At 42.8% G+C, this 144,179-nt stretch overlaps 2 protein-coding genes across 13 annotated transcripts; both read right to left on the reverse strand.

Moving 5' to 3' along the window:
• Positions 1 to 32,113: 32,113 nt before the first annotated feature.
• On the reverse strand, positions 32,114 to 49,314 carry LOC147625275 (uncharacterized). Of its 2 annotated transcripts, none has more exons than XM_086818580.1 (9): positions 49,087 to 49,314; positions 47,875 to 48,987; positions 47,483 to 47,530; positions 47,276 to 47,345; positions 35,028 to 35,118; positions 34,789 to 34,853; positions 34,548 to 34,685; positions 32,760 to 32,891; positions 32,114 to 32,680 (listed from the first exon to the last, which is right to left on the reverse strand). In XM_086818580.1, the coding sequence occupies exons 2-9, from the start codon at positions 48,550 to 48,552 to the stop codon at positions 32,472 to 32,474; spliced, it is 1,431 nt and encodes a 476-aa protein (XP_086674706.1). In that variant the 5' UTR covers positions 48,553 to 48,987; positions 49,087 to 49,314; the 3' UTR covers positions 32,114 to 32,471. The 2 variants fall into 2 exon arrangements, with proteins under 2 accessions (XP_086674706.1, XP_086674707.1); XM_086818581.1 differs by having other exon boundaries at positions 47,875 to 48,881; positions 49,087 to 49,290.
• Positions 49,315 to 58,604: 9,290 nt separating this feature from the next.
• Positions 58,605 to 81,874, reverse strand: LOC147625276 (serine/arginine-rich splicing factor RS31A-like). 11 transcript variants are annotated; one of them, XM_086818590.1, is made up of 7 exons: positions 81,743 to 81,869; positions 81,251 to 81,403; positions 60,206 to 60,499; positions 59,951 to 60,063; positions 59,482 to 59,720; positions 59,188 to 59,352; positions 58,605 to 59,109 (listed from the first exon to the last, which is right to left on the reverse strand). In XM_086818590.1, the coding sequence occupies exons 4-7, from the start codon at positions 60,044 to 60,046 to the stop codon at positions 59,046 to 59,048; spliced, it is 564 nt and encodes a 187-aa protein (XP_086674716.1). In that variant the 5' UTR covers positions 60,047 to 60,063; positions 60,206 to 60,499; positions 81,251 to 81,403; positions 81,743 to 81,869; the 3' UTR covers positions 58,605 to 59,045. The 11 variants fall into 11 exon arrangements, with proteins under 11 accessions (XP_086674716.1, XP_086674714.1, XP_086674710.1 ...); XM_086818588.1 differs by having other exon boundaries at positions 58,605 to 59,112; XM_086818584.1 differs by having other exon boundaries at positions 58,605 to 59,112; positions 59,957 to 60,499; positions 81,743 to 81,874.
• Between the last annotated feature and the right edge of the window lie 62,305 nt (positions 81,875 to 144,179).

Genomic DNA, 144,179 nt, shown 5'->3' on the forward strand with positions numbered 1-144,179 from the left:
GCGAATTAGCCATTCTAATTTCTCAACATTTTCCTCACTGGCTAGTACATCTATATGATCCCATTCAGTTTCAATTACAGGATAGCATATGTGAAATATCAGAGAAAGGTACAAATGATACGTCTCATCAAAGGTGGGAGTGGATGAAGTGTATGATGATCGTGCATCTGCCATATCTACAAACACAGATATAGCATCAATAGGTTTATAACAGGTCAATCTAGTTCCTGATTGTATACGGATATTTCTCCTCTTTTTGCGCTCTTGCTCTTTTTACTATTTTTTTTTCTTTTCTTTTCTTTTTTTATGTATGAAGCTATATATATACATACATCCCCTTGAATTTGGCAATTACATGGTTAGGGGAGAAGGTTAGGGAGGAAGCATTAGAATATCGAGCGTGAGTACATGCTCCCCCTTTCCTTGGGTAGATCATATTTTCTACAATGATGTTGCAGCCTCTTGGAACCAATTTGTCCAGCGGATCATAGGTTGTGATATGGGCAGATAGCTTTTTATGACCCTTGTGGCCACATCCAATTGTAGAGATGTTAGTGTACGCTCCCATTGACGAATGGAGGAAATGGTTTTCGACGATACTTTTACAAAGGGAGACATAGAGTCATTGGTCTCTTGTTGGGTGTTGACAAGAGTAGGTGTAGAGCATGTAGAAACTTCTATATCAGCGTGTGCCTGGCATGAGGAGCTAGAAGCTTCATGTGGCTCCCCCCTTCCTGAGCTAGGTGGTAATGATCGATATCGTTTGGGAATCCAAACTAACTCTGGAAGAAGTGGTGCAGAGCACTCTGTTACCTTTCTCTTACCACAGTCTTGAATTGTCGTTGGGGTGGCAACAATTGGTTTGCAAGGTTTTACAGGTGATGTAGAGGGATTCAGCTTATGTTTAGGGACCCAAATCTGGTCATTTCCCTCGTAGTATCCTTGGGCTACTAATAATTTTTTAGGGATCCATCGTGATGTTACATTGCCCTTTCTCGGGTGGGTAGCTGCTTTCTTTCTACGAGGCTTCTTGTCTGAATGAGATTGAGCTGGGAAAGTAGCTGTTAATTAACGAAGCTTTAGGGACCCATTTGTATGTATTTTTTGGCATAGTAAGCGGAGCTTTAGAGACCACCCTGCATGTTTCCACTCTTAGCGTTGAAGCGTTAGAGGGGTGGCAAACTATCAAAGATGGTTTTGCCACTGGACTTTGTGATTTTTCATTATCTAGCATTTTGTCTAGAGTTGATGGCTTAGAAGCGGAATTTTGAGCGGTCAGACCTAGTGTTGGTTCTTGCGTTGTGACTCGTCTGGTTGCCCAATCGATATTGCACTTGGTGGCCATCATCCATTTGCGCCCTAAGTTTACAGTCCCTTCCATGGTACCCGCAGGCATAACCAAAAAGCTTTGAATTATGGTCCCCTTGTCATAGGCAACCGGAGTGTGCAGAATTCCTGAGACAGGGGTTTTCTTCTTGTTGATTCCTTTAACTTGGATGGCACTCTTGGATAAAGGTGGTTTTCCAAGTTGACACCACACGCCATATGATAGCAAATTGTGTTGAGCTTCTGTATCCAATAATGCATTATACAGTACCTCCCCGTAAGGACTCTGTAACTCAATTGGGTATCTTAGAGGTAGGTCAGATTCTAGTGAATCCTCCTCTGCCTCCTCGAAAAATACTTGCGTAATTCCTAAGTTGGCTTCTCGTTGGCGCCTAGCACGCTGTTGACGTTCTTTGGCTTCAACTCTCGCTTATATTTTCTTAAGCTCAACTTGTTCTTTAGCTGCCTTCTTTTGATGGATTGCATGTAACTCCTCTTGGCTCAGGGGGTCATAGTATCTTTTGAATTTACTCCCATTAAGGAATCCAATGGTTTCAACTCCGTCGAGAGTCTTCACTCGGATGGTACCTTACGGGGTAATTTCACATACTCTATACGGTCCCTTACCAGCATATTTGAGCTTCTTCTTTTCGTTACGCACTCCATACATCAGGACTTTATCCCCAACCTTGATATCCTTGTCCTTCAGGTGGCGATCAAACCATTTTTTCCTTCTATCCTTCTCCACAAGGGCATTGTACACAGCCAATTGTCTTTCTTCGTTTAGCCGCTCAAGGATATATAGACGCTCTACTAATGGATTACCATCCCAACCCTCTTGAGTAGCAACACGAAGACTAGGAATGACAAATTCCCACGGCATGACTGCTTCTTGGCCATATACCATTTTGAATGGTGTGCAATTAATAGCCACTTTGTACGCAGTACAATAGGCCCATAAAGCTGTTGTAAGCTTTAGATCCCAATCCGTGCGATGAGCTTCAACTATCTTTGTCAAAACAGAGATTAAGGTCTTATTGGTACTCTCGGCTTGGCCATTCGCTTGCGGATAGTAAGGAGTAGATTTATGATGGGATATCATGAAATTTGTTGTGAGCTCCTTAATCACTTCATTTATAAAATGTATACCATTATCGCTCACAAGTTCAAAAGGACAACCGAAGCGTGTGATTATATTTTCAAAGAGAAACTTGGCTGTTGTCCTTGCATCTGCCTTACGTGTCGCTTTCGCTTCAGCCCATTTGGTCATATAGTCAATGGCCACAATAATATAGTGAGATTGTGTGTTGCGGGCCGCTGGGCTAATTGGACCTACAGTCTAAACCCCACTTTTCAAATGGTTGGTTTACTTTGATCGGATGTAGGGGCATCTGATCTTTCCGTTGGGGTTTCTTGTATCGTTGGCATTCATCGTCGCAACCCTTCACAAAGAGTGATGCATCTTGGAACATAGTGGGCCACCAATACCCTAATTGTAAGATCTTTCGCGCAGTTAAGTCTCCTGAGAAGTGACCACCGGCTACACCCATATGTGCCTCTTGCAAAATGTATAGATACTCATCCTCTCGGGCACAACGCCTAAGAATGTCATCCTTTCCTCTTTTATAAAGAGTCCCGGCTATCAGGCAATAAGGTTCGCATTCTTTGATCAGCTTTTGAGCTAGATCTTTAGGAAGCTCCTTGGGTGGAAAGCCATTAACCAAAAAGTTAACAATCTTCTCACTCCATTCAGGCATTGTCTCCACCATGAACAGGGAAGTGTCACGTAAGTCATCATCAACTCCCGTAGGAGCCTCACCATTAGGTATGCGAGACAAATGATCAGCCATAACATGTTTTTTGCCAGGTCTCACAACAACAGTGAAATCAAACTCAAGAAGAATCAATAGCCATCGTGTGATTCTTCCTGTGGAGCATGGTTTGTTTACCAAATACAACAATGCTTGATGATCCACATAGAAAACAAACTTGGTGGCAAGGAGGTAATAACGAAATTTCCTTACTGCATATAACATTACCAACCCTTCTCGCTTCGTAGTGGTGTAGTTCATCTCAGCATCGTTCAACTGGCAAAGCTAATGGGGTAGTCTAGCTTGTGTTCTCCAGGTTAACACACACCCAATAGCAAAGTTTGATACATCAATATGCACATGGAAGAGTAAATCCCAGTTAGGCATTCTCAAGATTGGAGCACTCGCCAAGGCCTTCTTTAATAGCTCATAGGCACGGTCACATTCTTCGGTCCAAATAAACTCGATGAGAAGCTTATACAATGGTCGAGCTATCTCGGCGAAGAATAGAATAAATCTTCGATAATAACCAACATGGCTCATAAAGCGTTGGACTCCCTTATAGTTGGTGGGTGGGGGCAATTCCAGAATGACCTTGATTTTACTCTCGTCAATGGAAATCTCATTTTTGGACACTATATGCCCTAAGATAACTCCGTGTTTAACCCTGAATTGGCATTTGAAAGGATTCAATGAGATGCGATATAATCTACACCTTTGAAATATTTTTCGTAAACACATCAAGTGCTCGTCCCAAGAGGAATGAACACAAAGATCATCTAAGAAAGCTTCACAAAAGTCCCTTAGATATTCCTTAAAGGCCATGTTTATCAATCGTTGGAATGTTGCAGGTGCATTGGTCAAGCCAAAAGCCATGACGCGAAAGGCAAACACTCCAAACTCCGTGATAAATGCTGTTTTAGCTTGGTCCTCGACTGCAATTGTGATCTGATTGTAACCCGAGTACCCATCTAAAAAGCTATATGCCTCCTTGCCTGCCACTCTTTCAAGCACATGTTCAGAATAATATGGCAAGGGATAATGATCCCTTCTAGTGGCTGCATTAACCTTTTTGAGATCAACGCACACTCTGAGTTTCCCATTCTTCTTTGGTACGATGACTATCGGAGAAACCCACTCTGAGTGCTCAATAGGGTATATGAATCCACATTTTACAAGCTTTTCAATTTCCTCTTGTATAATTTTTGCATACTTAGGATTCATTGGGTAGGGACGTTGCTGGACTGGTTTAGCAGTGCTAATCATTGGAATCGTGTGTTGCACCACCGAGGGTGGAACACCCTTCATATCATGATATGTTCAAGCGAATATGTCCTTGAATTCTTTAAGAAGCTTCGTAAGTGCAGCTTCTTCCACCTTGGTGAGGTCTTGAGCAATAAAAATTGGTTTAGACTCCTCACCCGGATCTGCTAAGTCTATCTCCTTAACTACCGCAGGGCCATCATAGACACCGCTACTCCCATTGGTAGGCATTCGTTGGGCTTTTGTGTAGACCACTTTACATTCCCCTGTGGTAAATGATTTGAAATGCTCAGGTGCGGGGTGTAAGTCTACTGGTTCTTGTTGTGCCAGGTTTTTTTCTTTTAATTCCGCCTCCTTTTGTTGCTGAGCTAACTCTTGGTTTTATCGCCTTCTTGCAGTACGACTTAGTTTCGGCTTCTCTTCGATCTCTAATTGGGCAACGTCATGAGGTTGCGGAATACTCCACATGACACTTTGGAGGTATTGTCCCCAATTATCCGCTAACTTCCGATTAGCATCAATAGCTCCTACATAACTAAGCCATTCTGCAGTGGATCTCTCTTTGTTTATTGCAGTTCGTACATTAGCTCGATAGCGTTGGCGCTTACGTCTCGTTTTCTTCTTACCAAGTTTTTTATTTTTGTTTCTATTAGATTCGAACTCATTTGGTCGATCTTCACTTGTGTCCCCCTCACTCTCGGATGAACTGTAGGAGGTCACTGTCCTAGGCCTTGAGCACCTTGCTTCCACATTTGGGTGAATATTTGATTCATCCCCCCCATCAGGCTCAGAGTCAGTTTGTTCTTGAGATTCATACTCAGAGTTACATTGGTCAGAGTCCTCGCTACTATCAATTGAGTTTGTCACTTTCTTGCCTCAAGAGTCAAGTGCATAACACCTATCATGTTTATTGGCACTAACGGTAGCATATCTTGCCCCTCAGGTGTTACCCAACTTGTACCTCTATTTTTCCATGTGTCTATGGTTGCCGCTAGGTGTACCCAGTCCACGTTATCCGACTCAGTCATACCCGGTAGGATATCCATATAAGGAGAATCTTTCCCATCATCAGTCTCTTTTTTGCATGTATAGCAATACCTTAATGGGGCGGAGTGAATAGTGGTATCCGATCGATTATCAATGATAACCTTGTTCCTAAAGGATGTGCACGACCATTCTCAAGATCAACTCGAATGACAGAGTCCTGGAATTGTAGGTAGACATGGTTTTTCGACCAATCATGCACCATTTGTGCTTCCCTCACGAAAGGACGTCCTAAGATCATTTGATATGACATAGGATGCTTGGAGAAATCCATTACAATGAAGGTATGTCTTACCTTGTATCCCAGAACCTTGATCTTAAGGTTCCTTAACATTCCACTAGGTTTAGCAATAGTTCCGTTTGCCATCTTAACCACTATGTTTGTGACTTCAAGGTGAGGTCTTCCCATAGATTCTCAACAGTTTTTAGTCACAATGCTCATTCCAGCACCACCATCAAGGATTCCCTTTAGAGTTAATCCCTTGGTAGTAATGGGGAGGGTTGCATTAGATTCGTCACCTTCAAAGTACTGTCCCAACTTGTTCACAGGTATTTCCACGACCGAGTTTTCATCTAGGTTGGGTTGTAGATCCCAATGTTCCTCCTCATCTTGAAGCGTGTCGGGTCTATCCATATTTGCAAATTGTGGTAGCCCCGCTAGTTCTCCATTGAGAAATGCTCGAAGAGCTAAGAATAGCTCAGGATCTCCATATAATTTGGATATGATCGTGGTTCTGATTTCAGAGGACATGAAATCCATTAGCTTAGACACATTCAATGGTACTTTTCGAGACATCGTCCCTTGACTAGGGACTGGTGAAGATGAAATCACTTCCTCTTCGATGGGGTCAAGCATTCCCTCACTAAACATTCTTTCAAGCAAAAAGGGTGTTTGCCCACTTCCTGATGTCCTATCCTCACTTTCTTCCCAAATGATACTAGGTATAGCTAACAGTTTATGGTTCCTGTGAGACTGAACTTGCGTAGGAAACACTGTATCTGGAATTTTGATTTTTCTCGGGTTTGGCTCCAGTTCTCTTTGTTTTTCTTCCACCAAACCCCTTAAGTGTTGCACTTGTTCAATCTCCTCAACTGGGTTTAGGTAAGTTCCAATCTTTTTCTTGAGGGTTTTTGGCCCACGTGGCTTGTCTTTGGGAGTCTCAGTCAGTTTGGGTGATCGAGAGGGCATTAACTGACTTGGTTGTGGGGCCGAGGAAGTTTCCTTCTGTTTTCCCTTATTTATGTACTCGCTTGATTCTCCTTCATTGAGCTCCCGAGTGGGTTCCTCCCTTAAGGTAGTGGCTTTGGTCCCCATGGTTTCTATTGAATCGGAATCATCTTCAGGATCATTCATATACACGGGGTCGTCTCCTGTCCCTATGTTAGTCTTTGAACTAGGCTTGGAGCTCGTGGCATTAAGCAATCTCTTTCGTCCCGTTTTCTTTTTCTTTGCTCGAGCAATTGATACAGTATCCCTCTCTTCGAGAATGTAGTTTTGATTTTGAAGCATTGATCGTGTAACTAAATTCGCGGGTACGACAGGTATGGTTCCTCGTGCTTGGTTGGTGACCTCAACCAAATTTAATGGCGTAATCTTGGGTGCATTAGGATTATGTGGACATTGAGCAATCAAATGATCTATGCCACAACCATTACATGTAAGTACCGGCATTCCCGATGTGCTCCCTTGATTTGGTTGCATCTGAGTAGCGATCTTCTGTAGCCTATTAGGGCACTCCGCTACACGATGTGGTCCACCACACTCGTAGCATTGAAGAGGTGGTCTCCTCGCCAAGGTATTAAGGTTTTGCCCTCTTGTGGCGAGAGCAGCCGCTTAATATACAGGCTTGACTTGCCCGAAATGATCCTCCATGTAGTAATGGGGAGTCATTTCAAACGTATCAATCCTGTATGGAGCAGTGGGGTCTATCTCCTCTTCATAATCCCCACACGCACTATGTGACTCACAACCCATCTGGTTTACAGGGGTAATCCTTGGATGTGGAGGTTGTGGTCCTAGCACTGGCGGTGGTAACGGCACAGACTGGACTACATTCGGATTCCTTGGAACTATGTGTTGTGACGGTTGCTCGGCCGGTTGAGCAGGCATCAGCGCGGGTACTTGAGGTGTGTTTGACCAGGCTAGTGGTGCCTGATTTGCCAACATTCGCTTAAGTACTAGGCAATCTTTAGATTGATGGCCATACTTACCACATTGCAATTCCCATTGAATTTGACTCTGAATGTGGGACATTCACTCGTGCTATGTGGTCCTAAGCAAACCGAACACCATTGTTGCTCTCTTCTTGGGTACATATGGCTATTTTGAGGAGCTCGATTATCCCTAAAGTATTCTTGGAGAGCCTTAGTAAGGTCGGTCACAGACATTTCGGATATCTTGGGCTCCTTGGCAATAGGTTTTACCGTCATTGGCTCGTGCCCAGATACTTGCGAACTAACGGATTTTGTCTCCGAAGACACCTTTTTACCTGCAATCATCAAGTTGTCTTGTAACTGGATTGCATTGGCAGTGACTGCTTCCCACGTTGTAAGACCTCTAATGACTAGGCCATTGTATATGTCCTCGTGGCGCAATCCTCGGATGAATCTATCGAGCAGTTGGTTATTACATCAGGAGTGCAGCGAGAATTTAGATGCTTCAATCGACTTATAAAGTCTCCCCCTTCCTCGCGTTCAGCTTTTTGGAGTTGAGATGCTACTCCCCAAAGCACACCCTCACGTATGTATTCTTTCAAGAACAATCTCTTGAGAGTGGGGTAGTGAGTGCGCTCTTCAACCCTTAAGGTTCGATACCAATCTCCGACCTTCCCACTCAAGGTTAAGCCTAAGGCTTTACACTTATGCAGCTCATTGTGCTCTTCCAAGGAATCACACACGTGTTTGAAGACTTCAATGTACTTCCTAACATCCTCGTTACCACTGAAGTTCTGAGTGAGCTTAGCCACTTGTATCGCCTTGCTTCTGGGTTCTCTCTCAGGCATACCCCGCATGTTTTCCGCAATAGATCGTTCGATCGTCTGAGCAAACGTTGCGAGATCACCTAGGTGAGCAGGCATAGCTGGTGGAGGCACTTCTGGGATAGCGTGGCTGATAGGAGTTGGCATTGGTCTGGGTATGTTGGCAAATGACATAGGATATGACATGTGACTAGGCCTAGCTTCTCTTGGATAAGGGTTGTGATAAGGCGGTCGTGGAGCATACGCCATTGGCATACTAAGAGGCGTAGGAGCTACATGAGCATGAGTAGCGATAGGTACATATGGTCGATAGGCACTGGCATGCACTGTTGTATGTACTTTTCCACTAGTAGGTAGCGGAGTCGTACTAACTACAGCGGTAACAGGTGCACTTTCCGTTATGCTCATCATTGGGGTAGACATTGTGGATTCCTTAATGGAAAGTTGAGCCAAGGTTGGAAAGCTAAAGTTATTGCTTGTGGGCTCAACCTGCAGACTCCAGGCGAAACAACATATGAAGGGTCTATGGAACTCACCGAGGGAGTCTCCAATTGTGATAGGGTTGGTTGTTTGGCCTTGCCTGTATCCAAAAATCTCATAGGGCCAGTGGAACCTAAGTTCACTCCCCTATTTTGCCTCTCAATTTGGATAATTCTATGAATAACCTCACATATCATTTGTTGTTTGCTCCTCTAGATTAGTGGCGCTAGATGTAGATCGTGGACTTCTAACCAACCTACATGGTATGTGTAGCCCGTGTATAGGTCAGTTAGAGTCTCTGTGTGTAGATCATATTCCCAATTTTCATTGAGAAATATCCCATCTAGACTTGGTGTGCCAAACGGTTCTCTTGAAGTGGACGCAATGTCACTTCTTATGGATTGGCTTCTAGGGACCTCTACTTTAGGAAGAGCATCGGAAGGTGGTAGCTCAGTAGGGCCCTCATTAAACGAAGTGGGTAGAATATCCACATGGACACTCTTTGGGAGGGTAGGGTCTACATGAGATATGAATGGTGAATCCACTACCCCTCCTTCTTCATTTACTTCGCTTGTCGCATGTTCAGAGCGTGTAGCTCTACTAAAGGTCTCTATTAGACGACTAAACATGCTAGATCCGGGTTGTGGGGCCCAAACTGGTATGTTTTGGCTTGTCTCCTCAGGGTTCTTAGTAGGGTTCCCTTCCATGGCTTCTGAGTCAGAGGACGAGTCACTATCATGGATCTTGGGTTGCACTCCCTTGGGTTCCAGCTGAAGGCCAAGATGCCAACGTGGAGGGATGGTGTGAGCCTGCGTAAACTGAAATGCTTTCTAGTGGCTCAGGCTCTAGTACCCAACCAGAGCGTAGATGCATGTGACGTGGGTACCCTACGGGCGTTGGTGACTACCTTTGAAGCCCACACAAGTGGTTTCTTAGGTGTTTCGCACCCCGTTTTTATTTGTTTTTATATTATTTTTAACCCGTTTCTAACCCCCTTACTTATGGTCGAACCTGAACTAGGGCGTGTGATAGCTCGAAAAACGAGCATATCATTTAAAGGGTCCTAGCGTGCTTTACAGCACCATGTTCGCCTATCCAGAGCTCCTGTGGTCCTCAAAACAGTGTGTTTCCTTGTGGGGGAAAGGGTAAAGGCCTATTTGCTTGTGGAGGAAAGGGTGAAGGCTTTATCCCATATGCTCACTTCACTCCTTGGAGAGTGGGCTACATATAGGGCACAACTTCCCATAAGCTCTTACTTGAAAGAAAGCTATGGAGGCTCACTCTCCTATATATATATATCAAAAGACCGAGGCCGGGGTCAGGGTTAATTGGGGGTTTTTCTTTTCAAAAAATTTTTCTCCAAATAAAAAATCTTTCCTCTCCGTTTGGTTTTTTTCTTTTGAAAAAAATTAATTTTTTATTTTTATTTTTATTTTTATTTTTATTTTTATTTTTTTTAAAAAAATTTGGGATAAGTTTTCTAGGGTTTCTTTCTAGGGTTTAGACTTTGCCACGGCACAGTTCGCACACAGCGCAGGCCTGGGAATTCAGAAATCCCTCCTCACACGCAGAAAACCAGAGACCAGAACGCACGCCCACATGCGGAGCGGAAAAATAACAAAAGAGACAGAAATGCAGAAGACAAATTGCAGAAACAGATTGCAGAACACGAAAACACCTCAACAACAAACACAGTCGCCTTTCTTACAGTGTAAATTTCACTTCACGCAGCAGACCGAGCTGCAAACTGGAGCTTGGTGCAAGGCATCTCCCCGGCAGCAGCGCCAAAAATGTGCGCTTTTGTCGCACAGGTCGTAGCTGGGGACGAACACCGTATGCGAGCCACGAATGGCTGCAAGCATACAACCAGGAAAGCAAGCTCGAACAGAATGCAAGGGTGTGTCACTCATCGCTCTAACCGCTGCCGCCGTGAAGGATTCCCACGTCGCAGCAGTGAAGGAGGAGCCGCCGTCGCCACTCTACCGCCTCTCCGCTGCCGTACCGCTACACAGTGCTCGATCGCTCTCTCACTCTCTCTCTCTCTCTCTCTCACACACACACACACACACGCAGGAGAAGGAAACCAAGGAGATAAGGCAAGAGCACTCTTGTATTCAACACATGAGAATAATGTGTTTAAGGTTACATTTGACTCTTATAGGTGACTTGTTCGTTCACACATGGGCGCCCATACATGGCCGGTCGATCCTAACCCGTATCCTATTGATATTCAAGGTGCGCCTCTCATCGGCGATCACCCAATCCCTTTATCCTTTGCATATGGTGCCGACAAGCCCGGCCCATGACTCAGAATAGTTAAACTAATTACATGACGTAAAACATAGTACGTCTCAATGTCCGTCAGGTTAACATCTTTATTGCGAGAGTTTAGGGATGTTTTTCTCGAAGATTTGCTAGGTGGTGTTCCACCACATCAAGAGAAATTGACCATAGCATTGAAGTGCTCCCTAGGTCAAAACCCATAAGTAAGCCTGCTTATAAGAGAGCCACTTTGAGGCACAAGAGGTGAAACAGTAGTTAGCCGAGTATTTGAAAAATGGGTTTATTAGACCGAGTTCTTCACCTTGGGCATCACCCATTCTTTTGGTTAAAAAGAAAAATAAATTTATGTGGATGTGCGTAGACTACCGCGCCATTAATTAAATTACGATTAAAAACAAGTACCCCATGCCATGCATTGATGAGTTGTTTGACCAGCTTCATGGTGCGTGGTATTTTTCTAAGATTGATCCTAGATTGGGGTATCATCAGGTAAAAATAAGGGAGCATGATGTTCCCAAGACCATGTTCAGGACTCGTTTTAGACATTACGAGTTCTTAGTTATGCCGTTTGGCTTGATGAATGTGCCAGCGACTTTTATGACGCTTATGGACCATGTGTTACGTCCATATCTAAGAAAATTCATAGTAGTTTTCCGAGACGACATACTTGTTTATAGTAAGTCGAGGAAAGAACACTTGCAACATTTACGTTTGGTGTTTAAATTGCTTAGGAAAAATAAGCTATTTGTAAAGGAAAGCAAATGCACATTTTTCGCTAAGGAAATTCATTACCTAAGCCATATTATATCCACAAAATGAACGTCAGATAAAACCTGAGAAGATGGAATCCATTCGCAAATGACCTGAGCTAAGAAATCTAGAAGAATTATCAAATTTTCTAGGATTTTTGGGCTTTTACCGACAATACGTGAAGATCGCAATCCCCTTAACGGGTGAGTTAAGAACAAAAGATAAAACTATTCGTTGGGAGTATACCCAACAACGGAGTTTTGAGAAACTCAAGGTGGCCATAGCAATGGCACTTGTTTTGAGTATTATGGATCCCAACGAGCTGTTTGTAAGTGGAGGCAGATGCGAGTGGGGAGGCCATTAGGGCGGTTTTAATGCAAAGGGGATGCCTTGTTGCATTTGAAAGCAAAAAGCTTGACTGTGCTCAGCTTAACTACTCGGCTTATGAATGAGAGTTAGTAGCTATTGTTCATGCCGTGAAAAAGTGGCGACATTACTTGTATGGCGCTACTTTTGAGGTCCGGATGGACCATGAAAGTTTGACATGGCTTTCTAGTTAGAATGAGTTGAAGGGTAGAAAAGCTCATCAGTGGGTGGAGCTCCTACAAGAGTTTGACCTAACACTCCATTACCAGAAAGGTAAGTTTAACGTAGTTGCGGATGCGCTAAGTCGCATGCCAATGGTGAACAAGCTTAGTTTCACTGTAATCAAAAGTAAATTCTTAGATTCACTACGTGATATTTGTGAGCATGATCTTGTTTTCTCAAAGGTATGTCTTGTTGTACATGCACGCACTTGCTAGTAGCCTACACCTTCCTATTGAAAAGGAGTTCTAGTCCGGAGCGATCAGTCGAGGTTTCCACAAGAAGAAGAGCACGAACTAGTTCGGAGAGACTAGACGAGTCTCTTGGGTTATGTACGAAGACGGAGAGCTCGGGAGTGAACCCTTCACAACCATTTGACATTGGTTCATTGGGGGTGATAAAGTTCATCGGGAGAAAAAGTATAGACATTATTCCATTGACAATGGGTACCTTCTCTACAAAGGTAGCGTTTGTGTATCAACTATTGGTGGTTTTCGACGCCAAATTCTTATTGAAAGTCACGATAGTCCGAGTGCTGTCATCCAGGGAGACAAAAGACTTATACACTAGTTAAAAGACAGTTTTATTTGCTAGTTGTTTAAGGACGTCCAGGACTTCATACTGAAATGCAAGAAGTGTCAGGTCAATAAACATGAGCGTCTCAAGGTTGTCATCCATTATATATTCCCAAAGAGAAATGGAAAAGGCCGAGTTTATAACCTACCAAAAAGGAGGTAAAAACTCATGAGTTAGCAAGGTTGTTTATCGAGCATCTCTACAAGAAGTTATATGGCTTGCCCGCAGATATAGTTTCTGATAGATATAGGAAGTTTGATAGTCAGTTCTAGAGGGAAGTGTTCAAAAAGTTGGACACTACTCTGAGTATGAGTATGGCAGATCATCCACCGTCAGATGGTCAAACAGAAAGAGTCAACCAAGTATTGGAAGACATACTTCGAGCATATGTCAATAAAAAGCAATCCAATTGGGAGGAGTATCAGCCGCATCTCTAGTTTGCTTATAATAGTTTAAAAGATTCGACGAATGGATTGAGCCCATTCATGTTAATGTATGGTTTCTAGCTGAGGTCGCCTATAGCCGTAGGGCTAAAGAAGGAAAAGATTCAGTTTGTCAAGGATTTTCTTGAAGACATGCAAGGTATGCTGCAGGGAGAAAAAGATATTATACGTAGTGCACGAGATCGTACAAACACCTGTGTGGACAAGGGTCGCAGAGAAGTGACCTTTGAAGAAGGTGATTTCATATTTTGAAAGTCCATATAAAGTCGGAGACATTAAAACGGGAAAGTGTTTAAATCTTTCTCCTAGATATTGTAGTCTCTTTAAAATCCTTAAGAAGATTGGTTGATTAGCATACAAACTTGAGTTGTCTGAGAGCTCTCAAGTTCATCCTATTTTTCACGTCAGTAGACTATGAAAAACTATGGATCATAAAGAGAACGTAGTGTCTCCAAGCGTTTTGGTGGAGCTAATTGAACCAACAACAACTTTTTCACACGAAACCTGAAAGGGTTCTCGGATTTAGAGATAGGAACACGAGGTATGATGTGTAACGAGAGGCACTTGTTAAGTGGAAAGATAGAGAGGATGAAGCGTCCACATGGGAACGCTTGAGCATGCTTACCAAGAAGTTTCCAAAGTTTGTTTTCGCAGACGAAAAATCTTCTTAAGGGGGAAATGTCATGTAGTCCATAGTGATTACATGAGGGCTCGACCAGACTGCGAGTACGCACGTCGGAGAGCGAGTCTGAGATTCAGGGGTGAGACGTCCGGGTCGTAGCACGACGGGCGTTGGAGCTAGTGTGGGCAGGCAAGCCACTACATATAGCCCGACGGAATGGGGGACCCCTCATTTCTCCTCTGCATCTGGGAGGTGACTCCCTCTTCGTGTAGTTCGATGCGTAACCCTAGCCTTCTTCATTTCTTTTGGAGGAACAATGGTCATAAATGTTTTCATTTGAGTTAACTCTTGATTGTCATTGCTAACCACTTTCATCTACTAAAACTAGCCTTCTTCCTTTCTTGTGGAGGAACAATGGTCATAAATGTTTTCATCTGAGTACATTTACAATGACATACACAATTAATCTTCTTCACTAGCTTTCATCCTCTTGTACCACATCTTCCAACTGACCTTAAGGATGGGATCGACAACAAGAAAGGGAGTGTGTTAACTACATAAGCTAGCATGGTTGTTGACACCAACTAGCAAAGGCAGACACACCACCACTAAGAGTACAACAAGGACATAGATTATGGTGTCCACAATAACCAATAGATGGGCACTCGAAATGGTCAAAGGTGTAAAGATGCAGGGGGGAAGAGAGCTTGAGCTCTTGCAAGCACACACACACTCACAAAACCCTAATAGAGAACACACGAGGTGAGAGACTGAAAATCTTCTTCTACTTCACTCAACACTCAACACACCATATACAAGATAAGAGTACACAATATGAAAGGTACTCAACCAAATACATACAAGGGTTCTCTATAGTGTGAACCCAACTAAATGAGCTGGCGCTATAACTATGCCAGTCTCTAGAATGGCTGTCACACAGCCTGTCATCCCACTGGCCGCATATCACCCAAGATCTCACCAACCATGCCAGTGGTGTAAGTGTGGGGCCTATCCCCTTGGCGGGTCATCAGTGTCCACCACCTCACTAGACGAGCTCGATATCTCAACACTCCCCCTCGAGCTCAACTCCATCTCATGTACACCAAGTGAAGCCCTGAATCTACGGAGCTTCTCTGTACCCAATGCTTTAGTGAAGATGTCAGCTACTTGATCCTGTGTGCTGACATAAACAAGGTCAAGGTCTCTTGCCAAGACCTTCTCTTTGACAAAATAGTAGTGGATCTCTATATGCTTCGTGCGAGCATGAAAAACTGGGTTCCTGGCCAACTGTATACTGCTAATGTTGTCACAGAAAATGACAACTTGTCTACCCACACTGATAGACCCAAATCTGCAAGTAGCTTTCTCAACCAAGCTACCTCACATGCTGCCATAGCAGCTCCTCTGTACTCGGCCTCTGTACTGGATAGAGCAACCGTAGGCTGCTTCTTGCTGCTCCAAGTCACAGCAGCACTCCCCAAAGAAAACATGAAGCCACTAGTAGATCTTCTATCCGAGATACTACCAGCCCAATCAGCATCTGTGTACCCATGTACGCATATCTCTATCCCAGTCTCATAAAATAGTCCACAATGCAAAGTAGACCTCACATACCTCAGTATGCATCTCAATGCATCCAAATGCGGCTTCCGTGGAACCTGCATAAACTAAACTGACTCACCAACCCAACAGCATAGCTCAAATCTGGTCTGGTGATCGTCATGTAGATCAAGCTTCCTACTATGCGCCTATACATAGTAGGATTCTCCAAGATCTCTCCTGAATCTGCACTCAACTTGCCATTCTGATCCAATGGCACGGAAATAGGCTTACAGCCTGTCATACCATACTTGGACATGTCCAAGCCATACTGTCTCTGCAGTAATCCAATACCATGTGGTGACCTAATCACCTCAATGCCCAAGAAATATCTGAGCTCCCCTAGATCCTTTATCTCGAACTTCTGTCTAAGCAAGATCTTTATATCAAAGATCTGTGCATCATGGTCCCCCGTAATGATCAAGTCATCTACATAGATGATGACAAGCACAACCCCTCTATCACCATGTCTCACATACAGCGAGAAATCTGCATTGGCTACATGAAAGCCAATAGTGAGAAGATATTCAGAAATCTTGTCAGACCATGCTCTCTTGGTGCTTGTTTTAAGCCATACAAGGCTTTCTTCAACCTGCAAACATGCTCGGGGTGACTCACATCCTCATAACTAGGTGGCTGCAACATATACACCTCTTCTTGCAAATCCCCATGCAAGAATGCATTCTTTACACCCATCTGATGTAAAGACCATTGCTTTGACGCAACCACTGCTATCACAACTCTCACTGTTGCCATTTTGGCAACTGGGCTGAAAGTTTTCTCATAATCAATGCCATATGTCTGCGCATACCCTTTTGCTACCAATCTACCCTTATACCTGTTTATGCTTCCATCACTGTTATGTTTTACTTTGTACACCCACCTGCATCCAATGGCTTTCTTGCCTTCAGGCAATTGCACTAAATCCCAAGTTTCATTTCCATATAGTACATCCATCTCCTCATCCATAGCTTTCTCCCAACACACATTTCCAATAGCCTCATCAATGCATGTGGGCTCTACAACCTGCACAACCTTTGCCATATATGCATAGTGATGTGCCACATAACCATCATAGGTAAACCTCTGCACAGGGTTTTTCACTCTCCCAGATCTTCGCAGCTTTTCATTCATGGCTTCCATAGCCTTATTTAGTGTTCTCATAGCTGGGATCCCAAGCTCCTCATCAAGGCTCATCTCTGAGCCACTAGACTCTCCATCAACATGAGAATACCCTGCAGAAATGTCAAGCATACCAAGGGGCTCAACCACTTTCTCTTTTCCTTTACGTGATGTACTAATCACATTTGCAGGACTAGTATTATGATGCAACCTGCCACTCCATGATCTATCAACAGACCCACTAGATGAGGACTCTCCTGGTCCACTCAAAGACTGTGATTGCTGACCTGTATTCTGTGCAACCACACTTCCACTCACGTCAGCCCTATCAGCTTCTTTTTCAGCAGCATACCAGCTGCTCATCTCATCAAAGACAACATCCCTGCTTATCCTCAACTGACGTGTAGTAGGGTTATAACACCTGTATCCCTTTTACTCAAGGGAATATCCAATAAGCACACATTTTTCAGCTTTTGGATCCAGCTTAGTTCTCAGCTCATCTGGCACATGCACATATGCAATGCATCCAAAAACTTTCAGATGAGACAAATCAGGTTTTCTGCCAGTAAACCTCTCCTCTAGAGTTACATCATGTATGGCTGCAGTTGGAGTTCTGTTCATGATGTATACTGCTGTAGAAATAGCCTCAGCCCAATAGCTATGTGGCATATTCTTCTCTTCCATCAATGCTCGCGCAATCTCAGGAATGTGCTTGTTTTTCCGCTCAGCAACTCCATTTTGCTGCGGAGTGTATCTGCATGTAAATTGTCTCCGAATACCATTCTTCTTCAAAAATTCGGAGAACTCATTGGAGAAGTACTCTCCCCCTCCATCTGACCTTAGGTACTTTACATATTTCCCTGTTTGCTTTTCAACCAAATCTCTGAAATTCTGAAAGTGAGTGAACACCTCACTCTTCTCCTTCATGAAATATATCCACACTTTCCTTGTGTGGTCATCAATGAATGTCACATAATACCTGCAGCCTCCCATAGACATGGTCTTCGTAGGACCCCATACATCTGAATGCACAACATCTAGTGCATTTCTGCTCACATATCTGTTACGTGGAAATACATGCTTTGTTTGCTTTCCAAATTGGCATGCTTCACATATTCTCTGCATACCTTCCACTTTAAATTTTGGCAGCCCTGTCACAATTCCTTTAGTCTTCTGCATAGACTTCATTCTTTGCACATTCACATGTCCAATTCTTTTATGCCAAATGTCTGTGTCTGCAACAATTCCTGAACCATTTGCAAACATCGTAGCACTCATTTCAGGCATGTCTACATTCAACATAAACATTCTGCCCACTCTGTTGCCTTTTGCAACCAACCTGCACTTGTCTTTAAAGTCTTCAACATAACAACCATCAGGGTTAAACCGAACCTGCAAACCCTGCTCAATCATCTGGCCAACTGTAACCAAATTCTTTGTTATGTTCGGAACGTGAAGTACATCTACAAGGTACTTCACTTTGCCATCCTTCATAGACAATGGCACATCTCCAACATGGACAATTGGATGAGCAGTATCATCCCCTATTTCCACAAAACCTGGTCTTTCAAGGTTTTTCATCTCCTTGAACCACTCCCCATGACTTGTCATGTGGTTCGAAGCACCTGAATCCACATACCATACATCATCTTTTTGTGCTACTTCAACATTTTGAGACATGGCATTCACGACATGCTGCATAATAAACAACCTTTCATTATCCTCATTGTTTCTGCTTGAGAATGCATAGTTGTTCTACTGCACTTTTCCATTTTGCATGTCAGCCTGCTTCTCATAACATTCAGCCTACACATGTCCAGGCTTACCACAATAAAAGCACACATGCATCATTATATTGCCTTTGTCAATTTCCACGTCCTCTTTGACTCCCCCTGCCTCTGAATTTGCCTCTTCCACCTGTGTGTTGTTGATGTTGTTGTTGTGTATTCTGGGACTGTTGTTACTGCTGCTGTTGACCATAATTCTGATTATCTGTTCGGCCACCTCCTTGACCGCATCCACGGTCTCCTCTACCTCATCATCTTCCTGAACTTGTGTAGAAAGCCTGTTGCTCTGAACTGTTTTTGTTTTGTGAGGACTGTTGGTCTTCACCCAAGCTCTTCTCTTCTATAATCAGCATAGACACCAAATCTGTAAAGTTGGAAATATTTTCCCGAGCGAGTAGTTGAAGCTCTTACCCTCGTACTACTTCCTGTGGTTCTCTTGCTTGCAGCTCAGCCCTTAACACGAACCAGGCTCTGATACCATGTAAAGATGCAGGGGGGAAGAGAGCTTGAGCTCTTGCAAGTACACACACACTCACAAAATCCTAATAGAGAATACACGAGGTGAGAGGCTGAAAATCTTCTTCTACTTCACTCAACACTCAACACACCATATACAAGATAAGAGTACACAATATGAAAGGTACTCAACCAAATACATACAAGGGTTCTCTATAGTGTGAACCCAACGAAATGAGCTGGCACTATAACTATGCTAGTCTCTAGAATGGCTGTCACACATCCTGTCATCCCACTGGCCGCATATCACCCAAGATCTCACCAACCATGCCAGTGGTGTAAGTGTGGGGCCTATCCCTCAGGCGAGTCATCAGTGTCCACCGCCTCACTAGACGAGCTCGATATCTCAACAAAAGGGTTGTCTCCATAGTTTCTGCTTCAAGAGTGTGTGGCAACCTACATAAGATTTCAAGCAATGAAGATCAAGAATTTATTATGAGAACTGTTAGTGTAATTGTATGAGGGCATCTATGAGCAAAACTATGTCATGGACACTCATGGTGGACACACTGAGTAAGTGTGGACACCTAAGGCCTTGCATATATATCAATTTCTCTCACCATAGAGGGACTTTGCATAATTATGTGTTTCTCTTGTGTAAATTTATAATCTCTTGCTTAACCCCATGCTAGTGAGATTGTGAAAGAGTATGTGTGCGAGACGAGGGGAGAGGACTTGTAAATCAAACGATGCGGCGAGTGACACAATCATGGGTGAACGACTAAGAGGCGGCTTTCCACAAGGGGAGGGGAGCTCTTGGAGTGCGACTCGAGCTTGGTTGAAAGATGAAGTCCCCATGACACGAAAGCTAGAGGCAAGTGAGCTTACACTCTTCTCCTTTATATGGTATGTTAACCACCTTGGTTAAAATGGTTGCTGACACCAATTACCAAAGATGGACATACTAACACCAATAGCAACAAGGAGAAACTATGGCATCCACAACAATCAATGGACGGATGCCCATGATGGTCAAGGTGTCGTCTCCAGAGTGTCTGATTACTATATGTATGCATAGCCCTCCTTAAATGTAATACGATGTACAATTTTTTCTACATGAGTAGAGAACCTGAAGAGTTAATTGTCAACCTCCCAATCCAAACACACGCTCATGTAGGTCTCACTATGCCTAAATATATTCTTGAAAATAATATATATTCTTATAGTATAATATAACTAGACTAAAAAGGAAAAGATATATAGTCACAATAGTCCTAGCCTAAAGACATTCAAGGCTTGAAGTGAGCAACCTATCACTCTTCTTACAACGCTGAATTGTTCTCCTCCTTATTTGTGCTCGTGAGCATCTTTCACATAATCAAGCATCCTCGTACACAATCACCTTAAACGTCTTTGTGCTTGTCAACATAATTACAAACTAATAACTTAACATACACATTGATTGATTAATAAATCTAATATTGATCGATAGAATACTCATTAGGTGTTTAGTTATGACAGCTTAAGCATGGGACGCGTGATAAATTCTTCATATAGGAAAGGAAAAGTTCAACATATATTGTTGTAGAACTACTTATAGCTAGCAATGACCCTCGTCTTTTCAACACCTTTTTTCCCTTCATTTCCCATTCCCACATGTCCAAACAGAGTATCTATATATATATTACTACTTTAATGATGTATATCTTATTTTTAAGAACTGAAACCACAAATTACAATGGGTAATGAAAAAAATGTACTAAAAGCAAGGCTTAGATTATCTTTTCCAATTAGAGGTTAAAATATGTGCTGCAAGATTATTACCAATATGGTTCCAACACCAATCCATTTTTTAAATCCTACATTTCTTGTCTAGCACAAGGTTGTGATGGCATTTGAGGAGTTTTTTCGTCTTTGTGGTTTAACTATATTGTTATGACCTAGCTCATTAACATTTTGTTGGTTACGAGTAAACCTGTTAAACGTTCCATTTGTGTATAGTCTTTCCACAACATTCTTTCGCTTTGGTACATAGATAGAGAGGTTTCTCAACTACGGTTTATGGGTGGAGGGAGGGTTCATTGGATTTGGACAATGGGTTCATAGATTGGTTCAAGGGGTTCCACTCTCTCAAGCTGTGGCGACCATGGGTATGCTACCGAAATCCATGCCTACGAAATGTCCTACACTCACACACCGACCTCCTTATCTCTTTAATTAAACTATAAGCATCGGTATTTTAAAATACCATTGATTGTATCTACCACATATAACATGGTAGCAGTAGGAACAAGTGAAGAAATGATCTTTTTGTTGCACACTCTAAATCTATATTTTTACCACCCCGACCAACCAACCACCAATCAGCAAGGCAACTTGGCACAGCAGCTGGTCGACCATTATAGCAAGCCAGGCCTATAAAAAGCTAACTGTTTGAAGGACAACTTGACCTTTTTCATTGAGGTTCAATGCATTAGGACCAAAAGTGAAAAATTTTGGGCCCTATAAGAAAGTGATTAAGTTGTTAATTTAGTAGAGGTTTTAGAGATCAAATGTCTTCAAATATGGCAGTTTACACTAGATTCGTGGCTATTTTTTGTCTTTAAAGCATATCTTTGAATATATCTCAAAACTCACTTTAAGTCACTTTTCCTTGTTTTTCGAGCCATAACTCTCTTGTAACTTGAATATTTCGAATCACTCACTAACATCTATGGATTTTCCCTCCAACCTTCTTCCCTCCAACCTTCTTCCCTCCAAGCCGTTTTCGGGCTCCAAGCTGTTTTTCAAGCTTTTTCTTGCTCAAAACGATGTTTTGGTCCTATTCTAATCTTTCATAGCAGCTAATGTTTTCTGATCTTTCGTGAACCTACAAGTTTTGTGTTACAACCTATTCTAATTTAACCCAACATATTCTAATCTAACCTATTCAAATCGTAACTGTTTGGGATATGTCTAATTTAGATAATCCCTCCCAAAGAAAGTTTCATATGAATATCAAGCTCAATCTTGAATATGCGATCTGGCGCAGGGCAAATCAGAAGTCTTTGAAAGATGCACATGAAGCAAACCGACTTCGGATGGAAGGGAGGAAACACATCGACTTATGGGTTGATGGTAATCTGTATCCAATAGATACCTCTTAACTTGGTCAGTACTTAAGGGAGAGTCTTTCTTTTCAGATTTGGTTATATGTTAGAACAGTCTCTCTCCTAGGGGTGATCTTGGCTGTTTAGGACAATCTTTCATTTGATGATCCTGATGCTCGCATCTAAAATACTTGTTTTCTTGAAAACACCTAAGGCGTTATTTAGGAATCAGAGAGAGTACTTCTATGTTGGATGCTTGAGAAAAAGTCATCTTCTTTGGTTTGGTTGTTGCCCATGATTCACGACTTTGGTTCTTCAATTCATAGTTTCTTTTATCTATGGTTATATTGGAAGTGTTGCTAAAAGATAAGGGATCTTTTCTTGCATGATTTTGAGTAGCTTCTATTGGAAAAACATTTGCAAATCCTCCTACCATAACCATGGCTTCTGAGATGGAGGATAGTCTTGCATTTTTTACTAGGCTATTCAATGGAAGATTTAGCTTCCAAATGAAACAATGGAGAGAGTTATCTCATGTAGGAGCAATTTAAAGAAGTTCAACAAAAACTTGGTGATATTCTTCCAAGGTCTTCCCTTCTTTCATTCATCTTGTCTTCTTCAAAATCCTTGAGGATAGAACCTTTGGAAACAATATTCCTTCATGGCATATGAGGATAATCGATCCTCATTCTAGTGGTTGGACCGATAATAGTTGTTCCAACTAGTCCGAGCATTTCTCGCAACTTCCAAATGGCGGCATACTTGCTTCTTTTGTTGTATCTGTCCATGTCAAATACTTGTCCATGGACTCTATTCAATTTTCTACTCGTTCTCCTAGCTTCTCTCTTTCTCCGTCGAAGGGTCTTGGTTGGACTTGGTGAAGGGTCTCCTTGATGCCTTTATCTAAGGTTTCCTGTTGGGGTATTTCCTCTTTCCTGGCATACTTGCTTCTTTTGTTGTATCTGTCCATGTCAAATACTTGTCCATGGGGACTCTATTCAATTTTCTACTCGTTCTCCCAGCTTCTCTCTTTCTCAATCCAAGGGTCTTAGTTGGACTTGGTGAAGGGTTTCCTTGTTGCCTTTATCTAAGGTTTCTTGGTGGGGTATTTCCTCTTTCCTAAAAATTATCAAGAAAATCGCTCTTAAGTTTTCCCTTTGGACAAGAAAAAAGGTATGTATTAGTAGGTCAGTAAGGTAACTTTATGAGTTTGCATCTTATCTAACATGATAATAATGGTTCTTAACATTTTAGGCTGAGGCGTTTTCCATTTACTTTGACTGGTAAGTCTATTCCTTTGGGCCAACTCCTTCACAAGGCCTAATCTCAACTATTATGGGAGAAATAATACTCCCCGTTCATTGCTCTAACGGACTAGAACAAGTAATAATTGATCATCTTCAAAGTCTAGTGGTCTTATACCTTTGGTGGGCAATCCACAAGATTGGCATTTAACAAAATAATGAAAGTGTAAACTTTCAAGTTTCCCTTAGTCAACATAATACTTAGGATTTTCTGTCTAAGTCACTTCCTTTTTTAAGATAAGACCTTCATGGGTTTGTCCCTCTTTCCGTCTTTTGTTTCTCAATCCATTTGTATATTTAATAGGCAAGATCCAAGAGGATTATACATACTTCAAAGAAAGACTTAATCATAAGTGTTAAGAAAAATGATTCAAGGCTTAATCTTTCTCTATCATTTACTAAGACTACCATACATGTAGAATTGAAAACCATCAAATACTTGTGTAATTCTTGAGAATTGCTACTGCAAATCACGAGTCACAATATCTAGAATACCAATACCTAGGCATCTCGGGAATTACACATCTGGAATACCAATAGCTAGTCTAAGCCAGCCAAAGATGGCAGAAAAAGGTTCATTCTTACTGTATGAAGAAAGCGTGACAATCCAAAGTAGATGAGACACGAAAATGGCCCCGCAGGACGGTATCCCATCCAAAGCTCACGCCACCCCCAAAAGAATATCATGATGCCCCACAGCATGATGCAATTGGTCGAGCCAACAAGTACAAGGATTTCCCTAAGAGACATCGTGAATCATACCTTACGGATATGATCCTAAGAGAGTGTTTGGTAAATAGAAGTTCTACCTTGTGGAGAACGCTAGCTAGAGAAAAAGGAAGATCTACTTAAATATTAAACCCTATTTACGAGATGAGGTTACCTCGATTTTTTAAGTGGGGGAGGATATAAGATCCCTCCCTAAAGACCCTAATTAGTATGACCAAAATCTCCTTATTTGCTAAGTTAAAATCTAGAGATAGAAAATAAGTCTAGAGAGATACAGTTACACCTTGGAAGTCCCTTTGAATTCAAAATTTTTATTTAGTCCCAAGAACCCATATATGAAATCAGAACTGCGTTAGGACTCCATAGGAGTGAGATTTTTCATAAACAAGTTGGTTGATGGGAATAAAGTAGGCCCGGTTGAAATCTTCGAGAATGATCGTCCAAAACCCAAATGGAGTCATGTAACATATCAAAATTTGTTTCTTGTATTTTTTAAGAATATTGGGATTTATGGATTCTAAAGATAAGTCCCCCAACTTGTCCATCTAGTAATAGGGTAAAAATTACACTTCTTGAATTGGCCACGTAACCATGGTTCTTATACATTAACTAGGAACAATTGACATGGGAATGATCAATTATTGATGAAAAAATAAGTTGGTTGTGTACACCTTGAAATTGAATAGATTTATGACCTTGGAATAGAAAAAAATGCCATATGCTAATGTAGGCCAAAGTTGGCTTTTTGAGATCTTTATTATAAAAATCCTTGGAGGTTAATGAGGTTGTAAGAACTCCCACACTTGAAAAAACGTTTTCGGCACATGTGAAGGGTTGTAACAACTCTCACAGTTGAAGCTAATGAAGTTATACGAACTCTCACACTTGAAAAAAATATTATTTAAGATTTTTAATAAAGTTGTAAGATTTCTCATACTTGAAAAATGTGTTTGGCACATGTGGAGTGTGAAGTGAGTAAAGAAATGGGGAAGGTAATACTCATTCAATGCTTACAAGAATTTTTGGCATCTCTCTCTCATTCTCGCAAATTAGAGTTCCCTCTCCTTCACCTCCTTTTGGGGTCATCCTCTTCATAAAATCCAAGCAAAATAATTTCCCAAACTTGCCTCATATATATGTTAATCAATCCCTAATGATAGATTAGAGTAGTCGATTTTTCTCTTTTTAAGAAGGCTTCTTGAGGGTTGGGATTGATCCATAGCCCCTCCCTTGGATTCCTTATGGCATGGTTGGCTTGCTCCCTAATCTAATTAGCCTATGGGCTGCCCAATGGTGGCCATTGTGGTGGAATGTAGCTCTCAATATGCGGATAATTTTTTAATTTTACATTAAAAATAATACCCATGATTTTGATTAGAGATGTTTAATGATGGAGTTCTTCCAAAGTACTCTACCAATAAGTAGTAATCAAGGTTGTGGTGCAAAGTTTTCATATTGCTGTATAGATTTCAGATTGTTGTGCAAAAATTTGATGGAGTTTCAAGAAAGTGTGCAGAAAATTAATGCAGTTTCAAGAAAGTGTGTAGAATCTTGGTGCAAATTTTAAGATTATGTGTAGTTGATACAAATTTTCAAGGATTGGTGCAAATTTTCAACAATGTAGTGTACAAATCTGTTGCAAATTTATAGTGCATAACAAAGCAGTTTACAGATTATGCAAAGTTTATTGTGTTGAAATCAAATCTTAATGTAAAAATAGAACAATAAGTGATTCTTGATCAAATCTTTTTAATCTTGTCACTTTCTTGCAAAGAAGTTAAAGCAAAGAAGTTAGACAAAGATTACAAATCTATTGGAGTAGTATAAATCTACAAAGATTAGTATAATCTTGATATATTACGAGTAAAAGAAGCAAGAAAAGTGTTGAGAAAACACTGTTTGCAAGCACATATCCTGGATTACAATATTTTAATACATTTTTATTAAGAAATGTATAACATGTTCTATTACACAAAGGTTGATCGCTTCGATAATATATAACCGTATAGGAGGGATGGAACTCGGACTACCCAGGGAATTAAGCTTTCTAGGCGAGATAAATTGCCTTTCAGCAAGAAACCGTGCGCGAAAGTGTGCTTATCAGCACCAGAGGCAGAGGCTTTGGAAGCCTCTCCATAAAATTGCGTAAATAGAATGGTAAAGCCAAGTCCTGGCACTCGACCGAAGCTTAGGGCCACTCCTGCAACGCTTTGGCACACCCGGGCGATGGGTATGAGCATCAATATTATGCAGAGAGCATGTTGATGACTAGTTGATGCAAAAGTATACAAGCTTTACAATTTTGAGTATAGAAACTCAAAAAGTTTATTGATTAACACTGTGTTTACAAGTATGGCCCTGCTGAGAATTGAACCCAATCCACTGGTATGAGCCATTGTGTCCCATACACCACAAGGTTCTCCTAACTTACATACAAGGTTTCTTGAGTGTGAAAATCTTTAAAAAAGAGTGTACAGATTACTCAAAACCAATACAAGAAAGAGATGTTGCTTTCTTTCATATCCCGACCCTGAGGTATTATTGTCACATGGGAATTTCAACTTACTAAAACTCTTTACAACTAACAAGTAGTGGAAGGTCTGCTCTTACTTTGCTTGCTTATTGTCTTGAAAAACAACAGTTGTTGCCATTCACTGACTAGAAGTCAAGCACAAGTGGGAAGAGTAACTTGAATAGTTTCTTAGCCAAGAATTGGGCAAACAGCATGCAAGATTGGGATGTTTAATGCATTCAAGGCTTGAGGCAAGCAAGAAGATCTGAAAATTCAGAAACAAGTGATGTAAACCCATACAAAAATGATATTCAAGACTTCTTTAGAAGCATCTTTGCCCTTGGTTACAAGCTCAGCAAGAGCATTGCTTTAGCGTTTGTTGTGGCATGGCCATTTCCGGTTTTTGCTACTATCATCTAAGAGGACAGTAAAAAGTTCTTATCAACATCAACAAAGCCTAACATCATCAAATAACCAAGCAGTTTTTGACGACGACGACAAGCTACTACAGCTCTCATTGGAATGCCATTGGAATGCAAAAGGGCAAAGCATCAAAACCTTGTGGGGCTCAACACAGAGGTGTTGGATAGAACTGCTCAACCTTCTATCTGAAAGCAACAATCATAGTTTAGCTACCTTGGCAACTTGCATAGAGTTCCCAAACTTGAACTCAACAACAGTGTATCATCATTGCAGCTCTTCTTTCTCAAGCATTGGTAGATGCATCATCGTCTTGAAGGCCAGCAGAAGGTTCAACACTCTACAAAGTCTAGCAACTCTTCCTTCTCGAGCATTGGTAGCAACATCATGGCCGTTAAGGCTTAGCAGAAGGTTTAACGCTCTTCAAAAGGAGTATGACAACGATGTGCATGGGAGGTGGTCAAGTGCAACACAACAATTGAATAGAAGAAGACGGCAGAAACAATCAACACCATAGCCCTTGAATAGAAGCAGACGGCAGTAGCATCAAGAGGTGTCACCAAGTAAGCAACAAAGCATCAAGCAAACCGTCCACAACAGCATCTAAAGCATGCGAGCCTCAAACAGTGCATTAACATTTTATCACCTCTGAGGAGGAGTAGCAGCCGGCTAGAAAACAACCTTTCAGCAGCATCACCGCCTTGGTCTGGAAGGCTCAGCTAAGCAAGCACGCAACCGTGCTGTCCTTTGGCAACCGAAGCACATCAATTTATTGTGGCTAGGGCTTGGTAACGTTTAAAGCAAGTGTTGTCAATAGCACATCAACAACATCACATTTGCTTATTTTAGGGCTCAGCGCAGGCAGTAGCCTTTCAACCTACAGCTCGTTTCAAAATAGCACGCGCATGTAGTCGTCTGGAGTAGCCACTCAGCAAACAGCAAGCAGCCTACAGTGTTTCATAGCAGGTCCTCTTGTCTAGCTGTAGCAACATTTTCAATTGAGCAAGACACTCAGATGACCTGCTTAAAGATCAGGCAGCGTGAGCAAACATGCAATTTTTTTTGACGCAGCTACGGAGCAAATCGCAGCGTGAGCAAATTTTTCTTGCCGCAGATGATCAAGCAGATCGCTGATGTCTCGTGAGAAAAAAAACACTGCAGATCGCGTGTTTGATTTCACCCAACTTTGAGAAATAGCCAACGTCAAAGGCAGGCAGCGCGGGAGCAGTTAACAATTTTATTTTTATTTTTTTAAACAAGGGTCGTTCTCAGCACGTCATTGCGTCTCAGAAGGAAAAAAAAAACATAGCAAGCGTTTCGTCGTTTTACTTGAGCTGGACGTCAAAACACCCCAGCAACTAACTTAATGCGAGAGCTGCCAGCATTTGAAGCTTCAACCTCTCAGCCATTTTGCAGCGTTTCACAATCTTCACCCAGACAACCAAAAAAACATTTATATATATATATATATATATACTTCGTTAGGCTCATGCTTTAAACAAGCATCATCGCCTTCAGCTCGTTAGCAGGTGAAGTTCCCAACTATTGGGGTGTGAAGGAAGGAGAAGGAAAGGGAAAAAAACAAGAGAAGGGAAGAAGGGAAAAAAACAAGAGAAGGGAAGACACTTTTTTTTGCTTGTTTTTTTTTCTTTTCTTTTCTTTTCATTTCCTTCATTTAGACCTGAACTAGCTTAGGGTTTGGAACCCTTTTCACACTATGACCTCCTCACTATCCAATTAATTGGTCATTCCCATTCTCTCCATTGCCCAATGCCCTTACATATTATCCATTGTAATCTTCCACATTTTGGGCCACATTTCCTATCCTTGGCTACCCTTATTTCTTTCTTTACGCCTTACTCAAATTTTTCATTTTATTTTTTACACCTTGGTGACGTGGGGTGTATACATTCAGCTTGGGTGTGTAGTATATTTGTGATTTTGGATCTTGTTCACACATTTTTGGGTTTGTTGGACATTGTTCACATGCTTTTACGCATTCTAGGTATGGTTCACACATGAGTATATTTTTGTGAGGTATTCGCACGCTTCGAGCTTACATTGAAGATTATTCACATGCTTGGGTTTGATGGTGAGTTTATTCATGCATGACTGTTTGGGCATGTTTACACGTTATTCGGACCTTATTCACATGCTTTGAGCTTCGACGAGGTGGTTCATGTGCCGTGTGGCCAATTTGATACATTTTAGACGTTCACACGTACACTTTTGGTCCTTTGGTGTATTTCAGGTGTTCACAGACATATTTTTGGTCACTTTGGTGTATTTTGGGTGTTCACACGTGTGTTTTTGGCCACTTTGGTGCATTTGAGGGTGTTCACTCGTGAGCCCTACCTTGTGGAATGGTTTTTGCACTATTTTAGACATTTAGTGGTGAGTTGCATTCAGTTTTGGCCCTTGTTCATGCGCGGGCGGTCATTCTAAGTTTTTTGGCCATTTGAGCATATTAGTGTTTTTTTCCACACGCAGTGTGGCATTCTTAAGTAGAGATAAACATCCCATTATCATAATTGAGTTTTATTGAGCTCTTGTGGTGATATAATCATGCTTGCTCTCTCTTTCTTGATGCATGTAAGTGGATTGTGAATGTGTGTACTTGCTTGAGTTCATGCTTGTAAGTGGATTATGAGTCGATGCTTATAAGTGGATTATGCATGCTTGCTCTCTCCTTTTTTTTCATAATAGAAGATATAGTACCAAAAATTACTTTACCAATGGTCACATGGCCGCCAAGCTTGCTCTCTCTCTCTCTCTCATAGTTAGCTACTTCTCCTCCTCCTTATGGTGAGCCACACAAGGGATTAGGGTTGAGATTGAGCTTCTTCATATTTCTTTTCCCTTTTGCTTCCTACCCACTCTTGCAAGGCTTTCCAAGTGTGACAACATGAAAGATGCAATAGAGTGAACTAGCTTCCCAAGAAGAAGGAATTGTTTTCTTAGGCTGACTAAGTTACATAGTTTCCCGATTGGCCCTTGCATTTTCACTTATTTCCCTCGTGCAAGGCCATTACTATGTTTGTTTGTGAAAAAAGAATTACATTCCAATCTCTCTCTAGTCAAACTAATGATGTGGCTTTCATATGAATGATTTTTACTTGATTCGCTAATATCTTTAATAGTGTGTGCTAGTGTTTGCTAGCTAATACAGTGTACAAAGTTTCAATTGCCTTTTATAGCTATGTGCTTTTCTACACCTAGTTTTAGATTTTTCTTCACTTTGTGCTTCATCATAAAGTTCTTGTAAACAAGCTCTTGGTCTTTGTTCTATCAATGCATATGATATGATTTACCATAAAATTGTCCATTAATTTCACATAGACATGCTGCGCATAATCCCTATGATGTGTTTTACTTTGAACTCTGCGTTGACTTCATTTTGTAAGCGCCATTGGGTATTCGATTAAGACTTTAGAGTTGGCCTAGTGTCCAACCTTTAGCAATCAATTAATAGCCAGCCCTAAGTAGTACACAAACAAATTTGTGTGAGTATGGATACCAAATTTCATTTCGCATTAATTAATTAGTTGAGAGAATAGAACCTTAGGAGGAGCAGGGTATTTTACATTAAAAAAGAGATTATGCAAGGTGTGGAAAAAAAATGAGATTATGTGGAGCATGGAAAAAAAAATCAAATTTTGAAAACACCTCCAGATTCTTCCTAATGGCCTCAAAATGCTAATAAAACGCAAGACTATGCCATGGGCATTTGAGGCTATGGCCTCCATTGTAGAGAGGGACAACGAGAGAGGGAGGAAGTTGTGAATTTGAAAAAAATTAGAAGCTACAAAAGACGACGCAGTTGTTATGGTGCACCATTTGAAATACTTATATGCGATAGTGTTTTTTTTTTATCATTAAATCTTTTTTTTGAAAGGGTGTGAGCATCAACTATTTGTGGTAGTTGTAGCTTGTCATATCGCCAATGCATTTGCAACAAGGTTGGGCAAACACCAATGACGTGCCTAACCTTACCATATACTAAGGTTAATGTGTACGCACAATAGTGAGTCGGCATTAATAAATTAATGCGGAGCCAACGTGAATACACACACCCACGATATTTGTAATTTTGATTGACTACATTATTTTACAATATACTATGGAGTTGCTAGTAGAACTAGCATCAATATCTAAAATATCTCCTATTACTAGTTGGGAACCTGTGCTTCGCAGGTCTTTTGAGGCTTCCAAAATCAAATGCTACCCAAACCTCCTCCCCTTCCCGAACCTCTAAATTTTGCCACATGGCAACTTTGTGAAACTCTTCCTTAATATAGAGAGAGAGAGAGGAGAAGAGATGTCCATGTGGCAAGGATGCATACCTACATGTCCCTTCGATAGAGCATGTAATCTCTTGGTGGCAACTCACTAGGACTCCTCCAAGTCTCTTTCTCATCTTCCTCTTGAATACACGTGTACAAATTGGGCTCACCTATGATGAGGTAATCATGCAATAATCACTTATCGTTAAAAAACGATAAGATTGGGTTCTTAATTAAATCGAACAAATTTACAAGTACAAACTTATTGATTGTTGAAGAACCCACCCCAATGCAATTCAAGCACAAGAATACATAATTAGCCAATGTCGAAGTAGCTTGGAAAGAAGGCAAGTGGATAGTCTACTGTGAAGGTAGAAGACTTCCTAAGGATTTTCGAAACCCACAAAGAAACCTAAGCAAAAGCTTTTAAAAAAACAATATATGTGATTTTTAGGAGTGGTGATTGCAATTGATGCTTGAAGTTGAAGATTAACTAGTAGATTAATATGATGTTTTCATGTGTGTTTATTTTCTCAACCATAGATTTAGGTCATAGGACATTTAAGCCTTCTGTAAACATTACTACATAAACAAGACCTACACCTACGGGGAATTTGAATCAATTGCAAAGAATGTAAACACAAGAAGCCATTAGCAATGAGAAGCCTTCAGAATTTGAAGTACATGCAAGCAAAGAGTCGCAATGTATATATGAACGCAGACAACCTAGGCTTTCAAGGCCTACACTTGTACTTGGTACAGCCCTGCAATGGGAACGAGCCCCCAATCGGGAGTGAAAATCTCTCTCTAGCCCTTAATTGGCAATTGGCTACTGTAACAGCACGAGGTGAGGAGTTTGCCAGTGACCCACACACACACACACACACATAATACGCTGGAACCTCTGTTAGTAGACACCTTTCCTGAATATATCATCTCAGCATAAACAGGAATTCTTGCACTTGACATAAATATAATCTTAAAGGAGCAGAAAATGATTGCTGTATAATCAACCATAAATTCCCCTGTTGAAAAACCTGATCAATTTCTTGAAAAGGAGCTGTGCTTGATCCATCCCAAATATCAATTCCTTCTCCTTCATCCAATCTACAGCCTTTTTACACACTCCTATTGATACATTTTGGTACATCAGCTCTCCCCCTCCAACCAACTCTGCAATCTCCATGTCATGAACTGCTTGCAAGTTGAAGGAGAAGCCTGCACAGAAGAACCAATAGGTCAGTCATGAATACCGTGCAAAGCAAATCAAATCACTGTATACAATGAGGTTACTAACCACTTGGACCATGTTGGAAGTGCAGTTGAGCATCAACTCCACCAGAACAACTCAGCTGGAGGCCCAGCACACTCTCTAGCAATTGCTGCACCAGCTTAGAATGCCCACTGAGAACGGCACCATCTCCATCTTCTACAATAAAGAAAACAAAAAGCTAATCTCTCTCTCTCTCTCTCTCTCTCTCTCTCTCTCTCTCTCTCAGTGGACATGGCAAGTCTTTCTACAGTCATCGACTCCCCTATGCTGGACATCCTAGATGGATGAGGATGACACCACACCCACAAGAGCTCTTTTGTGTTGTATGGACATGGAGATATACCTTTCACACGCTCCATTCATGGTATTATGATGTATCTACTTCATTATTTTCATTTCCATGATCGTGTTATCTCATCGAACTAATGTAAAACCTTTTGGTCTCAGAGACCCAAAAAGCAACTTTGCCTGCGTATGGGAATGAGCAGGCAATGATACAGAACAACCAAAAGCCAGCACAAAGAAAAATAGTGCTTTAACTGTCAAAACTCAAAGTTTTTGGTTTTGCTTGCTGCTGATGGATATATCATAGTGTTTCTTTCAGCCGTGCTGCCTCACGATGGCCGCCACCAGGAAATATGTATGCTATGACCCACATGGCCGCCACCAGGAAACCTATAATGCAATAGTCTCTATGAGAAAAACAGTATATACCAGGCTCATGACACAGATGTTACCCAATCAAGCAGCAGATCTTAGAGAAACACTACAGAACAGAAAGAGTGGAGCAGAATGGAAGGTTAAAAGCAAAAAGAGAGTGCAGCGCAAAGGAACAATAAACCTTTCGTGTAAGGGCATTACACTTCAAATCGGGCCTTATATTGAAAGCCTTGATCAAGCTGCAAATTTGAAATCAGCTGCTAAGCTTTGTGGATTCCTGGCTGAATGCTCCCAGATGTTAACTACACTAGACACATCTGATCAAGAGGTATCTGATCTTTCAGGTGTAAAAAACTGATAGCTTGTCTAGTAGTAGAGTTGTTTTCTTGCCATTAACAGCACCTCGCAGTAATTTGCATAGCCACGGAAGTCTGCCAGCTCAAAAGGTAAGAGCTTGAGCGAGAGAGTTCTTTTAACTGTACATTATGGATACTACGATTGACACTCTCTTTGCATCCCACGGAGGAGTGCAACCAGTGAAGTAGGTGTACAATCGAGGATGAGCACCTTATAGTAGCTTCAACGCAACACGCAGCTTGCATATGGCTGGCTGGATGATACCACTACAGCATGCATCCTAGAATTGAGTACATCACACAGTGGGATGTTCTAAAGAAGAGTGAGTGAGTGAGTGAGCGTGCGTGTGTGCGAGAGAGAGAGAGAGAGAACTGGGTGGAATTTTAAATTCCTGAACCACAAGGCGTGCCTCATCCTCTATCTAAATAATGTGTAACTGCTTGCCTATCCTCATACCACGATGCCACAAGTTGTGCTCTCTCATGCACACTTTTTGCCATTCTTGAACACAAAACATACGCCTATTCTCATGCCCTTTGTCCACAGGTTGTGCTCCTGTTCTCTCCCATGAGTGCATGCAGTACAATTGATCACACAAACCCAATTCTTTGTACTGCTCTGGGTTGTATGCATGGTGAAGTCTATGTCTCTCTCTTTCTCTGTCTGTTTGTGTGTGTCTGCGGTGAAGTCTATATAGACCTCTCCCTCTCTCTCTCTCTCTCTTTGTGTGTCTACAGAAACTTTTGGCGCATTCAATTGAGAAAGAGGCACTGGAAATCAATCCCTTTTACTCACCTTTGTTTGTGTCCGTGGTGAAACCTATAAGGCTAGCGGGTAGCACCACTGGTCTTGATTCAAAATGTTTCTGTTTGTCTGCAGCATATTCTAGCAGAAGTGACTTAAGTCTTTTGTTTTCTTGCGTCAACTCTAAACCTGTGAAGGCAAAACAAAACTTCAGGTTAACAGGTTACATGAGCATAAATGGGATAAAACAAGTTTAAAAGTAATAAAAGACCAGACGTTTATATGCACTCACTTTTCGACTGCTCCAGTATGAGATCATTTCTGTATTCCACATTAGCCTTCTCCAGCAACTTACATCTGCAAATGCATTTGAGCTCCAAGTTCAAAACAAGGAAAAAATGTTGTTCATGGGAGGGAAATAAAACTTCCAGACCCTCACGTTTGCAATTTCACAGCAATTTTCAGTCATGTACTCTACCCAAAGGTGAACAGTAGGCCAACCAACACAAGGAAGAGAAAAAAAAAGTGTACCTATCCAACAGCTCTGGAATGTTTGCCTCCTGAATTTGTTGTCTCAATGAAGAATTCTCCCCCTTGTAAAATTCCATCAAGGCTTCTGTTGCTGTAAAGAAATCACAAGATTGGCAATGCCGTAATGTTCGAGTGTGAGAGATTGTGTTTATGTGACCAGCAAGCACAATCTCTTTTAATACAAGCAAGCATGATTCCTTTCTGCGACATTTTGATCAGCCCACATGTTAAACAACTAAGACAAGATAATGCTAGAACCCTCCAACTTTAGTTTTCAAAATGATCACCCACAGTATCTCAGTTTAAACTTTCAACAGTTGAGTGGTAGAAGTCTTCCAACTCTAGACTTTTACATATTTGGATTGTTAGTAGTCATCTCCTGTCTGTACATTACACACACGAGGGCCTCTGTTGTGGGTGTGCCCACCCGTTTAGGTGTTTTCTCATTTTTCATGTTTTTTTCCTTGTTTTCTGTGGTCGTGGGGCGGTAGATGCTGGCCGCCTATTTTTTCTGGTCTAGCCGACTATGTTCAATACTGGCCAACTGAGTTTTTCTCTGGCTGACTGCTTTTTTCTGGTCATGAGCATTCAGGGCTACTGTCGGCCTGCTTTGGGCTGGCCGATCAGCAGCCCAAGGCCATATATATACGTGGCCTTGCCCCCCACACTTTGTATCACATTCCGGGATTTTCTAGTGTATATAGCAGAGTATATACAACCTCTCTCTCTCTCTCTCTCTCTCTCTCTCTCTCTCTCTCTCTCTCTTTTCTGCAATTTGCTCTCTACAGCAGTTGTCTTCATTTCCACTGTGCATTCTGACATGGTATCAGAGCCCCAGGTGGCTTGAAGCTTGGAGACAATGGGACCTTGAGGATTTTCTGATTTGTGGTGCTTTGGAGATTGCCTGGGTTGTTCGGGAGTTGGAGATTGTGTAGAAGGCGGCCATCACTGTTGGACAGCCACCTTGCATACTATTTGCAGTCTCTTCTTCATTTTTTTCCCACCCCACCCTCCCTTCACAAGACCTTGTGAACCCTTGAGATGGCAGACTTGCTTGAGATGGCTGAGAAGCACGTGAAGATCCCTACTCTCCCCACATTCCCGGTGGATCAACAATTGGACAGGAACAACTACGGCATATGGAAGGTAATGATGGAGTCTATCTTGGAGCCTTATGACTTGGTTGATTTCATTATGGTTAGTGTTCCACGGTCGAAGTTCGAGGACGGATAGCTTTTACCCTCTACTCGGAAAGAACGGGAGGCTCAGGCACAGTTGTGGGATCGTCTCAATACCCGTGTGCGTTCTTTCATCTTTCTTAATTGCACACCACAAGTGATTAATCATATAAAACATATGACGCTGCCTGAGGGATTTAGCAGCATTTGGTCTCTCTGTATAACAGGGTATCACCCATGAAGCAGATCTCCTTGGAAGTGCAGATGCGAGTGATGAATCCTGCAAAGTCTTCAACAATGCACGAGCACATCAACAAGTTGCAAGCTCTTCAACAGGAGGTTCTTCAAGCTGGGAAGGAGATATCGTCAAAGGACATGGCCATCACTTTGTTGTCTCACTTGCTCTCTCAATACTCAACATTTTACTCCTCTTTAACAGTGACAAGCTCAACACCATCACATGGGAGGAGCTTGTACCTATGGTCTTGGACGAGGAAGAGTGTTTTACGAACCCTCCACAGGGCGGAGGTTCAGAGGCCTTGACTAGCCATTGGTCAAAAGGCCGTAACAACAACAACAATAATAAGGACAAATGGGAAGTCTTCTAAGAAGAAGCTTGACTCAAACTGTGACAAATTGAAGACTGAGCGGACCTGTAATGATTGTGGCGAGAAAAGCCACTGGAAAAAATGTCCTAAGTGGAGTACCTCGAAGAGTGCTGAGTCTTCCAGAGACGGGCTGCCATGTTGCTTCATCTTGAGGTAAACCTTTCCACTTGACAAGGTATTTACGCAAAGTGCAGTTGCGTAACACCTTCTCTTTCTCCCAACACCTTCTCGGGTATGTACTCCACCATGCCATCTTCACTTATGGGTGAAAGCTCAAATGTGATACGTGAAAGACATCATGTATTCTTGTAGTAGATGGAAGTAGTAATTGATAAGCCACTTCACCACCTCTCCTCAATACTTTGTATGGCTCTTTGTATGACCCATTGTAGTAGATGGAAGTAGCAATTGATAAGCAACTTCACCAACTCTCTTCAATACTTTGTATGAACCATAATAACGGTTTACAAGCTTTGTGTTGGTACTACCTTTGAGAGATCCATATCGAGTCTTAGGTATCCTCAACAAACACAAAGTCTCCTTCTTTGAATTCCAATGATCTTCGATGTGCATCTTCATAATGCTTCATCTTCTCTTGAGACTTCTTGATGTTCTCTTTGCATGTTTGCAAAAGAGTTTGCATTCTTTCCACTTCATTCCTTGCATGTGGATGTGCATTCTCTTGCTTGAATGCTACAATCGGTATATGCACCTTATAGCCATACATAGCCTCAAAAGACGACATTCCAATACTATTATAATAGGTGCTATTGTAGGCAAACTCCACCAAATGCAACCAATCGTCCCATGCATGTTGTGTTTCATAGCAATAATGTCTCAAGTAAGTCTCTTGATCCTTTCGGTTTGACCATCGGTTTCCAAGTGATAGACTGTACTACGAGTCAACTTAGTGCCCATGCTATCAAACAATATATGCCAAAAAGTGTCCATGAACTTCACATCTTGATTACTCACTATTTGTTGCAGCATACCATGCAACTTGAACACATTTTCCATGAATTGGTGTGTCACCATAGATGCCGAGTGTCTCACTTTTGTTGGTACAAAATGGACAGCTTTTGTCAATTGGTCAACCACCACATAGATGCTATCCCATCCCCTCTTGGTAGAAGGCAAGCCTGTAATGAAATCCATAGCAATATGCATCCATTTACCCTCCAGAAATGGGTAAAGGCTGTAGCAAATTACCGGGCTTGTGCGTGGGATCCTTGTTGAGTTGACAAGACATACACTTAGCAACATATTCTTTGACTTCCCTCCATAGGCCTTTCCAATGGAAACTTTTCCTTATGGCATCATAGGTTTTGAACAAACCCAAATGTCCCGCCATGGGAGTAGAATGCATATCATCCATGACCTTTTTCTTGAAGTATGAGTGGAATACAAGATACACCCTTTCCTTAGAATGAAGGAGACCAATGTGCAACTGAAAATGAGGTAAATCATCACAAACACCATGCTGTAATTTCTGCACTATTTGTGAAGCCTCATTATCAAGCATATATTCCTCTTGAATCTCCTCAACCCAATCATTATGCACTTCTGTGATGGTCGATAGAGAACATGCCCACATTCTAGAGAGTGAATCCGCCACCACATTTTGCTTTTCCTTCGTATATGTGATCTCAAAATCATATTGTTGAAGGGTAGCCAACCATCTTCTTTGAGGTTTGATTGAGATAGGAAGAATTGAAGAACCCTATGGTCACTTCGCACATAGAATTTGCTTCCATAAAGATAGTGATGCCACTTCTTGATTGCGTGCAGAATGGCAATCATCTCTTGATCATACACATGCATCTCCATCTGTTTGTTATCATGTTTGCAGCTTTCATAAGCAATGACTCCATGATCTTGATACAACACCGCACCAATGCCTCTTCCACATGCATCCGCTCTAATATTGAAAGGCTTGGAGAAATCCGGGCATACCAAGATAGGTGCTGAAGTAAGCTTTCTTTTCAGCTCATCAAAACTCTTTTGTGTCGTTGCATCCCAAAAGAATACCTCTTTCTTTAACTTATCCGTCAAAGGAGCCGCTACATGTGCATACCTCTCAATGAACTGACGATAGAATGATGAGAGACCTAAGAATCCTCTCACTTAGGTGAGATTGGTAGGCGTAGGCCAATTCTTCACACATTCCACCTTCTTGGGGTCCACCTTTATGCCATCAATGCTCACAATGTGACCAAGGTATTCCACCTCTTTTGCCAAGAATGTACACTTAGTTTCTTTGGCATATAACTGGTTGACTCTTAATGCATCGAATACCTCCTTCACATGAACCAAGTGCTCCTCTTCACTCTTGCTATACACCAAGATATCATCAAAAAACACCAACACAAACTTGAAGAGGAATGCATGTAGCACTTTGTTCATCAATGCTTGAAAAGTGACTGGTGCATTACATAAACCAAATGGCATCACCATGAAATGATAGAGACCTTTTTCGGTAAGAAATGCCGTCTTGTGCTCATCCCCACTTTTCATTCTTATTTGGTGGTAGCCGGACCGTAAGTCAATCTTGGTGAAGAACTTGGCACCCTTCAATTCATCCAAAAGATCATCAATTCTTGGGATTGGGTACCTATTCTTGATGGTAATTTTGTTAACATCCCGATAATCCATGCACATTCTAAAAGTCCCATTCTTCTTCTTCACCAATAAAACGGACGATACAAATGGCGATTGACTCGGTTTCACCCAACCAATATCAATGAGCTCTTTAGCTTGCTTTGCCACTTCATCCTTTTCCACTTTTGACAACCTATATGAAGATTTGTTGACCGGGCTTGCATTTGGCTCCAACTCAATTGCATGATCAATCTCCCTCATTGGTGACAAGCACTTGGGCATATAAAACACATCTTCATACTCTTTAAGTAACTTCTTCATGCCCTCATGTGTAACTTTTCTCTCTTTTTCATTGTCTTCATCCTGACAAAGCTGCAAAACATACATATAGCCACTGTTCTTCAATTCTCGCTTGAGTTGTGTGCTATTGATCAAGGTTAACTTCTTACAATGTTTTGCATGAACTCATGCACGATATCATAATATCAATCCCATCATGTCCAATGTCTTCCACAACACCATATAGCTCCAAAAGTATCAATCAAAACACATGTATGTCTCTTACATAGGCATGTCAAACACTTGGGCAATCAACACCTCCATGTACATGTGTATTAGGCATTCACATAAGCATACCATGTGTTATTACAAATATTGATTCATGCCTTCAATGCCAATCAATGCATTCTAATTTCATCAAGAAACAAGGTGAAGCAAAAGGCATATGGATTGGCATGTATCTTGACATTCCCAAGCATTGAGATGGCTTGAATGTCACACCAATGATTGAAGAAGCATCAAATGGTTCCAATGGCATCAAATGGTGTATGGATTTGAGACAAATGGCTTGATTATTGATCTATTTGAAGCATTACCTTATGTAATGATATCATTAGTGTGATTAATGATGATTAGATAAGACTAACGGCAAGTTGGAATGGCCAATGTCAAGAAATTAGGGTTTCTTCTAAGAAAGCCCTAAATCTCAAGAGAGGTTTCAAGAACTCCAAGATTCAAGCAAGAAATGCAAGGAGAAGCTTAGCAATTGCTCAAAGATTACCTCAAAGCTTGCTTATGATTGTATGGTGAAGAATCTCAAGAAATAGACCTCCAAAAAGCTTGAATATGATGAGTAATACCATTGCTAAGATAAATGGAGCATTTAGACATGATTTGGAAGCTTTCTTGGTGGATTTCTCACAAAAAAAAATGGGCCAACATGCTGAATTTCGCCTCCCAATTGTGGCCTCTCCATGGCTCAAATCATATGCCTAATGTGCCCCATAACTCCCCCATAATGTTGTCTAAGTGATGGTTAAAAGATTTGGAGTAATTAGAGCAAAAAGGTGATGAAATCAAGGTTTTCTTGAAGCACCTAATGGCTGGAAATTTTTGCATCAAAACATGGTGGAATTTGGAAAAAATAGGATCAATGGAAAGCTCTGATACCATTGCAAAGAACTAGCTATGGCCACTCAAAGCATAGAGTGACAACATGGGTGCAAGAGTACTATCCATTGATAAGGAGAAGGGCAATATTGCCATGAAAGCTGATTAGCTTGTAAATTTAATTAGTATGAGTTAATTATGATTAGCTATTCACATTGGCCTATATACCATGGCTCTCGTTTCACACACACTTGGCCTTTGGCGCATAAGCCTATGGCCCTCAATTACAATTGGCCCCTTGGCCTCATATGTACAAGTCATGTCTACAATTATGTATTCACCGCTTCATTACATCCACCCAATCCAGCAAAGGGGATTAAGCTTTCACAAGTCAAAATAACAAAAAGAAGAAGGCTAAAGGTAAAGGTAATCACTCTCAACTTGAGCCCCAAGAACAAAGGCAAGTCCACCTCATCGTTGCCTAAGCAGTGCGACTACTGTCAAAAGGATGGACATCTCTATCAAGAGTGCAAAAAGAGGACCGCAGACAACAAGAAGAAAAACCAAAGTTCTGGCTCCTGAGCCTCCCTCGGCGACGAAGCTGCTTGGGTACATCTTGAGGAGCTTCCTTCTACTGCTACTCCAGATTCCAGAGATTTCTCTCTCAGCTTTTGCAGCTATGGAGTGGATTGTGGATAGTGGTGCTACAAAGCATATGACTTCTCCACATGACTTGATCAGTGATCTAAAGAAACGTCTCGGGAATGTCACCATCAATGACAAATACACCATCCCTATTTGTGGTGAAGGTTCCTGATGGGCATGGAGGAAAGTTTACTTCTTCTATTATTTATGTTCCAGATCTTGGATTTCACCTTCTTTCTATGCAAGAATTGTGCAATCTTGGCACAAAAGTGGAGTTCACCACAAATTCAATTACTATCCTTCGTCAAAAGACGGGTACTGTTCTTTGGGAAGGACATATATGCAAACCAAGGTGGTACCAAACGTTATGTACTGTACGGATCCGTACGTACTGTATGTTGTTTGGTACGGAAAAAAAATTTTAAGGTATGTAAAAATACGTACCATTGGTAAAAATACATAAAATCTCAAAAATTTCAGCCACCTACATAAAATTTCAGTCCATGTCCACATTGACATATAAAACTTTCGAAATAGAGACACAACAAGGTCACAAACCTACTAATTCAAAAGTGAGAAATTAGAATCACAAGTTGTCAATCATACTTAATAAGTTAATCGTACTTAATACTTAATACAAGTCACATTGTCACAAGTGAGTCATGACAACTCACAATTCACATCAAAAAATGATGAAATTTGAAAATGAGTCTATGAATAATGACAAAATGTGCCATGTCCATACAACACCAAATCAAAACTAAGGTAATCCAAATCAAAACTCATCATCCGATGAGGATGATGACCCTGGAGAATCAAGCATATAACCCTCCGTGATGACATTGCCCTCGTCATCATACTCAGGCCCTGTCATCATGGGCACAGGTGGGTGGGCTGCCTCAGATGTCCCTATCCCTGCCTCTACATCATCCTGCTGGGTAGTGTGAATGAGGCGAACGGCCTCATTCGCACGTGCTCGAGGAGTCTGAATAGGGCTGCACACGGAGTCCACACAATGCGAGGAAACTCCGCCTCCACCATGTCTCCCCTTGCAATTAGGGGCAGTATCTGTTACAACCTACACCACATTCTCTGGACCAACCTCAACAATTGCCTGGCGAATATGCTCATAGATACTCTCAGCAGTGATGCGTTCGCCTGCCTTCCCAGCATCCACAGCGCGTAAGAAATACGCACCAAGACATGAAGAGACAAGAATATTGATGATGTGTCGTCGCCGTGTGTCACTCCAGCCATCCGAAATGATAGTGCAACCAAATTGTTGCCAACCTCCTTTCACTGGCACCAATGCCTTGTCTATCAAGGCCTTTTGCTCATCAAGCATCGTGGTGCGTATCTTTTTGTACTCAAGCCCTGACCATGACTCCGTGTGTCCAACCTGGGCTATAGCTCTGACCATCCTCTTCCATTGGTCAATCCTCAAAACATTGAAGGAGATATTGCACTCTATGAGAGTGCGAGCAATCTCCATCTCAGCCACCTTTTGCCTTTCTTTGACCCAAGACTGTGCATGCACACGAGAAGGCAAGGTGGTTTGCCTTTCGTATATGTATCACCCTCATCCTCATCTTGCATGACAAAAGGCCTCTTTCTGGCAGACGATGCCTGCTCAGAAGAGGCAGGCTGAGATTGTGAATCCTCATCAACCTACGTGGATGGACCGGCCAAGTCCCCAAGAAGAGCATCATGAAGCGCATCTTGTGTCTCTTGCGTGCCTCTTCTTCTTCCAGCTGCCCCCATTGCAGGGAAATTTTCAGTAATCAACTGATCTCTCAATGCTTGTGGCACTCTCTTGCACCCTGCACAATTGTTGGTGGTGCCAATGCCTGTGAGGTGCTTGATGACACAAGTAATTGTACTCGTGAGGGTGAAATTGCAGTACTCGTGAGGGTGAAATTGCAGTACTTGCACTGCCATTGTCGAGTGCCACTACCTGCCTGCCCTACCTGCCTGCCCTGGAGTAGTCACAATGCGAATGACGTTTGTGTGCTCCTTCCAATATGGGTTCTCTCACTTCGGCATGTTTGCTCTGACAATTTCAATGCACAATGCCGTACAATTTCAATCAGGATTCAGCAATCATGCAATGCATAATATTTAGTGGGCAGCTCAGCAATCAATTGATCTCTCAATGCTTGTGGCACTCTCTTGCACCTTGCACAATTATTGGTGGTGCCAATGCCTGTGAGGTGCTTGATGACACGAGTAATTTTACTCGTGAGGGTGAAATTGCAAAACTTGCACTGCCATTGTCGAGTGCCACTACCTGCCTGCCCTGGAGTAGCCACTATGCGAATGACGTTTGTGTGCTCCTTCCAGTATGGGTTCTCTCGCTTCGGCATGATTGCTCTGACAAATTCAATGCACAATGCCATACAATTTCAGTCAAGATTCAACAATCATGCGATGCATAATATTTAGTGGGCAGCTCAGCTAAGAGAGAGAGAGAGAGAGAGAGAGAGAGAGAGAGAGAGAGAGAGAGAGAGAGAGAGAGAGACTTGAAGGAGAAAGAGGCTGAGAGCTCAGTGCACGGTCCACAGATGGTGGGCTAAGGCTCTGAGAGAGAGAGAGAGAGAGAGAGAGAGAGAGAGTTATGTTGCTGCCTTGGAGTCCTGAGCAAGGGTGGGTGGGGAAAGGGAGGCAGGCCAGCATATTGCCAGCCATACTGGGTGCCAGTGGCGAACAAAGAGGGCGGCTATGCACAAAGGCACGAAGCGAACAGGGGCGATGAGGGCAGCGGCGGTGAGCAAGGGGCGGCCTAGGGAGAAGGCGACGGCGACAGTAGCGAACAGAGAGAGAGAGTGCGACTATAGAGGAGAGAGAGCATGGCAGCTGGCCCTTATCGGAAGGTTAAGGTCGTACAGCCTCCAGAGTCCAGACGCAAGACACAGGCACGCCGCACAGAAGGACAAAACGGCGAAACATTTATCGTAAGCGAAACCCAAAAAAAAAAACGTACGGATCCCCGTACGGTGCGGATTGGATCCGTACGTACGTTTTGATCCTACCTTGATGCAAACCACGGTCTCTACAAGCTTCATGCTCGCTCTTCTCTTCCCTCCCCTCCCATAGGTGATCTCTAGCGTGCTAGATTTGGACATCTTCATCACGAGGCCTTGCGGCGAGCCTTCTAAAAGACAAACTAATCGAGGGCTTGCCTGCTATATGGCCTACAAAGAGGCAATGTGTCTCTTGCCTTAGGGGGAAGCAACATCGAGCACCTTTTCCAAAGAAGGCGGCGAGGAGAGCCACCGTTCCCCTTGAGTTGATACACATATTTATGCGGACCCATGCAAACTGCATCTCTTAGAGGTTCTCGCTTTGTCATGCTTTTTGTAGATAATTTTAGCAGGTTCACTTGGGCTTATTTTTTGCAGTACCAGAGTGAGGCCTTCTCCAAATTTCGGCAATGGCGTACTATTGTGTAGAAGGAAAGCCGTCTTTTTGTTCTCACTTTGAGAGCTAACAAAGGTGGCGAGTTTACTTCTCATGAGTTTGATCACTATTGTGCAGAGCACAACATCAAGCGAGTGTTCTCCAACACCGACACCCCTTCACAGAATGGGGTAGTAGAGTGAAAGAACACGACTGTTATTGAGATGGCACGGACAATGATGGAGCACCAATTTCTCCCTCACCTATTGTGGGCCGAGGCTTGTGCCGCAGCAATTCATATCCTCAATCAGTCCCTTATTGTTGCTCTTCCTTCAATGACTCCATATGAGGCGTACTTTGGACGGAGGCCAAATGTCTCTCATTTTTTAGTATTTAATTGTCCTGCACACATGCATGTTCCAAAAGATCATAAGGGTAAGCTGGATTCTAAATCCCATACTCTCATCTTTGTGGGGTACAACACCACTTCCAAAATTACCGCCTTTATGATCCTACTGCTGCAAAGATCCTTCTCAGCCGTGATGTTGTATTTTGTGGGGGATCATCTTTAGAGGGGGTTGTTCTTCCTTCTGGCACATCCTCTCCTCCGCCATCTCATGAGCTTCCTAAGGTGGTTATTGAGCTTCCTCCTCCAACTATTGTTGCAGATGAGCATGTGGATGAGGATATCATCCCTGATAGTCAAGCACATGATGGGCAAGGATTTAGAGGAGCAGCTTTCTGCCACATAGACTCCAACCTTCTACCAGATGGATTCCCAGATGATTCATTGACACTGTCCACTCTTCAAGATTGAAAGAGCGGCCTCCCCCTTCAAAGGGAGGAGACAACTATATCAACCTCTACCAAATGGATTCCCACATGGTACATTGACACTGTCCACTCTTCAAGATTGAAAGAGCTACCTCCCCTTGCAAAGGGGGGCCCTCGCTGTTCTTTCCGACCATAGGAGCAGACTAGCGATGAGGACAATCTGTGTGAACTATGCTGTTATGTCATGGATCATCAAAGATCAAGAGCCTACCACAAGGCCAGACTTGTGGCCAAGGATTATTCTCAAAAAGCTAGCTTGGATTATGACAACACTTTTGCTCCGACAACTCGGATGTCTACCACATTCTCTCAATGGCTGTTTAGAAACGATGATTTTTCAAATGGATGCAAAATCAACCTTTCTCAAACGGAGATCTTTAGGAAGAAGTCTATGTTCAACAACCACCTGGTTTCCAACATTCTATCTTTGTTGGAAAGATTTTCAAACTACGGAAGGTTTTGGTCTCAAGCAAGCTCCTTGTGCATGGAACCAAGAGATTGACTCTTTCTTCAAACAGAGGGGGTTCAAACAATTAGCTCTGCTGATCCTAACCTGTGCTCTGCTGATCCTAACCTGTACATCTTCAAGGAGAAGGGACTAGTTGCGTTGGTAATCGTCTATGTGGATGATTTGATCACCCCAAGGAGGCACACTGCACATCCAGAAAACCAAGGATGCCTGACATGAACTAGTGGCACTTTCTAATAGTGGCACCTAGCCCCAGTTCCTGCACTACCCCAACCACCACCATCATCCTTGCTCAACCTAAGTATGATGGTATAAGAGTGTGAGCATTTAGATGCAGGTTCATGCATACAGATGTCACCATAGTAGACAAAGCTTCATAGATAAAAACACTAAAATCAGTATTCAGAGGTGAAGAAAAGACTCAGCCATACGGTAGCTAGTCTTGCTCCAAAGACCTCCAAAAAAGGATAGCCAATTTGAAAACAGCATACAAACCAGTCTACATAAAATTGGCACAATCCTACACACCTCTTGAGACCTATCAAATTGGTGCTGCAGCCTGCTACAGTAGATCATGACTCGCTACTTGCTACCTTTGTGTCTCGTTACTCCATATTCTCTGACGGGTATATTTCCTTAAGTTGATAAATCCTTCATTCTGACAATGCAAACCAGTGCGACCAACTTATTGCCCACAGTGCCCATATATACTACCTCAAAATAAGGCATGCTGATTAATGAAGTGTAATAGAGCAGGATAATCCTTGAGCAAGGACGATGCTTCTTAGTGCTTAAACTAAGCTATGCGTGATATAAAGTTGTCTAGGATTGTAAAGTTGATTGGCAAGAAGCTGGGGCTGAGGCTAAGCTTCTTATTGACAAATAAAGACTTCGTCTAAAATTCAGTAGAGGTAAAATTAACAAAGGAATTACATTCATACGCATTCATAGCTACGTCCCGGGGTGTAGTTCGATCAGGTAGAGCAGCAAAGTATTCCTCAGGCTGCAGTGGCGGATGCCTTTCCAAATTTGTAAGGGAGGAAGGAAAGCCCGCGCGCGGGTGTGTGGGTTAAGAAAAAAATCGTAGCTACGACACATATTCAAGAAGTGGTTTTATGATTCAGAACATACCCTGCACAAAAGCAGTTATTCGGGAATTCTGTTCTTCGTAGAGAACTTCAACTTCATCAAACCTCCTCGCCTGTCAGAATGAGACAGCAACATTCAGATGACTGATTATTTTGGAACAACCCAGACCAATTTCTGCTAATTGCGGAGGACCATGAAAATCACACCTCTACAAGTAGAAGCATTACGAAAACACAATTTATCCTCTACCTTTAGATTCTGGTACTTTCGGTAGAGCTTCTCATAATCCTTCTGTAGCTGCAAGAAAGGAACCGTGCACGTGGTTTAGGAACTCTGAAACTTTATTTTGCAAGCCCAGAACTCTAAAGTTCTAAACCTAACAATACTTGACAAGAGGGAGAAATGCATCAATTTACTAGACGAAAAAAAAAAAGGCATGATTAATGTCCTTTCCAAATCCCAGTAACTAAGCTGAAATTGGTGAAATGATAAACATTAATGGAGTTGGTAAAGTGATCATAGACATTAAGTTTGCAGGTGTGTATGAAAAGCACAAAGAGAACCTCGGATGAACTAGAATCAAGTACAATGTAGGTCTTGTAAGAAATAACTTTGAGATGTAGGTATAAAAGAAAGCGTACCAGTGCCAGAGCACTTATGCCAGGAAGGAAACTTCCAGCGTGGTGGTCGATGCCCTTCTCTTCGCTTGGAGCTTCATTAGTTTCATCTAATTTGCAATCTGCCAATGCTTTGCTGGCAACATCACTCTCGTCTGGTACTCTAGAATGTGATATTGCATGGTCCCCTTGAACAGGAAAGCTTGGGCCTGCAGAGGGTCCATTATTAGTGTGGAGCCTTGTTTCTGTGCATGTCTCAGCCCTTGGAGAACCTGCAACCATTTGGGGATCATGTTTGATTCTTGAATGCTCATTGTCAATGGTAATAGGTGTTTCAAAGCTTCCATTTGCAAGATTGTTCAGCTTGTTCACACTGACATCCCTGGAATTCTCTGTTCTGTTGGATAACCCTTCTGGCACTCCTGTAGACTGCTTCCTCTTCTTGATGGCCTTCGGCAATGAAGCATCAACCGTTCTTTTGCTTTCCAGAACTGGATAGCTGCTGAGCGATGGTGGGCCATTTTCCTTTTCAACAGATCTGGAAGCCGCTGATGGTTTATGGATATGTCTTCTGGCAGAGAATCCAAGACGGTTTCCTGGTATGACTTGAAGAGGCGAGGACAACCCCCTGCCAGTGGCGTCTGCTGTGCTCGTTGATCTAGTTTTGCGACTCTGAGATCGTGTTATTGTTGCCGTTCCCATTGATGGCCCTTGGTTCTCCAGTATAAGTGAAATCAGGCTCCAGAACTAACATTGTCCCCTGTCATGGCATTCACATTGGCGCCAGACTTGAAAAAGTCTCCCCACCCGCAGTGACCAAGTAAGTGTAAATTCAGGTCACAAGAGGTCCCTTCATGGAAATGATGACTGGTTTGGCAAACACTTTAAAACTTCTGGCAAGTTAGGGTTTCTGTGAAGCGCTAAGTTAAGGTTTCTGCACAACTTCGAAGTTAGGGTTTCTGTGAAAAGATCAGCTTTCCCTGCGTTTCTGAGCAGCCTGCTGAAGAGATCGTTAAACCAAGCTCGATTTTCTGCAGAGAAAATTACGAAGCCACATATATGGGTCATGGCATATCAAGCTTAACAAAATGATGGAAACCAGGTTGCGTTACTGCACTTGTGCAAACTAGTGTAGATCTGCGTGCAAGAAACAAGAAATTACTCCTATTCTGGAGAAACCCTAATTGGAAGACTGTTGAGAACCCTGCTAAAACGGAGCAAGGGAGCACTGCTTACTATGCGAAATCTGTCGATGGCTGCCAAGCTCGAAACGATATGAAAGAAGAAGAGCAGAAGCTACCAGAGATGTCGTGAAAGCACTGTGGAATCGTCGATTTCTAGCTCGCTGTGGACGGTCTGGTCAGATAGTCGAGGTCCGAAGCACAGAACGCCAAAGACTCCTCTGATGAGCAATGGGTATGGCGAAAAGCTCTTGCAAATGTTTGTCCCCCAATCTTGCCCCCCTTTTTCAAATTTCGCATGACGTGGCATTTGAGAGCCGTTTGGTATCCACAGGCGGTTTCACACTATTTTGGACAATCTTTCAAGTAATAGATACAAGCCAAGAAGTCGCTCATAGGCCTTTCTCCTCTGTGGTCAAGGATAGAGCTGACGTGGCTGGACCGCTGTGACCACCGCATCAATTGGTAACTCTTGTTATGCCAACCAAGTCAGAAGTGGGATGATGCCAACGCATTAAAGAATACAAACAAGTTCGTCGTCCATTTGTAGTGGTGCATCCGTGATAGCTTGCCAATAAGCGGGATGCCAACACGTCAAGGAATGCAGACAAGATCATCATCCATTTGTGGTAGAGGATACCTTGCTCCACTACGGGATGGACGATGATATCACAGGATGCTCCACTACAAATGGATGATTCTTGTCTATATTCCTTAATGTGTTGGCATCCTGCTTATGACTCGGTTGGCGTAAGGAGGGTTGCACCATGAACTGCAGTGTTCCCCTGTGTGGAGGAAGAAGTTTACGACAATACTATAGGTACTAGTGTAATCCATCACAGTGTGGAAGGTGAGAAATATACATGATGCGATATACAGCCAAATTTTATGTGCGAGTTATGCAAAGCCTTTTATAGTGTTCATCACCACATTGGCTAACATTACTCCAAAACGTGTGGCAACATCTTGAGGCCATATTTTTGTACCGCATAATGAATTGTATGTAAAATGATTATGGAAAATCTCTGACCTTATGACTTGTGTAATGTTAGAAGATAGTCAAACACTGTGCTTATGACTTGTGTAGTGTTAGAAGATAGTCAAACACCGTGCTTGCGACTTGTGTAATGCATGTAATGTACTTTTAGACTATGAAATTAGCCTAGGTTAACTAATTGGATCCCATGACATCATTTGGGCAACCGAGCATTATACAAATAAGTCTTGTATATAAGTCATTTTGACTAATGAGAAAACATATAAAGTAGCTTGTATACTTTCTCTTCTTCTTGTCACGTACATGCTTAGGGATTATGTGGGTGAGTGATGTTGCTGATGTATATTCTCTTCTCCCTCTCTCCTTCTGTTATTCTACTCTCTCGTACTCTCACTCGCCGTGGCATCAAAGTAGAGATTGAACTTTTTATAGCTCTCTCTCTCTCTCTCTCTCTCTCTCTCTCTCTCTCTCTCTCTCTCTCTCTCTCTCTCTCTCTCTCTCTCTCTCTCTCTCCCTCTCTCTGATTGAGATGATGGATTCATATTATGATGAGGACGATTTATGCATGCAACATGTATCCATACGATTTATGCATGCAACATGTATCCATACTGAGTTAGTGCATGGCTCGAGTTTGGCTTGCACAGCAGGCTCGGATTGCTAGAAGGAGACATGAGCGGCGATCATGTTGGGCTTATCCTAGACCCCAAACTTTTATGGAGCGTGGTTTGCTTGGAACCTACTCAGACATAATGTTCAAGAGTAGGCTCCGCCTAAGCAAGGAAACATTTCACTTCTTGGCTTGCTCCTCGTTTGCAACGATCTAACACTAACTACCGAAAGGTAATTACTATGGAGAAGCGTGTATATGTGGCTTTGCACCGTCTAGCTACAGGATCGAACTTATAAGTAATAGCAGATTTGTATGGGGTTTCCACGTCTTCATGCCAGAAGATCATTCTGGAGTTTTATGATGCAATCTCCACATCAGGTCTTCATGACCTGTACATTAAATGGCCTTCTTCTTATAGAATGCGTATCATGGTTGAAGGATTTCAGGCAATACATGGCATTCCATTTGTTATTGGTGCAATGGATGGTAGACATGTTCCAATTATTACCCCTCATGTGCACCATGAGGACTACTTCAATTGGAAGGGGTTTCATTCTATAATTTTGCAGATGATCGTTACTTCTAACTACTTGGTTTGGGATTATGACATTGGTTGGGCAGGTTCTATGCATGATTGGAATGTATTCCAAAGAAGTGATCTAGGTCAGAGGTGTGAATCAAATAGCTTAGGCAATTATTGTTTACTTGGTGATTGTGCTTACCCTGCAAGGTTTTGGATGCTTCCTCCATTTAAAGGAAGTAAGGATGGATTATCCCCTGAGCGGTACTTTTGGAACTACATTCAATCTAGTTCACGGATGCCTGTGGAGCAGGCTTTGGAAATGCTGAAAGCCCGCTTTTGTATTTTATTGAAGAGATGTGACATGTTATTGCAGAATGTGCCGAAGATGGTTAGCACTTGTTTGGTTCTTCATAACATGTGCATTGTGCATGGAGATTCATTTGATGAGGGCTGAGTTCAAGAGGCACAAGCGGAGGTGGAGAGAGCAAACAATGATGCATTGGCTTTGGATCCAATCATTCAGAATGGGCTGCACGTGGGTCTTGTTGAGGTTACAGCTTTGGTGCAAACTGATACCTCATCGGTTGTGCAGAGGGTATAATCATCACAAATAGCACCGCCTGATTCATCCCAAGTTGGGGGTGCTGCAAGGAGAGAAAATAGAGAGAGAGAGAGAGAGAGAGAGAGAGAGAGAGAGAGAGAGAGAGAGAGAGAGAGGACAAATGTGAGAATTGTATTGGGTGATCATGACGACTTGGTTGATGAGAGTGACAATAGTGAGTAGGGATGAAACAGCGCTCGGATGTTATGACTTTGGACACAATGTTGGTATTTTGTTTTTCTCTAAGACATCATATTTTGTTGGCTTTATTAAATATCTCCCAAATATCTTTTGGATTATTTAATTAGGATGTTTATTTGGTTTTTAAATTTCATATGCTACTGATTCTCATTCTTTTTTATAGATGGGAGGAGGGGAGGGGGTAAGATAAATGTAGTTCATCCCCTCCCCTCCTCTTGAAGAGAGCAGGGTGTAGCCACAGTCATTGTGGTGATGGGGTTCAAGTCCCCAACTGTCTATTTGTATGGATGGAAATTGATTTTGCAGGGTATTGATGAAGTTTGGGAGCATCTTGTAAGTTACGGGTAAGTGATCATTGATTACCGATTCATTCTTCCATATTATAGTAAGACAGTAGGAGCACTTGCACTTACACTTGTATCATATGTGTTGAGCACCAGATTGGGAGTAGGCATGCAATGACTCAAGCTCTTTTACATGTTGTATGTATACGCATGTTAACATGCTAAAGTTGAGATGCATGTTGAGGAAGGGTGGTGTGTAAAGGGGGCACCCATGCATGGGCAGTTACTTTTTTAATAACGTAGCATGGGCAGTTGGTGTGTAATGGGGTACGCCCATTCAAGAGTGCATAGGGCACTCTTGGCTACCCACATGTAGGGCGGTACCCACATGTTGGGCGGTATTGTGTCACCCTTAGGTGGGTCTGTAAAGGGCCTTACTCTACCAAGAGTGGCTTGAGGTGTAAAGTGGTAAGACCTTTGCATTCTCCTCTCCTTCTATCTATCTTGCAAGACTCAAGTATTCTCAATTGGTGAACATCTTAAGCGCCATTGTTAGGGAAGCACCTTGGCTGAGAACTCCCTTGCTATCCTTTGCATTTGGAGTATTGACATAGCCTAGTGGAGTACAAATCCATCGGTTTAACTTTTGGTTGTTATTGTTTTATAGTTTATTTTAACCACCTTGATGTACTGGAGCAACCTTTCGGGCTTTGAGTTGCATGATTACAAGTAAGTGTTTAATTCAATTTTCTTTGATTTTGGCTATCCCACCATTAATCTTTGTAAAAAAAACCATTAGGTTACATTGTGCACATGATTAGATACGTTAGGGAAAGCTAAAGCATGCTATCAAATAAAAAATCAAAAAACATGTATCATTAAGAAAAAAATTAGAGTGCAAAGTCTAGATTTTTAGACCAAAAACACTAAAAACTGCTCTCATTTGCCTATGTACATTTTCGACCCTACATATGCACATTCCTAAGTCTAACATGGAAGATCTACACAATATTCTCATTAAGGAATGGTCAGATAATGTTCTTTCCAAAAATGCCCATAATGATAAAAACGATTGGAAACTGATCACGTGGCCCTAACTTCCACCATTGTAAGTGGCAGACTTGTCAGAATTTCGTACGTACATGCCAAACTGGGAATGCACATTCTTACTTATTTTACGAACATGCATTTATAAGCCTGATGAAACTTAGCCACACATGTTCATGGAACACATTCTTACTTATTTTACGAACATGCATTTATAAGTCTACTGAAACTTAGCCACGCATGTTCACGAAACACATGTCCATAAATCGTTCCAGGCCATGCACGTTCCTAGCATTGCGAATGCACATTCACAAGTCTTGGAACCTGACCACGCATGTTCCCAACTCATCTGGCCATGCACGTTCCCAGGAACACATGCTCTCAACTTGTGAATGCACATTCACAAGTCTAACAGAGACTAAAAAACATAAAAAAATACAGCTAAATCTAGAATATCTAGGACCACCGTTTGACTTGTGTCAAGGGTGTTAATCACCCTTACATGTGCACGAGGTTAGGAAGGATTTTTGGACTCAATCCCTCACTTGAGGAGAGTGCCTTAAATGATGCTGAATCAAGAGCACCTTGTCAAGAGGAAGCACCGCAACACAGTGAGATTTGTCCACACATATACCTAAAGGTAAAGCATTGGAAGGGTATTTCATTGATGTGGAAGAAGCCCCGAGATTGGAGGAGGAAGCCAAACAGGAAAGAGAAACAAAAATTGAAGCCGAGGTAGCAGCATGGATTCACCAAGAATAACTCAACAAATGCACTGTCAAGAGCACACAACACTCAACAAGACCAAATGGATGATCCAAGGGGCCAGGGGCCAAGTTGGCAAGATAATCAATATGACAGAATGAACCAACTAGAGGGCATGTTTGCCCTGCTAGCAAAACAGCTACACAAGAAAGATAGGAGTTGACCACGCTTTCACCAAGATGTGTAAGGTCGAGGTCCCCCTCATGGCATCCTATAAGGTGAGATGAGAGGGGAGATTCTAACTCTTTAGATGAGGGATACAGAAAATATAATATGTTACCTCCAGAGAAATTCACAAGGCAAAGAGATTCATTTATTGTAACAAGGTGGATCCAAGAGACAGAAGACTACCTCACTATGAACAAGGTTGCAAGCAAACATTGTATTTAAGTGGCATCTTGCTTGGTATTAGGGGATGCATACACTTGGTTCTTAGTAGGAGATTCAAAGAGACCATGGCTACAAAGGATGATTTCACTAAGGACTTGTTTGCGACCTCGAGTAGTAGGAGGTAAAAGCATATTAATGCCAACAATGGGAGCACCTTGAGGTGGAGTAACATGGCCTATCCCGACCTCTCCTACCTACATTTTGATACATGCCGGCTTGTGGGACAAGGGATCCCGTGGCTCGAACACCCATAAGCTTACTCTCATCACTTTTGTGATCCCTCTTGTAACATGTTGCATTTTGCAATACAAGCAATATCATTTTGAAGGTTGAAACCCTCTCTTTTATGTGATACAATTTTCTATTTTAGGTAGGGTAGCCTGTCATGTTTGGTCATAACTCTCGCATAAGGAGTTCGTTTTTAGTGTTCTATAGCTAGAAACGATCGGTTCTTCATCCTCTTCGAGAAGAGCTATAGAGCACTACATGAACCATTCTTTGTTTTCAATTTTAACCTATAAACTTCAGTCTCATGCGGGCAACTCAAACCACGAACACGTCCCAAGTACACTGGCCCGTGCAACAATCCCCCTGAGAACTCACAGGAGCCAAGCAACCCTAGGAACTAAACATTCAAGCGATAGCGAGGATGCTGGCTTGAGCGAGGCCTATTATTGGGAACCTATCTCCTCAGAGACATGTATGGGCCAAGAAGTTGGAGCTCCTAACTCCCCTACTACTTAAAGGAGTTTCATTGATGTCATTAGAAACATTGTCACATAAGGTCCGACTGAGAAGTTGGAGCTTCTAACTCCCCTACAACTACGTAAAGGAGTTTCATTGATGTCATTAGAAACATTGTCACATAAGGTCCGACTGAGAAGTGGGAGTCAACAAACTCTCTAGCAAGTGAGAGACCGACCGCTTGAAAGAACAAGCATGGAGGCATCTTTTCCTTATATGGACTCTAACCAGTATGAATCGAGAATGAGAAGCTCCAACCCTATATAGAGAAAGGAGTAATACTTCCTAGAATCATAACTGAAATGGTTGCAGAGATAGGAGTCGCAACTACAATGGTTGCAGAGATAGCAGTCTCTGGAACCTTTAGCTCAGCTAGCTCTTAGAACATGAACCTTGGAGTGTTTGAAATATCCTAGAGGCCCACCATTCCTTTTGGCTTCACAACATCAGATCTTGGTATGAGCAGTGCAGGGGGATCTAGGTTCAATAAGACCACACGGGCCACAACAAAACCACACAGGCCACTAAGGTTGAAGAGTTAATTCAAGCTGTCAGGTACATAAATATGGGAACCTTGCGACACAAACAAGGGAGCCCTGGACTAGATCCGATTGAAGCATTCTTTGGCACAGTGCCTCCAAAGGTCGATGACAAAGGGAACGAGCCATAAGCTACACACCAGCCACCATAGAAGACCTAGCGGCCATACTCATGCAACAAATGAATGGGCAATGGAAGGTTGGGGGGTAAGAAAAGATAACATAGGTCAACCGTACCTATACCCTAGATGTGAGTTGGTTTGGTGTTCACTATGCCACGCGCCAACCACACAAGCATAGAAGAATGCCTCCACTTCAGACCAAGATAAGGAGGAATCTGGTGTGCGTACCACACATGAGGATAGGAAACCATGATATAACACTGCTACAAAAGTCAACCTCAGAGGTAGCAACCACTAGTTGCACCAAATCCACCCGCCCAAACCTAGCTTTGTCGGCTCCAATGAAAAAACCCATGCTTGCCAACGCACCTTAGTATATACCTCAAAGAGGAGTTCTAAGAGTTCTAGAATTACTCATGCCGCCTCTAGTATTGCCACAACAACCACCCATCCCCAGAGTAATCCCCCTATGAACAAAATTGACCTTGATGGAAATATCTAAGGGGGAGGAAGATGGAATGGGGGGATGCTACACTAGAGGCCCGAAGTCCCCCAAGTCAAATCTTAAGTCAATAGTTCAATATGGACAATTACAGATCGTGGTTCCTAAGTCACCATTTCTTAGTACTAATTCCATATAGAAAATGGATCTTTAGATTCTACACTACATAATTTAATCCTCGGTCCCCATCCTCGAGTAGTGATTGCAATAAGTACACTCTCATCATTGCAAACAACAATAAAATAATTAATTTTACTATGGAGATTAGCCAACATATTGATTGTTTGCAATAAGTACACGGTGTCATCCTTGCAAACAACAATAAAATAATTAATTTTACTATGGAGGTTATCCATGGTATGTACTGCAATAAGGAGCATGTAGCCAAAGAGTGCAGGAAGTAGGCTGATGCTAAAAATGGCTCTCTAAAGAACTACGAGTCTGTCAACGTTGCTTTTACATAACATAGTTTAAGCTCTTCTTCACCATGGAAGGGATTCAGGCAGAAGCTGCTCATGTGTCCACGCACAATGATACTTGGATCGTGATAGAGGTGCATCTCGGCATACGACCAGCCAAAAGGATTGGTATTTCATCCTTTGGCCTACAGGCGAAAACATAAAGGCATTGGTATAATTCCATTCGTTCTTTTCTAAAGGAAAGTTCTATTAACGAAGCAGCAGCTGTCAGATGTTCTTTATGTGATCTCTAAATTACGATCCTTAGGAAATAAAAGTGATCGACTAGAAATCCCAAGTACATACTAGATTCCTATTCTCTAGTGTACCGCATGGTAACACGAAATCGGGATCCCTAGATCCTCATTCATTAGGTCCCCATTCCTTCAAAACAATCGAAGACTTACTGCAGATTTTTGGATTCCAACATCCGCCATTCTTTAGTACCGCTTGCGTATCTCTCTTAGAGATTTGCAGATGAGGACCTCCTGCGACAATAGGGATCGCTAGATCCTACGTACCAACTGCAAATCCTTAACTATCTCTAGATTGGGATCCCTTGCACGCACCTTGGATCGGGATCCTGTATTGCATTCTTGGATCCCCATCCTATGCTGTCAATTTCGTCAAATGCACGCGAGTCAAAAGTTTTTGTACTCACAACCCTTCGGTAGGTGGGTCAAGAGCTAACCACTCTAGCTACAGCAAGTGGACGAATCACTTCGCACGTTTCTCATGCTACAGGTGGTTTCCCTTCTTTGATATCTGTAAGATAAATAATACAAAGTTCAAAAGTCTTGAACGTCATCAAAAATGGAAGTTGAAAACGATAAGTAATCTTTCAAGATCACACTCACTCCGAGATCACTCCCACACGAAAGGCCTGAACTTTTGGCGTGAATCCTCCCAAATTTGTCAATCAATTCATAATTTTGGGTATATTTCAGATGCACACGATGCTCGATGACACTGCCCAGTTCTTAGGCAGAGCCATTCTCAATGCTGAACATTGGTGGTTACATGAACCAGTCCCAAGAATTGGCAGACCACTCAAAATTTGGGTTCTTGGGCTTAATTGGTCGAACTGTTAGTAGTTGCCGAGAGAGGGAGAACCTAATGCCAACCTAGATCAGACAATCACATCTTAATTTCCCCGTCACAAAGGGATCTTCACTTTGTTGGGTATAAACAGGTGTACCCTCTGCATCTCTTATACTGGCTTAACCGAGGACAACCTTTAAGACAAAAGCTTTCAACTTGACGACACCATAACATAAGAAGCAACCTTTTGCCATAATAGTGTACACAACCAGACCTGCACGTTTTTGCATGGCTTAAGACATTGTGTTGTGCTCATAATGGCCTCGCAAGATGATAAACAGTAGAGGCAAAAAAGCACACGCAAAAACTGAATAGGCCAAACAGTATAGCAAACAAAACTATCATGTGCCGATTCTTAAGCTTTGAGTTTACATCATGGCATCTCTGAACCCGACAAAAAATTTGCACAGTGACTAAAGATTTGCTTTGCCACAGCCAACCAAAAAAAACCTTCTCCAAGATTCCACACTGTTGATAAACAACACTCAGTCTAGTGCTAATATTCCACGTATACCTTATAATAGAAAATCTCTCAAACATACTTGTAAGAACTCCAAAACAACATACGAATAGTTGTGCATTCTATTCACAATTGCGATTCGCCCATGTAAAACACACTGATGGGGTGCAGAATTGTAACAAACAAGCACACAGTCAGTTGTGGTTACTTGCAAAAATGCTGCATCTTTACACAAGGAAAAAGCATTATAAAAAAAAACAGCAAGTTCCATGATCATCTTGGCTTTTCAAAGTAGATGGCACAAGGCATCCTAATGCAGCAGCGTCAATCATGCACATATAACATAAAGATTGCCATCCCCTTTACTGCAAGACAAGTTTGACAAAGAAGTCTCTCAAAGGACACAGAACAATCAACCCACAGATAGGATGAAACTTATATGCCTATTGGTTTTGACAATTGCTTTCATGAGATTTTCAACGCTTATAGATAGATCTCTAGAAATCCACATTGTGTATGAGCTAAAGATTACTATTGCACAACCATAAATGCTGTCAAGACAACATCACCAGGTCTGGAAAACACAATAGCTAGGGTGTTGAACCAAACAACCGGCGATAGGCTTCACCTGCACACTTATGGCAGTATTTGATATAGCAATATTTCCCTAGTGATGGCCTCCATATGGTCCATAATCTGGTGACCGGCTACGATACCGTCGAGGTGGCGATCTGCTACAATCCACCAAACAGTAAGCAATCAACTCAGCAGTTCTCTCACCAGGTTCGCAGGAAGAAAGAGATTAATACCTCGAATGCTGCCTGTAACCAGGGCTTCTTCCCCGCCCATGCTCCAGACTGTCTCGTCTTCCTCTTCCACGTGACCCAGGACTAGCACTGCGACGTCCACCATACTCTCTTTCCCCATCTTCACGAGCTGCATACTCCACCGTTATAACTCGGTCCAAAATCTTGCTGTCACACGAAACACGCGAGTCAATGGGATGGCCATACACATGCTACTAATCACATGCACTTACCGACTCCACAAAAAGCCAACAAGGACTTTCCTTGTATCCAATGCCAATGCAGACCATAACTTACCTCATGTTTGTGGATTCCAAGGCCTTTGTGGCCTCTTCTTGCGTCTCGTACTGGACAAAAGCAAAGTTTTTTCGGATCCTCACTTGCACAATCTTCCCGTAAGGCTCAAAGTGTCGTTCCAAGTCACGTGACCTTGTGTCCAAAGGATCAAAATTCACAACAAAAAGTGTTTTCGTAGGTCTCTGCTTTGTGATGCTTCTTCTCGCATCCTCACGGCGACGTATAGCACCATCCCCTTGCTGCAACGACAATCAAAACATTTGGTAATAAGGCGTGTCAAATATCATTTAGAAAAATACGCAACCACAACATAATGACAGTCCCCTCTTTTCCCATGAACCAGGAGTTAGACAGGCAAGATTGCCCATCCATCCCTGACAAGCGGGTAAAATGAAGCCCCGTTGATAGGAGGGGACAGTTCTGTAACCAGCCTCAGATATAAATCAGAAATTGGGAAAATATAAACAACCCTTGCCCATTCTACACGGAGATGGCGCCTTTGCCCTCCAAATTCATAATTGTCCAAGCCTCGGATAGCATCTTTTGCATCACGCTCATCGTCCATGTACACAAATGCGAAGCCTGCCGCCCAAATGCAAAGGACATTAGTGGACCAGGCAGATGGCACCAAGTTGGTCCTGCAGTCACACATCCTGAGAGAGAGATGGCTCATTTAAAAAGCATGTCCGGAGATATAATGATATGCACAGAAACCATGTCACACATTATGGCAAGCCTCTCAAGAAAATTGAAAGCATCAGCTACAACAGGATGAACTGCACGTTGACAATGGAAGAGGTCTTCAGTCAGACTGTGCCCGTTGAGCAATACAGTGGTAAATGACCCGGACCTTCCCAGCTGGGACAAATGCAATGGATGAGCTATGAGGATGATCTGACGAGGGGTTGCAAGTTGTCTGGATGATGATGCCCATTGCTTTTTTTTGTAGGATGTCATGTAAGAAATGGGATGAACAGAATCGGAGAAGCCAAAGGGCTTCCATGCATCAAGACGACGCCTGCGCCAAATCAATATTTTAAGTACCCATTTGCATTCAGCATAAAGTAAACTTGTCTCATTGGAGAAAATGTGTGAAAATACAAAAATACTCACCCTAGACAAGAACATACATAAATATGTTCCTACAATCCTGCAAAGCTATAAACAACCTCATTAATCATGCATAAAGCAACTCAAGTCATTCATCAGCATCCTCAGATTAACACTGCATCCATCCAAGGCAGGCCTACAACATCCTTGTCCATCTTCGTCACTATTGTTGTTCTCTAGCTACCAACCCACTTCAGCATACATTTTAATACAACAGAGTTGTAGTTAAACAGCCCTTTATGGAGAGCTGGTCAATAGCAGCTCAATTAAGTTCGGACCAAACTGGTGAGATGCAGATGTAGGGATGTCATAGTCAAACACAGATCTGAAGGTGTGGGTTGCTAGTAGAAATGTCACATGCGCACCTTAATCCGGCGCCACGTAGCCACGATTATCCCTTGCAGCCGCCTAAAAGGCAAAATTATAGAGACACCCCCCCACCCCCCACCCCCCTACTTTGGAGAGCTTGGTACAATGATGATTGTGGACTGCCAAAAGCAAGGACGAGGAAGACTGAACGCAGGCTGAACCAATAGCATTGTAGAAGACTCTATGAAGCCTTTTATGCAAATCCATAGATGTTGAGGATATGCACATATGCTGGCTGAAGATGCAAGGATCTTCTATTCTGCCTTGGTCTGAAGCACCGAGTGCTTGAGGCTGATTGTATGCTCCAAAAGCCCTGAGGGATCTCGAGCACACATGTTCTCTTTATCTGCTTGTTGAATACTCGTGAACGAATATGTTTTAAGAGAGGGACCAAGAGGCGCATTATATATCAATAAAGCCGGATAGTTGTCGAAGAATTCTTTGTCAAGCCAAACCGTTTCGTGAGTCCCTCGGTCTTGAAACTTCGTGAGGAACTGTCTCTGTCTTCGGCCAAAACCGTGCTTGAAGCGGTGCAAAAGGATCCACTCGGAAACCATCACTAAAGCTTTGTCAACAATGTCTGGTTCCACTTCGTCTTTAATCTCTGAAGGGATTGGATCTACATATGGTTTTAGCCAACTGACATGGAACACATCGTGCATAATCCAGCTCGGAGATAACGTCAACTTCATCGACACCTCATTGATCTTTGTCTGGATAAGAAAAGGTCTGAAGCTTCCGAACGATAACTTTGGGCATCGCTTGCCCACCTGTTTGAGCCGTTGCTTCATAATCCAAAGATAAACCCCGAGAATTTCACATCCCTTTGATCTTTATTGGCCTCTCGAGTGTAGCCTGTAGGCCTTCTGCACTTTAGCCAAACTGTCTTTGATTGATTCCAAGATCTCCTAGTAAGACTCCGTCAATCTGTTCGCTTCAGGGACTGAAGACAAGGTGATGATCAATAGCAACTCGAATGGTCCTCCAAACGCTGCTTCATAAGAAGTCTTGCAAATTGCTGAAGAAAACGAATCATTCAAAACTGCTTGAACTAAAGGCAAATATGATTCCCACTTATCTTGCTAATCATGGACATAACACTTCAGTATGTCGAAGGCCAACAGGTTGTAAATTTCTGTCTAGCCATCTGTCTGTGGGTGAAACACACTGTATATAAAAGTTCAATTTAGTACCAAAATTGTCAAACAACGCCCTCCAGAAATGATTGGTAAACTTGGCATCTCAATCTAACACTATGGTCCTAGGAATCCCACCAATCAGATACCAATGTCAAATGAACAAGTGGGAAACATCTTCGACGATCACATTGGCCCTCCATGAAATAAGCATAACAAATTTGCTAAATCTGTCAACAATAGTTAAGCACTGAGTATTACGCTTACCCGGATTGGGAGGTAGTCCAATATCTGGGCTATGTGATCGGTTCCGACGGCATTATAAGTATGTACCGGGTAAGAACAACCCCGTCGCAGACGCTCTGAGTCGCAAAGGTAATATTCAGACAGTTCAGGAGTCCACTGTGTTGGAGATACAAGGAAAAGATTTAGACAGTATGAAGACACATTATATAGATTGTCCAGAATTTGGAACTCCTTACAGTATGGCCCTTTATTCAAAATCGAGTCATTATACCATTCAGGACAGTTGGCTCTTTTACAAGGGTTGACTATGTGTCCTCAGGAAGAAACGATCGACACTCCTCCATGATGCCCATGATTCACTTGTTGGTGGTCATCGCGGGATCAACAGTACCTTGAGAAGTTAGAAAGATCATTTTATTGGTCGAAGATGCGTAGGAATGTGTACAACTATGTTTCACAATGTTCCATTTGTCAACAAGTGAAAGTACCTCATACCAAACAAGCAAGGTTGCTTTAGCCATTGCCCGTTCCTGATGGTCCGTTTCACGACATTTCGATGGATTTTGCTCGACCCCTTCTTGCATCTACTAGATCTCGGAATACTCAATGTATGACGATATTTGACGGATTTAGTAAATTTTGTATGCTTATACCATGCAAGCAGACGGCCACAACAAAAGATATAGCCCGGCTTTTTCTCCGCCATTGGTATCCAGTTTGTGGTTTGCCACGAACCGTTACTTCAGATCGGGACCCAAAAGTTTATATCTCACTTCTGGCGAGCTCTATCCGACAACTTTGATACCGAATTGCAATTGTCCAATGCATTCCATTCCTAGACCGATGGCCAAACCGAGATTTACAATCAATTGGCTTTCGATGTGCTTAAAGCGTACTACCATGTTCAGCAATCGAAGTGGGAGCTTCATCTCACTCATCCAATGTTGGCAGAACTCCATACAAGGCAGCCTTTGGTCAAAGATTTTCATCCCTTCTCACAAGGATGATCTCTCCTTCCTTGGAAGCCAACAAGACGAGAGAAACTTTTCAGCCATCATTGAGTTTGTCAAAGAGCGTCTTTCCAAAGCTCAAGAGGCTTACACCAAACACACAAACAAGTCACAGAGAGACGTCAATTTCAAAGAAGGTTAATGGGTATATTTAAGGATCATGAAGCAAAGACTCAAGCAAGTGGGCAAGAGCTGTCCAAAGTTGTCATTCAAAAATTTTGGTCCTTTTTCCATCATCAAGAAGATAAGCGATGTCGCCATGCAACTCAGATTGCCAAACCATTCGACGATGCACAATGTCTTCCACGTCTCTTGGTTAAAGCCTTATATTGGACCTTCATTGCAAAATGTTTCAGAAGAGCAACAACCAAAAATGGTTGATGAAGCAAAGGTGATAGAGCCTGAGCAGATCCTTCTATATCACTGGACGCATGGTTTTGGACGACGTCTTCACCAATTTTATGCAAAGTTCAAAGATCGAGAGACCCATGAAGCCGTTTGGCTAGATGAAGAATTCTCCCTCTAGTCGTTTGGCTAGATGACATATCCACAGTTATTGGGGGACTATCTCGAAGCTATGAACCTGCTGCCAAGCTAAGCAGGAGGGAATGTCATGTGTACCCATGCACTGTGGTACACAGTGACAAACTGGCTCATGCAAGAATCGTGTACAAAAGTAGTACCTTTTAGGATATATTTGTCGTATGCTGTGAGCCCCAGTCCAAGACATGTCAAGCATGAGCTACGTAGGTTAGTCTCCCAACCTTAGAGATCAGTCCTCTCCCAGGTCAGTGTCAGGTCAGTCCTCTTAACCCATTGTGGAGAATTCAACAAGTGTTCATCATTTAGATGCATGTAGATGTCAACCATAGCAATAGATGCATGATTAAGCATGTAGGTTCATTGCATGTAGAAGGGGCCAGCCCCAAGGCAGTCCCCCACGGTGGGCTAGCCCTGCAAGGGGATAGTCAACCCCCTAGCCACATACTTAGGTCGATCGACAGCCTTTGGAGGCTAATGCACAATCAGCCAGGTCATTGTGGGCCTACACAACAGTCGGCCAAGTGCCAGACTACTATCGGCCAGTTCAGATGGCAATTGGCCAGTTGATGCAGCAGCCCGACTATTTTATCTCAGCCGACTAAGCATTTTATGCTAGTCATGGCATTTTCTGCAGGCCGAGATGCTGTAGAGGCAGCCGACTTGCATCATGTGGCCATATAAAAGGTTCATGACATGTTCATTCCAAAAATCATCAGATGAAAATCAGAGATCATCAACAAAAGTCAAGCATGTATGCCTAGGCTCTTGCCTATGCATACCTATAGCCATTCTTGTGCTTTCAGCCCAAGGCAAAGAAGCTCAGTCTCTTCAGGAGTATTCAGCACACCTACCCTCAGTCTTTTACGATAGCTTCACAATCGCCTAAAGCTTATGCATAGTTCTGCCCAACGTTTGGTCGCTTTGTCCTTGCATTTCGTGGTCAGTTAGTCAGTTTGTCCGCTTAGTCTTGTGGACACAGTTTGTTGGGGTAAAGGCATTATGCCCACCCTTATAGTGTGTACAAGCCCATAAGTTATAGTACATAGTACACTTAGTACTTTTAATGTACTAAGTGCACTATGTGTACTAGTGCAATATACATGTGTGATAGGGGAGTCACACACTCAATGCTATTGAGTTGACTTATCCCCACAACTCTCTCTCTCTCCCTTGTTCTCTCTGTGTATGTCTCCCACATGAATCTCTAACCCTAATTCTCTCTCCCATTCAACTGGTATCAGAGCATAGGTTGCTGTCTTGATCCTCTTCCTTCTCCCTAGAGCCGTCAATTTTTGCTGCCCTGCACTGGAGGTGTGTGAAGCGAAGGCTACAGAGGTGAAACCTGCTGTTGGCTAACTTTGGGTGTTGCAGGTGTCAGCTGACAGGCAGCGCAGCAAAGCGCTGCACAGCAGGTCGTCTAGGGGTTGACGGGTAGAGCTACGCGTAGCAACGCTCACACAGACAGCACACGCCTGCTTGCCCAACGCGTTGTTGTGCGCTAAGGCTTCCAAAGCGGACTGCGGACAGTTGAACGCTGGGCGTCCATACTCAGGCGAGCGAGGAGTAGCTGTGCCGCAGCGCCATCAGGTTCTCCAGGTTCGCCACCGACATCACGCTTTGTCCTTTTTCAGGTTCTTGTGTGCTGGGCGCAAACTGTGCGCCTAGTGGCCATCGCTACTACCCGCCACCACTAGGCGAAGGCGGCGGCACAAACGCTGCACGTGGGGCGAATACGTAAAAGCATCCAGCATTGTTTTTTAGTCGGGCGCCGTGCGAAGGAGGGTGCGAGGCGTTTACCAGCACCGTCTCGTCCTTCGCCTGCCCAAACAGGGCCCCGTCTGCGACCAGCCCTCCACGACCAGCCCAAGCCCGACTACAAAAGCAGCAGCAGCATCATTCAACAGGCAAGCGTGAGGAGTCCTTCATCAGCACGTCAGATTTCTGGAACAGCATCAACAGAACTTCAGCTTGCAAATCTCAGAGAAATTCAAAAATTAAGAGGTATTTGCCTTCAATTTTGGGAATTTCTTATCAATTCAATCAATTGAGCAAGTACAGGTGCCGAATTGCTCAATTTCTGAGCAAAATTGGCAAAATTGGGTGACATTGGTCACAATCAGGATCAATTTGCAGGAAATTGGATGTCAAAATTTGGGGCTTTTGATGTATTTGTGCAATTAAGCATTCATACATGCTGTATGATGTGAGAAATCGCACATTCGAGCAAAATTGCAACAAATTGCAGTGCAAATCAAGGGGCTTTTGTGCCGATTAAGTTGATTTGCATGTAGGCACTCGCAGTTGATGCTTTGGGCAACGTGTTGATGCCTAACAAGCACTCAATGTGCCTATAAATCAAGGGGCTTTCATGTATTGGATGTATATGTGGCCAGGGGAAAGCACCGTGAAGACTCTGGATGCCTTCATGTGCGTCAATGTACCATGTATGATCAGCAATTGATCTTAAATCAAGGGGCTTTTCAAGATTTTATGCTTGTTAAGCTTGGCAAAGCAGCAGGCAAGACTTTTATGCCTTGAATCCTCAGAAATCAGCTTGCAGTCAAGGGGCTTTTGCCCAATTTCTGTTCGGGACTATTGTATGCAGTGTTCGGGACTGTAAAAGTCTGATTTTCACTCATTTGGACAGCCAAGAGAGCATTTATTGCTACTGTACCTGCTGGTACAGATTTGGCACAGCTTTGTGCAAGTTTTGGCATGGCTGTACACTGATTTGAGTGAGGAAAAGGTTCAATTTCAGCTGCTGTACTTGTCGGTACAGGTTTGGTACATCATTGGTGAGCACTTAGTACTGCTGTACAATACTTTGGAAGGGCAACAGAGCACATTTAAGGTGCTGTCCTAAATCTGCAGCAACCAGATTTTGGTGATTTCATCACATAAAGTGGGAGTAGAGTTGCATTTGTGCTTCCGCAGTGGGAGATAAAGCTTGGGAGAACAATTGTGAGCACTTTGTGTGCTTTTGGTGCAGTGTTTGCACACTTGCAAGGAGTCAGGCATTGACAGGTTGCATATTGCTATGGCAACCACAGGTGAGAGCTCTTCATTGCTTCACATCAAGAAGCTTGAAGGCTCACATAACTATGATATTTGGCAAACCCAGTGCTATAATGTGTTGCTCCAGAAGAAGCAGCACAAGCCTATCAAAGAAAGGGGTGTAAAGCCCGCTTCTCTTACTGCTGAAGAGTGGGAAGATATGGATGAGCTGGCAAGATCTACTATCATGTTGTCTGTGTCAGACTCTTTACTTTTCAGCATTCGTGAAGAGAAGACAGCTTGGGGAATGTGGCAGAGATTGCAGGACTTGTATGCCCAGCAAAGTGCCTCAAGCAAAGTGTATTGGTTGAAGAAACTCATAGGTCTTCAGATGAAGGAAGGGGCGTCTATGGCAGCCCATCTAAATGAGTTTAATGGTATTGTCAGCCAAGTTATAAATCAAAAGTTGGCAATGGACGATGAGTTCAAAGCCACTTTTCTCTTATGCACTTTGTCAGAGAGTTGGGACACATTCAAAACAGCCACTAGCAATTCACTAGCAATTCAGGACAGCCACTAGCAATTCGAATGCTATGTTGTCATATGCAGATGTTGAGGGTGCTCTTCTTCAAGAAGAGATGAACAGGAAAAACAACTCTGTTGGAAAGTCCAATGCAATGAATGCACGTGGGAGATCCCAGCAAAGGGGTAAAAGCCAAGAACGGGGAAGGAGCAAGTCCCGCTCCAAAAAGGACTTGGAATGCCATTATTGTGGCAAGAAGGGACACATCAAAAAGCAATGCTACAAATGGAAAAATGATCAAAAGGAAAAGGGAAAAGGCAAAGACAAAGAAGGTCCTATTTACGTCTTCACTTGATGCCCATTCACTTCTTATAGATGGTCATGGTATGCACTCATGGATCATTGATTCAGGTGCCTCCTTTCATGTCACAGGTTGCAGAGACTTGTTTGTCAGGTATACTGCTGGCAATGAAGGAGTAGTTTATTTGGGTGATAACCATGCATGCAAGATTCTTGGCAGAGGTGATGTGAGGCTTGTGTTTTCAGATGGCTCACAGCTTATGCTCCATGATGTCAGGCATGTGCCTGAGATCAAGAAGAACCTGCTTTCTACTGGACAGCTTGATGATGCTGATTATGTTACCACATTTGGTCGTGGAAAGTGGAAGATTAGTAAGGGCTCACTGGTTGTTGCCAGAGGCTCTAAGGTGGACACTCTTTACTTCATGCATGCAGGTGTTTGTCACCATGCTAATGTAAATGCAACCGAGCTGCCGGAAATCTCTATGTGGCATAGCCGGTTGGGACACATGAGTGTCAAGGGAATGGAGCAATTGTCTCGTTTGGGTTACTTGCCTTCTCTAAAGTTTTCAAGTTTTCAGTTTTGTGAGCATTGTATATATGGCAGGCAACTGCAGTGCCCCTACAAGAAAGCTCTTGGACAGAAAGATGCTCAGTTAGAGCTTGTGCATACAGATGTATGTGAGATGCCTCAGCTTTCTTTGGGAGGGGCAAAATACTTTGTGTCTTTTATTGATGATGCCACACGCAAGGTGTGGGTCTATCCTCTTCGTTTGAAGAGTGATACATTCTCAGTGTTTGAGAAGTTTGTTGCTCTTGTTGAGAATCAAACTGGCAAAACATTGAAGGCTTTGCGTTCCGACAATGGTGGAGAGTATATGTCCAAACAGTTTAAGGACTTTTCTGATGCTAAAGGCATCAAGAGGAAGCTCTCTACTCCTTATGATCCTCCACAAAACGGGACAGCAGAGAGGATGAACAGGACCATTCAGGAGAAGGTCCGTTCTATGTTGTCACATGCTGCATTACCTCATGGTTTTTGGGCTGAAGCTGTTATGACAGCCGTTCACCTTATAAACAGGTCACCTAACACGAGGCTTGGTGGGAAAGTGCCAGAGGAAGTATGGACAGGGAAGCCTCCGTCATACAAGCACTTGAGAGTGTTTGGTTGCGTTGCGTACGTGCACATACGCAGGGAAATGCGCACCAAACTTGATCCTAAGTCTCACAAATGCATATTCCTAGGATATGGTGACAGAGGTGAAATGGGGTATAGACTTTGGGATCCCGTGAATAGAAAGATTATACGCAGCAATGATGTCATTTTTGATGAAACATGCATGTATAAGGAGCCTGCAAGGCAACAGGAGCCTAGCAGAGTCATCTTTGATGATGATGGACATCATGGACAACAACCAAGGGCTGTAAATCAGCCATTACAGCAGCAAAACCAACCCTTAAATGGTGCTGAAAATGGTCCAAATGGACAGCCAGAGATGGTAGAAGATATCCCTATGGATATACCACAGTTAGAGGAGATACCGGGCATGATTTTTCAGCCTTATGGCATGGAACAGGAGCCACCAATGGGTGATATGCAGGCTGGACAGCAACCTGCAAATGATGGTCATTGGGTACGGAGGTCCACAAGACCCTCCAGAGCCCCTGACAGGTTTGTTCTAGGGGTTGACTACTTGATGCTTACTGACTGTGGGGAGCCCTCTTGTTATAAGGAGGCTTTACAGAGGGCAAACAAGGCTCTTTGGAAGCGTGCCATGAAGTCAGAGATGGATTCTCTGCACAAAAATGGTACATGGAAGTTGGTGCATTTGCTTGCAGGCAAGAAGGTTTTGCCATGCAAGTGGGTTTACAGGCTCAAAGTTGCACCTGATGCAAAGCCAAGATACAAAGCTAGGTTAGTGGCTAAGGGCTTCAAGCAAGAATATGGTGTGGACTTTGAGGAGATCTTCTCTCCAATGGTCAAAATGACCACACTTAGAGCTATGTTAGCTTTGGTTGCACATGATGATCTGGACTTGATTCAGATGGATGTGAAGACTGCTTTTCTTCACGGTGATCTCCATGAGGAGATATATATGCAACAGCCAGAGGGTTATGCAGTAAGTGGAAAGGAGAAGCTTGTATGCAAGCTGAAAAAGAGTCTTTATGGGCTCAAACAAGCACCAAGAGAATGGTATCATAAATTTGATACATTCATGAAATCCCAAGATTTCAGGAGAAGTGACATAGATCACTGCTTATACACCAAGAAAGCTTTGGATGGCAGTCTATTGATCCTCATCTTGTATGTTGATGATATGTTGATTGCCGGAAAATCTCGTAAAGAGATGGATGCCTTGAAGAAGAGGCTGCATCAAACCTTTGATATGAAGGATTTGGGTGATGCAAATCACATTTTGGGTATGCGGATACTTCGGGACAAAAATCAGCATGTGTTGTATTTGTCTCAGAAGGAATACATTGGCAAAGTTTTGCAGAGGTTCAATATGGACGGGGGGAAGAAGACTAGTACTCCTTTGCCTCCATATGTGAAACTCAGTGCTATTGACAGCCCACAATCAGATAGTGGCAGGGCTGATATGGCCAAGATTCCGTATGCTTCAGCTTGTGGCAGTCTCATGTATGCCATGGTTGCTACTAGGCCGGACATTGCATTTGCAGTGGGAGTGGTTTCTAGATACACGGCCAACCTTGGCAAGAAGCATTGGGAAGCAGTGAAAGGTGTCATGAGATACCTGAAGGGCACACAGGATATGTGCATATGTTTTGGCAAACAGGATGCATTAGTGCATGGTTACACGGATTCGGATTATGCCGGTCATCCAGATAACCGGAAGTCTACTACCGGTTATGTGTTTACATTCACAGGAGGTGCTGTGTCATGGATATCCAGGATGCAGAAGTGCACAGCCTTATCTACTACAGAGGCCGAGTATATTGCAGCCACAGAGGCTTGCAAGGAGGCATTATGGGTATCTCGGTTAGTGGTTGATTTGGGATATACAAGGGATATTCCATTGTTGAATTGTGACAGTCAGAGTGCCATCCAGTTGGCAAAGAACCCTGTCTTTCATGCAAAGACGAAGCATGTGGATGTGAAGTATCACTTCATCAGAGAGGTGATAGAGAACAAGCAAATTCAGCTTGTTAAGATTCATACGAATGACAACCCGGTTGATCTGTTGACAAAGAGTTTGCCTCCGGAGCGGTTTGCTCATTGCAGACACTTGATGGGCATTGGATGAGGCCAGTTTCAACCTTGATATGGACTTGTATATTATTATGTACATGCTGATTTTTTCTTTTCCTTCATTTAAGGGCACTTTGCCTTTAAGCCTATAAGTTATAGTACATAGTACACTTAGTACTTTTAATATAGGCACTATGTGTACTAGTGCAATATACATGTGTGATAGGGGAGTCACACACTCAATGCTATTGAGTTGACTTATCCCCACAACTCTCTCTCTCTCTCCATTGTTCTCTCTGTGTATGTCTCCCACATGAATCTCTAACCCTAATTCTCTCTCCCATTCACAGTTCAGCTTGTATACAGTTCTCCATAAGAAGAAATAAAGCAAATACTCCTGCTTGTGGGGGGGGGGGGGGCATCAAGGGTAATTCGGGACCTCGTTTGGTGTCGTCTCTACTACATCTCTTTCAAATTCATGTATGTTGTAGGACTGCTAAAGACTCACTAAGCTCACGCTTAAAGAATGGCTTCGTTGTTTCACACGGTCCTAGCTCGTCGCATGCTACAAATGGTGTATTTGCCTTATTAGAATGATGCAAATCTGAAAACAATAATCTGGTTCTTGACCTTTCACCTTCACCTTGGCTGAGAGCTTTCCCCTTGGCTGTCTTGGCCCTTGAAAAACAGCAACCCTTTGTGGATGCTTAGATGCTTGACTGAATTTTATGCCTAGCTATTTATAAGCCCTTCTAATGCTGGTCGGTCTGCTCTAGCAGCAGTCGGCCTGTTTTTAGTTCTCCCACGACCTGATTACTGGCCTTTTTACTAGCTGCCTGTTCACACTGCTGCTGGCCACAATCTGTCCGCCTTGCACTGCTGTGGCCAGGCCTGCACATGGCTGTGCAGCCTCTAGGGCTGACCGACTAGCTGTGCAGCCCCTTTCAAGGGCTGGCCGACTGGGCCACAGCTCCCTTCCCTGGCTGCCATGCTGCCCAAACCTCCTAAGGCTCGCCAACAAGGCCTATGGGCCTCTTGGGCCCTTGGGGTGGCCTACGGCCTAACCCATGCCCAATCAAGGGATACAACACCCCTTTTTGGGGTGGCCCAAAGGGCTGCCCCCTCTTCTACATGCAACTACATGCTTCCTACATAGAACCCCTGACATCATTCCAAAGGGAGACTCACAGTACGGACTGGCCCTGCTTCATGTGCGGGACTTGCACACCTGACCAAGACCATGTACAGGACTTGTACACCAGACCTTGGACGCTTACTCGTGCCGGACTGGGGCTCACATGGGACCAGTTTCCATTCCACGTCCTACACCTCCTATACAGATATGCCCATGTGGCATCCAAGTGCGGAATGCGTGTGACATCGTCGGTGCAAATATGATCTACCGGCCTCTTTTCCAGCCCACAACTAAGGAAAAAATAGCATTAAATATTATGCTCTTCACACATATGGGGTCGGGGCTGCTACCCGACTGTTGTACGCCTGGCCGACTAATGCTATATGCTGTAAAGGCTGTAAATATCCTCCGAGTGCTGGCCGACTGCATTATTAGGGGGTGTATGGTATGCGAATAGACTATACACACATTGCACATGCTACTAATAATGGTTTCTAATGAAATTAATGCTAAGGCTGACATCTACATGCACTATATGATGAATTCTCCAAGTGGGTAAGAGGACTAACACATGTAGACTCTCTAAGGCTTGGGAGACTGACCTACGTAGCTCGTGCCTAACATATTCTGGACAGGGGCTCACAATGGGGCCACGGCATATAACAAATAATCCTAAAAATGGTATTAACGCTGTATAATGTTACATGAAATGCTAAGCCAATGTGTACATAGCACCATAATGTGACAACACGTGCTGTTCTCGCAATGCAACTGGCCGTCATGTGGATCATGCTCGATTCTTTTTGTGCAAAAGAAAGATAAGACTGCACGTCTCTGTGAATAAATAATTGACAGATTCAGTAAGTTTTGCATGCGTATACCATGCAAACAAACGGCCAAAGCAAAAGACATAGCCCGGCTCTTTCTCTAACATTGGTATCCAGTACGTGGTTTGCCACAGACCATTACTTTAGTTCGGTATTCAAAGTTTACATCACTTTTGGCGAGCTCTGTTCGACAACTTTGGTACCAAATTGCAATTCTCCAGTGCATTCCATCCTCAGACCGATGGGAAAACAGAGATTTACAACCAGTTGGCTTTCTGTCATGTGCACAGTGTGTATCTATTGTGTGCTACACGCACACAAGACTAGCTTCGAGGTTTGGGGAAGCTTGGAGCTAGGCAGGCTGATTGGCGAGCTGAGTTAGGGATAGACTTACGGGCGGGCACCCAAGTATGGACGGGTGGGCGTCCAAGTGTGGACGCCCGATGACCGACCAAGAGCCTATAAAAGGGTGGCCAAGGTTAGTCATTAGTCATATAGAGTCTCGCGTGATTTGTGAGAGCTCTATGGTCTGGAGCCTGGATCTAGTGCAGACGTGCACCTGCTTCATGCAGCCGAGGCCGGCAGCAGTCTCGAGGCCCGCGAGGGTGGCTTCGTGGCGGTATGGGACGTCACGAGGTAGAGATTGGTCGGTACGTCCATCTAGTTAGCTCAGCTCATGGCTCGGTGGGGACAGCCAAGTCTGTGGGCTTGCCCACGGGCTGTCGTGGTTGGGAGGTGAGTCAGGCCTGCATCCCCTTCTTGTTTGTTTGGTTTGTTTGCAGGTTTCGAGTCTCATACCAAGAACGTTCTACGAGGAGATCCTTTGGGGTTTTGCTTTTTCATCGAAGAAACCCATGATGATGGAGATGGTGGTCTAGCAAGGTTGTTTTGCTTAGCAAGAAGAAGGTTGGATGCGTTTTTGCAGTCGCATGAACAGTTGAGAGAGAAAACAAAAAAAGCATGGCGGCTTTTGTTGGTGAGAGAGAGAGAGAGAGAGAGAGAGAGAGAAAGAGAGAGAAGTTCGCTGGCTGTTGTATGCGCAGTCAGATGTTGGCCGGGTGCAGTTTGGTGCTGCCGACTGTTGTGGGCGCATGCGTATAGGCGAGCATCACCACTGTATAGGTGACAGCGCCAGCCAGGCAACGCCAACGCACATGTGCAGTCGTCATGGGCTACGCAGGCCGGCAGACGGGCCAAGTACGTGTGCAGGCACGGGCGAGCACCCAAGTATGGACGGGCGGGCGCCCAAGTGTGGACGCTCGATGACCGGCCAAGAGTGTAACACGCGGAAGCTCTGGGTAGTCTTCTTTCAGCCCTAAACACTCTTGGAAAACCTTCTGATGCAAAAACGCACCATCTGATGCAAAAACGCAGGTAGAGAGAGAGTAGAGAGAGAGAGAGTGAAGTGCTGGAAATTCAGTATATACTATGGTACAAAAAGGTACATATCTTTGCAGCCCTTGGCTGCCTTCATAAAAAGGTGGCTAACCCTAAAATCTGTCCCCTATGGAACCTCTAGTGATCCAATCCCCTAGTGGGAGAGAATGCTTACAATGATGAGCACCTATGCTTTTTATAGGGGTCTTGGACATATTTTATGCTGGCCGACTGCTGGTCGGCCAGTTATAAATGCATACAATTGTTTTAATTGCTGCCGACTGGTCCTGGTGCATGCGCTTCTCAACTACCTTGTCTTCTGGTACAACCGACCACTCCAATGTGCAGCCGACAGCCCTGTGTGCAACCAGCAACACCCTTTCCTGCAGCCGACAACCATCTGGTCTTCAGTTTGCTCTCCATGCCTGTCTCCAGTCTTCACTGCCCAAGGTGATCTGTGCTCTATCATCCTGATTCTACTCTTTATCTGGCTGCCTCTTCTGGTTCTAGCCCTGAGAATGTCCATGGCATCTGTGATGCACATGACATCCCCCTCTGCTAAACTTGATGACGGGAATCCAACCTGCTCTTGGATGACTGTCATCATCCCAATCCTATCCCGAAGTCCCTCTGTCATCTTCCATCCTTGGCAAACCTTTTTCTCTGAAAATCCGGTCTGTTCTCCAATCCACTCTGTCTCTGATGAAGATCTATGCATTTGGTCTTCCTCTAGTCCACAATCCATTCCTGCCCTGGCTCTGAACACCATCTTGGTCTTCGTTCCTTGAACTGAGTCTGGCACTCTCACATCACCCTTGGAGGATCAACCTCCCTTGGGACCGTTCCCTTAGAACCTATCTGGCTCACGGAACTGCCATCCCCATCTGGCACTGTGGACCACCAACAAACTTCCTGGGAGTTCTTCCCGATCTGTGCTCCTCGCCTTGGGCTTCGAATCCGTGTACTTTCCTGTACCTTGGACCTGTACACCATCATCTGGGACTGAATCAGTGTTTAGCTTTGCTGAGCCTGATGCTCTGATACCAATGTAACACGCGGAAGCTCTGGGTAGTCTTCTTTCAGCCCTAAACACTCTTGGAAAACCTTCTGATGCAAAAACGCACCATCTGATGCAAAAACGCAGGTAGAGAGAGAGTAGAGAGAGAGAGTGAGAAGTGCTGGAAATTCAGTATATACTATGGTACAAAAAGGTACATATCTTTGCAGCCCTTGGCTGCCTTCATAAAAAGGTGGCTAACCCTAAAATCTGTCCCCTATGGGACCTCTAGTGATCCAATCCCCTAGTGGGAGAGAATGCTTACAATGATGAGCACCTATGCTTTTTATAGGGGTCTTGGACATATTTTATGCTGGCCGACTGCTGGTCGGCCAGTCATAAATGCATACAATTGTTTTAATTGCTGCCGACTGGTCCTGGTGCATGCGCTTCTCAACTACCTTGTCTTCTGGTACAGCCGACCACTCCAATGTGCAGCCGACAGCCCTGTGTGCAGCCAGCAACAACCTTTCCTGCAGCCGACAACCATCTGGTCTTCAGTTTGCTCTCCATGCCTGTCTCCAGTCTTCACTGCCCAAGGTGATCTGTGCTCTATCATCCTGATTCTACTCTTTATCTGGCTGCCTCTTCTGGTTCTAGCCCTGAGAATGTCCATGGCATCTGTGATGCACATGACAAAGAGCCTATAAAAGGGTGGCCAAGGTTAGTCATTAGTCATATAGAGTCTTGCGTGATTTGTGAGAGCTCTCCCAGACGTGCACTTGCTTCATGCAGCCGAGGCCGGCAACAGTCTCGAGGCCCGCGAGGATAGCTTCATGGCGATATGGGACGTCACGAGGTAGAGATTAGTCGGTACGTCCATCTAGTTAGCTCAGCTCATGGCTCGCTGGGGACAACCAAGTCTGTGGGCTTGCCTACGGCCGTCGTGGTTGGGAGGTGAGTCAGGCTTGCATCCCCTTCTTGTTTGTTTGGTTTGTTCGCAGGTTTCGAGTCTCGTACCAGGAACGTTCTACGAGGAGATCCTTTGGGGTTTTCACACTTTCGATGTGCTTAAAGCGTCTGCCATGATCAGCAGTCGAAGTGGGAGCTTCATCTCCCGTTGGTACAAGCGATTCTCAATGACACTCATCAAGTGTCGGCAGAACTCCTTATGAGGCAGCCTTCGGTCGAAGATTTTCACCCCTTCTCACTCAGATGATATCTCCTTCCTTGAAAGCCAACAAGACATCGGAAACGTTTTCAGCCATCATTGAGTCAATCAAAGAGCACCTTCCCAAAGCTCAGGAGGCCTATACCAAACAAGCAAACAAGTCGAGGACAGACGTTAACTTCAAAGAGAGCAATTGGATATACTTAAGGATCATGAAGCAAAGACTCAAGAAAGTGGGCAAGCGCTGTATCATTCCTAAGTTTTGGTCCTTTTTCCATCATCAAGAAGGTAAGTGATGTTGCCATGCAACTCAAATTGCCAAACAATTGGACGATGCACAACGTCTTCCATGTCTCTTGGTTAAAGCCTTATATCGGTTTCATTACAAAATGTTTCAAAAGAGCAGTGGCTAGAAATGGTAGATGAAGCAGAAGTGATAGAGCCCAAGCGGATCCTTCTACATCATTGGAAGCACGGTTCCAGACGACAACTTCGCCAATTTTATATTAAGTTCAAAGATCGAGGGACCCATGGAGCCATTTGCTAGATAAAGAATTCTTCCTGAGTATCCACAGTTATTGGCGGACTACCTCAAAGCCATGAACCTGCCACCAAGCTAAGCAAGAGCCTAGAGGGAATGTCACGTGCACCCATATGGGCATTGTGGTACATGGTGACACATTGGCTCATCAACAGTGCAAGAAAACATGTACAGAAGTAGTACCTTGATAGGATATTTCGTCGTATGCCGTGACCCCTTTGTGAGCTCCAGTCCGAGACATGTCCTTAACCCACTTTGGATAATTCGGCAAGTAGTCCTCGTGTAGATGTCAGCCTTAGGTTAGAATGCATTAGAGCATGTTAGTTGCAAGGGCCAGCCCTAAGGCCAACCCCAAGGCCAACCCATGGAGGGGACAGCCTTGCTACGTGTGTCAAATATTCTCAACCATCAACGTCCTGGAGGAATCGCCCATGCTTTCCGGTAGGGGAAAGTTTTTTCGGGTTCGGTTTTTGAAGAACAAGGGGATTAGTCGCTACGTGTGTCAAATATTCTCAACCATCAGCTAGGCCCAGTCGGCAGCCCTTGAAGAGGCCTAGGCAACAATCGGCAACCATCTTTTGTGGCCAGGGCAGCAGTTAGCCAGGTGTGATGCAATCGGCCAGCAGCCAGGAAAGCCCACGACCATGTTCAGCATTTAATACTATGTTACCCAGTTATGGCAGGATTAAAACAGGTCGATAGCTTTTGTCCCAGCTAACCAACACCCATTGGTCATATACAAAGGTAAGCCATCCATAGACCATAAATCATTAGATTAAGAGTCAAGTTCTAAATCATCAATCAAGCATGTGCGCTTAGGCAACCTGCCTTTGCATACTTTCAGCATTCCTTTGTGCTCTCAAGCCCAAGGCATCCGAAGCTCAGTCTATTCCCGGAGTTCTCAGCACACCAACCCTCAGTCTCTCGAGCCGGTGTATTCTCTTCGAAGATAGCCTCATAGTTCGCTTGCAACTTATGCTTAGTTCTGCCCAGCATTTGGTCACTTTGTCCTTGCGTTTGGCGGTCAGTCAATCAGTTTGTCCGCTCAGTCTTGTGGACACAGTTCAACTTGTATTCAATTCTCCAAAAGAAATCAAGCAAATACTGCAGGCGCCCCCGCACGGGGGGGGGGGGGGGGGGGGGGGGGGGGGGGGGGGGGGGGGGGGGCTTCAATGGGTAATTTGGGACCCCATCTAGTGTCGTCTCGACTACATCTTTCAGTTCATGTATGTTGTTTAAAGGATTGCTAAAGACTCTTTAGCATTCCTTTGTGCTCTCAAGCCCAAGTCATCCGAAGCTCGGTCTATTCCCATAGTTCTCAGCACACCAACCCTCAGTCTCGAGCCGGTGTATTCTCTTCAAAGATAGCCTCATAGTTCGCTTGCAACCTATGCCCAGTTCTGCCCAGCGTTTGGTCACTTTGTCCTTGCATTTGGCAGTCAGTCAATCAGTTTGTCCGCTCAGTCTTGTGGACACAGTTCAACTTGTATTCAATTCTCCAAAAGAAATCAAGCAAATACTCCTGCTTGCAAGCACCCGGAAGGGGGGGGGGGCGCCCTTCAATGGGTAACTTGGGACCCCATCTAGTGTTGTCTCAACTACATCTTTCAATTCATGTATGCTATTTAAAGGATTGCTAAAGACTCACTAAACTCAGGTATAAAGAAGGCCTCGTTGTTTCACACAGTCCTGACGTATGCTACATTCCATGACTGAGCATCTCACCAAAGTCAAGGACTTCAGAGAGCAATTACTGAATATTGATGAGGTTATACTAGACAGGCAATTGGACTCAACCACTTTGAACTCTTTGCCTCTTTCCAATCTTAATTTCCGTACCTTTTTCAATCTCTAGATGAGAGGAGGTGCCAATCCCATCAACTTTGATGAGTTAGTGGAATTGCTTTCCAAGAAGAGCATACAAGAGCTATCTATTCCATAGATGTGGGAAACTCCATGAAACGCCCTCCACAAGCGTTTCGGTGCTTCGGCATACATAGCTGCAACCGAAATGCGTTTCGCTTTCAAAACATTTTGGGATAACCGAAACGGCAGGGAAACACCTGGGGAAACGTTTTGGTCAACACCGAAATGAAAAGTATGGGGAAATGTTTCGATCACATCAAGCTAAAATAACATGGCTTTAGGCTTTCCCTACATCCATTTTGTATAGCTTTCAGCTCAAAATAGAGATAACAGCAATATGGTGGATTGAAATTCCAAAGACTCACTCTCATGCATACCCCCTTTCCTTTGTGATGTGGTGTTATGTTTCCCTCCCTACCCGATCGTTGTTGGCCAAGTTCTTCGACAGCAAAACAACAAAAATCCCAAAAAATAGCTGGTCAATGCTTAAAAAGGCTCCTAGTCCTAGCTAAAATATGAGAGTTAAGCATGTCCACATCTGTGCATGTGACATGGAAACAAAAACAGATTTTTGCCAGATGTAGGGACAGTTTCATGAGCCTATAAATAGCACGGGGCAGTTCAATCATTAGTCATCTAATCCGTGATAGGTGGGACATGTCATAGGCATAGGAGATTCCTTTTCGGGGCCATGTTGGCTATGATCTATGTACATCTTGATACATATATGCAAAAAACACTGTTTCAACAACATCTCTCTCTCTTCTCTCTGTTCATCTTTGCATTTTTGCACAATTCTTAATACAGGCAGTTCTTCTGCATATTACGTTGGTATTAGAGCCTAGTGGAAGTCCTAGAGGTGAAGATTTGGAAAACGCACAATGCAAAGGTGGCTATTTTTGGTCCTTACAGGAAAAAACAGCCAAGTGGTTCTTCAACATTAGGTAGCCTGGTGGAGCCAAAAGAAGGGCAACCATGGGGTATAGAGCCCCTAGGTGGGTATCATGGGGTATGAAACCCTTGCTCAGCTCGGTAGCTATGGCACAAGGATGAAGGGAGGAACAAGGGGTTGTAGGCTTCCAAGAAGGGATGTAACTCTCAACCCAAGAAAGGTACAAAGCTTCAACCCACAGAGAGGATGAGAAGAATAGGTGCACGCAAAACAGAGCGTTAGAGATTGGAGCAATCTAAGGTTGCAGCAGAATATTTTCAAGACAAGATCCAAGTGGTCAAGAGTGCCTCAAGTTTTGGAAGTAGGATGCCAGGGATGGAGTCCACATGGAGTAAAGGGATGATGTCATTCATCCAAGATTAGCTGGATTAGCTTAGTAGGAGGGGATGTCACATTCACAGATGTGGACATAAAAAGCCAAAGCCTCGACTCAAGATATTACTTTTGAGGCATGGCGACTGAGATGGATGTTGAAAAGCCACGGGAATCGGCAGTTGCATATTTGATTAACAAGGGTGATGTGGTTAAGGATGTCGAGGGCAATTTGTCTTTTTAAAAATTTGCTCCATTTGGTTGCCCATGGGGATGCATGTGATGTAACTAAGGAGAAGAGGACAGTGAGAGAAAATGCAGCATGGCGCACACATATAAGATGGAGCCCAGAACAACCACGCAAATGGCTTTCTCTGGTCAGGCTGGCTGACCATTGCCAGTCCTGCTTCTATTTTGGCATCCACACCTGCACCCTCAGGCAGCATCACCTTCAAAACCCTCTTCAGTCTTAGGAACAAGCAGAGGAGCAGCAGTAGGCAAGCAACCCCAGATATGTCAGCTTTTTTGTTTTGAAGCTTCACATTCCCCCAACTCCCACACACCTAGAATGGTTCATGGTGGTTGCACCATTTGAAGCATGGAACAGAAGACATACAGTTTCCTGCACTTGTCATCTCTCTTCTAGCATTTGAAGATATTTAATGTGACGGAAAAATAAACACCAAAGCATGTACTAGATACCTGTGTTTACATGTAAAGTTGCTGCCCAAAGGAGGAGTTCAAGTTATCATCAATCCACCGTCATGAGTTTAGAAGTTTATAAAATGCTTTGTGGTAGAACTCCACTAGGGGGTATCGCGGATTAGAAAAGGGCAACACATACGTTTTAACCCACACCTAATCCCGTATACTCAAAGGGGAGAAACTGAAGGCTCAAAACCTAGGCTAAAACCTTGTGTTCTTAAAATGCCATTTGTCTGTGTCTAAATTATTATCTTTTAGCTAGAACCTCAAACCTTCAAGATGTTGTATAAGCCTAAGGCCTTAGATAAAAGCCTTGCCATGACTTCTCACTGTGATCATTTTTACCTTGTTCTTTGGAAAAATGCCATTAAACTTTTTCCCAATAGAGGATATCAGTGCTTACACATGATGATGTCAGAATCAAGTGGCACAAAACATGCTTACCAGATTTCATGTCCACTCTGTCGACCTTGCCGTATTTGACAAACAAACGTTCGATTTCCGACGACCGGGCATCATATTCGAAATTGCCACAGAAGATAGGTCTCAAGTTAGCCAGCTTGAAAGTGGAGAAAGGAAGGCTGGGGCCTCCCTGATCTGCAAAAAGAAAAGCAATGGTGTGAGGGGGAAAAACATACACATCAGATCAGCATGTGACTGTTCATAAACCCTAGAATCCTCTTTCTTATCAGAAAGCCTAAGATCCTCTTTCCGTGGGGAAGGACGCTAAAATCCACTGTTTGCATATGGGAACCCTCAACTGTGCCACACATATAAGCATTGGACGGTAGCAGTTGGTCTCGATTTGTCATAAACCCTAGAACGCTCTGTATGCATACTAAGAAACCTTAAACTCTTCCTTCTATAGAAAACCACTGTAATAAAGGCTCATTGACGATACTGGCGCGCGCAACACCCCACATACACAGAGCTCACCTGTGCTGCAAACTGTCGCTGCTTCTCTTTGGCTTCCACGCTCTTGCTTAACATACACTCGTGAACCTATGTCAAACTGCACACTAATGTTGGATCAAATAATTATTACTAGGGTGAGGAACCCAACTCATTGTGTATACATATTCAGTCTAGTAATGAATAGTAGATATATATTTAAGTCTAGTAGACATATTCATTAATTAGTGTGGGCACTAATTAAAGAATAATCTAAGGTTCAAACCTAAGGTTTGAACCTTAGCCTCCACCTCTCTCTCTCTCTCTTGTCCCAACCCAGCGTCTATCTCTTGCGTCAGCCTCAGAGACGATGCACAACGCCCATCCTCTCTCTCGCTCCTTAGCCTAACAGACTTGCCCTCCCCTCGTGCAGACCTAACCTCTCCCATGCCTCGAACAGCTTCCCCCAACCCCCCTTCCACGTGTTTGCTTCGCGCCAACTTGCCTCAGTCGAGCGTGCTACCAGCCGAGCCTCACACCGATAGAAGACCCGACGAGATAGACAGCCCATGAAACGCAAAGAGAGAGAGAGAGAGAGAGAGAGAGAGAGAGAGAGAGAGTAGATATGTCGAGAAAACCGAAGGAGATAAGAGAAACATATCACCAAAAAAAAATCTGCCACTGCCCATGAAAAAAAATACACGCCCTCCCCCGCCCACGTGTTTCCACAAGAAAAATCAATACCTTCTTGCCTCATTTAATCTTTCCACTAAGGTCCCTCCACTTTAATCTTTCCATATCTCTTTCCACTTCCAAACTATTTAACTAATACGCAAACAAAATTTGGCACCCATATTCGGCCCCTTTGGGCGCCTTAATTAATGAGAGGAATTTGTTATTTTTCCCCTAAGATTTATGAGGTTTCCATCCTTAATATTGAAGTTTACCCCTAAATGTAGAAAAGTTTAGCGAGCATCAAGTAGCAAATTTATAAGCGAGTGTGGTGAGCATACAACTCCTCTCTCTCTCTCTCTCTCTCTCTCTCTCTCTCTCTCTCTCTCTCTCAAGCAAAATGGTGGGGCAAGGCACATAGTGGGAGCTAAGAGAGATCGCTCTATTTCTCTCTCTGCTTCCTAACTCCCAAGGAAGCAAGACTCTCCACTCTCTCTCTCTCTCTCTCTCTCTCTCTCTCTCTCTCTCTCTCCACCAACATCATTGATCACCATTAATGTTAAACGAAAAGTCACATATTTTAGGATTATTTATATACAAACATTATGCATCTATCTACTTGGTTTTAATAAGTTTTTCTTGGTCAACAATAATATCCCTAATTCAAGCAGCGTTGATGGTGGAGTAGTTCTTCCTCATTGTTGATAAGCATGTGGAGTTCCACATGATATGTTTATGTTGCCATATATATATGTGAACACACTTAGGACCGTCGGGGTACTTTTTCCCTCCTTAGGAGGTTTTTTCCCCCGGCTTGTATATACACCCATCATTTTAGAGCTAACTTATCTTTGTACATTGACACAATCTAATACATTGTGTGTTGTGTGCATTCTTGCTTCTTCTTCTCCAAGCTTTGTGTGCTTTTCTGCAACCCTAATTCCAACAATTGGTATCAGAGCAGGCATCGGCTCCCAGGGCTACGCCGCTAGCACCCTTCGACTCACGTTCTTCGATTGAGGTGAGCTTTCACGAGCCTATTGTTTGTCTCTGTGCTTGCTAGACTTGGACTTGTAGTCAAATTTATGGATGACAGATGTAATGTTCATGATTTGACTTCTGGTGATACGATTATTGCATCTGGCACCTTGTTTCGTGGGCTGTATAGGCTCAATTCTTATGACAAGTGTGTGGAAGATTCAGCAAATGCAGTTTCTAATGAAAAGGCAGTTTCACATGCAAAACTATGGCATGCTCGTTTTGGTCATCTAAACTTTGCTAGTTTGCTGTGTTTGCAGAAATTTGATACGGTTGCTTCATTGCCCCCTCTTGAGGCACCATTAAAACATGTTTGTGAAGGCTGTATTTTGGGCAAAATGCAGCGTTCTGTGTTTCCAAAGAGGATGGTTCTGTGCGGGCCGCAAATTGCAACTTGTACATAGTGATGTATGTGGACCTATGCAAACTCCGTCATTTGGTAAACACTTGTACTTCGTGACTTTCATTGATGATTACTCAAGGGGGATCATTGCCGCCAGATTTACATGCTTTTTCGGACTCAGATTGGGCTGGTTGCTATGACGCAAGAGTGTCCACAAGTGGTTTTTGTTTCATGCTCGGTAGCTCATGCATATCTTGGTTGAGCAAGAAGCAACCTACTGTGGCCACTTCTAGTTGTGAAGCTGAGTATAGGGCAGCTTTCACAGCTACGGTTGAGTGTGTGTGGCTCAGACGACTTATGGCTGACTTGGGTATTGGACAACAATCAGAGCGCATTGGCAGTTGCGAGAAACCCAGTTTTTCATGCTCTCACAAAACACATTGAGGTGCATTATCACTATGTCAGGGAGAGACTCTCAGCATGAGAGATCAGCTTGGCATATGTGCCAACACAGGACAACCTCGCCGATCTTTTCACAAAGGCACCTCCTCGTGAGAAGTTTGAAGCTTTCCGTAAAGCTTTGGGCTTGTTCCCCTTTGTGGACTAATCTACTTCGGGCATGGTACTTCCCTATACATGAGTGCCAGCTCTCTCGTTCACACCATCACTCCCCAGGGGGGATTTGTTGCCATATATATAGGCAGTGATGTGTGTGAACACACTTAGGACCGTCGGGCTACTTTTTCCCTCCTTAGGAGGTTTTTTTCCTCGGCTTGTATATACGCTCATCATTCTAGGGCTAACTTATCTTTGTACATTGACACGATCTAGTACATTGTGTGTTGTGTGCATTCTTGCTTCTTCTTCTCCAAGCTTTGTGTGCTTTCCCGCAACCCTAATTCCAACAGTTTATTTCCTTTAATGAAAGGTCATTGATTAAACCCTCATGCATGGTATTAATGTGAAACATTTACAAACATTTAGAAACAAAGTACCACCTTATGTTGTTGCTTTTATAGTCTAGTACCGCCTTAATATTTATTTGGAAATAAATCATTTCTTGAGAAACTACTTCCCTCCTCCTAATTAGTAAATTAATGTTCATGATTGTAAGAGAGTTTTACACGTATATTCCAAATATTATGGGGCTTTTTAAAATTTATGTATGTTCAAGGAGATGGACTAGGGGGGAAGACTCCTTGTCCTAGAAATTAGGTGGGGGAGGTCTCCCCCAAATTTCAAGATCCTTGCCACCTTTTGCAAGTGGCGAGATGTCTGTAAACCCCCTAATCATGTTGGTAGTATACTCACAAACAAAATATCTAGTTTATCACTTGTGGCTAACAGAACACCTCAAATCACACAATTGTTGAAAATAAGCTTTGAAAACAAAGATTTCAACATGACAGCCTAATTCATAATTCATAATTTAGAACACCTCTTTCTATTCATAGGTTTTTTACTAGTTTATCACCTGTGGCTAACAAAACACCTAAATCACACAATTGTTGAAAATAAACTTTGAAAACAAAGATTTCAACATGAAGGCCTAACTCATAATTCATATAGGCTTAAAGAACCTCATTACAATTCTATACAATTACTTTGACTTAACGTTCACATAAACCCTTAAATAAATATGCAATAACTATATTGGCTTTAGCAATATAGATCAAATTCAAGGCTATGAACATAGCTAAACAAGAAATCAGCCCCCCACCATAATGAATTTGGTTAATTAGTCTTGGGATGTATTAAATGCTCTCTCTCTCTCTCTCTCTCTCTCTCTCTCTCTCTCTCTCTCTCTCTCTCTCTCTCTCTCTCTCTCTCTCTCTCTCTCTCTCTCTCTCTCTTACACACACACACACGCACACGCACATGCACGTGCGCGCGTGCGTAAAAAATGTAGGGAGGGAGATTTATGTTTATTGTTAGCCCGGTCAACACCTTGATTGAGTCAACAAGAGTCAAGGATGGTCAACACAATCAATGGAAAACAAGGGAAGCAAATGTCAACAATGCCAAGGATGGACCAACCACAAGCAATCTATATGAGCTACAAGGTTTTTTGGTAAGAAGATTAAACATGTGGTGGCCTCTAACTCATGGATAGCTACTCAAGCTGGGTTCATATGGTGAAAAGCACCAATACTAAGATCAAATATGATGATTGGAGATGGACGAATGGTCTATGTTGACCAAAGGTCCCTAATGCCCAATGGGCCGAAACCCAACAGCATAATAGAAAACCAGTTTTGGGTTGGGGATTTGTGTAAATGGGTAAATGTATTAATAGACACCCATGAGATGGCACTTGGGTGCACCCAAGGATGTGCCCAAGCCTTATTTACTGAATTACAACCTTAGAGAATAAGGAGCTAGAGATTAGACTCGTAAATAAGTGATTTTTGGGCACCAAACAAGTGTGAATGCCATAACTTAAGTTGTATAAAGTCAAAATTTCATAGCTCAATACACCTTTACATGCTATTTTGAACTTGGGATCTCTCTTTCTCTGTTCCCTCTTGTTGATGCTCTTATTTTCATGCTTATGTGTGCTTTCTTATGTGTTGGATATCAATGTCCACCCTCACTCTATTCTATTTGGATTTAGTTTGCTCATGTTTTGTAAGGCCCCCATTATTACAAGAAGAAGCCAAACAACTTGACACAAAGACCTAGTTTAAGCATTATGAGGACAAGTAATGGTTGAGAAACTTAACACATAGGCCTAGTTTAAGCATTATGAGGAGAAGCCAGGTGGTGGCCCATGTTTTGTAAGGTCACCATTACAAGGAGAAGAATCAGGGGGTGGCATTAGTGGCTGGATGGCTTTAGTAGGTCTCACATAGTGTCGGATATATGCTATAGGTAGGTGCAAACCGTTAGCAAAAAATGGGATGCACCGAGGTACGTAGACATTACTCTTGGATAGCCTATTATGACTTTTGGAGGCCCAAACGAAGCCTAAGATAAGCTTAGATGGCTATTAGAGGTGGGGAAACTGTGGAGCATTCTATGGTAGTTCTTCATGAGCATAGCCTTCACTGCTGTAGATAGTAGTTCTTCATGAGCCTAGACAGTAGTTCTTGTCATGAACCTAGTCATCACTATAGATAGTGGTGGCTACATGGTTGTTGTTGTGCATCTCCATGCCTATATAGACACACTCTAAGGCTCATCGTGTATCTCCATACCCATATAGATGCACTTTGAGGGTCATCTCTACATAGTTCATCGGTCATCATAGTGTGTTTATCTTCCTACCTTATATACTTAGCAATTCTAACATCCATCTAAGCTCCCTTTATGGGAATGCGTAGGGGTGTAAATGCAACCATCATTGTATCTTTACTGATATACGCTACTTTTCTCTAGTAGTATTTTAAATCATTCTTAAGCTCCCTCTACAGGAGTGCGCAAGGGTGTGAAATGTAGCCATCATTGTATCTTTACTATATACTCTACTTGTTTCTATAATTGTCTTCAATTTTACGTAAACGAGAAGAAGGGAAAATCAACAAATAATATTTGATTTTGTGACGACAAGCGCCATTAATTTATTTGGACGCTATTCGGTTTTGCGCCTTAGTGGTCCAAGAGCAAACAACCCTCTCTTGTGGAGATGTTAGGGTCCTCTATCCATGGTGTTAAAGCCTTACGGATCAAAGAGGGAAAGCGCTATGGAAGGCTCAACCTCAACCTTTGTGCCTACATGCATGTAAAGAGAGTGGGAGAGAAGGAGAAGAAGAGAAGCAATCATCACTCCAACAAGCATAGACCATAATCCATGAGCACATAAGAATTAAAGAGAAATCATGCAAGATATCACCACAAGAGCATAAGAGAAACATAAACTCAATTGTGATAATAGGATTATGTCATTTCTTGTTATTAAAAAATGACTTATATACAATGTGTATGGTGCCCCCCGCCCAAGGAATGTTCGAGGACCAAAAGCTAGTAAAGCTAATGTCCTAGGCCATGTATAAAGGTACACAAGTTGAAGCTTGGTAACTTAGTGATCAACCCCAGCTAGTCATAAGCTCAATGATTATCTTAAAATCAGCTACATGGAGTGCATTGCATGGTTACAAAGAGATGTTGCAAAAAGGCACAACCATAAGTGCAATGTTAACCAATGTGATTACCATACCCCCTCTCATCGCATTGAGGTGCTTGGATGCCATGGTCATGCCACATGGTCACAAAACTTGTGGTAAGCATTATGGGTGAGTGGGAGAACATCTTGTATATGGGGCCCAAGATTAAGTGTCAAACACATGATGTGGTGAGCTGGAAACCACTACACTCCATCCTCAAGGCCATTTATTGATCCTTGGGCATTCATAGATCCTTGGGATTCCACCGAGAACCTCTTTGAGAGTGGTTGGCAAATATGAGGGGTGGAGAGGCTACAAGGAAGGCATTGAATGGTGAAGAGAATCGCTCGCAAGGGGGATCGTGGGTAATGATGCAGACATTGGGTGTGTACCTTAAAGCTCTATATTTGGTAATAGGGGTTGTGCTTTGTGTGGAAACCTGGGGAGATGGGGGATATGTGAAGGAGAGTCTTAGCTTAAGGTTGATTGATGTGGGTGGCCATCCTGTTAACATCGATCTTGAGGAGAAGAGAGTGCCTCCTTGAAGAGATCCTTTATTGACGCCATAGTACCAATGTGAGAAGCAAAGGGTGGTGGTGAATTCTATGGATTGGGGGAATCAAGTTGGCCACCAACTAGGCTGTAGCAAGTACGTTGCATAAGAAGAGCATGGATTTGAAAGCAAGTACATGCTCTCTTGGAAGATTATTCTAATGGAGCTCAAATCACAAAACATAAGACAATAGAGAGTTCAATCTAAAGAAGCTACATGTCTTTCATAATCCATCTATACATATCTATGTTTTTAGCTTCACCTATCTATTTGCCAGTAAGCAAGCAAGATTCTGTAAAGAAGTGAGGAGGCCAAAAATTCTTAGAAGTTGTTTCCATGCTCCACATAAGCCCAACCGTTACCACTCTTGATCAAGTGGTTCCGTGGCAAAGGGGCTATCTACTATCAAGAAGTTTAATGGGCAAAGGGTTTCACGTGTGGCAAACACAAGTGAAGTATATGCTCATGTTCAAGGGTTTATGGCCATATGCCAATGTGGTAGGAAAGTTGCAGACCAAGACAAAGAGGAAGATGATAAGCAAGCCCATGCAATTATCATGCTCCATCTCAACAAAGGCCTAATTCACTATGTTGACGAACTAAAAATCGCCAAAGAAAAGTGGGATCAAGTAGAGAAACTGTATGGCGCTGGGAGTAAGAATTCTAAAATTGCTTTGATATCCTCGAATGATTCCGTGCTGTTCCATGAGTTGACAGAAGTGAATATTAGGAGGAAAGATGCGAGTGTTGCCAATGGGGATGATGATAAAACACACTTCATGATCTTGCATCCATCTCTTCAACCATTCATCTTTGAGTTTGTCTTTGAAGATGTGAAGCAATGCCTCGAATAAGTGTGAACTGTGTGCGGATATATAAGCGAGTTAGAGACATTCTGCCATAAGTTGTAGGAGTTTGGATGGTTGACGAGGATTATGAGATGGAAAAGTCATTGTATTGTGTGCAAGATATTCTAATAAATAGAAACTCTCAATTGTATTAGTTTTAAAAAGAAACAATAAATAATTCAAAGTAAGAGTGGAATTTATGTCTCAAAGTTGAGAGAAATTGATCTATGGTGTCTAATCGGAAGAGGGAAAGAATTTAGCAAAACTACTTTTGGGTTTTGGGTGGTTTTAGGAAGTGTTTTTCTAGATTTCTTTAACTTGTGGATAAAAGAAACATGGAAATTGGTTATCCAATGGACAGAAACAAGATTCCTTCGAACCTTTGAATTCCCTTGTAATTGGTGAATGAAAATTACCATCTCTTGAACTCCAAGGCTCTTTATCTTCTAGTTCTTCACCGCTTTTAGTTTTTACAATCAATCTTGGCTCTGATACCATTGTTGTCAGAGGTTGACGTGAATCTAATGAATTGATTTTAGAAATACTAAATACCAAGCATAAAATATAATAAACAATATTGGGTCCGATTTGTCCCCACACAAGAGTAAGCCCATGCTTCATCTTGGTGTATTTAAATGTATTGCTTGAAATCACATGTGGGGCTCAAAATAGTGTTTTTTTACAAATATGTTGACTTCTTCAAAAATAGCTTGCTTTATTGAATGTGCAAGCTAATCTACTTCAAAAATATATGTGAACTTAAAACCATATAAATGTGTACATCTCTTGTAAAATCAAATATGCACAAGGGAGCTTTCGTATGTCCTAATAAATATATATACATTGTCAATAAATATGAATGACACCCAAAATGAATTAATGGCGCTTATTGTCACAAAATCAAATAATATTCGTCAACAATCAAAATTGATTATCTCTAAATATTCATGACCCACCATCACCTCGCTTCCATTATCCAATCTAATGATCCATCACCTCGCTTCCATTATCCAATCTAATGATCTTGATGTGAGGCCTCTTCTATGGGTTTGTGAGTTGGTTGGGTGTGGCTACGCTTGGAGATTTATGCACCAAGGCCACATGTATTTGATTGGCAATGGCTAATGGTGGTTTTGTAAATGGTTTAGCGTGATAATGGCTGATGGTGGCCCTGAATGGTTGTGCGCTTTTGCCGCACAGGTCGTAGCTGCTGGGGACTTGCCGGACACCGTATGCGAGCCACGAATGGCTGCAAGCATACAACCAGGAAAGGAAGCTCAAACAGAATGCAAAGGGTGTGTCACTCACCGCTCTAACCGCCGCCGTGAAGGATTCCCGCGCCGCAACAGTGAAGAAGGAGACGCCGTCGCTCGCCGCTCTACCACCTCTCCGCCGCCGTGCCACTACACAGTGCTCGATTGCTCTCTCACTCTCTCTCTCTCTCTCACTCACACGCAGGAGAAGGAAACCAAAGAGATAAGGCAAGAGCACTCTTGTATTCACAACACATGAGAATGAGGATTTTAGGGTTACATTTGACTCTTATAGGTGACTTGGCCGTTCACACTTGGGCGCCCATACATGGCTGGCCGACCCTAACCCTTATCCTACTGATATTCAAGGTGCGCCTCTCATCGGCGATCACCCAATCCCTTCATCCTTAACATATGGTGCCGACAAGCCCGGCCCATGACTCAGAATATTTAAATTAATGACGTAAAACATAGTACGTCTCAATGTCTCCGTCATAGGTTAACATGCCCCCCTTCCTCATGTAGATTCCGTCCTCGGAAGCTATGGTATGGTAAGCTCGAGAGGGTTGTTGTGGTAGACCGTCTGCAAAACAGGGAAGTAGAGTGAAGGTATGCTGGAATTCAAAAGATATAAAGTGTATAAATTCAAGCATGTTAGACCACAATGGATGTTGCTATGAGAACTTAGTTTAAGGGTCACATGAATGAGCTAGTGTAGCAAATTAACAGGAGTTTAAAATTATTGAAAGTAAATCAACAAGAGTAAGCAAGGTGTCAAAGGTTAATCAAGGTTTATAACTGGCCTAAGTCAAGAAAAATAACCAAGCTTAATAAATAAACACATGACCGCACTGTGTCTACTCTAAGAACAAGTTAATACCACAAGCCTAGGGAAACAAGAAACATCAGAGTTACAGGAGCTTTTTGCCTTTATTTTTTATTTTTATTTTTTTGCACGTGACAATTTTTACACACAATGGCGACCTACCTAAGGCAAAACTAACATCGATCTTGGTACCATGTTTAACACAAGGCATTATCCAGGAATCTATTAGCTCACTTTAGGCAAGGCTACCCCCTACCAACCAAGGTATCGGTCTGGAGTAGAATACTCCTCGCCTACCAAGTATCAATAAGGCGATAGGCCAACATTAAAGCACATCATAGACTTGTATTGCCATTTATTGTAGGCTTTTTTTTTTTAATTCTATTTCTTTTGATCTTCGCTCCTGAACTATAATTTGTCTTGCATCCTTTCGACAAAGGGGTAATAGCTATGTCCTAGAGGTCAACACACACATGGCCAGGTGTCAAACATTAAGATGGTTTGACCCTAGACCTAAGACAATCGTATTCCAAGGTTAACTAAAGACGTCATGCTGCCTAGGAATATTTCCAATAAAGTTAAGCTCATTAATGATTTACACTAGCATGCAAGCAACTTCAAAAACTAAGTAGTACATTGACAATTTCCATGTGGTCATGCATTATAGTTTATGCAATTAAGTGAACAGTAAAAACGAAAGAGAGTGGGTATGGAAGAATTACACCTGTAATTGGAGATCTCCTTGATTTAACGAGACAGCTTGCAATTTGATGTAGATATATTTTGATGAAAGTTGCGGCAATCTCAGGACTTGAAAGCGAACCCACCTCAAACTTTTTAACCTGTACAATCAACTAACAAGCACTATACCTCGAGAGGCACACCAGTGTGAAAATTTCAAGACTTGTTTAAGGAATCTAAACTAGAAAAAACTTGAAAACACTAACCTACCTACCAGTCACCACACTACTACTGAGGATACGGTAAGAGGATGTTGTAGAGTCCTGGCTCTAGCCCTAAGGCTAAGCCTCTATCCGCATCATCCAAATAAATAAAGTCAACCTCAGTAGTGCCATGAGTTTCATCCGTCCATTCATCATTGTCAGATATTTCCTTTTCATTTTCCCATCCACATAAACTCATCAAAAATGTAACCATGCGAGGATAGTCATCTTGTGGAAAAGGAAAGCATTGGGCTATCGGGGATATTTCCTCTACGGAGTAGGGGTCAGTCATGGTCAATAGGCGAATTAGCCATTCTAATTCCTCAACATTTTCCTCTCTGGCTAGTACATCTATATGATCCCATTCAGTTTCAATTACAGGATAGCACATGTGGAATATCTGAGAAAGGTACAGATGATACCTCTCACCAAAGGTAGGAGTGGATGAAGTGTATGATGATCGGGCATCTGCCATATCTACAAACACAGATATAGCATTAGTAGGTTTATGACAGGTCAATCTAGTTCTTGATTGTATATACGGATATTTTCTCTCTTTTTGTGCTCTTGCTCTTTTTACTATTTTTTGTTTTTCTCTTTTCTTTTCTATGTATGAAGCTATATATATACATCCCCTTGAATTTGGCAATTACATGGTCAGGGGAGAAGGTTAAGGAGGAAGCATTAGAATGTCGAGCGTGAGTACATGCTCCCCCTTTCCTTGGGTAGATCATATTATTTGCAATGATGTTGCAGCCTCTTGGAACCAATTTGTCCAGCGGGTCATAGGTTGTGATGTGGGCAGATAGCTTTTTATGACCCTTGTGGCCATATCCAATTGCAGAGATGGTAGTGTACGCTCCCATTGATGAATGGAGGAAATGGTTTCCGATGATACTATTACAAGGGGAGACATAGACTCATCGGTTTTTTGTTGGGTGTTGACAAGAGTAGGTGTAGAGCATATAGAAACTTCTATATCAGCGTGTGCCTGGCATGAGGAGCTAGAAGCTTCATGTGGCTCCCCCCTTCCGGAGCTAGGTGGTAATGATTGATATCGTTTGGGAATCCAAACTAACTCTGGAAGAAGTGGTGCGGAGCACTCTATTACCTTTCCCTTACCACGGTCTTGAATTGTCATTGGGGTGGCAACAATTGGTTTGCAAGGTTTTACAGGTGATGTAGAGGGATTCAACTTATGTTTAGGGACCCAAATCTGGTCATTCCCCTCGTAGTACCCTTGGGCTACTAATAATTTTTTAGGGATCCATCGTGATGTTACATTGCCCTTTCTCGGGTGGGTAGCTGTTTTCTTCCTACGAGGCTTCTTGGTGGTGTGGCTGAACGAGATTGAGCAGGGGAAGTAGCTGTTAACGAAGCTTTGGGGACCCATTTGTATGTACTCTTTGGCATAGTAAGCGAAGCTTTAGGGACCACCTTGCCTGTTTCCACTCTTGGCATTGAAGCGTTAGAGGGGTGGCGAACAATCGAAGATGGTTTTGCCACTGGACTGTGATTTTTCGTTATCTAATATTTGAGTGGATGACTTAGGTGCGGGATTTTGAGCGGTCAGACCTAGTGTTGGTTCTTGCATTGTGACTTGTCTGGTTGCCCAATCAATATTGCACTTGGTGGCCATCATCCATTTGCGCCCTAAGATTACAGTCCCTTCCATGGTACCAGCAGGCATAACCAAAAAGCTTTGAATTATGGTTCCCTTGTCATAAGCAACCGGAGTGTGCAGAATTCTCGAGACAGGGGTTTTCTTCTTGTTGATTCCTTGAACTTGGATAGAACTCTTGGATAAAGGTGGTTTTCCAAGTTGACACCACACGCCATATGATAGCAAATTGTGTTGTGCTCCTGTATCCAATAATGCATTATACAGCACCTCTCCGTAAGGACTCTGTAACTCAATTGGGTATCTTAGAGGTGGGTCAGATTCCAGTGAATCCTCGTCTGCCTCCTCGAAAAATGCTTGTGTAATCCCCAAGTTGGCTTCTCGTTGGCACCTAGCACGCTGTTGACGTTCTTTGGCTTCAACTCTCGCTTGTATTTTCTTAAGCTCAGCTTGTTCTTTAGCTGCCTTCTTTTGATGGATTGCATATAACTCCTCTTGGCTTAGGGGGTCATAGTATCTTTTGAATTTACTCCCATTAAGGAATCCAATGGTTTCAACTCCGTCGAGAGTCTCCACTCTAATGGTACCTTGCGGGGTAATTTCACATACTCTATACGGTCCCTTACCAGCGTATTTGAGCTTCTTCTTTTCGTTACGCACTCCATACATCAGGACTTTATCCCCAACCTTGATGTTTTTGTCCTTTAGGTGGCGATCAAACCATTTTTTCCTTCTATCCTTCTCCACAAGGGCATTGTATACAGCCAATTGTCTTTCTTCGTTTAGTCGCTCAAGGATATACAGACGCTCTGCTAAGGGATTACCATCCCAACCCTCTTGAGTAGCAACACGAAGACTAGGAATGATAAATTCCCACGGCATGACTGCTTCTTGGCCATATACCATTTTGAATGGTGTGCAATTAATAGCCACTTTGTACGCAGTACGATAGGCCCATAAAGCTGTCGTAAGCTTTAGATCCCAATCCGTGCGATGAGCTTCAACTGTCTTTGTCAAAATAGAGATTAAAGTCTTGTTGGTACTCTCGGCTTGGCCATTCGCTTGCGGATAGTAAGGAGTAGATTTATGATGGGATATCATGAAATTTGTTGTGAGCTCCTTAATCACTTCATTTATAAAATGCGTACCATTGTCGCTCACAAGTTCAAAAGGACAACCGAATCGTGTGATTATATTTTCAAAGAGGAACTTGGCTGTTGTCCTCGCATCTGCCTTACGTGTCGCTTTCGCTTCAGCCCATTTGGTCATATAGTCAGTGGCCACAATAATATAGCGAGATTGTGTGTTTCGGGCCGCTGGACTAATTGGACCTACAAAGTCTAAACCCCACTTTTCAAATGGTTGGTTTACTTTGATCGGATGTAGGGGCATCTGATCTTTCCTCTGGGGTTTCTTATATCGTTGGCATTCATCGCAACCCTTCACAAAGAGTGATGCGTCTTGGAACATAGTGGGCCACCAATACCATGATTGTAAGATCTTTCGCACAGTTAAGTCTCCTGAGAAGTGACCACCGGCTACGCCCATGTGCCTCTTGCAAAATGTATAGATACTCATCCTCTCGGGCACAACGCCTAAGAACGTCATCCTTTCCTCTTTTATAAAGAGTCCTGGCTATCAGGCAATAGGGTTTGCATTCTTTGATTAGCTTTCGAGCTAGATCTTTACGAAGCTCCTTGGGTGGAAAGCCATTAACCAAAAAGTTAACAATCTTCTCACTCCATTCAGGCATTGTCTCCACCATGAATAGGGAAGTGTCCGGTAAGTCATCATCAACCCCCGTAGGAGCCTCACCATTAGGTATGCGAGACAAATGATCAGCCATAACATGTTTTTTGCCAGGTCTCACAACAACAGTGAAATCAAACTCAAGAAGAATCAATAGCCATCGTGTGATTCTTCCTGTGGAGCATGGTTTGTTTACTAGATACAACAATGCTTGATGATCTACATAGAAAACAAACTTGTTGGTGGCAAGGAGGTAATAACGAAATTTCCTTACTGCATATATCCTTGCCAACCCTTCTCGCTCCGTAGTGGTGTAGTTCATCTCAGCATCGTTCAATTGGCGACTGGCAAAGCTAATGGGGTAGTCTAGCTTGTGTTCTCCAGGTTGAGTTAAAACACACCCAATAGCAAAGTTTGATGCATCAATATGCACATGGAAGAGTAAATCCCAGTTAGGCATTCTCAAGATTGGAGCACTCGCCAAGGCCTTCTTTAATAGCTCATAGGCACGGTCACATTCGTCGGTCCAAATAAACTCGATGAGAAGCTTATACAATGGTCGAGCTATCTCGGCGAAGAAGAGAATAAACCTTCGATAATAACCAACGTGGCCCATAAAGCGTTGGACTCCCTTGTAGTTGGTGGTGGGGGTAATTCCAAAATGACCTTGATTTTACTCTCGTCAGTGGAAATCCCATTTTTGGACACTATATGCCCTAAGATAACTCCGTGTTTAACCCAGAATTGGCATTTGAAAGGATTCAAGGAGATGCGATATAATCTACACCTTTCAAATATTTTTCGTAAACACATCAAGTGCTCATCCCAAGAGGAATGAACACAAAGATCATCTAAGAAAGCTTCACAGAAGTCCCTTAGATATTCCTTAAAGGCCATGTTTATCAATCGTTAGAATGTTGCAGGTGCATTGGTCAAGCCAAAGGCCATGACGCGAAAGGCAAACACTCCAAACTCCGTGATAAATGCTGTTTTAGCTTGGTCCTTGACTGCAATTGTGATCTGATTGTAACCCGAGTACCCATCTAAAAAGCTATATGCCTCCTTGCGTGCCACTCTTTCAAGCACATGTTCAGAATATGGCAAGGGGTAATGATCCCTTCTGGTGGCTGCATTAACCTTTTTGAGATCAACGCACACTCTGAGTTTCCCATTCTTCTTTGGCACGATGACTATCGGAGAAACCCATTCTGAGTGCTCAATTGGGTATATGAATCCACATTTTACCAGCTTTTCAATTTCTTCTTGTACAATCTTTGTGTACTTAGGATTCATTGGGGGTAGGGACGTTGCTGGACTGGTTTAGCAGTGCTAATCATTGGAATCGTGTGTTGCACCACCGAGGGTGGGACACCCTTCATATCATGATATGTCCAGGCAAATATGTCCTTGAATTCCTTAAGAAGCTTCGTAAGTGCAGCTTCTTCCGCCTTGGTGAGGTCTTGAGCAATAAAAACTGGTTTAGACTCCTCACCCGGATCTGCTAAGTCTATCTCCTTGACTACCGCAGGGCCATCGTAGACACCGCTACTCCCATTGGTAGTTGGGCTTTTGTGTAGACTACTTTACGTTCCCCTGTGGTGAATGATTTGAAATGCTCGGGTGCGGGGTGTAAGTCTACTGGTTCTTGTTGTGCCAGGCTTTTTTCTTTCAATTCCGCTTCCTTTTGTTGTTGAGCCAACTCTTGGTTTTGCCGCCTTCTTGCAGTACGACTTAGTTTCGGCTTCTCTTCGATTTCTAATTGGGCGACGTCATGAGGTTGCGGAATACACCACATGACACTTTGGAGGTATTGTCCCCAATTATCCGCTATCTTCCCGATGAGCATCAATGGCTCCTACATAACTAAGCCATTCTGCAGTGGATCTTTCCTTGTTTATTGCAGTGCGTACATTAGCTCGATAGCGTTGGCGCTTATGTTTCGTTTTCTTCTTACCAAGTTTTTGATTTTTGTTTCTATCAGATTCGGACTCACTTGGTCGATCTTCACTTTCGGATGAACTGCAGGAGGTCACTGTCCTAGGCCTTGAGCACCTTGCTTCCACCTTTGGGTGAATATTTGATTCATTTTCCCTATCAGGCTCAGGGTCAGTTTCTTCGCTACTTTCAGTGTCGGTGGAGTTTGCCACTTTCTCGCCATCAGGGGTCAAGTGCATAACACCTATCATGTTTATTGGCACTAACGGTGGCATATCTTGCCCCTCAGGTGTTACCCAACTTGTGCCTCTATTTCCCCATGTGTTTATGGTTGCCGCTAGGTGTACCCAATCCACGTTATCCGACTCAGTCATGCCCGGTAGGACATCCATGTAAGGAGAATCTTTCTCATCATCAGTCTCTTTTTTGCATGTATAGCAATACCTTAATGGGGCGGAATGAACAGTGGTATCCGATCGATTATCGATGATAACCTTGCTTCCTAAAGGATGTGCACGACCATTCTCAAGATCAACTCGAATGACAGAGTCCTGGAATTGTAGGTAGACATAGTTTTTCGACCAGTCATGCACCATTTGTGCTTCCCTCATGAAAGGATGTCCTAAGATCATTTGATATGACATAGGATGCTTGGAGAAATCCATTACAATGAAGGTATGTTTTACCTTGTACCCCAGGACCTTGATCTTAAGGTCCCTTAACATTCCAATAGGTTTAGCTATGGTTCCGTTTGCCATCTTAACCACTATATTTGTGACTTCAAGGTGAGGTCTTCCCATAGATTCCCAACAGTTTTTAGTCACAATGCTCACGCTAGCACCACCATCAAGGATTCCCTTTAGAGTTAATCCCTTGGTAGTAATGGGGAGGGTTGCATTAGATTTGTCACCTTCAAAGTACTGTCCCAACTTGTTCACAGGTATTTCAACGACCGAGTCTTCATCTAGGTTGGGTTGTAGATCCCAATGTTCCCCTTCATCTTGAAGCGTGTCGGGTCTATCCATATTTGCAAATTGTGGTAACCCCGCCTTTAGTTCTCCATTGAGAAATGCCCGAAGAGCTAAGAATAGCTCAGGATCTCCGTATAATTTGGATATGATCGTGGTTCTGATCTCGGAGGACATGAAATCCATTAGCTTGGACACATTCAACGGTACTTTTCGAGACATCGCCCCTTGACTAGGGACTGGTGAAGATGGAATCACTTCCTCTTCGATGGGGTCAGGCATTCCCTCACTAAACATTCTTTCTAGCAAGAAGGGTGTTTGCCCACTTTCGGATGTCCTATCCTCACTTTCTTCCCGAATGATACTCGGTATAGCTAACGGTTTATGGTTCCGGTGAGGCTGAACTTGCGTAGGAAACACTGTGTCTGGGATTTTGATTTTTCTCGGGTTTGGCTCCAGTTCTCTTTGTGTTTCTTCCACCAAACCCCTTAAGTGTTGCACTTGTTCAATCTCCTCAACTGGGTTTGGGTAAGTACCAATCTTTTTCTTGAGGGTTTTTGGCCCACGTGGCTTGTCTTGGGGAGTCTCAGTCAGTTTGGGTGGTCGAGAGGGCATTAACTGACTTGGTTATGGGGCCGAGGAAGTTTCCTTCTGTTTTCCCTTATTTATGTACTCGCTTGATTCTCCTTCATTGAGCTCCCGAGTGGGTTCCTCCCTTAAGGTAGTGGCTTTGGTCCCCATGGTTTCTATTGAATCAGAATCATCTTCAGGATCATTCATATACACGGGGTCGTCTCCTGTCCCTATGTTAGTCTTTGAACTGGGCTTGGAGCTCGTGGCATTAAGTGATCTCTTTCGTCGTGTTTTCTTTTTCTTTGCCTGAGCGATTGATGCAGTATCCCTCTCTTCAAGAATGTAGTTTTGATTTTGAAGCATTGACCGTGTAACTACATTCGCGGGTACAACAGGTGTGGTTCCTCGTGCTTGGTTGGTGACCTCAACCAAATTCAATGGCGTAATCTTGGGTGCATTAGGATTATGTGGACATTGAGCGATCAAATGATCTATGCCACAATGATTACATGTAAGTACCGGCATTCCCGATGTGCTCCCTTGATTTGGTTGCATATGAGTAGCGATCTTCTGTAGCCTATTAGGGCACTCCGCTACACGATGCGGTCCACCACACTCGTAGCATTGAAGAGGTGGTCTCCTTGCCATGGTATTAAGGTTTTGCCCTCTTGTGGCAAGAGCAGCCACTTGATATACAGGCTTAACTTGCTCGAAATGATCCTCCATGTAGTACTGGGGAATCATTTCAAACGTATCAATCCCGTATGGAGCAGTGGGGTCTATCTCCTCTTCATAATCCCCACATGCACTATGTGACTCACAACCCATCTGGTTTACAGGGGTAATCCTTGGATGTGGAGGTTGTGGTCCTAGCAGCACTGGCGGTGGTAACGGCACAGATTGGACTACATTCGGATTCCTTGGAACTATGTGCTGTGTGACGGTTGCTCGACAGGTTGTGCAGGCATTAGCGCGGGTACTTGAGGTGTGTTTGACCAGGCTAGTGGTGCCTGATTTGCTAACATTCGCTTAAGTACTAGGCAATCTTTAGATTGATGGCCATACTTACCACATGCATTGCAATTCCCATTGAATTTGACTCTGAATGTGGGACATTCACTCGTGCTATGTGGTCCTAAGCACACCGAACACCATTGTTGCTCTCTCCTTAGATACATATGGCTATTCTAAGGAGCTCGATTACCCCTAAAGTATTCTTGGAGAGCCTTAGTAAGGTCGGTCACTCACAGACATTTCAGATATCTTGGGCTCCTTGGCAATAGGTTTTACCGTCATTGGCTCGTGCCCAGATACTTGCGAACTAACGGATTTTGTTTCTGAAGACACCTTTTTACCTGTAATCATCAAGTTGTCTTCTAACTGGATTGCATTGGCAGTGACTGCTCCCCACGTTGTAAGACCTCTAATGACTAGGCCATTGTAAATGTCCTCGTGGCGCAATCCTCGGATGAATCTATCGAGGAGTTGGTTGTTATTGAAGCGTTCATCGGGAGTGCAGCGAGAATTTAGATGCTTTAATCGACTTATAAAGTCTCTCACTGACTCCCCTTCCTCGCGTTCAGCTTTTTGGAGTTGAGATGCTACCCCCCAAAGCACACCCTCGCGTATGCATTCTTTCAAGAACAATCTCTTGAGAGTGGGGTAGTGAGTGCGCTCTTCAACCCTTAAGGTTCGATACCAATCTCCGGCCTTCCCACTCAAGGTTAAGCCTAAGGCTTTACAGTTATGCAGCTCATTGTGCTCTTCCAAAGAATCACACACGTGTTCAAAGACTTCAATGTGCTTCCTAACATCCTCGTTACCATTGAAGTTTTGAGTGAGCTTAGCCACTTGTACTGCCTTGCTTCTAGGTTCTCTCTCAGGCATGCCCCACATGTTTTCCGCAATGGATCGTCCGATCGTCTGAGCAAATGCTGCGAGATCACCTAAGTGAGCAGGCATAGTTGGTGAAGGCACTTCTGGGATAGCCTGGCTGATAGGAGTTGGCGTTGGTCTGAGTATGTTGGCAAACGACGTAGGATATGATATGTGACTAGGCCTAGCTCCCCTTGGATAATGGTTATGATAAGGTGGTCGTGGAGCATACGCCATTGGCATACTAAGAGGCGTAGGAGCTACATGAGCATGAGTAGCGATAGGTACATATGGTTGATAGGCACTGGCACGCACTGTTGTAGGTACTGTTCCACTAGGTAGCAGTGTCGTACTAACTACAGCGGTAACAGGTGCATTTTTCGCTATGCTCATCATTGGGGTAGGCATTGTGGATTCCTGAATGGAAAGTTGAGCCAAGGTTGGAAAACTAAAGTTACTGCTCGTGGGCTCAACCTGCATTGAGACTCCAGGCAAAACAACATACGAAGGGTCTATGGGACTCACTGAGGGAGTCTCCAATTGTGATAAGGTTGGTTGTTTGGCCTTGCCCGTATCCAAAAACCTCATAGGACCAGTGGAAACTAGGTTCACTCCCCTATTTTGCCTCTCAAATTGGATAATTCTATGAATCACCTCACATATCATGTGTTGTTGCTCCTCTAGATTAGTGGCGCTAGATGTAGATCGTAGGACTTCTAACCAACCTACATGGTATGTGTAACCTGTGTATAGGTCAGTTAGAGTCTCTGTGTGTAGATCATATTCCCAATTTTCATTGAGAAATATCCCATCTAGACTTGGTGTGCCAAACGGTTCTCTTGAAGTGGACGCAATGTCACTTCTTATGGATTGGCTTCTAGGGACCTCTACTTTAGGAAGAGCATCGGAATGTGGTAGCTCAGTAGGGCCCTCATTAAACGAAGTCGGTAGAATATCCACATGGACACTCTTTGGGAGGGTAGGGTCTACATAAGATGTGAATGGCGAATCTACTACCCCTGCTTCCTCATTTACTTCGCTTGTCGCATGTTCAGAGCGTGTAGCTCTACTAAAGGTCTCTATTAGACGACTAAACATGCTAGATCCGGGTTGTGGGGCCCACACTGGCATGTTTTGGCTTGTCTCCTCAGGGTTCTTGGTAGGGTGCCCTTCTATGGCTTCTGAGTCAGAGGATGAGTCACTATCCACTATTCGTGGATCTTGGGTTGCACTCCCTTGGGTTCTAGCCGAAGGCCAAGATGCCAACGTGGAGGGATGGTGTGAGCCTGCGTAGACTGAAACACTTTCTAGTGGTTCAGGCTCTAGCACCCGACTAGAACGTAGATGCATGTGATGTGGGTACCCTACGTGCGTTGGTAACCACCCTTGAAACTCACACAAGTGGTTTCTTAGGTGTTTCGCACCCCGTTTTTACTTGTTTTTGTGTTGTTTTTAACCCGTTTTTGACCCCCTTAGGGCGTGTGATAGCTCGAAACGAGCGTATTGTTCAAAGGATCCTAGTGTGCTTTACAGCACCGTGTTCGCCTATCTAGAGCTCCTGTAGTCCTCAAAACAGTCCGTTTCCCTTGGGGGGAAGGGACAAAAGCCTATTTGCTTGTGGAGGAAAGGGTGAGGGCTTTATCCCACATGCTCACTTTACTCCTTGGGGAGTGGGATACATATAGGGCACAACTTCCCATAAGCTCTCACTTGAAAGAAAGCTATGGAGGCTCACTATATATCAGAAGACCGAGACCGAGACCGAGGTCGTGGGTCGATTGGGGTTCTTTCTTTTCAAAATTTTTTTCTCCAATTAAAAAACCTTTCCTCTCCACACGTTTGGTTCTTTCTTTAAAAATAAAATTTAATTTTTTATTTTTTATTTTTTATAATTTTTTTTATTTTTTATTTTCTATTTTTTTGGAGATAAGTTTTCTAGGGTTCCTTTAGGGTTCAGCCTTGGCCGCGGGGGCGTAGTTCGCACACAGCACAGGTCTGGGGATTCAGAAATCCCCCCTCACACGCAGAAAACCAGATAACAGATCCCACGCCCACACGCGGAGCAGAAAAATAATAGAAATGCAAAAGACAAATTACAGGAACAGATTGCAAAAAACGGAAACAACTCAACAACAAACACATAGTCGCTTTCCTACAGTGTGAATTAAACTTCACGCAGCAGCCCGAGCTGCAAACTGGAGCTTGGTGCAAGGCAACTCCCCGGCAGCGACGCCAAAAATGTGCGCTTTTGCCGCACAGGTCGTAGCTGGGGACTTGCCGGGACACCGTATGCGAGCCACGAATGGCTGCAAGCATACAACCAGGGAAGGAAGCTCAAAGAGAATGCAAAGGAGGTGTCACTCACCGCTCTAACCGCTGCCGTGAAGGATTCCCGCGCCGCAGCAGTGAAGAAGGAGACGCCGTCGCTCGCCGCTCTACCGCCTCTGTGCCACTACACAGTGCTCGATCGCTCTCTCACTCTCTCTCTCTCTCTCTCTCTCACTCACACGCAGGAGAAGGAAACCAAAGAGATAAGGCAAGAGCACTCTTGTATTCACAACACATGAGAATGAGGATTTTAGGGTTACATTTGACTCTTATAGGTGACTTGGCCGTTCACACTTGGGCGCCCATACATGGCCGACTGACCCTAACCCTTATCCTACTGATATTCAAGGTGCGCCTCTCATCGGCGATCACCCAATCCCTTCATCCTTAATATATGGTGCCGACAAGCCCGGCCCATGACTCATAATATTTAAATTAATGACGTAAAACATAGTACGTCTCAATGTCCGTCATAGGTTAACAATGGTTTGGTACGATAATGGCCGATGGTAGTCCTAAATGGTTTAGTGTGGTAAGGTATAATTCCCATATCTCATATGAGACTAGAAACTGGGTGATTCGTTATTGCTTGTTGCTCATTAGTGGTAAGGTTCTTGTTATGACAGCGAAGGTAGTCGAAGAAGAGGCAAAGACTGCAAGGAATTTATTCTCATTGTGGTGATGAGGTTCTTGTTGTAATGGTGAAGGTAGTCAAAGAAGAGGCAAATGGTCTCATGTAGATCGCAAGGAGTTGTTCTCATTGAAGATGTTGGGAGGTTCTTCTACACTTGAAGAGGATCTAAGCATATGCTTTAAGAGGATCTACATGATGAATACTCTGGGCCAGGCTTTTGCCCACCATGATCCCCCTATCCATAGATGTACCTAGATAGATGTCAATGATGAGGAGGCTTGGTGCAGGTGCTAGCCGTGTGAGTGCCTATGTAAGCAAGTAAAATTCCCTTGTGAGGTAATGCATATGTCATGTATAGGCTATGAGGGCTTATGTAAGCAAGATGTGCTTGTGAAGTGCCAAGCTCTTATAAGGTAATACAAGTGTCGTGCATGGGCTATGAGGGCTAAAAGTGTGTCCCCATGTGATGACTCTAACTCTTTGCTTTCTTTGACTCTTCTTTCAGCTTCATCATTTATATTTCATCCCACTTTTTGTGGGGAATCAAGGTCATGAATCTTTTACGGTGCCCCTCTTTGAGTTCACGAGATTTCGGGCCCGTATATAATTGAAAAGTTGTAGACAGGGCCTGACATGGGGGTGAGACTCATGAGCCCACATTGGTGCCAAGGATACCACCACTCTAATTAAGGGCTTACGAAAATCCGACAATTAGACTAGCACATGATGTTAAAGGGTTTTTAGAAGTCACTTCTTATCTTCAAAGGGGACCAATATGTGGCCATGGAAGTATTTGATCATGTCATAAATATCTATCTATTGCTAGAAAAAAATCGAGCCTTGAGGTCAAAGACTAGACATTTCTTTGCTTGTCCATTGATCCTTTGGCACCTCCTCTCAAGGATGAGGATGATGAGTTGGAAAAACTAGCATGTGGCAACAATGGCTGGGTTGGGGACCTTTGTGTAGTAGAGATTATTAAAATTATTTATTTTTCAGCTGCACCTCCGTGGTGGTGAGTGGTGTGGGTCTTTAATGTAAGGAAAGTTGTAGATGGTTCATTTTCCTTCCATGCATAAGAACTTGTGCCACGAAAACCAACTTCTTTTAATTCGCATGAGAACATGGGGTCGATAAAGCGACGAACATCTCTTTAAGTGGCTATGTAGTACTCTCACCACATTTGGTGGTTGTTGAGGAGATAGGGCTTGCACTCTTTAGGTTGGACTCCTAGATGACCTAAATCTATGTAGTCCCTTGGATCAATACATTTTCAGCGTCCTCCAGTGTGTCGTGGGCGGCGGGTGGTCAATTTTCCATTGCGGCAAACATGTTATCCATGTGTTGATCCAGGCAGATTTTGGCTATGTACAAGGGGGTTATCATGGAAGTTACCTTGGAATGTGAGGTTCTGTACATTGGGTGGGTTTCTTCTTCTTGGTGGTGGTGCCTCATTAAGGTCCAGCCCCCTCATGGAATGGTTGATGATTAGTTGCTCATGGATGCAGGTGAGATGAGGTGGTTAAGTTGAGGGAGAAGCTCAAGGATGGGAGGTTGATTTATGGATGAAACAACTAATCTTGTTGGAGGATGATGCACGAGGATTGAGATGAGAGGGTTATGGATGAAACAACTAATCCTGTTGGAGGATGATGCATGAGGATTGAGACAAGAGGGTTATGGGTGTGGTGTTGATTTAGACATTTCATATAGTGGTTTCTAGGGTGGCTTCAGGATCACACCGAGTTTATGTGGGGGATTACACCGAGTTTATGTGGAGTTGTTTTTTCTCCCAAACTACTAGAAGAGTGTCCTCATTGGCTTGTAGATTTTCTTCTCTCTTGAAGGTTGGGACTATTTGGGTTTTTCTCATGTGGATTTGTTTTTTTTTTTTCCAAACTATTGGAAGAGTGTGCCTCTATGGCTTGCAGATCTTCTTCTCTCTTGAAGGATTGGCCTATTTGCATTCTTCAAGGTCATCCTCTTCATTTGTTGGAATATGGCTTCTAAAAAAGACATAGGCCTTTTTGTGCCTCATCAATGGAGATGTCATGTAGTAGAGGTAAGCCACATAAATGGTGAATGGTGGCATCTTTGATGGTGGTGTGGTGAGTGCTTGCTAGAGGTATGTGTAGACTATTTGATATAGCCAGAGGATGCCCTATGTGTTGTATTGGTTATTGGGTATGTGACAAAGTTGGCTATAGGTTAACTTCACTCCTCAACAAACAACAATCTTCATGGGGCTACCATGGTAGAGTGAAGTAGATCTTCATTGTTGTGAGGGAATAGTTGAGGGGGGTGGCATATGAGTTTGAGGAAGTGGTCTTCCTTGGTAGAGATTGTAGAGAATTGAAGAACAAGTGGCACCACATGTAGCGATGTGGGACACAACCGGGTGGGATTCAATGGAGTACAAAGTGTGATGTCCAAGAAGGAGTACAAAAGGGTGGTATCCAAGAAGGAGATGGCTTGGTTGTAGAAAATGAGGGTGGTGAGGCTGAGGTGTTGATGCCAGCTAAGATAGTGTGGATGGTGGGGGTTGAGATCGAGTCAAATAAAAAGATGTAAGTTGGTAAAGGGACATGGTGTGGTAACTGATGAGGGTAAGGGTATCCATTCATGAGGTCCAACTATTGGTAATATATCGAGGTCAGTCGCCCACATGAGAGAAGCATTTCGAACTTCTTTTGATTGTGCCCTACCAAGGGGATATGATCCGAGGTAATGGTTTCTAGTTAATGGATTTTAGTGTGTGCCTGCAAAAGATCTGGTTTTCTTTGTATTGGAGGAGCTCTTGGTAGGCCGTTTCTCTTCACAAAATTGGATAAGGATGGGCAAGACACATGGGGTGAACTTCTTTGTTGATGGCATGACAATGAATATTTGTTAGCATGTAGGCACAATATACCATGCTTACCTATTGGGTTCTTGCATCACAAGCCATGGAGTAATCCTTAACCCAAATTTTTAGTTAGTATGTAAGGATCTTGGATAAAATGGTGAGTGATTCCCTATTATGTCAGTCCCTAGCCTTTTGATGATGAGTGAGGAAAATGAGAAATCTAGCTAGGGATACTAATTTTGAGACCATGATGTCCCATTGGAGTTGAGACCTTCTTTGGTGATGATGACCAAAGTGCCAAACTTTGGGCATAGCTCCTTTCCTGTTGTGGAATTTTATTGAGATGGCTGGGAGGTGTAAGAGGTGTAAGGCTCTTCTAACAAGATCCTCAGTGAGAGTGATTATGCATTGCGACTCATCCATCATCTCTACCTCCCCCAAAATTTCCTTGTTGTGGTAGGACTCAATAAAGTGCGGGGCAAGAGGAAGATCTGACATCTCTACCTCCCCTAAATTTTCCATGTCGTGGTAGGAAGATCCGAAAGACACCCACACATATTTCCACGAAGAGATATGGTTTGGCGTTTACTTTGCCATCAAAACCATACAAGCATGGAGTGTCTAATGATGCTGAGGCACCTAGACAACAACAATTTTGTGCTCATTACCAATGCCACAAGAACCATGACATAGCTCATTGGTGGCACCAAGGAAACCCAACAAGGTGGACATTGGCACCACTTCAGATGTTCATTGTGCTAAGGCAACCATTGGCCTTGCCAGCCCCACCAGTCATTTCTCTCAATAGGCACAAGCTCCGATGCCTACTTGTCAAAACCCCTTACGGTAAGGTATGTATAGACCACCCCAATTGCCATATCCACCTTCAGTACTACCACCCCAACCAGTTTCTCTAAAAAATTCACAAGTACAACAGTAGTTGGTGACTCTACCCACATATAGAAAACCATGAACATGAGAGCTATGAATCTTATGACCAACAAAACCCATATGAATTGTAATAGTATGATCCTTATGGTATCCGATTGACTATGCCTCTTTGTTTAAAGCCATGGTGCAACAAAGAGAAGGAGAACACAATAATATGGTACATAGGCCCAATGCAATGCTTTTGATGTAAAGGCCCACATTGTAGTGCCCTTAGAAAGACCTTACACCAAATCTCCTGAGTGCTCCAAGCACTCGAGAGATTTGGAGTGCTCCAAGCACTCCAAATCTCATGCCAAATCCCAACGTAATTCCTTATGAAGACATACTATAAATGTGGATTTGACATACAAGGATCATCGCTACCACTTTGATAAGCCTTAACTTGTTAAGAGTACAAGGAGGACTTATTCACATAGTTTCCCTTAATTTTATCACACAATACTCCAAGCTAAGATGAGGGTAGAAATCAAAGGAACATCCAAGGCTGCCAACAATAAGCAGGAAGCCCAGGGTTCAAGTAAGCAGCTAAAGAGATAGAGCCACAAGCCCCAAAGGGCTGTAAAGTCACCCCTAGGGTGGAAATCAAAGGAGCATCCAAGGGTTCCAAAATAAGTGGAAAGCCTAGGGTTCCAACTTTGAAGTAAGCAGCTAAAAGCTAGAGGCACAAGCCCCAAAGGGCTATAAAGTAGACCCTAGAAGATCAATGAACTAGAACCAAAGGTCCAAAAGAAGAAGACCTTGAATAGAATATGTAAATGCAATGCATGTGATCAGTTGTTAAAGGTAACAATGTCATAACCATTAAAAGCAGTTCAATGCCTCCCTTAACAAGTGATCAAACCCTCTCTTGCCAAAGAAAAGAAACCCATAGATTATGAAAACCCTCTCTTGCCAAACAAAAGAAACCCATACATTATGAAAACCTTCCTAAGAAACTCAAGGAGTACCCCAACCCCATGTTGGCGAAATATGGGATGAAGCAAGCCCAAGAGCTTGTGAGGAAGGTAAAAGTTGAACTAAAGCAAGTGGTCGAGTATAAAGCAATGACCCTGCCTAAACGTATCCCAAGATATCCTAAAGCCAATCATAAATGCAGTGAGGGAACCTCAAAGTTTTCCCAATGCCTCAGATAGACCCATAACCATTCTTAAAAGGCTACAAATAGAGCTAATTCTAGAGACTCTACCTCTAGAATCGATCGAACCAAGCCCCACATTGCTAGATGTAGTGAGGGAGGACTCAGTGGTAGGTGAAAGTTGGCCTTGCTAGCGTAACATTTTCTTTGATCATCAAATTTATCTCGTCCCCTTAAGAGGCAATGCCTCCTCGAGAAGGATGAGTGCACATTTCTTACACAGTGGCAGTTCTTAGCTCTTCTGAGAGTGAGTATGAACCCAGTGAGTACAAGGATTACTTAAGGGACATAGGAGGCCTCTCAAAAATCAGAGTACCGACAAGTTCTCTTTTTGTAAGGAATTTTGCAACTTTGGAGAGACTTATCCGATTGGATGAATGGAAATTTAAGAGTGAACTTGCACCTGAGGAGGAGAAAAACAAGCCATGTTCCATTTAGAATCCTCCCTCCATAATTAAAATGAGAGGATGGCCAAAAGTGCCCATGAACAAGGTAGGACACTATTTTGAAAAGCGACAAAATAAACTCCAAAAGTGCCCAGGAACAAGGTAGGACACTATTTTGAAAAGCGACAAAATAAACGCCATGTTACTTGTTATGTACAAGGGACTCAAGGTCTTTGCAATCTTGGATGGTGGTGTTGGTGTTAGTATAATCACCAAGGATTGTTAGGAGGACTGCCCCACCACTCATAGTTGCTTAAGACTAGAGACTAAATCATTTTTAAGTTTGGTGTTAAGCCATCGGCGAGGTGCCTCTACTCCGAGAATTCGTGGGTTGATGGAATACCCATGGAAGGTCACCTAAGAGCTTGTATCTCATCCAAATCCTTAAGTAGACAAATAACAAATAAAGAATGTGTTAACCTAACGAAAATGGGAGAAGAGAGGAAGAGCGTAAAATGGAATGAACCTAATCTAAAAGGAAATGGAAAGGCAACACCTTCACACTCACCAACTCACCACACTCTCTCCTCGACACAAGGGATCATCCTCTACTCAAGCAATGTCATCCGCATCCTCAAGGCTCTCACACCACCCAAGCAAATTAGGACCTCACACCACCCAAGCAAATTAGGACCTCACAAAGAAGAAGATAATGGTACACTAGGACAAGGGCTCAGCTACTACAAGCTTCTCACACATGGGGAGCTGATGTGAAAGCAAGCTCTGCCCAAAATAACACATCCTTGGTTCCCTCAAGAGTAAGGAGAAGACTTAACTTAACCCTTAGCAAACCCTAAAAGGAGATACCTCAACCTCTAAGATGAGAGAGGGAAGCTCAAGAATTAAACTACTTAATGGAAAGAACATAATATGGACTCCACAACTTGGGCTAGGGAAAGTCAGATCTCCCTCACCCATGCTCTCTATATATAGCAAAAAGTAGGGCTATCCCATATGCATAAGTGCCACATGGTAAGCATAGGTAAGTCCCCAAAGATATACATAATAAGCTCAAATTTCTCTCTAATATCCCATGGTAAACAACATAGGATATGTTCACCATCATGTGTAGAGAGGGTATATAGTGTTACGAAAAGAGGTTAACACCACCCTAGTGTGAAAACTAGTCATTTGTATGTAAGTCATTTTTTACAATAAGTAATACATAATCATTTCCTTGTAGTAGTTTTCTTATAATCTCTCCTTTTTCCCTCTTCTTGCTTACTTGCATGCTTAGATTGAATCTTGCTTTCTTGATGGATGCATGCTAGATAGGCTTAATTGTAGGTTTTCTTCTTGCATTATCTTCTTCTTCTTCTATCTTTTATGAGAGAGAACCACCACAAAAATGGATCTCTTATTCCTCCATCAAAGCATGCCAAATAGGTTTAATTATAGGTTTTCTTCTTGCATTAGCTTCTTCTTCCCCTACCTTTTGTTGAGAGAGAACCATCGCAAAATTGATCTCTTGTTGCCTCCATCAAAGCACAAAAATCCCTACATCCCCCTTCTTGTCTTTGAAAAATGAGGGTTCTAGTGTGAGAATAGAGTAATGGAAAGTTATATTTTACAACTCGAAGGTAAGACCCAACTATACATGCTTTGGCAAGGCTAAGGTAAGCTCTTGACTTGAACATATTTGGTGTCGCCAAACAAGGACTTTCTTTGCATGCAATTGAATCTTGATTGCTTAATGGATGCATGTTAGATAGGTTTGATTATACGTTTTCTTCTTGCACGAGCTTCGTCTTCTTCCCCTATCTTCTATGAGAGAGAACCACTACAAAAATGGATCTCTTTTTGTCTCCATGAAGGCATAGAGAGCTCTCCCTTCACTCCTTTAGTTGTTGAGATATCAAGGTCAACTAGTGCTACAAACATGACCCACCCGGGTGATAGCTTCCACACTTATGCCACTAGAATGGTTGGTGAGATTATGGTTGGTATGTCATTATCAGTGATGTGTGACAACCATATTTAAATTACTAGAGTATGGCATAGTTATAGTGCTAGATCATATAATCGGGTTGACACTATGGACCGACCATTGTATGTCATAGTTATGGTGCTAGATCATATAATCGGGTTGACACTATGGACCGACCATTGTATGTCATAGTAGTAGGAAAGTACTTTCCTGTATAGTATGTACTCTTATCTCTTTAGTTTATGGTTATAGAGAAGAGAAGAAGGTAGAAGAAAATTTAGCTATCTTGCTCTCTCTCTCTCTCTCTCTCTCTCTCTCTCTCTCTCTCTCTCTCTCTCTCTCTCTCGTGTGTGTGTGTAAAATGTCAGGAACTCAAGGTCTCTCTCTCTCTCTCTCTCTCTCTCTCTCTCTCTCTCTCTCTCTCTCTCTCTCTCTCGCATTCTCTTTATAGTATTAGAGCTTCGGTTCGTGTGAGAGCTAAGGAGACAAGAATAAGGCAATTTAGAAAGTGATACACATGTAAGGGTATTTCCATCTATTTTCCTCTTTGATTTTAGTGCTAAAACACCTTCAATAACTGCTGTGAGCACAGGCAGTCAGGGACAGGGAAGTCATTGTCTCAAATTGAGGCATCCTCGTTGGTGAAGGAAGAAGGCCATATTGTGTGTAGTTAACTTTGATACTAATTTTTTTTGCATTTCGACGCGATTCAGGCACGTTTTGGGCTTTGCTTTTTGCTTTACAAGTTTATTACAAGAACTCTGTGAAGTGTCGATTTTAACTGTGTATGCCTAATTTCTAGTTCGGTGAAAAGTTACAGTATCAATTTGGTTGCAGATAGTCTGTGCAAAGAATCTAAGGGCTACAAGTGTTAGTGGTAGATGTATGTTCATGTGACTAGCTCATATATAGTTATAGTATAACAGGTTTTATAGTATTGTTATGTTGGAGATTGTAAGTTTTCTCTACAAGTGTAGAAGTTTTTTACAAGCATCATTTGGTAAGTTACTGTAGGCAGTAGTAATCATGTCTAATAGTCTATCCCCTAGATTATGAATGGTGAGAAGCTGGACAAGAATAGCTTCCACAAGCATAGAAGTTCAGGATAACCAATTTCCTTCTTATGGGAAAAGGATATTAAGAGTTCATCATAGGTGATGAAAAGGAGCCAGAGATTGATGAAGAAAATGCCACCCTCTAGCAAGTGCATGCATATAAAGCATGGTGTGAAAGAGCCAAAAGTGCTATATTGGTTGTCTATCAGTGTAACAAATTATATGGAGTATGCTTATACACAGGATGCACAAACATCTAAGGAGGCTTGTGACACCTTAGTGAAGATGTACAATAATACAAACACCTAAAGCACAAAAGATGTAGCTAAAGCGAATGATCTTGGTGGCAAGGAATATAGCCAGTTTCATACCTTCATTATTGGAGTAGTTCGAGAGAAATTTCTTGATTTTCAGGGACTCATCCATGAGGAGATAAATAGTAGGGGAGGTTCATCCTCTGGAAATTCACATGAACAAGAGCCTTCTACTTAGATACGGGTAGAGGTAGAGGCAGATCATCATCTAGAGACCGAGGTGCATGCCATTTTAGAAACAAAAATCATGGGTAGCAACAACACGAAACTAATGTATAAATAGGTAGAAGAGACTACTCTAGAGGTAGGGAAGCTAGAGAGGCCGAGGTTGGCAAAGAAATCAAAATGTAAATAACATAGAGTGTTATTACTATAGGACTACTTTGTGAAAGACTTTAAAAATCAATATGATTTAGTTCCAAAGGGTAACAAAATTGGTAGGATGTTTACTTTGGATGTTAACATGCCTAAGGTGAAGGCAGCCATGTTTGTGCATTGGATATGTGTCATTGCAAATATTGATATATGGCACAAGCGTATTGGTCATTTGAATATATAGTAGGCTGAAGTCTATGTGGGCCCAAAATATTATCACAGGTTTACCAAAGTTTAAGGTTGATGGTATGCATAAAGTATGTGAAACATGCCAGCTTAGTAAGTAGGCCAAACATGCTTTCTCACATGAAAAGCATGTCAGTGTGTAAGGCCATTGGATGCTATACATTCGGATATATGGGGGGATCGACCAAGAATGTAACAATCGTAGGTTATGTTGAAAGAACGGTAGAGGGGAAGGAGACACACACACAGGAGCAAACCCTAATGTATATTGCAAACCCTAACCATAGAGGGAAGCCATATCCACTCTCACACAAAGCATAATGCCATAAACCATAATCCACACAACACACAATGAGTTGTGTCCACACTCTACTAACCCTAGCTAATGTCCACACACTATGACCAGCTAGACACGCGGTCATTTATGTCTCACACATGTTCCTACCTAACATGCCAGCACACATAGCATAGCTGGCTCACACTGACATCGAGCTTGAATCTCAACAGCCCCTCTCAAGCTCATGATGTACTGCCGATGAAGATGTAGATGAGCTTGGGATATCAAGACTCTCAACACTCCCCCTCAAGCTCATCCCATGTACTCCCAACATAGTACGGAAGTACTCAAACTTCTCCCTGCTAAGTGGCTTTGTGAAGATATCAGCCACCTGCTCATCAGTCTTCACATACTGAAGATCAACTGCACCATCCAGCACCTTTTCTCTGACAAAGTGATAATGGACCTCTATGTGTTTGGTCCTCGCATGAAATACTGAATTCTTGGCCAACTGTATACTGCTCATGTTGTCACAATGAATGACAACTTTGCCATCAATAGGCTCACATAAATCTGCCAAGAGACCCTTTAACCATACTGCCTCACAAGTAGCAATGGCTGCACCCCTGTATTCAGCCTCTGTATACTAGATAAAGCAACTGTAGGTTGCTTCTTGCTACTCCAACTCACCACGGCACTTCCAAGTGTAAAAGCATATCCACTAGTAGACCTCCTGTCATATGCGCTACCTGCCCAATCAGCATCTGTGTAGCCATGTATGTCCAAGCTTTTACCACTCTCATAAAGTAAACCATAATGTGCTGTGGTCTTCACATATCTCATGATGCATCTCACTGCATCCAAATGTGGTTTTTTGGGGCTCTGCATAAACTGGCTTACTAGCCCCACAGCATAACTCAAATCCGGGCGTGTGATAGTTATATATATGAGACTACCAACCATCTTCCTGTACATAGAAGGATCATCCAATTCCTCGCCATAATCAGCCTGCAACTTCACATTTTGCTCCAATGGTGTACTCATAGGCTTACACCCTGTCATGCCATACTTTGCCAACATATCCAATGCATATTGGCGCTGCTGTACTAACCAAGTACCTACATGATCTTTGACCACTTCTATTCCAAGAAAGTATCTCAACTCACCAAGGTCTTTCATGTCAAATTGCCCACTCAAAGCTTTCTTGACATCCATCACATCTGCACCATGATCACCTGTGATAATCAAGTCATCCACATAGATGACGAGTAAAACAATTCCATGCTCTGTCTTCTTCACATAGAGTGAAGAATCTGCTGTAGAAATCTGAAAACCAAGTGAGATAAGATATCTGCTCATCTTATCACTCCAAGCACGAGGTGCTTGCTTCAGACCATATAATGCCTTTTTCAACCTACATACGTGAGTGGGATATCTAGGGTGTACATACCCTTCTGGCTGTGCCATGTACACTTCCTCTTGTAGATCTCCATTCAGAAATGCATTTTTGACATCCATCTGATGCATTTCCCAGCCATTAGTTGCAGCCCCCATAGCAATGACTACTCTCACTGTGTCCATCTTAGCCACTGGACTAAAGGTCCAATCATAGTCCAATCCTTGGGTCTGTGCATAACCCTTTGCTACCAATCTTGCTTTATGTCTCTCAATAGAACCATCAGATTTGCACTTCACTTTGTAAACCCATTTACAGCCAATAACATTCTTGTCCTTTGGTAATGCAACCAAGTCCCATGTATCATTATGGACCAATGCGTTCATCTCTACATCCATTGCTTTCTCCCATACATGCTCTCCAATAGCCTCTGTATAGCATGTAGGTTCCACATGCTTCACCATAGATGTCATATATGCATAGTGCATAGCAAAATCTCGATATTTCAATCTGTCAACTGGATATCTGACTCTCTGGGATCTTTGCAATGCATGCGGGTCACTCTGAACACCTGTAACTCTAGCATGTGGTGGCACATATCTGTCCTGCCTAGCACCAGGTGTGCGTAAAACAGGTATGCTAAGCTCCTCATCCAAACTCTCAGAACTAGATGACTCATAATCTGTGATTCCAATTCCTTCGACCTTCTTCTTTCCTTTATCCATAGCACTACTCCCAGTGCTCACACTCTCATGCCTCAAACGTCTTGACCATGGACATACACTACTACTCTCAGCTTCTGCTGGCCCAGACATAGAAGTAGAACTAGAACTTGCTTGTGGTGGCAAGTTCACATGCACATCAGCCTCAAGTGACTCAATGACACCTTCATCTTTTGCTTTGTACCAACTAGCAAGCTCATCAAACACCACATCACGTGAGAGATGACCACTTGTCTAGTTTGTGGATTATAACATTTGTATGCCTTTCGATCCTGTGCATATCCAACAAATACACATTTCTCTGCCTTAGGATCCAACTTCCTTCTTCTTTCATCAGGCACATGTACATAAGCTATGCATCCAAAAACTTTAAGGTGTCCAATGTCTAGCCTGTAACCTGTAAGCCGCATCTCTGGCGTGCTTCCATGAATGGCTGCTATAGGTGTTTTGTTCAATATATACATTGCAGTAGCACATGCTTCTGCCCAATAGTAGTCTGGCATGCTCTTTTCATTAAGCATCGCCCTAGCCACTTCACATATGACTCTATTCTTTCTCTCAGCCACACCATTCTGCTGAGGTACCTGCAAGTCAATTGTCTTCTTATTCCATGCTTCCTCAAGAAATGCTCAAAAGCCTTTGAGGTGTATTCACCACCTCCATCTGTCCTCAAACATTTAATCCAACAGCCATATTGCTTTTCTGCAAAAGCTTTGAAATCCATGAACTTTTCCAACACTTCACTCTTCTCTTTGAGAAAGTATATCCATGTCATCCTGCTGAAATCATCTATGAATGTAACATAGTATAAACTGCCTTTGATAGATGGGTTTTGTGCAGGACCCCATACATCACTGTGTACTATCTCAAGTGGCCTGCAACTCATATTTCCTTCTCTAGGAAACCTCAACCTTGCCTGCTTCCCAAACTGACAAGCTTCACAAACATGCATATTTTCATCATATTTGAACCTAGGCAATCCACTCACAATGCCTCTTGTTTGCATGTTCGTTAATCTCTGTATATTGACATGTCCAATCCTCTTATGCCACATATCAATGTCCTGTACCACATTTTTACTTTTGGAGAACATGGCTGATTTTAGCTCAGGAATTCCAGCATCCAGCTTAAACAATCTGCCTTCTTTCTTGCCTTTAGCAATCACTCTACATCCATGTTTGAAATCTTCAACGAAGCATCCATGCTCGTTGAAGCGAACCTGTAATCCCTGTTCCACCATTTGACCAACTGAGGCCAAGCTTTTAGTGACCGAAGGCACATACAACACATCTGACATAGACTTTGTCTGACCATTGTGCATGACCAATGGTACACTTCCAACATGTGTAATGACATGCTGGGTATCATCACCTGTTTCCACATAGCCTTTTACATCCATAGGCTTCATATGCTCAAACCATTCACCATGACATGTCATATGGTTTGATGCTCCTGAGTCCATATACCATGTGTAATCATTCTCAGCATTTGTCGTCGTAGAACCCACAACATGCTTCATGGCAAACAAATGATTTGCAGTGCCATCATTGCTGCTTGATGCATAGTTTCCACCATGTTGTGCATAATTTCCACCATAATGACCACCACGTTGTGCTCTACCCCCTCTCAAATCATTCTGTTTGCGGAAACAATCTCTCGCCATATGACCATATTTGCCACAATAATGGCATTCCACATCTTGCATAGAATTTTGTTGGCCTTGCCAACGTCCTCTACCACCACGGGGGTTACCTCTGCCTCTCTGAGGTGCATATCCACGACCACCTCGAGCACCATATGAAGACTGAAAATTCTGCTGTTGTGGTGACCTATCCTGCCATCCACGACCATTACCACCACGTCCACGTGATGCAAATCTCCCCCTGCCTCTAAAGCCTCTCTGCGAGTAGAAAGCCTGATTTCTGCCATCATCATGGCTAGTAGATGCATCCAGAAATGAATCACTGAGCTTGATTTCCTCAACCAACAAGAGTGAAACCAACTCATCAAAGTCGGGTAGACCTGTACTCCTCACTGAGATAGATGTATCAAAAGATTTGTATTCCTTGCCAAGACCACGCAAGGTAATATCCACCAAATCATCATCAGGCATGGGGGCATTTATTGTGGCCAATGCATCTCCAAACTTCTTGATTTCTTGCACATAATCATGTATGCTCCTTTTATTCCTTTTCACATTATGTATCTGCTGTCGCAACTGAGACTTGCGAGCACTCGTATCTGTATCAAACATCTTGACCAAAGTATCCCATGCATCTTTGGGATTCTCAGCATCCTGTATGTGTATGAGCATAGCATCAGAAATACATATAGACAGATAATGCAGCACTTTGAATGCTCTCTCTGACCATTGCTTGTGAGCAATAAGCTGATGCTGTGTAGGTTGTCAAGATAGCTCAGGCTCTGGCTCAGCACCTGTAATGAGATTCCAAAATCCTTTTCCTTTCAAGAAACTCTTTATCCTGTACTTCCATGCCTGGAAGTTCTTCCTATCCAGCTTTTCACCAACAATCTGAACTGGATTATCCGACATGTTTACTCAATGCATACACCTTCCGCACACTTCAAATCTGTAAATGAGCCTTCCTCAGCTCAACCACACTCCAATGAATGTTCTAGATACTCCAAGGTAGCCAACAAACTCCAAATTTGATGTAGAAAATCAACTTGTATGCATCCAAGATGAACTGTCTCACGCAGTCCGAGATACCCTGTTTTGATGCGCTTCCATGGCTCCAAATCACAATGTAGTGGTGCAATCAAGTATGGAAAACTTGCATTGACACCTAAACAACCTCAATGTAGAGTATCAACTCCATCTGACATGTGTACATATCGATTTTTGAAAACCCCTTTCTCTGTTTTGGAAAAAACCAGAAAAACCAAAAAAACCAGTAGTAATTTGGCTCTAATTTCTTCAATATTTGTCCAAATTGAGCAACCAGGCATTCATTAGCTTAGCATTAGTGTCCATCAACTCCATGTAAGAGGAATTTGTCCAATTGTATAAGACCAAGGATTAATTGCTCAATTAAAAATGCTCTGTTTCTCTGCAACCAGTGGACAGCCTGTTTAATCAGCTCATTCCCAGCTCAATTAGGCATAATTCATCAATCCAATCACATAGCCCTCTTCTCCAAAGTGTAAAGCAACCAATTGCTAAAGCCAAAATGAACAAAATCTACCCTGTTTTCTCTGTAAATTCAGCGCCGCCTGCTGTAGAGAGCTTTGGGAAGGGTTGTAATGCTATTTGATGAGGTAATCAAGTTCCCAACACTCCTAGGTATGTGTGCAATCCACCAATGCTTGGATTTTTACCAAAAACTCACTCCAAATGCATCAATTTTGGGCTTCCTTTTCTCTGTTTTGTGAGAGCTCAAAAACCAAAGATTTTCATACATCCAAATGCTTCCAAAATGCTCCAAAATCACAGTAGGGCTTGCATAGAAGTTGCCAATACATCTCTCATTGTCAGATACATGTTTGTTTTGCCAGATTTACATGTATTTCCACCATACATCAATGCTTTCAAGCTTTAATGGAAAGCTTCCAAAAACCAGAATTTTTCTTTGCTTTGATTTGCTCTATTTTGCTTTGCTTTTGCCTGTATCACCTGCAATCCGCTCAAGGATGTTTAGAGGACCTTACCCGGTAGGCCAAGCTCTGAGATCTGATAGTATTTGGTGTGCTCCAAGCTTCACAGCTCCAATGGCAAGCTTCACAGCTTCTCTTCACAGCTTCTTCTCCCTCTTCACTCACTCACTCATTCATAAACCCTAATAAACAGCACAAGGCTCTGATACCATGTTGAAAGAATGGTAGAGGGGGAGGAGACACACACACAGGAGCAAACCCTAATGTATATTGCAAACCCTAACCATAGAGGGAAGCCATATCCACTCTCACACAAAGCATAATGCCATAAACCATAATCCACACAACACACAATGAGTTGTGTCCACACTCTACTAACCCTAGCTAATGTCCACACACTATGACCAGCTGGACACGCGGTCATTTATGTCTCACACATGTTCCTACCTAACATGCCAGCACATAGCATAGCTGGCTCACACTGACATCGAGCTTGAATCTCAACAGGTTATGGGTATTATGTTATATTCATTGATGATCACATTAAGAAAGTGTGGGTTTATTTCTTAAAGGATAAAAGTGAGGCATTTTCTCACTTTCAGAGATTTAGAGCCTTGGTGGTTGAGAAGGAAAAAAGTATACAAATAAAATGCAAGATATCAGATGGTGAGAGAGAGTATTTTTTCAATAAGTTCAGTGATTTCTTAAGAAATCAAGGAATCAAGAGATAGGTTACATGCAAATACACTCCATAACAAAATGGTGTTGCAAAAAGAAAGAATAGGTACATTGCAAAAGTGACCACATGCCTTGATGTCTAAAAAGCATATGCCAAATTATTTGAAGTAGTCGCACTGTTGTTTTCATAATGAACGAGACCCCCCACTACAATTTTTCATAGCATGATGCTTAAAGAACACAAGTTTATAGGTATAAAACCACATGTGTCTCACTTGAAAGTGTTTGGATGTGTTATATATGTGCATGGTTTCGATGAAGTAGGAACAAAGTTGGATTTAAAGGTAGAGAAATGATCTTTGTTGGTTATGCTTTGGAGCATAAATATTATAGATATTATAATCCTACCACTCGTGAGATGCGGATAAGCATAGATGTTATCTTTGATGAGACGAGTAGTTGGTATGTGTTGAAATATACAAGTGAATAGGGTGTGTGCGGGAACAAGCTCTTGGATAGAGGCTGTAAAAGAGGAGATGTAATTGTGAAAGAACCTGTGAAAAGGTTAGAAGAATCTACTAGGAGAGAATAATGGGTAGCATGAGGGAATTTAGGAGTGTGGAGATATTCTGGGAGATATTCAGGGAAAAGAGAAGAGGTGGAGAGAATCAGGCAAAAGGTGGAGATATTCTGGGAGTGAATCATGGAGAAATCAATGGGATTTGATGCTTGATGTAAACTCTATAAATTGAGGCATAGCCCTAATAAGAATTTGCTGGTTTTTGAGTATCCATGCCTACATTAATCTATGTGCTAATTATTCACTAATTACATCTTAATCACTTGCTAATCACTTTGTTAATTATGTTGATTCTAGTGTTTGATCCACCATAGCTCATCATTTTGCTCAAATTTCAACAGTATGCAGTAGCAATGAAGGTAACATAAGATGCACATGTAAGAAGTAATGATGTTGCCCCACATCATGTAGAGTAATAATTACAGATGCTTAGTGGACCTAGAGAGTCCTCTAGCACTTGATCTAGTGTTAATCCATGATCAGGTAGGTTAAGGACAGATGTAGGTACACATGTATCATGCATGCAAAGGGAAGGAAAAGGCAGATCAAATTTTTGTGCCTAATTTATCAGTAGGTCACTCATATGTGGATGATGACTCTAGTGGCTCCATAAAGAGCCTCGATAAGGAGCTTGGAATTTTGTCTTAGTGGGATGGTTACTCCTCCTAGTGCAAGGAGTTTTGAGGATAGGTGCTAGCAGAGTGATCCAAGTGTACGCAAGACTATGAGGGTTAGATACCTATAGACAAGCTAAGATAATGTTTTGAGCAGACACTTAGAAATAAAAAAGTGGGAAGATGCCATGGATAAGGAGATGGCAGCATTGGATGCAAATTCAGTAAGGGATTTAGTGCCTTTGCCTAAAGAGAAGAAGGCAACTCGGAGTTAGTGCTTTTGACTTAAAAAAAGAAGATAATTGGATGTAAGTGGGTGCATAAGTTCAAGCATAACTCAGATGGATCAGTGATGATGAGCATGTCACGTGCATCCCGCACCTAAATGCCACGTCCATATCTATACAAGCAGGTGCAAGACTTGGAGTGAAAATTGGTCCCTTGCGAGCTTTAGTCGGAGACGAGTCAGCCACCACGGTTCCACTCTAAGCATCTAAGATCGGGTGTACAAGTCTCGTACATGGTCTTTATTATCAGGTGTGCAAGTTCTACATAGGAAGCGCAGTACCAATCCGTACTGTGAGGCACCCTTTGGAATGATGACAGGTGTTTCCGGTGTTTAGCTTGTAGCCAGATAACAGGCATCCTAGGAGTAGAACATGTAGTTGCATGTAGATAGAAGAAGTGGCCCTATGAACTCCACCCCAGAGAAGGGTTAAGACCCTTGCCTACAAAGAGGGTAGGCCTTGTATGCCACCCTAAGGGCCATGGGCCAAGGGGGCCCATGGCCAAGCCCAATAGCTAAACACATGGTTGGCCATGTTATCAGTCAGGCCTAGAGGGCTTGGGCACAACAAGGCGACCATGCCTAGAAAGGCTAGGGTACAAGTTGGCTAGCCCACAAGGCCTTGGCTAGCCTATCAGGGCCAGCACGCCTCGATAAGCCTTGGCTAGTAGCCTATTGGGGCCAGCACACCCAAGTAGGCCTTGGCTAGCCCTATGAACCCCACCCCAAAGAGGGGTTCAGACCCTTGCGGGTAGGCCTTGTATGCCACCCTAAGGGCCATGGGCCAAGGGGGAACATGGCCAATCCCAACAGCTAAACACATGGTTGGCCATGTTGTCAGTCATGCCTAGAGGGCCTGGGCACAGCAAGGCAGCTAGGCCTAGAAGGGCTAGGGTACAAGTTGGCTAGCCCACAAGGCCTTGGCTAGCCTATCAAGGCCAGCCCACCCCAATAGGCCTTGGCTAGCCTATCGGGGCCAGTGCGCCCAAGTAGGTTGGATAGCAAGACAGACCAATGCACAGGCTTGGGCAGCAACCTAGACAACATCTCAAAGGTTGCCAATAAGGCGCCTCTTTAAGGCAATTGAAATAGGTCATGGAGGTATTTCTCAACAGGCTGATAGCCTCTTTGCATCCACCGACCAACATATATGATGACTATATAAGCATGAGCTAAAGTGTCCTTTATCTATCTCATAATTCATAGAGTGTTAAAGAACTCCAAGGGCCAGGATAGCCAAAGGGAGCCTAAAGCAAAGGTAAAGCTTGAAGGTCAAGAACTAGATTAGCTACTACAGGCTTACAGTCTACAACTAAGAGAAGATCTATAGATTTGAGTCTTTCTCTTATCATTCAATAAAGCAAATAAACCATCCTTAGTGGGAGCCCTACAGAAGGTATTTGGGACCCAATAAGGTGTGTTACGTCTCTCTCTCTCTCTCTCTCTCTCTCTCTCTCTCTCTCTCGCATTCTTCCTTTTGCCACATTGTGCACCAAGGTGCTAAATATTTGTTATTTGAAGTATAATTTTATCTGTAAGCTTCCATAGGTTACAATGGTATCAGAGCTTTGCCTTTTGGTAAAAACAGACTCAACCAACAAAAAGAAGAAGAATTTTTTTTTGATTGTGTGGTTGGTTTTTAGACACTGGTTGCACTCCCATTCTAGTGTGACTCCTATCCCTCAAAGGGCGGTTGGTTTATAACGTTCACAGACGACGGATGACGTCTCCCACACACATAGTGGTGGTGGACGGTATTACTGTGGTCTAGGAAAATCCTGACCATTCCCACTATGGCAAATTGTGACAATGAGAGAGAACACCAAATCCTAGCAACAACTCTTTCCTTGATTGTTTCCTCAAGCAACTACTTCCAAAAGCCTGGTCCTCACTAATGGCACAAATGCCATGTTTCAAAAATTTATGCGCATCATAGCGTAATAAGGGGAATAGATGGAGGCATGTATGGCTTCTATAAAGGCCTTGGAGGAATGCCTCTTTAAGAAACCTTGACACCCATTCCCCCCTCCTCCGGTAGTCATAATCCTTCCCAAATCCATGCGTTGACTATCTCCCTTGAAGAGTTAACATAGCATTTGTGTGCGTTATATGAAATGTAGGTACAAGAAGTAGAGCTTTGAACACCTGTGTTGCTACACTCGACTACCAATGATGGCACATGGAGCATGAACAATACCTTGCACTTCTCAATCCAAGGGTTAGTACCCTCGACTACTTTGACTCATCTTCACTCCACGAGAAGGTGAATTTCAATAAGTACAATGGTAAACTCGATCCCACAATTCTTCATTCTTGGATTCATCAATTTGAAGCCTACTTTGTTATAATTGGTAGAAATTCAGCCATAGAGAAGGTGGTGTTATAGCTAGCTGCTACATCGAAGGGGAGGCCATCTGATGGTGGACTCGCTGGGCCCAAGTCAATTCCAACTATGGAGTTATTGACTACAAATGGGACTAGTTTGTCACTAACCTCAAGAAGCGATATCTATCGCCTCATTATCTTGAGCGACTCGAAGGACAAGTTTTGGGTATTGCACCAAAATGTGGTACCTGCCCTAAAATTTGCAAACAAAGTCACTCACTTGGCTTTACAGATGCAGAAGTCAAATGCACACAAAAGAGGAAATTCCTCTATAGTTAGGACACATAAATCCAGTGGGATGTGCATATGTTTGAACCAAAAACTTTTGATTGGGCACTTGTGCTTGCGCAAAGTGTCGAGATGAAGTATAATAACAGGAAATTGAAGACATCCTAGCTTAGAGTAGCCAACACAGCCAATTACCTCTTGCATGGGCAAGATTTAGTCCTAATCAGGGTCTTCCTCGGGAGCCTTTGGCTCCAAGAACTCAAACAACAGACCTTGCCTTACTCCATACTAAAAGACTCTGGCCGGCAAGACATGTGGTAAGATTAGTCCTAAAAAAGAGTAGGAACTACAAGAAGGAGGGGTGGTGCTTCTTTTGCCATACAGAAGGACACACTTCTAGGGATTACCCTAGAAGACCCACCTCACCCGGAGCTCAAAGATAGGCAAAAGGGCAACTATGACCTAGCGTACGAGCATAACAAGTTGCTTGAGACATTTGGCCCCATAGATGGCATACCTAGGACCATTGTGTTAGATCGAGATGCCAAGTTTACAAAATATTTTTGGAGGGCATTATTTGATAACTTTGGGACAGTTTAATTTTTCTAGTGTATTCCACCCATAGACGGATGAAAGATAAAGATTTACAATCACAATTAGCATTCGACATGATGAAGTGTTATGTTCATGAGTGATGACTGACCAACAAGGTAAGTGGGAGTAGTATTTGCCTTTAGTTCAAGCCGTTTTGAATGACTCTTTTTCTTCAACTATTGGTAGGACTCCATACGAGGCAACATTTAGAAGACCATTCTAGTTTTTGTTAAAAAGCATGTCATCCTCAGTATACCTGAAGCTAACCAATTTGACGGAGCCTTACCAGGAGATCTTGAAGTCTATGATGATAAGACATATTAGCTAAAGTGCATGAGGCCTACAGGAGGCCAAGAAGGATAGAGGAGATGTGATCTTTTCACAACAAGGACATTGGGTTTATCCCAGGATAATGAAGCAAAGGTTGAAACATGTGGGCAAGCAATGCCCAAAGTTGTCATTTTGGACCTTCAAACCCTTTCCCATTCTAAAAGAAGATCAATGAGGTTTCCATGAAGCTAAAGCTACCACCCAATTGGACCATGCATGATGTGTTCCATGTCAATTGGTTGAAGCCTTATACTGAACCTCCTCTCCTAATGTCCATGATGAACAAGAACCAAACATAGTGGATGAAGCTAAAGTTATGGTTCCAAAACAAATCCTTCTACATCATTTCAAGCATGGCTCTAGCCGAAAAGAAAGACAGTTCTTCATAAACACACAAAGAAGTGTGGCTTGACAATACCTTCTTCAAAGATTTTCCAGCATTATGGACGGACTATTTGCAGGCTTTACAGCTTCCATCAAGTTAAGTAGAAGGGCATGTCACATGCATCCAAGACTTGGATGCCATGTGGACATTGTGGACATAGCAAGTGCAAGACCTAGAGTGGAAAATGGTCCCTTGTGAGATCTAGTCTAGGACGAGTCATCCAAGGTTCCACTCTAAGCATCTAAGGTCAAGTGTACAAGTCCCATACATGGTCTTGGTCAAGTCTGCAAGTCCCGCACACATGAAGCAGTTCCAGTCCATACTAATACGAGTCACCCTCTAGAATGATGACAAGTGTTCTAAGTGTTCAACTTATACCCAAATACCATGCACCTAAGGACTAGAGCATGTAGTTGCATGTACATAGAAGGAGAAGCACTGTGGGCCACCACCCTAGGGAAGGGTTAGGCCATGTAGGCCACCCTGAGGGCCAAGGAGGCCCATGGCTAAGCCTAATAGCCAAATACATGGCTAGGCATGCTGCCTAAGCCTAGAGGGCCTAGGTAGCAAAGTGCCTAGCCTAGAAGGGTGTTAAGGAAAACATGCTACCTTGCACACAAGAGAGAAAGAAGAGAAGAAAGATGCATGCAAGAGTCGAGTCCGGAGAGTTGCATTTGGCCAACCCTATGAGGGTTAGCTCCTCGATATGAAGCCGCTAGGGGCTCACTCCACCTCTTCCTATGTCACTCAAAAAGAGATCCAAATGCTAGGTACAGAGCAAGAAGGAGGGAGCTATGGAGAGCTCAACCTCTACTTCATGCAAAAGGGACATGGTAAATATCAAAGAGAAGGTAGAAAAGAAGAGAAAGGAGACCATTACCATCCCTACTTACATACACCAACAGTCTAACATGCAAGCAAGCAAGAACACAAGCTAACATGCAACCACAAGCTGAAATGAGAAACAGAGAGAAGGCAAGCTCAAGTGAGACCAATGGGATTGTCCCTTTTAATATTCCATAAAATGTCTTATATAAATAAGCTCATATTTACAATGTCTGGCCACCCATTTACTAGTGGGAGCCCAAAACTTGTTTTCCTAGTTCTCTAGCTCTATGTACATCTATTCCTCATGACCGGTGTTACACAAGCCGTAAGCTCGGTCATCACATGTATCATATATAATCAATGCATTGCATAGTTACAAAAAGATAAAGTACAAGGGGTGTAGCCACGCGAAAGCTCATGTTAACCAAAGTGGTTAACATACCCTGCTTCCTAATGTAGGTCCGTCCTCGGAACTGGCTAGATCTAGCGGTAATATGAAATCCTGGCATGAGGTAGGAGCACGAGGGGCTTGATGGAAGACCTTATAGCTCATCCAAAAAGTGGTCTCCATCATATCTTTGAAGGTTTGAAGGCGCCAAGCAAGCATCCACATAATGCGCTCGTAATAGTAGCCGAAGATCTGCTTGAGGGTGGGCCCTTTGTTGATGTCAAAAGCAAGCCCTTGTGCGCCTTCAAAGTAATGATCCCAGTCAGGAAATGACTCGAGCAACATAATGATGAGATTGAAGAAGCAAATGGTGGTGATCATGGCTGGGTCGGGGACTTGGCCATAGCAACAACAACGAATGAATTTGTGGAAGCATCGAACCATGCTTTCTTCAGTGCAAGGATGCTACACGAATGGGGGAGCAAACCAAGGGAAGTTGAACTTCAACTTGGGGTTCTTCTTCTGATCTTCATGGAAGACGTTCCATGCCCACCATCTGTGAATAGGGAGGTAGTCACGGCTGATCCTGATTGCACGTGGCGCATTACAGTATGTCTCCCAGATAAAGGTTTTGGTGAGGAAAGGTCACCTCTAGGCCAACTGCTCACCTATGAGTTTGAACGTTATGGTGTAAGCAGCGCGACGGGTGGCCGGTGGTAGCCGCCCGCAAGTTCGGGTGGGTGGTTGTGCCATCATTAGTGATGCTTCATCGAGGTACGGGCGTAGGACATAGATGTTGGGACGTAGATGTCAGGGCGGTCGGTGATGCAGGTGAGAGGCTCAGCCTAGAATTGTTGACCAAGCAAGATGATTATGGCCAGCTCAAATTCCATGGTGTGGTCGAGGGGATCATGCCAATTTTAGAGGGTTGAGCAAAGGGTGGACCTCCTCACGCTCCGATGGTGGCGACGGCAGGATCTCCCCTTCTTCGAGGTTCTGGGTGGGGGGTTGCTGAGTCGGCAGACAAGGGTGGAGGGGTTGTTGATGTTGAGGGTCTTGTGGCGAGGTAGGCATCAAGGATGGGTGGGGGTTTAGTAGAAGTGGAGGGGAGATCACGAAACGTAGTGTGCATTTCGAGCTGAAGTGATAAAGAAGGAGGTGATGGGGGTGGGGTGGGAAAATGGATGGGGGGAGAAAAAGCTTGTGCATTGAAAAGTGGGAGGGTTGAGGTGCCCGATAGGGGTGGGGATGGTGGGGTTGGCTGCTGCTAGTAGGGGCGGAAGATAAGCTGGGTGGTTGTGGGGGAGGTGGTGGAGAAGAGGTTCGTGGGTGGTGGGGGAAAAGGTGGCAAATTGCCCTGCCCATCATCGCCTCCATCGTTGTCATCTGGGCCAGGCTAGCTTCAGTGGCATCTGCAAGGCCATGGGCATGAAAGAAAGTTACTGCAGCAGCCTCTTCGGCAGTGAAGTCCAATTGGAAGGCGGCATATGTGCATCATCAAATTGGCAGATGCCAGTTGGTGTCATCACTTCAAGCAGCTCAAAACATCTTTGGTACAGAATGAGCAAGCCTTCTGTGGTATAAAGGGGAAGATTGTCCGCCCGAAGAGAAAGATAAAGCACTGTTGACGAACCGCCAACCATCATCTTGTAAGTAATGGAGTGTCCCTGTGGAGATTTGAGAGGGGTAGGGGTATGGGCATAAGCCATCGGCGGGGATGGACATATCAATGAACTCTGTTGGGTCGGAAGGGAATCCAAAACATAGGAGTTGACACCAGCCTGTAAGGGTTACTTGGAGAGGATGTTGGGGGAGCTCATAAAAATCATGAGGGTGGTGGAAAGAAAGGAGGCCCTGGAAAAATAAATGGGGGATGAGGGTAATGCTTTGGATGGGGAGCTTAGTGAGGAGATAGGTGAAGCTGTGGGGCAGGACATGGGCTCATCAAGATAAAGATTATGTTGTAAAAGATTCAAATGGACACTCTGAAAATGGAGGTTGATGAGCTGATATGGTGTCTATGGGGGGAGGGCTAAGATAGGGAGCTCAGTGTGGTGGGCAGACGTCCACCTTATGGTCGAGGGTGCTGGAAGAGGGAGTAGAGTCGGTGGAAGGGGGTTAGTAGGTTGTCGGGGCCTCAGTTTCTCCAAGGTGCTCCTCGAGGGTGTAGACGATTGCCTCTGAAATCTCATGGTGCCTGAGGAAATCTCTTTAGGTGCGGGCAAGGGTATCCTCTACTGTCAACGCTCAATTTTGAGCATCTTGATGTAGGCCCTCAATGATGGTGAGCTCATGATGCACCCTTTGTGCCACCTCATGGGCCTAAGCCAGCTATTATTAGAGCTATGTAATTCGGGCAAGGGCGTGCCCCAACTGTTGAGTCTGCTCATCAAAGTTGTAGCTGCATGTACACGAGGTTTGTCTGGTATAGATCCTCAGACACAACGCGTTCTTGGGCCTTGGCTACTAGTAGCATCTCTCTTGGGAAACCTGGGCCACCTCTTGCTTCAGTAAATGTAGTCAGTCATCTATGTTATGATCTCTCTTGCCATGTGGGAGAATCCAAGTGCAAAGTTGGGTACATCTTCGTGGGCCGCATGTACACTGTCATATTCTTGGCTGGAACGAAAGCTTTCAAAGCGTGCCCAATGGAGTGTTCACTCTGTTATGTGCTGCACTAGGGGAAGAAGAGCCTACCTCTGTGTTCGAGGGCATGTTGGCAAAGCGTTTAGGAGGTGGCTTCTCATATAAATTCTTGTTGAAAAAGTCTTGCTTTTGGCACTCTTCCTCCTCTTTGGTGGCCTTCTTGGTGGCTTATGCTGTTAGCTCTTCTTGTGTTGGGCCTGGAGGACTGGGGGGCGGCAGATCCTGTTACATGACTTCTGGCTCATGATGGGGCCTCTTTGTGGGTGGGGGGTTAGGAAAAGTTGGAGAGGGTAAAGAAGTGACTACTACATCTGGGCCGCTTAGCTGGATTGCCTAGGTCAACTCCTCCCATCCAATGATGGGGCCTCTTTGTGGGTGGGGGGTTAGGAAAAGTTGGAGAGGGTAAAGAAGTGACTACTACATCTGGGCCGCTTAGCTGGATTGCCTAGGTCAACTCCTCCCATCCAACTACGTAATAAAGCACTCTGGTCAACAATGTAGCAACTGCTAGCTTCCCTTGGGGATTTAATCAAACTGTGTGTAGCTCTCTGAAAAGATAATCTGCCCAATAAACCATATGACCTTGGTGCACTGGGCAAGCTGCATTGGCTGAAGCAGTCTGTCCACCTGGTGTGGTGAGGAGAAACTGCAATGCTCTAGCCAGCATGATAAGATCTTCCTGTGTAATATTAGCCCATTCAATATGCCATCCTTGGGGCTACCTCGGAATAAACCTCTAGTCACCTTTGGTGCATTGGTAAGCCTGACATATGGCTAATCCAGGTGGGGGAGTGACAAAGCATCTCTGATCAATTCCATACTAAGCTATACTTGGTGCCTTTGGCCCTTGTTATCCAAGACCTCACTAGTATGTTGATTGGTGTCATAGGTTTCTGTGAAGTATAGGGAATTGTAGAGGTCCTGCCCCCATGGCTCTAAGGTTGGCAATCTGCCCAAGCCAAGTTTCTCCAGTTTCTGCACCACAGTGGGGTTAGAGGCTATGGCCTTGTAACACATCCCGGTGTAATAAAGGAGCTTGTGCTCCACCTTGTGATTGTTTTTCATCAAGGAATGCATCATATGCCCATTGATCTTCTTCATGAGAGCTTCTCCTAGATGAGAGAGCTAGGTAAGGTGCTTAGCGTACTCCTCAAAAACGGCCACCTACGGGTCGCTTTCTCTAGATAGAGGTGTGACGGAGAACCTCCACAAAAGAGGAGCCATAAGAGTCAGTGGTGTTGGCTAGTGGGTGAGTGCGAAAGCTCAAGAGAAAAATTGGCAATAGTTCGGCTAGGGGAAGAGCTCAAAGTGAGGAAATGAGGGGGTGGGACCGGTTTGGTAGAAGGGTACGGCCGTGGGTGGCAAACCCAGGGAACAACCCCGTGGCACTTGCAAGGAACGGAAGTGGTAGTTGATGGATGCGAATGGGTGTGGCAAGGCCAGTGAACGGCCATGGTAACTCTAGTGTGGTAACTCTAGCGAATAGTTGTGGGCTTCAAAAAACCAAAAGGAACGAGCGTTCATCCATGCAAACAGAAAGGAATGGCCGCGGCGGCGGCGGGAAGTCTGGTGAACGGCCGCAGCATCAAGAAATCAAGAACGAACCGGCGTAAGCTTTCAAATTGAAGAAGGGAGTGGGCGTTTGCTCATGAAATGGAAAAGGAATGGCTGAGGGGGCTTTGAATCAGATTCGGAATGACCGTGGCAAACTTCAAATGGGCGTGGCAAGTCCTAGGCAAGTTGGAACGGCCAGGGTAATTCTGGAACGGCCGTGGCACTTTAGAACCTGCAAAGGAATGGCCTTAGCAAATGTGGAACGCCTGTGGCAGTTAACTTACATTTTTATTTTATTTTATTTTGGGGGTGGGAACCCTGAAACACGTTTTGTACCCAAAGGCTATGTTGCCAGCACCCCATTGCGGGTTTTGTACTGACCAAGTGCCCAATTCACCAAAATAAGGAGTCGATTCCATGGCGAGGTAGTGGGTATCACTTTCTTGAGGTATTCTAAAGCAGTTGGTAAGGAAGTAATTGAGACTGAAAGAACCTAAGCTGATGATGGCATTGTTGTACTCTATTTTTGAGGTATTCTAAAGGAGTTGGTAAGGAAGTAATTGAGACTAAAAGAACCTAAGCTGATGATGGCATTGTTGTACTCTATTTTTGAGGTATTCTAAAGCAGTTGGTAAGGAAGTAATTGAGACTAAAAGAACCTAAGCTGATGATGGCATTGTTGTACTCTATTTTTGAGGTATTCTAAAGCAATTGGTGGTAAGGAAGTAATTGAGACTGAAAGAACCTAAGCTGATGATGGCATTCTTGTACTCTATTTGTGCAGCCTCACAATGATAGGTGGGGGGGTTGCTGACATTGAAGGTATATTAGTAATTAACTCTATCAATGGTAGCATGGAGGTTGTAGTGTCACTGTGAAGCTTCTGCTTCCCTTTGTCCTGGCTAGTCTTTACAGCGGATGCCACCTTGGGTTTCCATTAAAGTGGGACTGTTGAGTGACATGGGGTGGAATTTGAGGTTGGGGAGATTTGGGGATCCAAATATGATGATTGCCCTCATAGAAGTGTTGAACTCGTAGAAGAGGTTTGGGGATCCACCGGAGAGTTGGTTTTGGGTATAGTTGAGGGTTCGATTTGTTGAAATTAGAGCAATGTGATGAGCTACGGTGGATCAAATACTAGAATCAACATCATTAACAAAGTGATTAGCAAATAATTAAGATGTAATTAGTGAGTAATTAGTGAGTGATTAGCAAATAATTAAGATGTAATTAGTGAATAATTAAGATGTAATTAGTGAGTAATTAGTAAATAATTAAGATGTAATTAGTGAATAATTAGCAAATAGCTTAATGTAGGCATGGATAAAAAAAAACCAGCAAATTCTCATTAGGCCAATGCCTCAATTTATAGAGTTTACATCCAAGCATCTAATCCCACTGATTTCTCCTTGATTCACTCCACCTCTTTTGCTTGATTCTCTCCACCTCTCCCAGAATATCTCCACACTTCCTAAATCTTCTCATGCTACCCTTTATTCTCTCCCAGTAGATTCTTCTCACCTTTTCATAGGTTTTTTCACATTTACACTTTCTCTTTTACAGCCTCTAACCAAGGGCTTGTTCCCGCACACACCCTATTCACTTGTATATTTCAACACCTCTCCTCAAGTGAATACTCTCTAGCATACCTGGACCCTATACCAAGTTTCTCTCTTACTTGATAGCCCGCGACCAGTGCCTCAAGTCCCTAAACTCATAGTCCTTGACACACTCTCTCTCTCTATGTGTCCAAGGCTACTACAAGTGCCCGCGACCTTGACTAAAGTGCTCACATATACATCTATCTACCACGTGGCCTACATCATCGGTGGCTCAGAGGTGGTTTTACTTTGTTGGGGCAGGTTAGGTTACATTGGGTTGTGGGGTCTCTCTCTCTCTCTCTCTCTCTCTCAGAAAAGATGATTCGACTCCACTTCCTTTGGAGCCTCCATGAAGTTTGCTAATGTCGTTCCTTCTCCACTGGGTTTGCTGTAGCAGTCTCTTGCCATGTGTCCTGGCTTTTCACAGTTGTGGCAAGTGAAGGTCCTTCCTCCTACTGTGCCTCTTCCTCGTCCTCATCCTCGAGAGAATCCTCCTCGGGTGAAGAATGCTTTTTCTTCTCCTGCTGTTGAGTCAATCCATTTCTTCTCTTTGCCTCTGCTCTCTTGCTCTAGTAGAGATGCTTCTATCTCGTGTAGCTTCAATTCAGGTACATTCTTTAGTGTTGCTACAATATTTTCATATTCACCTTTGTCCACACTCTTTAGAAGCATTGCTAGTGCCTCATCATCTTCTACCTTTTTGCTAATAGCTGCTTAATGCTTTTATATCTATTCAAGTGTGTGATTAAAGGTTCACTTTCCTTCATGTCCAATTTGTAGAATTGCATTAACAGATTTATCTTTGAATTTTTAGCTTGTGTGCCAAATAATTTATTGAGTTCATCCCATGCATCTTTTGCCCATTGTATCCCTGTGATGTGATGAATGATTTCATCATTTAAACTAAGTGCAATAAGTCCCAATGCTTTTTCATTCCTGCTCTTCCACTCATTTCCCCTCTCGCCTCTGGGCATTCATCTCTTCCCTCAACTAGCCCCCACAGATTTTTCCTCATGAGAAAATACATGGTTTTTGTCTGCCATGTGTAAAACTGCTCCCCATTAAAGTTGGCTATTTCTTATGCTGCTGTACTCATGATGATGTGAAGGGGGTCTTACCTCTTGGTCCAATTTCAAGATTCAAGGGTAGTGTCTACCCTTTTACAACTCAATCTGGTGTTTAAGAGATGATTACAATAAATTTATCAGCATAAAATCACCAAAAATTACATTAAATCAAGGGTAACCAATTTGTACGGAATGGTTGGAGTATCAAACCAACTCCGAATTGCAATATGAAGTTATAGGGATCTGTATCAGTGGTTAATTTGAACCCCCAATTGTACCAAAATATAGTGATTAGCATTGATTAATCATTGATTAGCAAATTAATCCTCTATTTTGTGTGCAAAAAATAGAGTATGTGGGGAGTCCAGATCTGGTGCCTTAGACTTAAAATGAGCTCAAATGCTTTCACAACGACATTAATAGCAATGAGTCTAGTAGAGGATTAAGCCAAGAAACACAAGATTTGATCAAACATTGAATGCTTAATCTTTGTTTTACCAAAGTCACATGCTCTGCAGATTTGATGAAGAGCTTGGATCTCACTGTAGACTTGATCAAATTCAATTCTGACTTCACCAGCTTGTAGAGCATGCTTGAAAACACTTGGGGCTAAGAGGAATTAGACTGATTCACCTTGAGTGAGTGTAGATCTGAGATCTTCTGCTGAAAAACGGCGCCTGCTACTAAAACAACGATTTCTCCTTCGTCCGGTGATGGTTTGCTGCATTGTTTTGACTAGCTGTTTCGACTAGCTGGAGCACAAGGGTTATGCCTAGCTAGGGTTAAAAGGGTTTGGCCTAATTTTAAGTGTGCAAGGAGCAAGAGCTCCTCCACTGGCTGGGGGTGAAGAGGTGGATTGAAAAATAACTAAAAATTTGATTAATTTTTAATTATCTACTAATCCTAATTAATTAGATAATAGGCTCATAAACCTAATGGATTCTAGGCATGGCTCTGATACCATGTTGAAATTAGAGCAATGTGATGAGCTATGGCGGATCAAATACTAGAATCAATATCATTAACAAAGTGATTAGTAATAATTAAGATGTAATTAACCTAATGGATTCTAGGCATGGCTCTGATACCATGTTGAAATTAGAGCAATGTGATGAGCTATGGTAGATCAAATACTAGAATCAACATCATTAACAAAGTGATTAGTAAATAATTAAGATGTGAGTAATTAGCAAATAGCTTAATGTAGGCATGGATAATAAAAAACTAGCAAAGTGATTAGCAAATAATTAAAATGTGAGTAATTAGCAAATAGCTTAATGTAGGCATGGATAATAAAAAACTAGCAAATTCTCATTAGGCCAATGCCTCAATTTATAGAGTTTACATCCAAGCATCTAATCCCACTTTGATTCACTCCACCTCTTTTGCTTGATTCTCTCCACCTCTTTTGCTTGATTCTCTCCACCTCTCCCAGAATATCTCCACACTTCCTAAATCTTCTCATGCTACCCTTTATTCTCTCCCAGTAGATTCTTCTCACCTTTTCACAGGTTCTTTCACATTTACATATTCTCTTTTACAGCCTCTAACCAAGGGCTTGTTCCCGCACACACCCTATTCACTTGTATATGTCAACACGATTGAGGGTTGGAACTCAGTGTGGGGAGTGCTTGGGCCTGCGTTTGTCCTGTACCCTGTAGGCTTGTGGTTGGCGAATGTGTTGCCAATGTGGGGGACGAGGAGCTTTGGTTGCATGTGGACGAGGAGCTTTGGTTGGATCTTTTGGGGATCCACAATTTAGATTCGCCCTCATAATAACCTTGTGCTACGAGAAGCCTTTTAGGTACCCAAAGGCGAGATGGTAAGCCCTGTGGAGTTTTGTTAGTAGTGTTAGTTTGGTTAGTTTGGTTTGGTGGGGCAGCAGCTAGTGAGGTGACCCTGTGAGATGAGCGGGGGTTGCTATCATGCATGGTGGTGGTGAGAGTGTGGGAGGCATTGATGTGGTTGGAATGAGAAGCAGCCTCTTTTTTGGGGGAATGGATTGATAGGGGTGAAGTGATGGAATGATGGTGGGTTGTAAGATCCCTGTCCCCACCGCACAACAATTTCAGGGGTGCTAGCAAAACAGAAGTAGCGCTTCATGCACGGGGCAGGGTCCCACACTCAGGGCCTCGTCCCCCATGGATATCCGGACAAGAGACTAATCCATCCGTTTTTCCAAAACCGCTCCCGAAAAAACTTCCTTGCCCGGAAAGCACGGGCGATTCCACCAGGATAACTTTTCCCTAACGTAGTCAAAAGCCTTAACTAATTGAGCTCATCTGATCGAACCCGTAAGTCCCATAGTCAGATCAGGGAAAAAGATTGTACTTGGATCATAGAGACCAACGCTTTTTTCCTCATTGAGAGGCACAGCCGTTGATTCTTTTCCATAGAACAATTTTTGTCCGGGATTTACTTCATCTATCGAACTAATCAGAAATTGAGTCTCGATTTACGGATCCATCAGTCCAGCCTAACCCCATCCAGTCCCATGGGTTAGCCAACCGCCCAACCACTGTAGTAATGGGATCCAATTAGGAATTTGGTTAGGTTTTGTCCCGGGTACCAGGGAAAAGAGTTCCCAGGCCCCCTGACCGGATGTTCATGCAAACATAAAACTAGTCACACCACTTACACATCCACTTACACATCCAATATAAAATTACCTTTTTTTCTCACCATCAGCTATCTTTAAAACAATCCTTTAATGAAACCATTGAGTCACTGATCACAATCTTCAAAATCTCTGGTTGAATCCTTATTTCCAATCATTCCTTCATCGGTGTACTTATGACATCATTGGCAACCAGAACGCTCACCACCTGTTCACTTAGGGGCCTTTTCAATAGTTCCTAGCTCATAGTACTCGACAATATAATCACTTATAAAAATCAAGATGGAATCTCTGCTGAAGATCAGCAAGATCAACCAACAGATCCATATAAAAGAGCCATGGACTCATCCGTTGAGGACCAGCAAGGTCAATCAACCAGATCCATGCCCGGTTTCAGAAAACAACTCTTACTCCTTGATTCAATATCTTATAATCACTTATAAAAATCAAGATGGAATCTCTGCTGAAGATCAGCAAGATCAACCAACAGATCCATATAAAAGAGCCATGGACTCATCCGTTGTTGACCAGCAAGGTCAATCAACCAGATCCATGCCCGGTTTCAGAAAACAACTCTTACTCCTTGATTCAATATCTTCAACGACGTACGTGTGGGTATCTTTGGCGACCCAGAGCCCGAGCACCGTATGGTCAGGACCCTCTAGGATCCTTCGCAGGTTACCTAGCGCTTCACTCATAGGCCGCTTCCTTGGTCCCTCATCCACCGTACCGGAAGCTCACCATTTCCACATCCACATTCATACATCCATATCCACATCCACATCCATACTTTCACATTCATCCATCCACATCCATACATCCACATTCACATCTTTATCCATAGATCATTCCACATCCACATTCATACATCTACATCCATACATCCATTTTTACATCCACATTCATACATCCACATCCATACGTCCACATTCACATCTACATCCATACATCCATTTCCACATCCACATTCATACATCCACATCCACATTCATTCATTCACATCCATATCTACATCCATACTTCGTCCATTTTCATCTAACTGATTCATTTCACATCCTCATATCCATTTATAGAATACAAGAGAATTCTTATTTTTGATATAAGATTTCTTTGCACATCTATTTATGCATAAATTCCATTTTAAGGAGAATAACACTTTCGAAATAAAAATCAATCTTTTATGCATCTTCTTATGCATAAATTCATTTTAAATGAAAATGACACTTTTGAATTAAAATTCAATCTTTTATGCTTCTTCTTATGCATAAAATCAAAATTGATGAAAATAACTCTTTTGAACTAAAAATAGATTTCTTTATGCATCTTTCTATGCATAAAATCAAAATTGATGAAAGTAACTCTTTTGAACTAAAAATAGATTTCTTTATGCATCTTTCTATGCATAAAATCAAAATTGATGAAAATAACTCTTTTGAATTAAAATAAATTCTTTATGCATCTTTCCATGCATAAATCCAATTTAGTAGAAATTACACTTTTAGAATAAAAGAATTTCTTTTATGCATCTAATTTATGCATAAAATCATTTATGATAAAAATCACACTTTTAATATAAAAAAATATCTTTTATGCATATAAATCATTTATGATGAAAATCACTCTTTTAATATAATTCTTTTATGCATCTAATTTATGCATAAAATCATTTATGATAAAAATCACACTTTTAATATAAAAAAATATCTTATGTTTATGCATACAAATCATTTATGATGAAAATCACTCTTTTAATATAAAAGAATTTCTTTTATGCATCTAATTTATGCATAAAATCATTTATGATAAAAATCACACTTTTAATATAAAAAAATATCTTTTATGCATATGTTTTTGCATACAAATCATTTATGATGAAAATCACTCTTTTAATATAAAAGAATTTCTTTTATGCATCCATTTGTGCATAAAAATCATTTATGATGAAAATCACTCTTTTGAATTAAAAAAATAATTCTTTATGCATCTTTCTAATAAAAATTGATGAAAATAACACTTTTTGGATTAATTTAAATTCTTTATGCATCTTTCCATGCATAAATCCAATTTAGTAGGAATTACACTTTTAGAATAAAAAGTAAAACTTATTTTTACACAATTTTAGAAAATTTCGCCATAACCTCCTTTGTATGGCTGACCATTTTTCAATTTTTAACTCTATAAAATCAACTATATAACTTCACCAAGAGTATTTAAATTATTCTGATGTAAACAATTTCTACTTACTTAAGAGAAACATTATGAAAAACTTGATTTTATCCATTAATCATTCATCTAGGATAAAGAATGGTTGGATTTACTAAAGAAGAGAGGGGAATGCCTTTTTTCAATGAGGCATAACATCATTTTGATTTTAGAGAAGGCAAAAATCATAAAAACCATTAAAATTAAGCATAAATGGAAATTTATGTATTTCCTTACTACCATTCATGAATTAACTTCAATAGCATTAAAAAGCCATTCCAATTAAGCTTCTCAAGCTTGAGAGTGGTTGAGAAGAGAGAAACATTGAGAAATTATGGAAAAAGATCAAAATTCACACTTTACCTTACAAATTGCTTGATTCTTTGATCACGGTAGAGGCCCCCAACCAATCAATTGGTTTGGTGTGTTGCTGGAGCCACCAATGGAGATTGAAGAAGGAGGGAAGCTTCGATTTCTTCAATTTGGAGAGAATTTTAGAGAATAGTAAAAATTATCATTATTTCAGCATAATTCTGGCATAGTATAATTCTCCTATTTTTTTTACAAAGGGCTCAGGTTCTATTTATAGGAGAGGGAGGCTCTAACCAAGGTCAACTGATTTCTAGAATTTTCCAGATTCAGTTTGGTTAAATTTGGACCAGATTTGGACCTAGTTTAGTTCCTTTTTTATTCGGTTTGGTTCCTTTTTGATTCAGTTTGATCCAAGAGAGAGGAGAGATAAAATTATCACATTATTTTTGAGTTTAAAACTCATTCAAGCATGTGAAGTAGGCGCCTCCTTGAAGGGACTCCCCTTCCTTACACATGTGTCAAAATGGAATTATTATACCCAAAATATCTCATTTTTTTAGTAATACTCATAGTTTTTTACTAATAAACCTTGTACATAGTCAACTCTTCATCTTATGTGGGCATTTACTCATTTTTTGTTATTTTCTATTACAAATTAGATTTATCTCCTCCCCACACATGGATTGATCCTATTGGTCCATAAGAACCTTAATTTAAAATTTTTTAAAAATCTGGACCCCTAGGATAAGGCCTCTTGAGCAGATTATACTTGATTTCTAATACACCTTCTGGAAATCTTTTTGAACTTCTGTTTTAGGGGAACTTATATTAATAAGATGAGAAATTTTTCTATCCAAAAATATTCAAAATCTGAATAATCTCTCTCTAGAATATTTTCTCTCTCTAGGCTAAAACTGGTAGAAACAAGATCCTTTATATTTCTGAAGAGGGATTTGACTACAGGGGAAGATACTGGACATCCTGAGAGGCTGGGGAGGAATCTTACATTCTACCCCATTTAAAAAACGCGAGATGTCCTCATTTCGCAGGTGGAGTATGATCTCTTTCATCTTCTTCTTCTCCTTCAATCACTTCCAGCGTTACTGCCTTGGAAGTGGACGGCCGATTTGGGAACAACTCTCTTTGACTTTCCCTATTCTGAGGTGGAGGTCTTGCATTACTTTGGATTGAAACTGCAGGTTGGATAGAGGGTCTACCTCTGGGATTTTCCTGATTTTGGGCGGATAGAACCCTGATTACTCTTGAAGGGGCTGGAGTCTGGAATCTTGATCCCTGATTTCCCTGCCTGAAAACCTTGATCTAAAAGGAGTTGGGCAATCCATACTGTGATGTCCAAGTCCTTGACAGTTATAGCATTTCACTCTCTTGTTCAAGGGTGGAACTTCTGAGGTTGAAATCCAGGGGAATGAGTTTCGGGAAAAGGACATTTCTTCCATTTTGGAACTCCCCATATCCTGGGTTTGACCCTGATATCTCAGGGAGGTTGGAATCACCTTCTGGGAATAAAAACCTTTTGAAAGGTGATGGTGCTGGCTTTGGCGGGACTTTGACATCAAAGGCTTTGGCAAAATCCTTCGCCATCCGAACTGCTTCGACCATGGAAATAGGTTTGGCATTCTTGCCTAAAGTATCCAATGGCTCGTTCATTCCCCGAATGAACCTGGCCATCAGCTGCTCTTCATCCAATTGAGGGGGATATTTAAGGAGAAGGGCAAAAGCCTGATGGTACTCTTCAATTGTCCGGCTTTCCTGCTTTAGTTCCAAGAACTCATTCATCTTAGTTTCAAGAAAGCCTGGGGGACAAAACCTCTTTCTAAGGTAAGCCTTGAGATCGGTCTAGGTTTGGGTATTTCGGTCGAGACGGTTTGTCTCGCAGTGGTTTCTCCATGCCACTCTAGCTGTCCCTACTATCTTCAGCCTTGCAAGAGCCATTTTGCTCTTCTCATTGTACCCGGTGACATCAAAGTATTCTTCCATTGATTCGATCCACTTCTCCACAGCCTCGCCCAAGTTTTTCCCTTCACCCTTGAAAGGTCCAGGCTACGAACTATGAAGAGTTTTACGAACATCCAGGTCGAGCTCTTCTTCATCGAGTTGGGGGTTAACATTTCTACCACGACGACCTTGATCCATGTTCCTATCAATACGAAAATTCTTGTTAAGTCTCTTTATTTATGATTCAATCCGATTTTTGATTCAACTGATTCCGGGGTTCTCTAAATAGGTCGGCTTCTCACAGAGTCAAGGGATAAAGATACTCATATATTACGCATTATCAGTTAACAATTCATTCAGAATATCTCATTCATATCAATCCAATTATTCTCTAAAAACTCATAATATTAAAAAAACAAGTAAAAAAGACATCAACTAACTAGTAAAAAAAAAGTCAATAATAATCCATGTTCCTATCAATACGAAAATTCTTGTTAAGTCTCTTTATTTATGATTCAATCCGATTTTTGATTCAACTGATTCCGGGGTTCTCTAAATAGGTCGGCTCCTCACAGAGTCAAGGGATAAAGATACTCATATAGAACGCATTATCAGTTAACAATTCATTCAGAATATCTCATTCATATCTTTAACACAATAATGGTCCATCAGACTAATTTTTTTCCATCTAAACAGTACTCCATGGGGATTTCAATTTTTCAGATTTTTAATTTATAACCCCTTAACTTGATCCACTGGACAAAAGTTAACAGTAGCAATCTGCCAGCACAATCCATTAATCTCATAGTGATTGGCTGAAGTCATTAACGTCATTCCAGTTAAGAACATCATCATAGGGACTCGTCCCATTCATCCTCATTGTGGTTTTGCTCAGCTTATTACATTTCAACTAAATTTTAGGAATCATCATTTTTCAATCAGAATCCAAATCAACTCATCAGTTCACAACCAGAATTTAAAAATCATATCAACCACATTCGAATTCATCATTTGGATAGCATTAATGCTTATAATTTCAAGTCTTAGATTTACTCATATATACTGCCAGTAAAGAGCTGTAGTTATATCCTCGGTATATACGGGTAGTCATGGTTCTTGGAACTATAAGGTAAATACCACCATGTCTAGGCCTCAAGCAAGTCAGGGGATCCATACAATTGTGGTACTTCCATCTGAAGACCCAATTACTAATTTACGAATTTCAGTTTGAATATCAAATTGTATGAATTTTATCACACAATTAAAACCTTTTACTGCTTCTTGATAAAAAACATTTGACATATTTGGCTTCTCGGTTGATCCTCATTACCCAAATAGCTCTGATACCAACTGTAAGATCCCTATCCCCACCACACAATAATTTCAGGGGTACTAGCAGCGGAAGTAACACTTCATGCGCGGGGCAGGGTCCCACACTCGGAGCCTTGTCCACGGATATTCGGACAAGAGACTAATCCATCGGTTTTTCCAAAACCGAACCCCGGAAAAACTTCCTTGCCCGGAAAGCACGGGCGATTCCACCAGGATAACTTTTCCCTAACGTAGTCAAAAGCCTTAACTAACTGAGCTCATCTGACCGAACTCGTAAGTCCTATAGTCAGATCAGGGATGAAAAAGACTATACTCGGATCATAGAGACCAATGCTTTTTTTTCTCATTGAGAGGCACAGCCGTTGATTCTTTTCCATAGAACAATTTTTGTCCAGGATTTACTTCATCTATCGAACTAAACAGAAATTGAGTCTCGATTTACGGATCCATCAGTCTAGCCTAACCCCATCCAGTCCAATGGGTTAGCCAACCGCCCAGCCACTGTAGTAATGGGATCCAATTAGGAACTTGGTTAGGTTTTGTCCCAGGTACCAGGGAAAAGAGTTCCCAAGCCCCCTAGCCGGATGTTCACGCAAACATAAAACTATTCACACCACTTACACATCCCCAATATGAAATTGCCTTTTTTCCTCAACATCGGCTATCTTTAAAACAATTCTTTAATGAAACCATTGAGTCACTGATCACAATCTTCAAAATCTCTGGTTGAATCCTTATTTCCAATCATTCCTTCATTGGTGTACTTATGACATCATTGGCAACCAGAACGCTCACCACCTGTTCACTCAGGGGCCTTTTCAATAGTTCCTAGCTCATAGTACTCGGCAATATAATCACTTATAAAAATCAAGATGGAATCTCCGTTGAAGATCAGCAAGATCTCCATATAAAAGAGCCATGGACTCATCCGTTGAGGACCAGCAAGGTCAATCAATCAGATCCATGCCCGGTTTGAGAAAACAACTCTTACTCTTTGATTCAATATCTTCCACGACACACGTGTGGATATCTTCGGTGACCCAGAGCCCAAGCACCATATGGTCAGCACCCTCTAGGATCCTTCGCAGGTTACCTAGCGCTTCACTCATAGGCCGCTTCCTTGGTCCCTCATCCACCGTACCGGAAGCTCACCATTTAAATCGAACCGAGGGCTGGTCAAGACCTCGGCCGACCATGCTACGCGAGACGTCCTCCAATGACTCTCCGTCTCACAGCAGCTGCAACTTTATCAGTTAGGTCTCCACGACCTTAATCACAAGACGGTCAAAATGCTTCCCCAGCATTCTTGACATAAAACAGTCATTTACAAATAGGTCACAATTACAGTTTCTATATTGAACTCTTGTCTTTCCACATTGTTCCACATCAATCCATATTACTTAACCCAAATCCAAATCATATGCGTATCCATTCTTAACCAGATATATCATTTTTCATCCCATCACATCAAATTCATTCACTTCACATAACATCCATTCCTAACTTTCTTAAATTACATTACGTCTCAACATATCCATTTCTCATTACATCACATTCATTCACATCTTATATCATTCATTCACATTTTGATTCACATGACATCTCATCTCATCCATTCGCTCATATAACGACGTCATATCCATTCACATAAATATTCGCATTCATTATTCCACATACACATCCACATTCGTACATCCACATCCACATCCACATCCACATCTACATCCATACATCCATTTTCACATCCACATTCATACATCCACATCCACATCCACATCCACATCCACATCCACAGTCATACATCCACATCCACATCCACATCCACATCCATATATCCACATCCACATTTACATCCATACATCCATTTTCACATCCACATTCATACATCCACATCCACTTCCATACATTCACATCCATATCTACATCTATACATCCATTTCCACATCCATATTCATACATCCACATCCACATCCACATTCATACATCTACATCCATACATCCACATCCATATTCATACATCCATTTCCACATCCACATCCATACATCCACATTTACATCTACATCCATACATCCATTTTCACATCCACATTCATACATCCACATCCACATCCACATCCATACTTCCACATTCATACATCCACATTCACATCTACATCCATACATCATTCCACATCCACATTCATACATCCAGATTTATATATCTACATCCATACATCCATTTTCACATCCACATTCATACATCCACATCCATACATCCACATTCACATCTACATCCATACATCCATTTTCACATCCACATTCATACATCCATGTCCACATCCACATCCATACTTCCACATTCATACATCCACATCCATATCCACATCCACATCCATACTTTCACATTTATACA

This window comes from Cibotium barometz, chromosome 24, assembly GCF_041138505.1.
Source record: "Cibotium barometz isolate CiBa-2024 chromosome 24, ASM4113850v1, whole genome shotgun sequence".
NCBI classification, from domain to species: domain Eukaryota; kingdom Viridiplantae; phylum Streptophyta; class Polypodiopsida; order Cyatheales; family Cibotiaceae; genus Cibotium; species Cibotium barometz.

Excerpts from the sequence above, each read along its gene's own strand:
- LOC147625275 (XM_086818580.1), bottom strand. The coding sequence starts at position 48,552 with ATGGGAACGGCAACAATAACACGATCTCAGAGTCGCAAAACTAGATCA. Across the intron at positions 34,686-34,788 it reads CATACTGGAGCAGTCGAAAA|GTTTAGAGTTGACGCAAGAA; the intron begins GTGAGTGCATAT and ends TTGCCTTCACAG. Across the intron at positions 32,892-34,547 it reads CACCACGGACACAAACAAAG|AAGATGGAGATGGTGCCGTT; the intron begins GTGAGTAAAAGG and ends TCTTTATTGTAG.
- LOC147625276 (XM_086818582.1), bottom strand. The coding sequence starts at position 60,154 with ATGAGCCATCTCTCTCTCAGGATGTGTGACTGCAGGACCAACTTGGTG. Across the intron at positions 59,721-59,950 it reads TCCGTGTAGAATGGGCAAGG|CAAGGGGATGGTGCTATACG; the intron begins GTTGTTTATATT and ends TTGTCGTTGCAG. Across the intron at positions 59,113-59,187 it reads GGTTACAGGCAGCATTCGAG|CAGATCGCCACCTCGACGGT; the intron begins GTATTAATCTCT and ends GGTGGATTGTAG.